This window comes from Calonectris borealis, chromosome Z, assembly GCF_964195595.1.
Source record: "Calonectris borealis chromosome Z, bCalBor7.hap1.2, whole genome shotgun sequence".
Classification (NCBI taxonomy): Eukaryota; Metazoa; Chordata; class Aves; order Procellariiformes; family Procellariidae; genus Calonectris; species Calonectris borealis.
In genome coordinates, this window is record NC_134352.1 from 16301600 (window position 1) to 16420302 (window position 118703).

General features: G+C 41.2%; 1 protein-coding gene across 8 annotated transcripts; it reads right to left on the reverse strand.

Annotated features, from left to right (window-relative positions):
* Nucleotides 1-696: 696 nt before the first annotated feature.
* DGKQ (diacylglycerol kinase theta) lies at nucleotides 697-99739 on the reverse strand. Of its 8 annotated transcripts, XR_012670897.1 has the most exons (25): nucleotides 99498-99738; nucleotides 74947-75026; nucleotides 64108-64207; nucleotides 59347-59432; nucleotides 58513-58638; nucleotides 56943-57096; nucleotides 52259-52342; nucleotides 41434-41534; nucleotides 39690-39913; nucleotides 38760-38850; nucleotides 34831-34885; nucleotides 33611-33672; nucleotides 33227-33377; nucleotides 32329-32367; nucleotides 30686-30801; nucleotides 23583-23734; nucleotides 22027-22175; nucleotides 21251-21432; nucleotides 19689-19789; nucleotides 14304-14450; nucleotides 12559-12670; nucleotides 11556-11631; nucleotides 10587-10739; nucleotides 9750-9961; nucleotides 697-9444 (listed from the first exon to the last, which is right to left on the reverse strand). XR_012670897.1 is itself a non-coding variant. In XM_075136866.1 (23 exons), the coding sequence occupies exons 1-23, from the start codon at nucleotides 99694-99696 to the stop codon at nucleotides 9346-9348; spliced, it is 2763 nt and encodes a 920-aa protein (XP_074992967.1). In that variant the 5' UTR covers nucleotides 99697-99736; the 3' UTR covers nucleotides 697-9345. The 8 variants fall into 8 exon arrangements, 5 of the variants coding, with proteins under 5 accessions (XP_074992967.1, XP_074992968.1, XP_074992972.1 ...); XR_012670896.1 differs by lacking the exon at nucleotides 9750-9961; XR_012670895.1 differs by lacking the exon at nucleotides 11556-11631 and having other exon boundaries at nucleotides 99498-99736.
* Nucleotides 99740-118703: the final 18964 nt, after the last annotated feature.

The window sequence follows — 118703 nt, forward strand, 5'->3', positions numbered from 1 at the left end:
CCTGCACGTAGCTAGGACTGAGGACGTGCTTTTACGCTCACTAAGCAACTTTACAAGAAGCCTCACATGGCAGCTGCACCACAGCGTACATCTGCTGGCTGCCGTGCGCGGGTTGGGGTGTCATGCCCGCAGCTTCGAGGAGATGTCTGTCAGGTGTGATGCCAGAGCCTCCAGCAGCGCTGTGCTAAGAAGGAGGATCGTAGTTTCATCACTGCCTGCTTCTCCCCAGTTACTGAGGGATTAGATCATATTCCCTTTCTTTTTCAGGACTGTGTACGAGGATGAATTTTTTGGTCACGGCTCCTGAAAAAGTCCACCTAGCTCACTGCATGCTGTTGTCTCACAAAGGCGTACCACAAGCTCACCTGCAGCATTTAGAAGGACTTCACCACATTCAGCACCCACAGAGATTTCCCACGTTTTACCCACTGGACAGCCTGGCTGGCTCCTGTAATTGCGTGTTTGAAATAGGTGCCGGGTTGCAACATGTAGAAGTTGAAAAGAAGTGCATACAATGTGAAGAGCAGTGTGTTTTACTGTGCCACACCACCACTAGGAGGACCTGCAGAAAGAATAGGTGGAAAATGCTACTTTGCTCTCCACAGTTAACAGGGAAAGGGCAATTTTTCTTCCATTTTTAAGGCAAGCTACTAGGCATAAAGTTTGGTTAAATCATGAACATTTCTTTTTTGGGTGTTTTGTGTTTTTTTTTCCTTTCCTCTACATGAAGATCAACATTTTGTTTGCTTCCCTTCTTTTCCCAGAACAGTAGTCCTGAACTGAGTTTTTCTGTGTGTTTTTTAAATGTGGTTGTAGCTCCTTCAGAGCTTTGTTGATCTGGAGCCCAGTGAGGAACAATAAGGTCTACCCTGAGATGGTAGGGCAAAAACAAGCCCCCCCCTATTCTGCAATCAACTGTTGAACGGAGTGGGGAGAAACAACTGCTCCATGCCAGAGAAAGGGTTACTGCAGCAGGGACATCCTAAGTGGAGGTATCAAGCTGATGGACCCCATCAGGGGTCTTGACCTCCAGGGAGGGGTGGGCTGCCCACCCACAGTGGGGCAGTTTCCATCTGGGCTCTGCTCCCTGGACAGCCCTTCCTCTTGCCCCAGCTGACTCCCCCCAAGCCAAGGTCCATGGGGTCTGGCCCTTGGGTTGTGCAGGCTATGTCCACCACTGCTCACCTGAGCCAAGCACAGTGGGGCCACATGTGGGCCTGTTCCCCACAGCCTGACAAGATCAGGTCAGGTGTTTCTAACAGAGTGCAAATAGGGCAAGCAAAACTACCTTGGAAAACCTGGATCATCATTAAAGTAACTCACAAACCAAAAATGCTTAACACACTATGGTGCTATCACAGAAAGATTTCACCATTGCAGTAAAGGCTGCCCACAGAAATAAGGGTTCTAGAAGTGCTTGGATGTTGCAGGGGTCAAACTTAGTGTGTCGTCTTAGAAACGAAAACCTACGGAATAACACTGCTACGGCACAGCCACCCTCCACGGAGCACGACCCAATCTCAAACAGCAAGGCTACAGAATACCTGTGAAAGTAGTGCCCAGCTGAAACAAAGTATGTTTGTCTCTGCAGGAGCGTATTTCACTATTTTTAAAGCATGACTACTCCACAAACATCCAGGATAGAAGAGATGTTGTATTTTTCACAGCCAAATTCTAGTTACATATCTCTGGAACTCGTAAATACTACTTAGAATACAGACTTTCAAATCAGTGCAAAATGTACAATCAAATTAAACACAAAACACATATTGCAAAATATATACAGAATTGTTCTAAGAACATAACCCAAGGACAAACAGATGTTTAAATATAAGAGAAAAGTCTTATCTTTTATAAATTACCTTTTTTTAAACCAATCAGTACACTAGTTATGTTATTTGTAGACAGGTTACCACAGCATAGTGACGTGTCTCATTTGCAAGGCAGACGTTGAGAAACAAGTTACATCATTAAAAGCCTGTTTCTAAGACCAATCCACAAGTAAACGTGTGATAATGCATTACGGTTTGAGGCACACAATGTGGAAACAGTTCTCAACTGCTTTAATGCTTATACTTAGGTTTTTTTTTCTGAGAACTATTAGGCAGATGTACAAAGAATAAGCACTAGACAATAACTAAACTATTCAATGGTCAGCTTACCTTAGCTTGTCGGGCCAAGGTGATTTATTACCAATGTAGTAGAACATTCACAAGAAACGCTATAAGACATCTTAGAGTATCCTGATATTAAAATAGCATTCATAAAACTGCTTGAAGTTGGATGATTTAAATAACCAGAGGTGAAAAACACAGTTACATAAGCAACAGTTAAGCCATAGTTTGAGAAGAGTTAAGACGTCATGGGTGGTTCGTAAGTAGGAGGGACGCTGAAATCTATAAGCGAATTACAAACTGTGATGCTTTGCATTCAAAGCAGAGAAGCTCCCTTCCAATAATCAGAACTTGCAGCTTCAAGGTATTGATTGCTACTATCTACACCATTGCTAATTAAACTATCCCAAGGATAACTTGCTTTTGGGATGTTCAGAAAGCTGGAGTTATACAGCTATTGCTATGCTACAGATCCCCATAATTTTGCTTTAAAATAGCAGTGAAGGCTTTATGAGCACCTAAAATTACACAATAAATACTCAGTAATTCTTCAAGCACCTCTTGCTACCCACTTCGGCAAGATCAGCAGCACAAAAAAAGGGATGCCATGGCGAGGCACGCTGTTAACTGTGGGACACAGGCGCATGTCAGTTTGCGCCTTCTTTCCTTCAGTAAGCAAAAGGACTGATGGTGGCACACCCGGACAGCCAGAGAGGACTGTAAGAGCCAAACAGGCACCAGACTTGTAACATTCCTGCAGTCGAACACAAGGGCGGGCTCTCCGCTCTTTAACCTGCAGTGGTTTGTATGGGGGAAAGTTCTGCCTTCTGCAGCTGATGTTTGTATTAGGAGTTGCTGCCAGAGGTGTAACACGCACAACGTACATGAAGCCACGTCTGAAATCAAGTCATCTCCTAAATAACACACTTGAGCTATGTTAAATGGGTGATATGTTAAATGGGTGTGTTGCTAGGAGAGCTCAGAGGGGTAACTACACCAGTAACAGTGCCCTATTAAAAAACACTGCTTTGGGATACATCTTTAATATCTACACACATTTATTTCAAGACTTCAGACCAACTTTTTAAACAACACTGATCTGCTTATAAAACATTCTCATAAATTATTTTCACAAAAAATAAAGTCAATCTTTCGGAAAACATGTTCAATACAACACTTGTATCAGTAGAAATTCTGTCCTATGAGTCCATGGCAGAAAAGTCATAATCCCCATTTAAATCTCTCCAAAGGGACAAAACCAGGAATCTAAACCAGAAGGCAACTATTTCATTAATTGTCACGGGAAGCAGAAACAGTGCTTCCAAAACATGGAAAGAGTACACTGTTTCAACCAACATGTACGGGGTTTACAATCAATAGTCACTGTCTTGTAAACATTGAAACTGCTGGTCCAACTGCAAGTTAAGATTAGTAATTTGCATTCATTTCGCTGCATTCCACACATACAATGGCTACACTGTTAAAAAAAATACATTAAACAGCAAAAGGAATGAAGGCTTTGAGCTGGATCTCTCCTACAAGCCAAGTGTCCAATCAGTAAATGTTGACATTATAAATAAAACTTTAACATTACTTTTATGCATTATAAAATCAGTCTAATAAACCTAAATCTTAAGAATAGCAGCCAATTTGTAATTGTTTAAAAATACATATGAACTTTCAGTCAGTCACCTACGAATACATACTGCAATGGGAGGAAGATACCGTGTCTCATTCCCAAGCAGGCTTTCAAGGAGAACACATTATCAGAGGTGGATGGGGATCAAGGAACGCTGCAGTCAGAGAAACTCCTAAACAGTTGCATTCTACAAACTTGTTTTCATTGTTACCTGAAAGTGCATCTTTGTATCTAGAGAATCATCCCCATATTTACAAAAAAGTACAAACATTGCAATTTTGCTACACCCTAAGCCTATCTAACCTGCATTTTCTGTTAAGTGCAAAAAGTATATGAAGTAATGCATGCACTGGTGCATATAAGATCAAAGCCTGAAAATGAGGCAACACTGTCACCATGAATCCAAGGTAGTTCCGTAGTTGCTGGGTCTTTGCCGCACAGCTGTTAAAACGCCTGAAGTAGAAGCTGAAGTAGAAATTAGTGAACAGTCCAAGCCCAATAGCCAGAGCAGTGTTTTAGAGCAGGATCTCCATTCCCCGACTCTCCACACACATTCACGACCACATACTCGTGCCTTTGTTACCAGTTTCAGAATAAAGGCTGGGCCCAAAGGGCAGGAAGGCAGCCTAGCAGAAGAGGAAAATGCACAGTTACTACGAAGGCTGTAAGGAAGAGGTATGAGGCGCAGGCTGAAAAAATATCTACTGCCAGGTCTCGCAAGTGCACAACTCCAACGCACCCCCAGTTTCAGTGCTGGAGTAACTGGCGGCTACACAACACAGGGCATACCTGCTCACACAGTCAGTATGTGATAAAATACCTATGCAGCTAAATCTGTTGTCTCTTCAACATAACTCCTTTTTAGGTGTCGCAACAGTGCCTCTTACCTTCTCCTCCCACAAAATGAAGCTTCATTTGATAATGACACATTTATATGCCAACAGACTGCTGCAGAGTAATGTGCACGTGTAAACGCTTAGCGATTGCAAACAGCTGATACTCAAAACAAGTACATCATTTGCTCTTTAAAGAAATGCAATCCGTACAATACTTGTAGGAGGGTAACTCGAAGAGTAATGAACAATTGTCTATAACAGTGCATTTAGTTTTGTTCCTTACTTAAATCTTGCAGTGGACTACGCTACAGCTGCTTCTAGTTTTTAAAATGCTACTATAGCCATTGCCATTGATTTTAGACACACAGAGACTTGATTAAAATCTAGAAAGAGGAAGAGGAGCTCAAACTGTACACATGCAGAGTCTGTACTCTAAACACAGCTGTGCTTTCACTATATTGCCATCATGTCTGGTTGGAAAGCACATGTCCATTAGAAATATGTGCTGGGAACCTCAGTAGGACCTCTAAGACAGCAAGCTCTGCCTCCTGTCCAAAACTGGCGAGAGAAAGATCCAGAAGTGAGTGCTATCAGAACGCTCTAACACAGCAAAAGCTGTGCAAGTAGGCAAGGAAATACAATAAGGCCTATTTTTAAAGGGTGTGTGAATATGTATGTATACACATGTATGTACACACACATATATATACACATACATAGATACACTAAAAGTTTTTGGCAAAATAACACTGTTTCATTTAAAAATCAATGCAATGAAAACATCAGCAATTTGAACTGTACAAATCAAGTGTAAAAGCCATGGGGAAAAAGCAGCAAACTTCCTGAATCTCACCTGTATCTCAGGGATGAACTTTTGAATTTTGGTTCTCCTAATTCAAGACAGAGGTAATGCGTTTACCCATCAAACCACATTTTAACCAACTGACCACCTTCTCTCGTCTGCAATAGCGGGGTATTTGAAATGCACCACAATTTTCAGGACCCTTCTCTCCCCCATGCTGGCAAAGCCTAGCAGGACACTCGTAAAAGGTCAGGAGCACGTGTCTCAGCAGTAGAGATGCTAGCTGCGCTATCCGTGCCTGCCATGGTTCATAGGCAAGGTAAAAAGGCAGGGCAGTGGGGAGAGGATGAAGGAGTGTGCTCAGGATAGGAACGAGCCTGCAACTCCTCCCTGCCTATAGATTATGGTTCCTGGTCCTGTGTCCCTGATGTTCATTTAACACCTGTCTTGACAGAACCGAGCCTCTTCCCCAACACTTCTGTTATTGCATTATTTAAAGCACTTGACCACTAGGTTCTCACACAATGTTACTCGAAGACTCAGTGCCGAGAATCATTTATCTACCCACTGTCATGTAAATTCTACTGCATTGTTTTGTTCAATGTAAAGGCTACATCAAAATGTTTCGATAACAAAAGAGTTATCTCCTCTCTTCAAGGAAGTCTTACATACTACGGAAGAACATACTAGGCCTTCTCAGATACTAAGTGTGATGAAAATGTCAGAAAAAAAAGAAGAATATATATACTCTTGAAAACTGGAACATCTCAATAGAGGGGTTAAATAGTGAGTTTCTCCTTTTAAAAGCTTTACAGGAACTTTCCTATCTCAACTGCCCAGGAATCTGTTTTGTCTTCGAAACACACTAAGAATCATTTTATGATGCACAGAGATCTTAAATGCCAAGTGTGTTTTTCTTAAGATACGTTTTTGTTCCAGTGTGGCACTCATCTGCTCAAACAACATGTGGGAGTTGGTTTCTGGAAAAAGAGAAAAGGGAAAGAAAAAAGAAAATTCAAAGCCTTCCTGTCCTCCACCAGGACCCCCTATGGCAGTTGCGAGGAGAACCCATTCAAACTTCTGTGTTGCCTTGCTACCACCACGCTACCCCGAGATCAGCTCATACAGTGTTCCAGGGATGGAAAATGCCCATGGAACGATATGCCACAGTAAGGGGCCCTCTGATTAAAATACTGTGGCCCGAGAGTTTCACGTTATTTCAGATAACAATGCTGAGCAACAGGGAGAGACAGCCAGGCCCTTAACAAGCCAAGAACACAAAACACTCTCAGCTGCATGCTGCAGGATTATATATGTCTGGAAAAATAGTAAGACAGGTTTATTTACTTGGGCTGCAGAAGATGGTCAGTACCAGCATGCTTAAAGCTTACGCATATTTTCTGTAAGAAAAAGTCAAGTTTTCCTCTCCATTACTGAGTCAGCAGTTGGAAAGAAGACCACGCATTCTTTCTGCTGCCCTGAAGACTCAAAGCAGTTTCTCTGGCTTTCTGGACAATTATAAGCAGCAGTCTATTTCAGATCTGTGAGCTTCATCCTGAGAGGGCATACCCTGAAATACAACACTTTACCCTTCCTACTTGTAATGCTGGTACCAGGATGCCAGAAGAGCTCCAGCTGATCCTTCATGCCCAGGTTCTTAAGTAGAGACAACCCTGTGTTTAATGATCAGGAGATGAGGATTTTAGCTCTGTACCACCCACACTATCTCCTTCATAGCATGAGATCAATTTGCATGTTGACTAAAAAGATATGTTGTAGTACACATGGTGGTACCTGAAGAACATCCCTAAAATTAAATTAACAATTTAAACAATTAGTAACAGGCTTCACTGAAAACAGGAAATGCAAATGCATCTCTACCAGAACACTATGAACAGAAGGAATCGTGGACAGGAAGGGGAGGCTGCAGGCGGCTGCCATTTTTGCATGGCTGTTTTGTCTCTGTTTGTAGCTTTATCACTCTGTTGCTATAGATGACTGTCTTGCAGCACCCATTCACACCCCCATCTGCACCATGACTGGGGAGTAGTAAGCACAAGTAATGATCAGATGCTGCTGAAGCTGGCACAGTGCTTAAAGTACGGACTGATCAACAAGACCCAGCAAGAACTGCCTCAGCACACAACTGGCTCCAACACAGAACAGCTTTTGCTTATTGCAAAGTTACACTGAAGTCCCCTGAAGCAGCTGGAGATGTTCTAGACACACTTGGCAAGAGGAACGCTCCCAAACCTGCCACTTGAGTGATGAATTCATGCCATCCATAGCTGAATTAGTCATTGCCGTGCAACAGGACACAAGTAAGCTCACTGGCTAGCTAGGTGGGCTCAGGCCAACATGGCTAAAGCAGCTCCAGGCAGCAGATGCATGTAAGTGGCAAAACCATGCAGGCCCCCTGCACCACAGCTGGCTCAGAGGGCCCCTTGTGTGTGATGTTGGCCTGAAGTGAAAGGTTGAGTCACTGGAGAACCACAGTGAGATGAGACCAGCAGAGATGTGAGTGAAGACCAGTACGACTAGAGCCATGGACAGCAGATGTATGTAGTGTATGACAGGACCAGAACGTCTGCTCCAGCGCCAGTCTCTAGCAGGAAGCTGTTAAAGCAGTACTGGATCCCCGCACCGTCAGCAGATGGGTAAGCACAGAGAGGTGATCTCGGTCTCACAGGAGCTGACAGAGGAACAGCCTCTGAAGAGCACACACTCATCCAAGTGAGAAAAGACAGCCAGAGTGTCCCTGGGCCCACACCTGATAACTACACCCACCAAGGACTTGAGAAGGCTGACCAGGTAAGTGAGTTTTATGGCAGCTATCGCATTCCCAGTTATTTGAAGCCTACGGCATGTTATATGCACACTACAGGCTTCAATACCTCCAAAGGCTCCTCAACGAAGCTATGCTGTACTTCAGTTCAGCTCTAACATGTGACTGTGCTAATTTACTTAAGTGAACACTAAATGGTACTCCTTTTACCCTAATTGGTGATGATTCTTTTAGTCTTTGAGCTTGCTGTTAAATAGTAGTCCAACTGTGACAGATTAATGAAAATGAAACGCACAAGTAAAGACAAGAAGAAAAGTCTGGTGTCAAAGATAATGGTTCCAATGATAGAAAAAAATCAGTATAATGTAATACTGCCTTGGATATTCTTGTTCCTTTTTTATGTTAGAGTGGTAGCTGCTGAAATTCAAATGCCTTTTAAAACAGGCTTTGGCTGAATAATATAGAAGAAACTAAGCTGCAGCTGAAAACTTGCTCTACAAGCTGTTTCCCCTTCATTCACACTGTCCAAATACTATTGAAATAAACTCTCTGAAATATTTTGACTCAACTGTTCTAGTACTTCCTCTCTTCCCAGTGCACAGGGCTCCTTTTATAGAAATCATCTCTCCTGCATTTTGTATTTTTCTCTTTATGGTAGTACTGTTTCAGCTGTGCTATTTGGACTGATCCGAGGAGTTCTCAGCAGCTCATGTCTTTGCCTTTTTTTGGTTGGAAGGCTACTGTGAACATTAATTTAAAGGAATACATTTTCATCTATGGAACAATGCACCAAAATTTATCTATGGAATGATTTTCTTTAAGAAAAAGCTGGGAGGGGAGGAAGAGTCTTTGTGAAGGTAGCTGCAGAGATCTCAGCATCTTGGAATCTCTGTTTGGCCTCAGTTTCTATATACATGAAAAACAGGGAAATGGCTTATGGAAAAGCAACCCAAAGTAAACATTTCAGATGAGAGAAGCAGTACATAATAGTTATTTGTAACAATGAGGCACTATCTTTGAAAGACGAAGTAGAACCCAGTACTATCAAAATGTAATGAAAGGCACGCTCATAAGCAACCCTCTTCACTAGTTGTCTGCACTCAGTTTTACTGAACTCTCTTGGTTTGTACAGTAGGTGTGCTGCATCACTTGCAAGCAGAGGTCTCCGCTTAGCGTCCTCCTTCAGAGACTGACGTGCTATCCACTCTCATCTCTCTCAGGCTTCCAGTTTTTTTCTGTTTCTGCTTGGATTTTTTCAACATACGGACCTAAAATGGAAAGTTTCAAAAGAAAGTGAGTGAGTATTAAAAAATCTGTAGTCACCTATAAGCAGATCTGCGGCAACTAACTAATAAACAAATAAAATGCAGCAGAAAAGCATTTAAATAAACAACTATCTGAAGCACCTATCTGTATAAGCCTACAGGGTTAACTGCTTTTTTTACATAAACATATATACACATGTGCGTATATGTATATAGATGTATAAGGATATGTATCTGTGTGCATATATATTCATGTACACACATATACATACACATATATATAGACAGATACACTATTAGTCACTAACCTGATAGAAAGTTAGAAATATTTCTCACTGGAAGGACAAGTTAGGTTTGTTCTCTCTCTCTTTCTCCTTTTCCCCTTCTCTCTCAAGAAAAGAGCAAAGTTTAACATATTCCAAAACATTTGAGGTATGACCCTCTTTTTCACCCATTTTTCCTCTGCAAGGGCCTTGTTGTGGTAGCCCTCCCGGTAGGGCTACATATTCTCTGAGGTTGCCTGTAGCAACAAATTTCTGTGAGTTAAAAAGGCATCCTTAAGGTAGCAGGCAAATGTGTAGACTGGTATGCACCAGAGTCAACTACTGCAAAACGTTTATTTCACAATTTCAGTGTCAATAGAGAAGTTAAATCTTTAGGTAGCTGATATTCTTTTCCTTCTACATATACATTGAGATATCAAGGAAAAATAGACACTGATTACTCCAAAGTCTCTTTTTCTCAGACCCTCCTCCTCCATTATTCAGTTTTCTCCTTTGCTATTCTCCGACAGACCTTCCCTTCTCCAGCGCTGCTCACACACTGCAGTCCTACCATGGCCCTCACAACTGTGATCTGCTTCAGGGCAAGCAACACTGCCTGGAGATCTCAAGACAGGAAAAAATTAAGTCACTAGGCTGAAGCTCAGGGACGATTTTTTAAACACAAGCCTCACCTGAGCCAGTGGAGAGGGCCCTCAAACCATCCTCTGTGGAAACTACTGTGTATTTATCCACCAGTTACCACTCCATGCCGACTAGCCCCTTTGAAGTTAAGCATCAGAACACAACTGACAAGCAAGAAAATACAGTAATATCCACTGGAGAAACAAAGTCAACTTGCTAAGACAAACCTACAGCCAGTACCTTTGGTCCTGCCGCAGAAATAATAATCTGGCCAGGGGCCTGAATCCAGGGCTCTCCATCAACTTGAACTGGAATTGGCTTTAGGAGTGTTACACGAAAATATGAGCCTTGGGCTATGCGGATTCCTGATCGAAAACCACCTTGGACTTGACCCTGTTAGGAAGTAAAAGTCAGGATATCAATCACCCCAATAAACAAGAAGCACAAATATTAGATGCACTTAAACTGGGTGGATGGAATTTTATTCTGACATTGTAAGTTTCAAGTAAAAGAACTGCTTAGGCAAAATCTGCACGGGATGCCTTTACCGACGCAGCATTAATTATTTAAGTTAGTGCATGAAGAAGAACTCAGCCCTGCAGGCTGCAGGAGGCAAAATAACTTACACGGTGAAGTCATTTGTACATTCAGGTTGGCCAAGGAGCATATACGTACAAAGGTCTTGTTTGCTTTTACTTCCCCCCCTTCCATAACATAGTAAACACATTTTAAAAACACCTAACTATACACACAGACTTCAGCACATGTGAAACTCAGAAGTCTAAAAGCACTTTATCAAACAGGGAGAGACAGTTTTGCCAAACTCAACTCCACATATATATATACTCAACTACATATACATATACTCAACTACAACTAACGGCTGAGTGCTAACTGTAAAAAGTGAAGCAAAGTGAACTTCGCTGCTACACATTCTCTTGGGGAATGTGTACACACATCAAACACAGGGGTAAAAACGTTAACAGAAGATCGCAAAACCAGAGCATGGGTTTGTTAACATTTATATTTCAAAGCAATTGGATACACTCCTTGTTGCTTCTAACTTCACAAAAATTTTAAGGATCTCTACCAAACCACTTCTTCTAATGGAATGTTTTATATTTGTCTTCCTTAAAAGATCTAAATTACAGAACGGTGAAGTTGGCCAACACCAAAGATCGAGCTGCACAAACAATGTTAAGCACTCACCTTTCCATTTTTGGTGGTTGCATGGATTAGTTGTCTCTAGTTACCTGACCACATACACTTTTTCAGCAGCAGATTTCTTAAGATAGTAAAAGAAATATGAAGAAAAGACAAAAATAACTCGCCATCCCACAGGACTGTGTTGCTAATAGCAGGCCATCATAAAAATATGTAATACATGGAAGAATTAAAGTTGCACAAATTGGGCCATAATATTCTTTGCAAAACTGGCACACTATCTGCTTCACGTAACATCCGGATCAAGAGCAGCTAGCATCAGATTCTCAGAGACAGGTGTTGGAAAGCCTGTGGCAGATAATTATAAAGCCACCTGTCTAGAAGGAATCTCTGCCCTGATTGTGATGAGGTATGACAAGATTTTTCGCAAATACACTAAGTGAAGAGTGGGTGCTTTTGTAATAGTAAAATAAAATCTTGTTTTCGTCCCATGAACTGGTTTTGACACCATGATTCCTGTTAGAGAAAGCTAGTGCATGCCATAACACATACATATATATATTTATATTTGCCCTTCATATATATATACATGTATGTATCTGGCTTGTTTCAAAGCATACTTAAGTCATGAAGCATTTCCCCATGCACTTTTAACAAGTTCTTCACACTCCTATTACTTCTTTTTATCCAACCCCAGGTTTCTTCAGTTTCCGTTCCATCTGTCGTAGCCTGGCACCTAAATATGGATCTTCAAGGTAGGCCAACAAACAGGCAGTGAGAGGGCACTGCAGTCCATGAACAGGCATATCAGCTGCAGCTAAACTCCCGACATCCAAAAGCTTTGTTCACAAACAGCCGGCGCTGCCCGTGAATTCTGTTTATGGTCTATAACCATTTCTGCGTGACAAGTACCTGAATAAACGATGGCATAACCTTTACATAGATGCATACTTTCTAGGACTACGCACTTGCAATGAACTATTTGTTACAAAAATAAGCCAGTCTGAGAAAACGTGTTTCCTCTGTTCTTACTGAGATGCCAACTTACCATGTGAACAACACCAGTCACACCAACAACTTCCAGCAGGCCATCATCGATGCGTGGTTTCTCAAAGCGGTTATCACTCTCAGACCCCCAGAGATCGGCTCCGGACCCCCAGCTGTGTAAAGAGCACACTGCAGTGACCGCCTGGGGACCTACCGTCTGCCACAGAGCACCCTGCCCGATACCCTGCTGAGGCAGCTGGTTTGCCAGACTTCAAAAGCTAGACACTCTGCTCCCCACCAGCCGGAGAAGACAACACAGCTTTCCTGCACTGTAAAAGCAAGAAGTGCTTTCCTAAAATTTGGAAGACTTCTGACCAGATCTTTCAGGAGTGAAAGCAGTAGAGAAATAAGTAGTTTCCATTTGAAATAAAAAAACTAGGTAAGAAGAAAGTAACTCCAAAGAGTTTTAGTTTGCTGGGGAATACAGGTTACAGCTACATTAACCCTTAACTTCCAAGACTTAAGAACTTAACATAGATCTTACTGGTCTTGACAATATTCATGCAAGCTATTGAAGAGAAACTAAAGCTAAAACAAGTATCAAGTTTTTATTCTTGTAGCTGGCCAAACTCACTTGTAGTTAAGCAGGTATTCCTGCACTTCAATCCTCTGAAATGCTTCTGACAATTTAACACCGTGTTGCTTTTTGTGCAGTATTGACCCTCCTTACTCAAATCACTCGCTTACTATTTCAGTGCATTGACTGCCCAGTACTAATAGTGATCTTTTCTTCTTCACTGTTTTCATGTGCAACATATACTTGTGTGTATGTGCATGTGCACATATGTGTGTGTACATGTAAATATATATATTTGAATAAAAACTTAAAACATTTTCAGACTAAAATGGAAAGAGATACAGGTAGTTCGAGATAAGAGTGTACCTGAAAAAAAATAGTATGGCAGCACTACCTGCTGGTTTTGGGCAAACAAAAAACCTGCCTCTACCAACAACACATCTAAGGAAGCCAGATTTCCTGCAGATTTGCCTTCCTTTCTTCCACGGCAGTAACTTTAGCTCCCTGCAGGTGTCAGGGCAGCCCCCACAACCCCATGAAAGGCACCTGAACTGTGGATTTTCCACAGCTACCCAGGTGGCATCACCAACTCCACATATACTGACCAGCTGGCTGCAGGACCTGGACAATGTTTTGACAGTTGAATTCTTGCTGGCCTTCACTGCAGGAACTGTTTAGGAATCTGGTCTCTAGCATGCCGTAAAGTGTGTGCAAGTTGATCATCTTTGATCCTTCCACAAGTCATGGTAAAATCCGGTGGACCGTTCAAACAGTTTGGGGGAGGTGGAAAATGGCAGTGAACAGAAGCCACAGGCCTACAACCATGCCTAAAAAGTCATGGTTTACTAGAAAACTGCTCCAAAAGAAGTCTGAAGATCTTTGGTGAGGAAATAATTCCAAATTACTGTCAGAACACAGAAGAAATAACAAATGTACGGGGGCTTGCACTGGGAGAACAAGATAGTACCACCTTCATGTGGAGTGAGACTGTGAGTTTCAAAGGATCAGAAAAATGATGTCAAAATGGTATTAAGAGCTAGCTCCTTAGGCACAGTTGCAAAGCCAGCAAGTCAGGCAATAACCAAAAATATGCAGTAACAACCATCTATTAATCTAGACCATGTAACATTTTATCTAACAATTTGACATTTGATGCTCAAATACCAAGCAGCACTTCCGCACATACAGCCAGACATGCATCCACACAGGATCCTTCCTCTCCTTTTTACCTCGGTATATTAATAAAAATGAGTCCTTCTATACTTGGTAACTCCACCTCGTGCTGGTCCACTTGAAGCTTTATGTCTTTGTGAAGATTTCTGGTATGACTTATTTTCTGCAGCCCAACTTTCACGTAAACTCCTTTGTTGTGAAACCTAGGAGCAGACAAGCATCCTATAACTGAAAGCTAAGGCGCAGCATAGCACTCTTGCTCATACATATACCAGTGTTGTCCTCTAGCAGGTAATTTTAAAGAGTTTTTCAATTAAAACCCTCTCCAAATTCTTCTAGCTTTACTGCAGAAACAAAACATAAGCCACGAACTGCTACTTTATACACCTTTTACTTAAGGGATGATTTGTGCTGTTGAGGCATGTGGAGATCTGTGAAATTTTATTACAGAAAAATCATCCCTCCTTGAAGCGTTGGCTGAATGCAATGCTTGTTTGAAATGTAAACTTCTGGGCTGGAAAATTGTACATTTTAAAATGTTTTCTCGTGCAATACTAGAATAATTAAGGCACAAAAACCTTTGCAAATCTTTGCTTTACGTATCACTAATTCATCTGAAATACACTCAGCTGTGGAAACTTAAAACACACTTAGTAATGTTAACCTGTGACAGAGCTCTAACATCTCTAACATCTTTTACTTTAGAGTAAAAAAAGATGAGGAAGATTTTATGGCAGCCCTAGAAATGTCAAAATATTTTAAGAATAACATAAACAAATGTTAGTTAAACACACACAGTATTTTCTTCTATAATGGAAATCTTTGGATACAAGGCTTTTAGGGCAACCTTAAAATAAAAAACATAAACTTCCATTATTTGACCCTACTAGCACAGGGGTGTCATTGGAATTCAACTCTGCAAAATCTCTCTAGCATTATGTCTAAATGCTGTAGACATTCAAGTGGGGAAAACAGCCAGTTTAGCATGTGGGTTATAGTCAATTCTTCAGACAGAGACTGTTCAGTTCTTTTGAATTATTACATTGGAATGATTAGTCCTACATGCTAACAGTTTATAACGGCACCGAATTAAAGGTACCTGATGTAACACCATTTAACATATGCTTAATATATGCTTCTACTCCAGACAAGACAATAAGATGTGTCTATGCTAAGATAGATTTTGTCTAATTTGGATACAATTGAAAAATAACGGAATAACGGTAGGAAACACAACACTGTAAATGTCCCCAAGAAGTATTAATTTTTGTTGCATGAAGAAGGAAGCCTACAGAAACTGAAAGAATACGACACAGTGCCATAACTGCAGACACAGTCCTGAATTACATGACTTCTAAGAAACACTTATGGACCCCTGAGGTCCACAGGATCCAGAGACATTGGATACAGCACCCCATAACGCATAACAAAGGGTAAATCTGTCAGAGGTTAAATCCTATCACTCCATTCTTTCATACATATTCCATTCCAGTTACGTATCTTATTACGACATTGAGACCAAGTAAGAATGAACAAACTGATTTCTCTAATGTTACTACGCCAACTCCTACCCAACCGTTTTGAAGGTGACTGAAAGATTTTATGATTAAAATGGCCAGCCAAGCTTGGAAGGGTGATCTTTGCACATCCACTGCTAGAGAGAATCACCACCCTTCTTTGCACATCTACATGTGGGACATGATCTGGAGAGAAAGTGACAGTGAAAGTTGTCAGTCTACTGCTAGCAGTAGCCAATAACATACTAGCTTGCCCACTTGGGTAGAAACAATAAGCATCTCCTAAAGCAAACCCTTGGTTAGATACATTTTGCAGACAGTAGTTTCACCACAGTTAATTAGCAAGGCAGGAAGGAGGAAGTTGTCCTTGGAGCAGTCTCCAACACCTTATTTGTGCTGAAGGAAATCAAGGTTTGCATCAGGTGAGACCCACAATTGCAGTCACTGCTGTAAATGACACTGATGGGGATGAGAAGGGGAGGGCAGGGCATTACATGCAGCTCATCCATCCCCATGGAGCCAGTGAGTCCTTGCATCAGCTTGCCTGCAACACTTGCATCATGATGTCATCCCAGAACTATTTGGAAGGCTCTCTAGAGTACAAATATGGAATTAACATCCTACTGCTCAGATGAGTTTGGGGATTTGACCTACACAGCTCAGGAATCACCCTTTGGTTTGTTTTTCTACAAAAGATGCACTACAATTATAGCCAACATTCACATACTACCTGATGCCCCACTGGCTACAACCATAAAGCTACATACACCCTTCCTGAGGGACATTCAGAAGGTTGGACTGATTCTTCAGTTTAGCTAATTGAATATCTCAGAATAGATAAAGTTAAAAGGTGATCCCATACAGGACCAGTTTCATGGATTATGAAAGTAAACAAGTGTTTTTTAAGTATTGCAATCCTGTATTTATCCTTGATAGAGCAAATTGAAAAACTCCCTTTACTCTTAAAAAGTCCCATGAACAAGTCTCCATAGACTCAGGGAGACCCATAGCATCAACTTACACTGTTAGTTTAATCACCTCTGAGGTTGTTGCCCAAGCAGTAAGCACCTCAGGTGGCCAGAGGAAGACCATCAATAGCTGCTTTCCAAGGTTTCATGAAAACAAAATAAAGAAGCCAGTTCTCAAGAGTCATGAAGAAACGAAGTGAGCTGATGCAGAAAGCCAGACTTTTCAGAGCTCTTGCCAACTGCTGCACAATCAGACAGGTAGGTTTGGGGAACTCTTTTTTTAAAGGTGATGGATAAGAAATCTGTGCGCCAGGCCTTTTTAAATCAACTGCAATTTCCCATGAGCACTAAAAAACAGGTAGGTAACATCTCTCAGAAGCAAACCTCTCAGAACTGCAGCACACAGCACGGAAAGCTACCAAGCAAAACAAAATGACCGCCTTTTATCTAGTCCTGCAATTCAACAAGCCCACCACTGGGTGGGAAACCACCACTGCAAAAGCTAAGAGCTCTGACCAATAATTAGCATCTGTTTGGGTGCTTTTACTAGGGTGATCTTATTCACTGGGAAAGAACTTTACCAGGTTCACATACGGAGGACCCAAGATGGAAAAAAATGAGTTAGACAGTAGCCATTGTAGAATTTTAAAACCCACAACTGACGAATCAAACAACCAATACTTTCAAACCTTCCCCCCAACAAGAGACAGAACAGTTCTGTGTCTTGGTAAAACAATTCTAGATTCGCATTAAATCATGCCGAATATTCTCTCTGCCTAACCTTACATCCAGGAGACTGCCTGCCACAGCAGGCTCTTCCCAATTTTAGATGGCACAAACAAGATGTGCTCTCTTTTGTAATAGGCAACCCTAAAGACTGCACCAGGATCCCATGGGAATGGGGGAATGAAAGCAGATGCCCTGATCCTTAAGTTTTACACTTAAAAAAACTCACATAGCTGGGCACTCAACAACGTAAAAACCATCACTGCCAGAACATACACTATTTCTACTGCCTGCGATGCAAGTTCAGCACTAAATTCCCTACAGGGGAGTCATTGCTGCACTGTGAGCTGCTAGCCAAAGGTAAGGAGTCCTGAGCACGTAAAGAGATTCTACAGCATGCGGCCAGAGAGCACACAGCTTTCAGGACATTCACTAGCTTAAGGTCTTGATCCAGAAGAGCACTTAAGCCCATTTTTGTTCCAAGGACTACCTGCAATTTCTGTTGCCACAACCTGAAACGTCCTGTTCTGCACTCAAGAGCAGCCAGTTCACACGCCAGCAGCTGTTGCATCTGGCGTTAAGTAGCCACCCTTCTTAGTTAATTTAATGAAAATACTAAAATAAATGCTCATCTTGCTGGCAAGAGTGTGCACTTGCATATCCTGGGAAAGGGTAAAGCCAGCAATTTTAACAATCATTGTCACAGGCAGTGAAAGGCAACAATTATGTGTCAGCACTGTTAACCTGCACAATCTGTTTGTCTCCTGAAAAACTGTACCTCAGTATCAATTCATTATTTCATGTTTCTTTTCCAGATATTGAATCACAGAAATATGTAACCGTTCAGATTTAAAAAAAAAAAAAAAAAATCATCTCTTCTTTCCCACACGCCCTGCAAGACACCCTGCTTGCATGGTGTCCAAATACGCATGTAAAAGGTCTGCAAGAATGGTACCACGTCATCGCCCACCGCACTGCAGGTGCTGCACACAGTGACCTGACTGAGATAAAGATTCAAGGGATAAAAAGCACACAGGGCAATAAAAGTCAAAGTATAACCTTTAAACACAGTGGCAATAAGAAAAGGACACATCTTTTAAAGTGCTGCAGCTTTGTGAAGTCAGAGTAGTATATTTTAAAGGAAGAATGAACATAACTCTTACATTATATTAATTACACAAGTAAATCTAGAACAGTTCTATACACTAGAACAGGCACTGCTATATGCAAACGTACTGCCCGATTTTACTACCTATGATGTTTTTAATCCAGTGGATTGAAAATGCAAATCAGTGCCTAATAGTAACTTATGTACCACAAAAAATATCCTGTATTATTTCATTTTTAAGAAAAAAACACGAGCACTGCCTGTAATGATAGACAGAACACTGCAAGATAGGTGGGATTACACATCATTACATTCACAACCGGTCAGAGAATATTTTTAATAGTTAGGATTTGAATACTGCGTAGTTGTAACTAGCTGTAACTTTCTGGCAACTAAGAGACAATTTAGAGAACATTTACTCACAAACATAGGGGAAAGCAGAAAAAAACAGTTTCTACAAGGAATTACTCGTTAATTACACAAATGTGACTTCTTTTTCTCATCAATTTCAGTGATTATGGCAAGAAGAAAAAGCAGTATTATTGATTACCTGCATGCTAGAAAGGAAGAAGGTCTCTCTCCACACCTGTTTAATCATACAGTTTCTCTTGAGATACAGAGATCTTTTTTTATCCCTATTACCAGCACGCAGGTGCTACCACAGCACTAAGCAAGGGTGGGAAAGGTACAAAGAAGTTCTGAACAGTGTGTTTTTTGCTCACATAGCAGCACTGCCCTCCATCCTGCTAAAGGCTTTGAGTAAGAGATATTTCCACTACCTCAAAATTTCACTGAACTCAACGTTGCAGTTATTGGCAAGTAAGTATACTGAATAATAATGACAGGCCTTCCAAAAACTGCTTTGGTGCTCTCTCTTGGTAAAGGGGGGAGGAGGGAAGAAACAAAAAGGGAAAACCAAACAACCCCCCCGAATTTTGTGTCTACCAGTTCCTAACTTAACCTCCCTAACTGGCTAACTTAATTCCTCCCTGTGCCAGCTCTGCCTCAAGCAATATTGTTTGTGGATAGCTGTAGCATTTCAAGATTATCAGCCATAGTGTAAGTTTGAAGTTAAGCAATATCACAGAGTTTGCCCTTCACCCCTGGTTTCCCCAGGATTACCTGCTATTAAATTTCCCTGGTTCTTCTTCTCTAGCGTGATGAAAGTCCAAGCTCAACTCTGCGTCAATGCCAAGACCGCAGTAATTGTTCATCTGTACAATCTGACAAAAAAAATTGTATTATTTCCTCCTTACTTTTATAAATGAAGAGGTTCCAAAGTTTTTCAACAAAAGTAAGCTTTGCAGATGATCCTTCCAAGTCACTTGCATCTTGACAGATTCTGGAAAACATTTTCCAGAAACACTGCACTAAAAATAAAGCTGTACAGACAATTGTTGACATGTGTGGTCATTATTTCCAAAGTATCAGAAACTTCAAAATTTAATTGCAAGTAACAAGCATAATAAGGCAGAAATAAAAACAAATACAGAAATAAAACTAACCCAACTTCTCAAAGCGATTTTATGCAATAACTACATAAGTTGCTGAACAGTAATGCCACTATTATTTTTGGCATCAGCCATGGATTTATCATGACATATTTGGGAAGACGTTCTTCCTTACTTTGGAAGGTGACCAGCTTAAGCCAGATGAGTGAAGAAATTCACCTCTCAGCTGCATTTTAAATAGCTCCCTATATGCCAGTCTCAAGTTTCTACAGATTTCAACTATTTCTGCAATTAATTCTTCCTTTCATGCCAGTTCATTCCATAGCTTTTCTATTCTAGTCCTTGATTGTCCCACCCTTCACCTTTAAAAACCAAATTAGGCACTCAAGGCAAATCAACCCGTCTCCACCAAGTGAAAAATAGCTGGAACATGAGCAATTAAATCCTCCAATTGACACATAATGCCTAGGATTTTCCAGCGACTGGTCTAAAATCTTAAACAATTGCTACCATTATTACAATTTCCTGCTTTCTTTTTGCGACCCCCTTGTCCAATTTCTTTGTTTCGTCTGAAGATAAACAGAATCAGGATTCACACAAAGTTCTGAAGTCACCATCTACAACCAACATTTTTCTTTTCCTAAACAGAAACAAGTAATACCAACCAAGGGACAGGGACTTTCACTTTAAAAAAAAAAACAGATGCCAAAATAAAACAGATGCCACATATACAGACACGCAATGGCAGTAAGATGACAGAAGGATTTATTTCCTGTACATGCTAGCAACCGATAGTCATTTTTTAAATTGTTAAAGGCAAGATGAGAACACTTTTTTTGCAGGGGGGTTGTTTTTCGGTCAACACTGCAGTTTCACTAGTGTTCTGGAAAGTGTTTGGCACTCCTTCAAAAAGCTTTTCTTATTTGAGAAATAAAATTTCTTTCCAACTGGAGCAAATAGGTATGCCATTGTCACTTGAATCTCTTCATTAATCCTCTATCAGATACTTTTTGCCAAACAGCTATGAAGTGTGTTCTGCAGCCAACCAGTCCTACCAAAACCAAAGCACTAGATCCAGACGTATGCTGTGTTCACTAAGGAATAGTTCAGTAAGGCCCAAGCTCAAAGATAGGTGAGCAATAAAAGATTAAACCACCTTAATATCTACCTTCTTTGTGATTTTTGCTAGAACACGAGTTCCTAAGAATTGAACCCAAATGGTACTCAGCTCACCTTTGGAGGCTCAGGTTCTGCAATGCCATTCTCTGCGCCTTCAGCTGGCTCTTCTGCATCCAAAAGGATAGTCCAGCGATCCATAAGAACATCGTCTGCCTCATCCACGGAAACCAAAATCGAGTAGGGGTCCTCCCCACTGTACCCAGCTCCCCAGCGCAAGACCCGTCCTAAGTCATTACCTGGGCAAAAATGAAGAACCTCAAAATATGACTGCATTTCATGAGCTAGCTAAAAGCATTAAAAAGTGCACCAGCCCTGTTCTACAAATCAAATTGCATCAAGGTACTCCAAACAAGCCATGGAAGTAGTTAGATTGGACTGAAAAGTTAACAAGCAGAAAAAATACCTAAGCATTGTTGTGGTTGCGTGTGCTTAGTATCATATACAGATAAGCTGTCTCATCTGAAAAGTTTTCACAAAAAGTCATAGAAAAACCTGTTATGAGTTGAGAAGTCAGGGAGCAGCTGAGTTCACTGGTTTACAGCCAGGTCTGATGCACCTGTGGTTGTCAGGGGAAGAATATTTTGCCTTCTCCAACTCCTGCCCACTCAGACACACCCATACCAACACCTCTGCTGCTCATTTTTCCTTTAGAAAGCATGACTGACATTTCCTTGAAAAGCTGATATTGCATTTGCTCTCTAACACTGGCCAGAACTGAGTCATGGCAAAAAGTCTCTACTGCAAAACTGAGTTGTTTGTCAGATGGATAAATAAAGATAAACCTGGAGGACTTCTGCGCTCAGAAAAATGGTGCTTGCTGTGATTCTCACCTGTTCCTAAAGGTAAGATGGCAACTGAGGGCTCTGAGCACACCAGCTTGGGCCTGATCTCCTCCAGTGCACCAAGGACCCAGCCGACGGTGCCATCCCCTCCGCACACCAGCACTCGGAAGGAGGGGACTTTAGAGAATGTGTGAAACCTCCGTTGAGAAACAAAGCGAAGAGGAAAAGAAATATTACAACATCGTACAGGAAAAGCAAAGCCTCTTAATATGCTATTTAAGATAACACATTATTATTGGATTTCCTCCCTCCCACTACCATTACCATCAGTTTCAGGATCAACTTCAACAAAGTGAATGGAAAAAAATACGAACTTTTAGATAAAGCTGTTTAAAAAGAATGAAAACCACATTCTTCTAAGATTCTTCACAGCTAGAGTTAAACTGTTAATCACTTCCTTTTTCAGCAAAGACACCGAGATCTAACTATTCACAATTGCAATGTGAACATCTATAACTCTATAAATCCTAGAGGAGATGTTAATTAATGTTTTTTTTTTTTTTTACTTTGTCATAGGACTCATAGTACATTTTCTTCCTCATAGTACTATTTTCCTGGTCGCTCTTACCTTTTGTGGCTTTTCATCCTACATACTGAGATATCCTGCAAAGGAATTTTTATTTTCCATTGCACAAGAAGCAATGAACAAGTGGAAGCATTTTGCCACAAAGCTACAGAAGGATTCCATGTGCAAAACAAAACGAACAAATTACTGAAGTTGCAGCTTGAACTGCATTAGAAAGGCAACAGAATTGTACAGTTCTGACAAAAAACTTAGTTGGCGCAGCTTGTTTTTCTTGCCTCCTGCATAAGCTGTGTTTCTCCCACGAAAGCTTTTGTTTTGAAGAGCTTGTCATGACAGTTCTTTATTAAAGCAATGCTGAAGGAATGAGGCCACTCCGAGTAGGCTACAACCATCACTTTCAGTTTTATGAAGCTGGTAACAAAGTGGTGTTGATTAAATCAAGTAATTGGTTCCTGCCTCCCTACAAGCACATTATGTTCTGTTCCTTGTATTTAGAATTGCTGCAGCTGTGATGAGACAGGCACTGTTAATTCTGCAACTGTGGCCAAGTTTCAAGAGTCAAGATAGAAAATTTTATTGTACTTTCCCATCAGTTCCCATGAAACATCAGAGGAAATAAAAGCAAAAACGAGCCCTCATCGGGCAATGCGACATTTCTTTTTCCATCCCCATTCAATTATAAAATCTTTTTATTTTTAACAATTATTAAACCCATGTTATTGTAAAGTGCATATGACTCTCCCAGAACTGGACTCTATTAGACTTGACATGAGCATGTATGTATCAGGATATTCTCTTATCTTTAGACACTATTCTCTATTCTCTTATCTTTAGAGAACCTCAAAATTTAAATCTGTTTTCACAGTGAGAACCAGTCAGAAGAAGTGATCCACTGTTCTGGTCTTCAAGCACAGAACAGAAGCAATTTTGATCTTCATAAGAAGTGAATCTGATCCATCCTTTCAAAATAATAACAAAAAAACATAAATAAAAAAAATTTAAAAATATGATGACTTACCCAGGCAGTGGGCCACCATTGGTAAGTTCAAAGACCTGATGTGGGTTTAGCAGCTTTCTAAAACTGTACAGCAGATCCCGGCCTTTTAGACCACCACTTTTTGGATTCACAAATACAAGAAGTGGGCAGCAGTTCTGTGGTATCTTGGAAGCCTGAAAGAAGACAAGAAAAAAGATTAGCCAAAACCATGACTAGGCAAGAAAATCACTACTCCATCTCAGAAGTATTTCCTGATGCTTCCTTGATGCTTAGTAAAAAAATCCAGATCTAATAAAAAGATTCAATGTCCAGACAATGGACAGGTTAGCTGCTGATCTTGTTTTTCTGGGAACTGAAGTTTCCTTAACCCACTCCAACTACACAGGTGAGCCTAACATTAAAAACAAAGGCACCGTAAGTAGTCCTTCCCACACATTTTCCATAAATAGTCTATGCCAAAGAACAGTGTGAGGGATAAGGCACCCTTCAGAGTCATGTACAATTCAAACACTTTCCTTGCAAAGAGAGAACTTCTCTCAAAAACGATTCAGACATTTGTCTTAAGTTTTGTGGTCACCTTACAATACATGTTAATTTACAAGGACAAAACATTTCAAAATGAGGCAGACACTGGCATGCCCCTCCCCATGAAATAAGAGAAAGCTTCTTTTAAAAATATGTATTTAAAATTTTTTATCAGGAGGATTTGGTGCCAGTATCTTACGGTCCTCACACCTCTACTGAAGCTGCTGCTGAAAGGGCTCTCAAAGCACAGCCGTAGCCGTGCTCGTGCTGCTGGAAACCAGGCCACAAGAAGCCACTGCACACGGCAGAGGGGGATTTCCTGGGGTACTCCACGGACTGCGCGGGATCCGTACCTGCAGCCTCATCGGAGGTCAAAACTTCCAGCCACCAGAAGCAACGCCTCAGGACTTGTTTTCAGCCAGCCAGCCCATAAATCATTCCGTAAAACAATTTGTAAATGGTTTTAGAAAGATCAGAAGACGCCAGCACACCTTTCATCTGTCCTGCCACGGGGCTGTGGGGCAGGTATGCGCCAGAAATGTCCGTCGGGCATTTCAACAAGCGTGCTTCAAAGCAGAAACTTTTGCCGTAGTCCGTAAGTCGTGGTAATTTGTATTTACAAATTGGACAGCATTCAGGGAACAGCAATTTGTCACGCAGCTGACAGGATGGATTCAGGGAACAGAACAACAGTGCTAAATATAAGTCAATTTAGACAAGAATGATTCAGGGGGCGGTGAGGCAGCAGCATGACCGCAGCGTGCAAACATGCGGAGATATACCAACAGCTACAGAGGGGAGGAGACAGCACCCAGAGCGCCTCTTGGCTGCCTGCCTATGAGCGACCACCAGAGAGCGTGAACTAAGGTGAAGAATGGAGAAATCAGGACAAATTAATGAGTAACTTTGTGGGGAAGCAAACTGGAGTCTGATGCTGAGATACCCCAGACCATCATCTACCTGTGAGTTGATCTGGATGCTTAAAAACAAACATCATTTGGGGTTTCCCAGTATTTGACAGATTTTCTCAGATTTTGCTTTCCTAAAAGAGCTGGGTGCTAATCCTCTGCAAGTCACACCCTACCAGATGCGTCAAGATACCCACAAACACATAAAAATCACTCTCCTCTGTGTCACTGCCTGCACGAGAAATGCCCTGTGCCATCCAGTGTGACTCGCAGGCACAAACAGAAAACACGCCGGGAAGAGGAACACTAAGCAGGTAAGAAGGTTGGTGGAGCTCACACTTCTCCTCTTGCCCCTTCCTTCCTCGTCCTTTGGATTCTACCAGAGACATTCAGTCTGAAAATACATATGTTTTCTCCAAAAAAACCTAGTCAAACAACGGCTATTTTGGCTGACAAAGAGCCACAAGAGCCTCAAAATTTTGTTTTACTGCAAAGGTTTCACTGCTGGCAAAACAACTAGGTTGGCGAGACCTAGGCTGCAAAGCTGTCCACACAGCTTTCTCCAGAGGAACCACCTTCACACTATACTGTGATGACTGCTAGGCCAAAACACCTCTCGCCTCCATATTCAGGCTTTATTGGAAAAGGGGAAGCAATTATTCAAAGCGTGCCCAACACACAACAAGGGTAATATATTTATTTCTGTTAAGCGCATGGAAAGGATATTTGTAGCTAGCAAAGGAAGCCTAAGAAAAACAATGCATGCCACTGTCACAAAAAGGAAGGACTTCTTGAGTTGTAAGGTCAATAGCTCAAGGATCCACACATCCCAACAAGAGAAGTGGATTTCCTCCCCTCAAGCCATCACAGGCATTAATAAAAATAGTAAGCAGAACTCTGGCTTTTCCAGAAGTAAAGCCCTTCTTGTCACTCCATCAGTTCCTGCACCATCATCTGCCATATCCCATTATGAATGGTCCTTTGAAAATCCCACAAGCAACGAAAGGCAGAGCAGCTCTGAAAGGAAATGCCACATCCCATGGGGTAACAGGGCAAACTGTTCCCTTCCTGCACCGCTTCTTCCAGCTTCTACTCTGCCCTACCTTCCCACCTGACCACTTCCCATTTCTTCTTCTTCAAAGCTTTTTTACTACCTAAATTTAATCTCCAGTCATTTCAACTTTTTGAACAATACAGGCTATATGAAACCTCAGGCTTGGTCCAACGCCCGGAAACTTCTGGGATTAAAAAAAGGGGGGTAAGGGGATAACAGAAAGAAAAAATATTCAGTTCTGCAGCTCAAAGTAAACAAAACTTTTTCAAAAAAGAATGAAAGAAAAGAAACCAGCCCAACATTCAAGTCAAACAAATACCTTACTTGAATGTGGACAAGAACATTTGATTACCTTCTCCCTCTTCAGGAAATCAGTTTCTAAAAATACTGGGTTTGGACATTTAGGAGTGACATGTTGAACACATGTTTTGTATTACTTGCTTTTACAGCAAGTTCTAACACACTGGGTTTAAAACCAAGTAACTAAAATAATTCACAAGGAACTTCAGGGAATCACAATGATTTTTGAGACGTGGTAAGCTCCAAGGCATTCAAAAGCACAGCTGTGTCTTGGAAAGTCGTCTGAGATCTTACCCAAGTAAACACATATTGTTGCAAATAGGTATTTACAATTTCTACAAAACTGCCACCTAAATTTCCTAATTGTCAAGTGTCAATATTGTACAAAAAAAAAAAAAGTGAAACATTTACCTTGAATGCTACTAAGACTCACAAGCAGCTGTGGAGAATGTCTGGAGCTAACAAAATATCTGTATGTAGTGTAAACTGAGCAGTCCTACCACTCAAAACCATCTTTGTTCGAGTATTTTCTAATGTAAATCCCTAACTATACCTATTTAGGACTAAACGCACCTATGTAGAATAAACAGAAGTATTCTAGAAAGTGCTTAGCCTTACAGTTAGTTTGCTACTCATCATCACTCTTGGTTAAACTTAAAGGAAAAAGAAACACTGTTAAATCCCTAGATAAAGGCCAGCTTCTAAGAAAGCAGTTATTTTTTAGTAGGGGTTAAAAACTCCGTGACAGTTTGTACAGGAGAGCAGAGCTGCTGCATCGCTTTCTGAAAAGTACATGCTCCGTTACGATTACGGCCACAAGGGTAGCACTCTTATGCTGCAGAATTTTTTTTAATCCCTTAATAAAGCCCCAGTGGGGATGTACGAATGAGTTTGTTACTGGGCAGAAGGGGATGTGACTCACAGCCTGAGGACTCCCTTCCCCCTTTAGCCCTGGCTTCAGTGCTCTGCCTGAGGAGTGAAATCTGCGGAGGGGTTTTGTGTTGGCTGGCATTCAGGAAGGAATTTATTGCTCATTTCTTAGAGACAGCTGAAGGAGGCTATGTGATTTAGACACTGACATTTACTGTGAATTGCTTAATTTTTCAGGATTAGCACAATGCAGATTCAGGCTGGGGCAAGATATTTATTACCCACGCTAATCCCCTTTCTGTTGAGTGTACCGTGTAATCACATCTCACAACGAAGCAGAACAAGGCGTTCCGTGCCACAGGCTTGCCAGCACGACAACCACAGCGCATCTTCTGCTGCGGTGGGCTGTCTCCAGGAACTGCAGATATCTCTCAGTGACAAGTGAAATTCAACATTTGCAGGCGGGCTGTCTGCAGCATCTCCCATGTGCAAGGACTCACGACCCCCCAAGCACAAACTTCCTCCACCCTGACCAGAAAGAAGTTATTGCATCTCATGAGGAATGACATGCAAGGTGTCTCAACGCAACCGGAGCAGCAGCTAGGTCAACACAGCAGGAGCTCAAGCCTTTTCTTTACTTTTTGGGGAATTGCGGCAGTGGAAGACGGGTGGAAAGTAACCTTTCATGGTGTTTTGGCTAAGAAGGCCATTAAACTATCATGCTTTTAAGTTGGACACATTTGTGTAAGGAATTAGTGAAATGAATGAAATGGAAAGTTTCACCCATATGGGAAACTCCCGCATCTTTTTCTACTACTCTTAAGGAACCTAAATACAATACGTCACAGGGCACTCCACTGGTAAGTGGCATTAGTGATAAAGCCACAAAAATTTGTCACCTTCATGCTCATATTTGCCTTACACAACTCTCTGTTGATTTCCTTGTTTGCCAGTATTGCAAAAGGAGTTCTGGTAAATTAGCTTCCAATTCAAAGATTCAGCCCTGCAATGTCCTTCACCTTGACATGCTACCAAAGAGTGATACCAAACTGCCCCTGCAGGTCCTTACACACAGCAGCTGAACAGCTTTGTAAAAGACTTTTTTTCACACTCCTGCGAAGAGAGCATTTTCATTTATTTGAATATTGGGAAATGAAAAAGTGCTTGATTAAATTCTTAAAGGCCAGAGATCATGAAACACCAGAATAGATCAACACATCTGATCACACTAATTGGTTGACTTTCTAATAAGCAGTTGGTGCAAACTGATTCTTCATTCAAACTTTCCAGTAATGATAATAAGAGGATGAATTGCTTCTGGCAGACCTGACCATGCCAGACTAGAATTGGGCCTCCTCCTTAGAAGGTATATCAGACACAGAGTAAGCGAATCTCACCTCAGGAAAATGAAGGACTAGCAACCTCCTAAGCACTAATTTACTTCTGTGCTTTTATCGACTTCTAGGAAAGGTTGTTTTGTTTGTTTGTTTGTTTTATTTAAGTTGCAATTTGGAAAAATCATTCATTAACCAAAATACTGTGGCCTTTGTTTCATCACCCATTCTCCTTCTGAGACTACACATTAGCCCTTCATTCCCAATTTCTTTGTATTTCACCCACAAGAGGAATGTCAAACACAGCATAAATTTAATATTGTGCTCAGTTCCTGTGTAAGTATTTCCTGGTGCTGTATTTAAATGGTCACATATATAAAGTATAAACAAAGGCTAATAGTATCATAAGATAAAAGGATAATCTAGGTTGGAAAGTACCCCAGGAGATCATCTAGTCCAATTGCTACCCAAAGCAGGGTCACCAATCACTCATTAGTTTACTCTGGGTAATTAGTGAACAGCGTAAGCTGGGTGGCCAAAGCACATATGAACAACACTTGAAATATTATTTAGATTAACTCTTAATTCATTTCAGTGAGATGACCAAATATAAACAATACATGCTGAAATGGAAACAAAATGTATGTGCACATGTACAGCCCCTCTCCCCTTCTTACATAATAGAAATTAATCCCTACCAGTCCCCTGAACTGGAGTTTCTAAAAAATACCTTGCATCAGATAACAGATAGCATTATCCGTAGTTTCCTGGGATCAAGAAGTTCACTTCAAACGTATCTAGTGTCAGAAAACCAGACACACCTAATCAACAGGGTGGAGTATGTTCAACTTCACACACTGTGCACCAAATCTAGCCTCAAAATGCATTTGCCTAAAAACCACCAAAACCAAGCATCCAAAAGCAGTCCAATCTTCATGCTGCCTTCTATTTCTGATAACAGAAACTCTGAAACCTAGTTTGGACGAGGGGGGACCTTGGTTTCTAAGGATCTCACAAAACATAATGCCTATGCAGGCATAAGAACAAGGTTCTCACTTTTTTTGGAGGGGGGATAGTTTTTGATCTTGCTAGTTTCATGTAAGCACTGCCACTAGTATCTGCTCACATAAAAAAAAAAAAAAAAAAATTGCCTTCAGAAAACTATGACAAGCGTAGGACTCTCTAAATGATAAAAGCAGGCATGTAAGTATGCAACTATGGCTATTGAACTTGATACCCTCCCATCTAAAGTTGTTTCATAGTTCCCACTAATTATGTATTTTTTAAAGTTTTCATCCTTCTGTGAAGTTCTAAGAAGTCAAACCAAGACCGTCACTTCACTTGCCATAATGTAACTCCAGACAATCAGTAACTGCAAGATACACAACAGCTCAGCAGAAAGTAACTATGGCTACACTCTCTTTTGGACAGAACCTACATCGTCCTGGCTAAAAATCGCTTTGCTCAGTGAACCATTTCCCTCTTTTCACCCTGAATCTGCTTTGTTAACATGAAACCTATTATTAAACCAATTGATTCATAGGAAAGTGATTTGTTATCATAAAAATTAATAATTCAGAATCAAGCCTGAATTTGTGAAAGGACTCTTGCACTAAGTCTTTCAAAAGGCTGTTTTCCTCTGAAATCTACAAAGCAGCATTTAAACAAGGTCAAACTCTCTCTGCTACAGAATGGGGGAAATGAACTTACTGTAAATGTGAAGATTAACAGTAGTACTTCACCTCATAGTTACTGAGGAAACACATTTCGTCCCCAAAACAAAGCTGTTGTAAGCATTTTAAGACACGCCAGCTAAAACTAAAACCCCACCTAATTTTTTGATCATTGAAAGAAATAAAGAGGAAAAAAAAATTTTGGTTTTCTCCCTTTTATAGTTGTATAGTTATTCCTGACAACTCAACAGTAACAGGACAAGTCACTTAACTCACAGAAGTATATCATATACATTAAGTACAGGCTTCTCAAGTATTTTTTCTGATCACACTACCTACAGAAACTCATTGTATGGCTCCTTTGAATAAAAATGTATTTTCATTTACTTATAGCAGAAAAAGTCTTAAGGTAATTGTTTTTCTTTTAAAGACATACTTTAAATTCAAACCCATCTCTTACCATAACTTCAGGAATCACCACGGCATTCAGAGGCTTGTCATTGACAGTTGTATCTTTAACTAGCATATATATTCTTTCAGCTTCAGAAAAGCATGAAATTTCGAGTACAACAGCACCTGTAAAGAGGCATCAGAACTATTTTTTATAGTATCTATTATTATTAGGAAATCAGTATCATCATATCACAGCAAAAGTTTACTCAGTTTACTCAGGACATTATTCAGTAAAAGTTACTCTGCAACACTTGCGGTTGTTGGTTATCAGTGAATTGGACTGTTTTGTTTTTTAAGCCTTCCTTCATACCCCCAAACAGACCCCAGATTTTTGTAAAAGCAAAGCAGTTTGAGGACAAGAAGAACTGCAGCACAGAACTGATGCATATTTAAAGACTTCCTTTGAGCTTCAGAATTATGGCCTATTTCCATACTCTTTACCACAACTAACAGACTGTTCTCATCATGTAAAAGTGACAAAGCTATCAGGTTTCATTTTGTATCTCATTATTAAAAATCTAGTAGTTCCATTCATTGACAATATCTCAGTAAGAATTATTACAAGCAAAGACTTGGTTTGAGAATTTAAGATCTTTATGTCGGCTTAGGTCCTGTATAGGGAAGTTGGGGAAGAAGGGAAGACAAAAGGGAAAAATAAAAGAAAATAAAATACTGACAAGTTAGTTTAAAGTAAGATACTTGGTGAGGAGGAAAACAGCATAGGACAAGATCAAAGTGCATAATGGACAGCATAAGAGATGTAAGCTCTTAACACAATCTGGCTGCAGCCAAAAATGAGAGTCAGGAAGTTACCAGAAACATAAAAATATTCAGAAAGTGAAAAAAACACAAAGAACAATAAAAATCACACACAAGCAGAAACATCTAAAACACACATGCAGATAAACTTGGTTAAATGAAGCTGTGACACAAGAAGAGTATCACAAAAAGATTCATTTAGCCGTCATGTGAAAGTTAAGCCTGCCAAAGGACGTGAAACATCTCTGATATGGACACCTAAATATACAAAAGATAAATTCCTCACTTTTAAGTTTTACCAAATGCAGATCTCCAGCTGACCACAGCACTAAAGCTGCACAGAGCCATGCTGCTCCAGCCCTCAGAAGCCTCACAGCTTCTCCGACCTTGCTGAAATAAAATTCGTACAGCAAAAGCAAAGCAGCGGCTCAAAGGACGGATGCAGAGATGCATGTACTGATTTTCTTCAGACTTCCAGCCACTGAACCCCTACTTAATGCTGTGCTAGGAAACAGTGACTGTGAAACAATCCCATCAAGCTCAAAAGCAGTACCAAATTTTAGTATTTTAGAAGTCAAGATAAAGAGAGAGCACTTGAAGGGTTTTTAACAGTGGTGTTAGACTATTCAGTTGAAGTGCAACTTCAAAACTCATTTTTATGTTGAAATATTACCACTCTCTGGTACACAAGACATGAAGCCAACATTTTTTTTTTTTTTAATAAAGTAACACTAATCCACTGCTCTTCATGAATACAGCATTTTACATTTTATCTGTAGGGCTTTTTGCTTATGCAATAAGACTAACATACTCTGAGCTTAGAGCCTCTAGTATTAGGCTGCAGTTTTGAAAATAGACATTGTTTGCAAGACTAAAAATCTTAGTGCTTACCTTGTGCTTGATAAACATGACTCACAGATACTACATTTGCTGCAAAGGGTAAAAATATAAACACATAAAACCTCGGGTACACTTAGAGTAAATATTTAAAATATTTTTTGCAGTTACATAAATATAATATAAATAAATATTAAAAGTTATACAAATATAGGGAGAACCTCCAGCTAACACTTTCCCTCTCCTAAGTTTACTTTGCAAGTTAGAAAAGCTAAACTGATTTTCATAAAAGGTGACTATGAATTCTTTCTGGCATTTAAAGTTTAATTCCTCTTGAAGTTACATAAAAGATTGGGAAAAATGCTTCGTTTCCTGAAACAAAAAGCATGACGCATTCCTGACACTGTTTATAGAACACGTTGCTTGAAAGAGTATCATGAAAAATCAATTACACTTCTTTGAAAAATAAAAATAAATTCTTTTCACTGAGTGCTTGTCCGTATGTGTGTGCAGACACTGCTCACTCTTCTCCATGACCAGGCACAGAGATCATCAACAACATCCGTGCCCACGCAAAAAATGTCAGAGGTTAATAAAAGCGAGAAACTTTCATGCACAGGGAATTAAACTGCACTGCCATAATTTGAATGGTGTAAGGTATGTACGGTTCACTTCAAAAAGTGATGCTTTTTCACTAAAAAAACATGGTGTGGTCACACATAGCTCAAGTAATGCAATAATAATTCTGTGAATAATGAGCTGTCACATCTCTCATGGAACCATGAGCATGTTAAAAGGAATAAAAAAGCCCCCTGTGAGAGTATAAGGCAGACTGATTTTTCAAATAAGGTCAGAAAATGTTAAGAAAAAAAATAATAAAAAGGAGCAATAGATGCTACTACGTTTTATTTTGTACGAGTGAATATATCTCAAAATGCACCTGTTTACTTACTTTTGATAGCTAATTCATCCTTGAGAATATGTGTGTATTCTTCAGGGGAAAGCTGAGGTGGAAGACCACCAACAAATAAATTTACTCGCACAATGGATTTACTGTTTTCCACAATGTAAAATCTTGTTTGATTCATCTGACGTATTGAAGTCTACCAAAATAAAGAAAAACAAATGACGTGACAGTTGGCAAAAAGATATCGTGAAACAAAATCAAGTACTCTACGCCTAGAGAATATCATGAACAGAAACAAACTTCAGTCCAAGCACTTAGCTTCTCTACAGATGAGCCAGCTGGGGGTGTAACCGATTACTTACTTTTTCTGTAAGAAAGGGGACTCCCTGCTTGCTGTAAAAAAGGATCATGTTTCTTTTTCAAATTTACCTTTCTTACGTCCTTGAGTCTGTTAAGAATCAGTTCCTGATTGTCCAAGACCATGCGCTGAACTAGAGACAGCAAGAACATTAATCATGTTTGAAAGCACTGTAAGTTATTATCAGGCTCAATTAAACAAAAAAAATGCAAAAAAATTTTAGGGAAAATTCACAACTCTGCGTACAACTAACATTAACATAAAGGACCACGCAGACCTGAATTACTCATTATTCCACAGAAAAACTACATAGGTGCTTTGAACAGTCTGATTTTGTTCACAGTTCTTGAACATCACCCTCCTTTAAAAAAAGGCAGAAACAGCTTGAAGCTACTCAAAAGACAAGCAGTTCTTTGGTAACAAGCTAACTGTTTGACAGAAGACTTTAAAACTACATTCGCTGACAACTACAGTAATAACCAACTTCTGTATTTTATTAAAATATTAAAACAATTATAACAACTTCTAGCTAAAGCAAGGTTATAAATGATGCTTTAAAACAGAGCACCAGAAACCACCAAGGTAAGACACAAGGCTACAATAACCTTATAAAACAACTTATTGATAATGCTCAGAAAGAAAGCAAAGTATCAGGCCAGTATTTGAACTACAAAGATATTTACTCGCATGTGACCAGGGCATCATCAGGCTACTTCAGTGGCTTTATTTATCTCTCCATGCAGCCTTACAAATAATGAAGCACAAAGGGATGTGAACTTGGAGAACTTCAGCTCCTGCAGGATCACAAACCTCTTGAGCAATGCTGGGACTGCGTATTTCTGTCCTTCATAACGCACACACATACTCCTTGGACTACCTCAGGACTCGAATTTGCTCTTGTTTGGGGGCAGTGTCGGGGAAAGAGGACAGAAGGAAGGGAGCCAACTGAACTTTATAATTAATCTTTACTAAATAACTGCAGTTAAGAAAATTACGTCAGTTAAAGGCAGCTCCCCAAAACAGGGCTCTTTGCCAAAGTGCCAATACCCACCAGAAACCACTAATAAACCTTTATGTGATCATGAAGAAAGAGAAAGAACCATATTCCCACAGGACACCCAAGACCGAAAAGAACCAGCAGCACTTCTGATTAAGTATTTCAACATGATGCTGAAGTTTCATTTGTGAAGGCATTTACTGTAAAAAATTAACTGTGACTGTGTTAAAAGGGAAAAAAAAACACTAGAAGATCCATTACAGATGTGCCTTTGGCCAGTGCTCCTTCACTTACCTTGCTTGCTGCCCATAAGCACTTCCACCAATTTGAAATTCTGCAGGCATTCTGTCTGCCAAAAGATGCAACAAGTAAATGCAGTTTCTGAACAAAATGTAATTTTGTCAGATGTTTACATTAAAGTTATACACTGCATGCACAGAGCATGGAAATTTAAACATTTTTAAATCAACCACAATGTTCTTCCCCTAACCCACTCCTCCTGAGCCAGGAATAATCTTCATTTTACACACTCAGCCTTCCACACATGGCATCAGGCTCCTGTGCTCTTAACAACGTCAGCATTCTCGCAGCCCCATGGTGAAGGGGCACGTGTAAAGCACACTTAACTCTACCCCCCTTCAGTGACCAGCAGCTCAACTAGGATATTTCCAGAGTGTACATCCAGAGAAAGTGTGAAGACTGGGAATGAACCTGCCTCTTTGAGAAGATGGCCCACGAACCAGGCTTGGCAAAAGCAGGCTGATCAGTCCCCATCTTCTGGGGCACTCCACCGGTAGCTGATGGAACGAAACCCTCTTCACATGTGCCACAGTCCCTTCTCCAAACTATACTGCCAGGGACTACCTGAGTCCCTCGCAGCCGAATGAGAAAAGCTGGCACAGCCAAGAGTTGAACCATTTACTAGGATTACTGCAACCCTGGAAACATGTGACACTCAGATTGAGGAAGTCTTTTAATTTTTGGCCTTGAGACTCAGAGATCAAATGATCTTGCTTCACATGTCATCAACAGGAGTGTTAAAAACCTTAACTGCTAACATTTGCTTTGCCTGAAATTTGATGAGAGCAACTTGGAGAGGATTTTCAGGCAAATACTGGCTTTTAAAAAGAGATTTCTTGTATGTGCATCTTCATACAGAAAAGGGAGAAAACCCTTTAAAAAACCTATCAATATCAGAGAAATTGCAATTAAGCCAAGGAATTAAGTCTCTTACAACATAAAACTAGCTTCCGAAATACAGAGATGTGAAGATCAGAGTACCCAACTACCCTGTTTGACAGTTGCTTTTTTCAGATGAGACAAGAACTTCAGACAAGATTTTCCAAGTTTTGTGAAAAGGTCCACAACACTTGAGGAAAAGGACTGAAACCAAATCTAGAACCATCCTATGGTACAAAACGAGCTGCATGCACTACATGGCTGTGTACACCTACAGAGAGATCTACAATTATCACCTACTGCAGATAGCTAGCCACATGCATGTTCCTACGTACCCTGTAATTAACCACAAAAAGCAGTGGTCACCCTCTGTGAGCACGGCTGTTTCCTGGAGCAGCGGAAGCATGCTGATCTGCTGGTGTGCTCAGAAGCCCCAACTGCTGAAAGAAATGTGCATGCTGTAGCTTCATGGCTCTACACCTCTGTGTCGGATTGAGACTGCCAGTGCCTTGGCACACTTCTACTGCAAATTCTACTAACGTGTTTCCTAAAAGTCATGCTATCTTGGCACCAACTGTAAGAAAGACAGGCAGACTGAAAAGAGATCATCTTCCAAGGAAAAACGTGCATCTACAAGATTGCAAGATGTATCTAATCATTTCCAATGAGGTGGGAAGGAATGCAGATGGTAAAGAATGTGGGTGCCATTCAGGCTTGAGCCCTTCCTTGTAGCCCTTGAGGACTACAGAAATGTTGTTTGCCACTGTAGGGAGAAAATTTGTGCGGCCAAAGCTCGCTTAGAGTTCAAGCTGGCCAGCACTGTGAAGGACAACAAAAAGGGCTTTTTAAAATATGTTAAAAAGCAAAAGAAGGATCAGAGATAACATTGGTCCATTACTTAACGAGGTCGAGTGGAGATGTGGAGATGTTTAATGCCTTCTTAGCCTCTGTCTTCAACACCGATGGTGGGCCCTGGGACCCCTGGAGCCCTGTGTTGGAGGACCATAGCCCAGTGGGATGATAAACTCCCAGCTGACCCTGAACTTGTTCAAGACTTGCTGCTCCAGCTGGATGCACATAAACCTGTGGGGCCCGATGGAATTCATCCCAGGGTACTGAAAGAGCTGGCCAATGCCATCGCGGGACCTCTCTCCATTATTTTTCAACAGTCTTAGGAGTCTGGAGAGGTCCCAGTCGACTGGAAGCTGGCAAATGTTGTTCCAATTTTCAAGAAGGGTAAGAAGGAAGACCCTGATAATTACAGGCCTGTCAGTCCCACTTCAGTGCCTAGTAAAATTATGGAGAAGGTTATTCCGGGAGTTTTTGAGGAACACTTGAGAGACAACGCAGTCATTGGTCATAGCCAGCATGGGTTTATGAGAGGGAAGTCCTGCTTAACAAACTTAATTTCCTTTTATGACAAGGTCACCGATCTAGTTGACCAAGGGAAGCCAGTGGATGTGGTGGGTTTGGATTTTAGCAAAGCTTTTGATACTGTCTCTCACAGTACCCTTCTGGATAACCTGTCCAGCACACAGCTAGACAAGTCCATAATACGTTGGGTGAGCAACTGGCTGACGGGTTGTGCTGAAAGGGTTACAGTAAATGGGGTTACAACAGGCTGGCGGCCAGTCACCAGTGGGGTTCCCCAGGACTCAATTTTAGGGCCGGTGCTCTTTAATGTTTTTATAAATGATCTGGACGCAAGAATCAAATGCACATTAAGTAAGTTTGCCGATGATACTAAACTAGGAGGAGCTGTGGACTCCCTCAAGGGTAGAGAGGCCTTACAGAGAGATCTGGATAGGCTAGAGAGCTGGGCAATCACCAACTGTATGAAATTTAACAAGAGCAAGTGCCGGATTCTCCACTTGGGACAGGGTAATCCTGGTTATATGTACAAACTGCGGGACGAGAGGCTGAAGAACAGTCCCAACGGAAAGAGATCTGGGGGTTTGGGTTGATGGCAAATTGAATATGAGTCAACAGTGTGCCCAGGCAGCCAAAAGGGCCAACCATGCCCTGGGGTGCATCAAGCGCAGCATAGCCAGCCGGTTGAGGGAGGTGTTTGTCCCACTCTACACTGCACTGGTGCGGCCCCATCTTGAGTCCTGTGTGCAGTTTTGGGCGCCTCAATACAAGAAGGACATCAAACTATGAGAGTGCGTCCAGAGGAGGGTGACCAAGATGGTGAAAGGGCTCACGGGCAAGACTTACAACGTGCGGCTGAGGTCACTTGGTTTGTTCAGCTTGGAGAAGAGAAGGCTGAGGGGTGACCCCATTGCACTCTACAACTTCCTCAAAGGGGGCAGCAGAGGGGGAGGTGCTGATCTCCGCTCTCTGGTGATCAGTGATAGGACACGAGGAAACGGAATGAAGCTGCATTGGGGCAGTTCAGATTGGACATTAGGAAAAGGTTCTTCTCTGAAAGGGTGGTCGGTCACCGGAACAGGCTCCCCAGGGAAGCGGTCATGGCACCAAGCCTGTCAGAGTTCAAGGAGCATCTGGATGACGCTCTTAGTCATATGGTTTAGTTTTAGGTAGTCCTGCGAGGAACAAGGAGTTGGACTCGATAATCCTTATGGGTCCCTTCCAACTTGAGATATTCTATGATTCTGTGATTTCCTTTGCAGAGCAGCGCAAAGAAGTAGGAGACAAGCATAATCATCCTAGCAGTGACTGCCAGTTTCCCAACAAGGAAGATTAGCAGTGTAATTACATACAAGTGTATTTTAAATATCTCAACACATAAACAACCAGGAAAAATATACTACATGCCAAGAATCATTGTGTTCATACAAGTAAATCTGCTTGACCCAGAAAGACTGATGGTGACTTCCAGTACAGAGCAACCAAGTCTACTATCAAGACTGCAGAAAGTTTTGAGCACCATACCAGTCACAAGAGATCACCTACCAAACATCAGCAACATTCACATTAACCGCAAATGGACTGATTATAATTTTTCTAAAGAGAAAAACATACACACCCCACATCAGGATTATGCAGGTGGTATATGGACATGCTTATGATTTTTCATTTACCTGTCTTCCAAGTAATGGAAGCACTTCTTTGATCACAGTCTGTGTAGTGCTATCCTTATTTACTCGTAGAGAAACATATGCCATTCCCACCCTAAAGAGAAAAGAAATACTTATTTTAGACAATCATTTGACCTATCTTGCATTTACCTTTTTTACCTAAGTGGCAAATTTTCTATGGGGGTAGGCTGAAATTTTTATTAGTTGAAGAACATTGTTCACTGAGGCTCATGGCAGATGCAGTATTAGCCCAACAGACAAGCAAAGACTTTCATCTCAAGGAACTCGTCACTACAATTGTAGCACTGCAAATTAGTTTCTTCCTGTTCTGTACACAGAATTACCTGTAAGTCTTTCATAAAATTTGGCAATGTAGTTGCATAAGTAAAATAAAAAAATGTTTAAATTTTATCCCACTGCTCTTAAGAAATTAATAGGTCACCAGCCAGTCTTGTTTCCACTGCTAAACATGCTTAAAATGTATATTGTCTCAGTGGTAAATGGAACAGATTTTTTCGCTTTACTTTTTCCTCCTATTCTTACATCAGAAGTTACACTGAATTCTTCCTACTTAATATTTCTTATAAAAAGCCATCAAGCTTTCAAGTGATGTGTATGTCATCATTGTTTACAGATGCAGTTAATGTAAAGTTGCATCTTCTTGGCTAAACACATGATAATAGAACTGCACAAGTTGCACAGTATGATCTGCGCACGTAAAGAAACCCACGAGCACATTTCCAGGCACGGAAATGAATAGTATGTATATTACTCATTCAGAAAAATAAACAGAAGAATCCTGAAATAATAAGAAGAAACTACATTCTCTGTTATACTTGTGCGACTTCAATAACTGAAACACACGAGACTAGACTACAGAGGACAAATGTAGCCAAGCAGGATAACCTTGTGATAAAGGAGGAAAACACTCACTTCAGCCAGGCAGGATAAATTCTGATTACTTCCTCGTCCTTTGGTTTGGCTCTGATGATCCAAGCTTCAGGAATGGATTCTCGGAATACTGAGCCCAAGTTGCTGTCCTCTGCAGCATCGTTCCTGTTGATAACATCATCAGACAGCAGTGCCTGCTGTGTAAAGGTCTGAAGCTCATACTCCTGCTGGTCATCATTTATGTAGTATGCCCTCAAAGCAGCCTCCTACAACACAGCAAGATAAATTAACATTTTCTTGAAAGGACACCATATAATACCTGTATAGCCATAGACATTTATAAATACCTTACTTATGGAACCAACCTTTAATACATGTTTTAAGCGCAGAACAGTGGGTAAATAGCAATGGGAAAAACCAAAACATGAACAAAGTTTTGAAAACAAATTTTAGTGGAAGATACAAAAGGAAAACTTGAGATATCAATGGATTTGAACACAACACACAGTATTTTTGTCAAGTGATAGTAATTTTAACTCCATAGATCAAACATAAATTGCAGCACCAATAAAGCTACACTCACTGCATGCGAAATTTACTCTACAAGGAAAATGGTAAATTCCACTTGACTGTGCCCAACTCTGCATATTCAATCTTCTTGCTCTAAGGGGATACTGAAAATTAAGTGTGCTTCTCAGCCACAAGGCTGCCCTGAACCCATACACCTGTGAAGTGGCTGTCCTTGGAAGATGCAAGCAGTCAAAGGAATTTTACATCCATTACTGGCCCATGCCTGCAGCACCTCTGCTAACACAGATGCTGCGTAACACAGACGCTGCAGTGAATATAGTCCAGTAAGTCACTTATGAGAACTGGTATTAATCTGCCCTGGCATCATAAACAGCAGACTGATAAAATGTGCTTGAAAGGCAAGTAGCACTTCTAATTAAAGTGTTTTCAGCACTGCACACAATTTTTCTTGAAGATCTTTGACATGCAGAACACTACAAACCATTTTCAAAACTCTTGTTGATTTTGAGCACAATATCATGGTAAAAATCTTAATGAGCTGTAGGTTTAAATTGTCAAAATTCTGATGTAATAAATTCTCCAGACTCCTGTGCCAAGTCCTTTATGACTCTGAGTCCTCACCATGCTCAGTTCTACTGTGCACCACCCCACACCTGCTCTGGGCTTCATTTCTGCACAGCATGGGGTCTCTGCTCAGCCCATAAATTAAGATCTGTACAGAACATTTGATTTAGTACTGAGTCATGTTTCCACCCCAGATGGAGCACTGGAAAAGCTAGGGAGTGGCCACTATGTGGTCGATAATTCATTACTTTCACAGCCAAGGACTGGAAGTAACTATGGCATGCTTCAGACTTCCAAGGTGATTAATTGAAGTGCAATAGCGGTGGCTGTCCAGGATAAAGGCCAAACCACTAAATACTATAGAAGAGGAGCAAGATCTAAGGAGTTGATTATCCAAGATTTGCTCACACCAATAAAATCCGTCTTCAGTGTCACACAGGGAAGGAGAATGACTGCTTAACATGTGATATGCAGTGGTCCCCATTATGCTATAGATATGTAGGCCACCACTTCTTCAGATGTTCTAAAATAAGAGCACTACATGAAGTCAAATTACATTGTATTATAGCCCATTTACAAATTTTGTTGTTGTTGAGTTACATTTGTAGAACTGTTAGCTTTTGACTATTGTAATATACACTCATATGCCCCTTTATCACACGGGAATATTGACCTTCACCAGGTATCTTACCACAACTTCTTCATTTTTTGCAATCCTTGGAACTGAAATCAGTCGAAATTGATTGCGTTTCACTGCATCATTCCCATCAAATATCTTTAATGTTTGTTTACCTGAATGAAAACAATTATTGTATTTCAATACACACCCCTCAAATCATAAAGCTACCTGAATAGGAAGCATACAACGGAACTATTAAAAACCTGCTTTTAACCCACTGAGCTGTTTCTTCATCACAAGCTTTGAGGCTGAATCTTTTCAATTTTCTTTTGTTACTGTTCATTTAAAATAGGAGTACATTCGCAGAGAAAAGTGGGAAGAGTATTTCAAGCAATCAGTTTTATCCTGGCTTTTGATATAACTGTTAATATATAACTATACTGCTTATGTAATCACTTCTTCATTCTCATCATTCAAGATTGCATTTATTATTGACCAGTTCAACAACTTGAAAACCAAGACAGAGTGCCATCACCTTCAGAACATCTCCCAAAGCACTGCCAGTTCTGAGAGCATCCTTCCGAAGAAAGTCCTTAAAATAGCTGGTTAACTGTACAGACAGCAGGAGAAAATAGAGGAACAACAGAAAAACTAGAAGAAAGAAGGCATGGCACATGAAGAACTACAACCCTTTGCTGTGTTTCATTTCACTAAAGCCTTATCAAATCTGTGCTCAAACCATGGAACACAGGTTGTTGCACAGACATCTCTGAAAGGGTGAAGAGTTAAGGATTTCAGGTTCACCTCTCACAAAGATGAGTTAAGAGTCAGTCTGGTACTGTGCACTGTATGACAAAGTTTCTCTCTTATTTAAGTGACTATTTTAAAAGCGAGGTTGCAGGAGGCACACCTGGATGAGCAAGGAGCTCCTGACTTAACTCTACCATTAAAAGCATGCGCACACGAGGCAGAAGCAGAATTGGGTGAGGTGGAAGGAGTATAGAGACACTGTCCAAACATGCAGGGATGGGCTTGGGGAAGCTAAAGCCCATATGGAGCTGAATCTGGCAAGGGACATGAAGGGCAGCAATAAAGGTTTCTACAGGTACATCAAAAGGATGGCTAGTGAAAATGTGGGTCTGCTGATGAATGGGAATTGGGACCTGGTCTTAAAGGACGTGGAGAAGGCTGAGGCACTGATTGCCGCCTTTGCCTTGGTCTTTACTGGTAGGACGAGCCATCAGCAATCCCAAGGCTCCTGAGACCAGTGGGAAGGACTGGGCAAGGAAGACTTGCCCTCAGTGGGGTAGGATTAGGCTAGGGAACATTTAAACAAACTGGACATGCACAAGTCCATGGGTCTGTTCCAATGCACCCACGGGTGCTGAGGAAGCTGGCTGATGTTGTTGATTATTTTGTCATGGTGGTTTGTGGGAGGGTCCTGAGGACTGGAAGAAAGCAAGTATCACCCTTACCTTCAGGAAGGGTGGGAAGGAGGATGTGAGGAACCGCAGGCTGATTAGCCTGACTTCAATCCCTGGGAAGGTAATTGAGCAACTAATCCTGGAAATAATTTTTAAACATACTAAGGAGTAGCAGTAGTCAGCACAGACCTATCAAGGGAAATCATACTTAACCAACATGGTAGCTTTCTATGATGAGACAGCTGGCTAGGTGGATAAGGGAAGAGCATCGGATGTTGTTTTTATTTACTTTAGTAAGGCTTTTGACACTGTCTCCCTTAACAGCCTCATAGACAAATGGATGAAGTACAGACTAGGTAAGTGGAGAGAGAGGTAGTACTGCTGCACTCAAAGGGTTGTCTACAGAAGTATGAAGTCCAGCTGTAGACCAGTCACTAGTGGAGTACTCTTGCAAGTCGATAATGAAGCCGATATTGTTTAGCCTCTTCACCTAGATGATGGGACAGAGTACATCCTCAGCATGTTTGCAAAGGACACAAGACTGGGAGGAGTACTTGACAGACCAGATGGGTGTGCTGCCATTCAGAGGGACCTCGACACGCTGGAGAAATGCGCCACCAAAAATCTCATAAAGTTCAATACAGTGAAATGCCAAGTCCTGTACCCGGACAGGAATAACCCAGGCAGGAGATTATCTGGCTGGAAAGCAGCTTGGCAGAGATACCCTGGGGTCCTGCTGGACACCAACTTGACCATAAGCCAGCAACATGCCCTTACAGCAAAGATGGCCAACAGCATCCTGGGCTGCATTACTAACAGCACTGCCAGCAGGTTGACAGAGATGATTATTTCCCTCTACTTAGCCTTGCCAAGACCTCGCTGGGAGAGCTGTGCCTAGTCCTGGGCTCTCCAGTACAAGACAGACATGGATGTACTGGAGCGAATGCAGGGAGGGCCCATGAAGACGATGATGGGACTGGAGCATCTCTCATACGAGGAGAGGCTGAGAGAGCTGGGAGTGTTCATGCTTTTATTGATACCGGGGGTTGCCCCGACCCAGTAGGAGGACCTTGCACTTGTCCTTGTTGAACTTCATGAGGTTCGCATGGGCCCATTCCTTAATCCTGTCAAGGTCCCTCTGGATGGTATCCCCTCCCTCTAGCGAATCAACTGCACCACTCAGCCTGGTGTCATCCACAAACTTACTGAAGGTGCACTCGATCCCACTATCTGTCATTGATGAAGATAATAAATATCACTGGTCCCAGTACGGACCCTTGAGGGACACCACCCGTTACTGGTTTCCACTTGGACATTGATGTGAAAGCACAAAGGGTTTAAGCAGGAAGCAAAAGAACTAAAATCCTAAATGAAAGTCAAATTGAAGAAGCAAAAATTACTTTTAGAAACAGATTTCTGTCAGAGTGATCTCCATGGTGACTTCAGCATAGACAAAAATTACTGCCTTTCTAAACGGTATCTACAACATGACAGATCTTTGGGCTTCTCATTTTGCAAGCTTACTTCTGGCTCCTGTCAAGAAGAATGAACTTTGGAAACACAGCTCTAATTTCTTCTTTCCTATATGACTATTCCTCAAGTACTCTTTTGAGAGTAGCTAGCAGAAACCTTTTACAATATCTGTTTAAGAAAAATAATCACACAATTTCCACCTGCAATGTACACTCTTTACAGCAATGGAGAATAAATTATTCTACTGGAGAAGTGAGCTTGGGATAGATGATATGATACATCCGGACTTTTCAAGTATTTTTTTTTAATATGAAAAGCACAGGATTTGGCTTTTCAGTTTTCCAATTATCAGCTTAATGGTTGTGTCTGTTGTAAATTTTTTTTTAGTCACAATGTAAGGAACATTTAAATATCATCAACTCTCACTTCTAAAGTATCCTTGAAACTCTATTGCCATTGCATTGAGACTATAGGACACTTCAGAAAGTTATCCACTCCTTTAAACCCTGCTGGATTAATGTCAGAAAAAGTGAAATTCTTTTAGAAACAGATTTCTGCCAGAGTGATCTCCATAGTGATTTTAGCATAGACAAATTTTAACCAAAAGACACACTGTGTCCTGGGTGACCTTCTTTAGGGCTAACACAACTTGAGAAAACACAGCAAACGCTGGTTACTGACAGCACAGCCAATGTTCTGAGTATGAACTTTCATAACATTATCAAAATCTCTACTGTTTTTTCTAGCAATCCAGAGAGTAGACAACCATCTGAGAATAAAAACATTCATCCAAGTGTTAATACTTGTTTTCATTTGAACTGCCTTTGTAGTCTGCTCTTGTGATACTAGCTGGCCTGAGAGAATCCCTAGCAATTTTAACTGGAGATTTTTTTATGAGCTCTCCACTTCTTAAGACCAGCCAAATGTTGCAAAAAGTTGGCTTGACTCTTAAAATAAACTGGTTTGCAAGGAGGAGTATAGATCTACAAACCAGTAGTAATGTCCTAAGCTCAAGTTCCTTAGCTAAATACACAGTATGCTCAGTCCTGCTTTCCTTATGGTAATCTGTTATCCGTCATACAAAACAAGCTGAATTTATCAGTGAAAAATCATGTTTAACTTTGTCACTGTCCTCCTCAGAGGGGTCACTTTTTACTGCAACCTGATGAAAGACGGCTTTCTTGCACATGAGCTTCTGGGGAAGCACATTAACAAAAGAACAAACAGCTACTAACTTGACCACAACTAGTCATCCAGAAAAACACTTCCCAACTAATTCAAGCGTGCATCCACAACATGAAAGTTAAGGGGTGTCTTACGCCAGTCTGATTTATCTAACTAGCCTTGGAAAGAAGCTCAATTATAATCACTTTTAAAATTATATAAAGTTCTTTCCCCCTCCTGTTCCAATTTTTAAATACTAGAAAATGATCCAATTATAGAAGTGACGTCTACATACCACTACTTAGTATAAAAAAATCTTGGCTAATATGCACATAACAAATTTGGTATTTAAAGGAGTTACTGCCTGGTTTATAGTATTGACACTTCACTGCCAAATATATTTTATCTTTTCCTGCTGGATCAGACTACACAGTATCAGAACTTTCTCCTGAAAAACACATTACTTTTTCTCTTATCATGGAATACTGAGTTGAAAAAAACCTGTTCTTCATGCTTATGCTTTTCAAGGGGAAAACAACTACAAAAACTGTCAACTCCAGGCATAATTTACCGAACTATGGAATTTGATTTCAGAGGCTAAGATACCAAGTTTTCCTGGGAAAAGGATAAACAGCATTTGATGAGTCCAAAGTTCATGTCCTTTGACTTCCAAATCCCCACAGACAGGACATAGCTTCTGAAAAGACTTATGTGTGGCTTGTGGCAGAGATAGGAAAATGATGTAGTCCTGAATGTTTTTGCCACTGAAGAAAGCTAGAGGCCTACACCAAACGTATTGGTGGAATTTACTCTTAAAAGAGTAAATCCTAGCAACATGGCTTACCAAGAACCATTCTTCCCAACAAAACTTATACTATCCACATACTTTCTGTTCTCCTTCTCTAATCACTGCTACTTCAAATTACAACAGTGTGGACTGGCAAATTTTGGTTTATTTCAGTATTACCATTCACAACCTACAAGGCAGCAATAAAGCAGATAAGAATTGTGTATTTTTTCTTTTATTAGTTTTGAAGAGAGTCTTTCAGAATCCCAAATTCTTCCTTTCTCCAGCTGTTCCTTTTCCAGGAGAGCCATTTGCAGGTGTGTCACTTTTCTGAACTTTTTTTCATGAGCAGCTCAAATCCCCCTAGTTTCAAGACAGTTTTGAAGCACTGTGTTAATAGCCATCCTCCCATACTGGTAGCCACCTATTCACCCTTCTCCTCCAGGGTGGTTTTTAGAACTTCTCCCAGCATCTGCCATACGTATCACCACTTGATCTGGTTTTACCTGCTTCTCCATCTAGCTTTAGGGCTCCAAATCCATTTAAATGATGTTTCAGAGGAACATACGACATGCTTAGTTATCTGTAAGTGGTTTTAGCAGCGTACAATGATCCTTTTTATGAAGGCTGAACGCTTTCCTAAGTATCTTTAGAGGAAAAATCCCTCGAATCCACACATGCTGTCTTTGCTTCTTCCTGAAAACAGTTTGTTCGTGCTTGTAGGATTACAGTGAAGGTCTCCACACTGTCAGCAGGTTTGGGACAAGACATAAGCAAGCACTAAGCCAATGACTTGGGTCTATCTAATACAAGAACATTTTATCTCCCTTACTTGGCAGGTGTACAGCTATCTGAGCAGAGCACTGCCTGGCAAAAGAGGGGCCGTGGAAGGACATTCTGTGAAAAGTATGTTTGCTGACAGCACCGCAGCCCCCATTTCTCTCCTAGTCAGATTCCTCTAAAACATCCTTCAGAGAGGGTTTTCTCTCGACGGCTGCATTTTGTCGTGAGGAAGATGGGCACATGCTGAAGCGGACAGTTCACACGCAGCCAGTGAGTGCTGAGAGACACTCACGGGGCAGAGAGACTCCCAGGTCAGGGCCGTGCCCTTCGCTCTTCACGCATCCCTGTCTAACAAATGGGTTGCACACACACACACGGCCAGAAAGTCTGTTGAGCGCTCAGTACACCTCCAGATATGTGTCTGTACACATTTCCACTGGGCTGCTTTGGAGAAACTGTACCCAAACATCAAGACTAGCAGGATGTTAAAGCAAAGAGAATGAATAATCACAGAAAAAACCCCACCACGGATCTCCATGTCATTCTTAAGTATCTACAGTTAAATTTTTAATCTGATAAGCCTTGTCATAAGGACCCCTAAGGCAGGGAATAAATTAACACTAGCTAGTAACATTTGCAAATATCTCTCCATAGCCTTCTGGCAATGATGCTACAGAAGTACAGGAAGATTTTTTCAGACTTGCTCCTTGAAGAGATTTTCCATAAAATCTCTTTACATTTTCAGGAAGTAGTTACGAAGAAGTGCTTGCCTTCCCTGAAATAGACATCTAGAGCAGCCAACGTTTTGACTACCAAGTGGTATCAAGGATGAGGGGGGAAGGGATTCAGGGAACAAGAGAGGCACAGGCAGACTGAAAGGGAACCAAGCCGAAGGGGAAGCAACACTGGGGAGTAAATGTTGTGCTTGGGGACAGAGGGGAACTGGGAGAGACAAGCTGGGCAAGAGCACAAAACACAACTTGGTGAGAAGTGAGAACAATAGTGGGCAATATCAAGTGTCAGAAAAGGCAGATGAAGGGCGTTGAGGGAAGGAGAGGAAAGGAAGATACGCATAATGGAGAAAGTGAAGCAAAAGAAAAGTAACGTGATTTTTCAGAACACCCATTTTTCTTTTCCCAGTAGTTACAGGCAATTCAGCCAAGAAAAGGAAATATACAACCTCTTCTAGCACTTAAGCCACTAGTTCATTCAACACAGTTGAGCATAATCCTTTTTCAAAATATCTTCAAATGCAGGTGAAGCAAACTGTCTTGGCAGAAAAAACGTTTTCGGAATGACACCAGGTACAGCAATTCAATTTGTGAGTGAGTATCTCTTGAAGTACCACTGAACAGAAGCTTTTGCGAGGAAAGGAGTTGAGGACATGGAGAAGCAACATCCCTCAACCACCATCTATGATGGCTAAGCTTTAAAATAAATAAAAGCTGCCTAGGGCTCACTAGCAGTACAGTAGTCAAATACCCTCAGCTTTTATTGATTCCTGGCAAGCAATTCCGGAAGAATCTAATGTCTTTTCATGTTCCCAGATGCCTGCAGATTGACACACAAGTAAGAGCTCTTAATAACTCATTTTTTATTTCAGGAATTACTGAGATAGGTCCTCTGGGATTCATTTGTTGCATATATACAACAAACCAACTTTTTTCATTTCCCCCCCCACTAAGTCTTCATATAACCATGAAATAATAGCAATGATTTTCGAAAGTTTGCCTTTGACTTCTCAAGCTTGACAGATAATATCTGTGGTTACATCTTAGCTGAGACCAGTGAATTCTGTCTCTAGGAAAACAAGAATAATCTGTGCTGGCTGAAACCTAGCTCAACATCACATCTCAGAAAGGACAGGGTTATATATTCCCAGAATGACCAAGCATTATTTTATTACGAAAATGGATTTTGGGGCTCAACTTCTTCCCCAGGCAATACAACTAACTACACTAATAAAGGCATCCACATATTTTTATCCTACTATCCCTGTAACATTCAGTTCTCCTCAAGTTAATTGTTCGCTGTGTAGACAAGCCATAAGAAGCTGGGTCATGTTCTCGGGCACAAGGATTTATAGTCCTTTTCCAAACCTCATCTGCAAGTCTATTAAATCTATCATCTCAAAGTGTAGGGTAGTTTTTATGGTCATTTTATGCTTTAGGCTTCAGTATCTTGGTAGGCTAAGTTTCATAGTTGACTTAATACATTAAAGCTCCCAAAATTAAGATTTAAATCTTGTAACTTTTACACTTCACTCAACCAGCCTATTACAATAGCAAAGAAACAAAAGCAAATGCAGACCACTAATCCAAATTTTCTTCCAGTATTAATCTACAGACTTTGCATCCTTTCCTATTGGCTTCCTTCCTAAGGAGAAGCATGTCTTTATGAGTCAATATTACTCAATTTGTTCTGACTTGTTTTCACTGTTTTTAAAAATATGCATCTGTAAAACATGGAGACCTGGAATTAAGAAAAGCTACAATATTCTAGAATATAATACAGTTCAGATACTCCTGAGGGAGAGCATGGTAACATCCCAAAAGATGTGGCAGATGTACAAAGTCAACACACAGAAGCTAATGAGCAGCACACTCGTGACCCATATTACACAAATGGTATTATCTAGAGATGAGTGGAAGAGGTCCAGCATGCTATAACCATGCCTCTGTCATGTTTAATTCATTAGGTTATGACTTCCCACATACAGAGAGGCACAGAAGCACAAAAGCTGGCAGGAGAACCCCAATAACTTTGTCAGAGTAGTTATCAGAGAAGCCATGCCCTGCCTTGACGCAAGGGCACCAGCCCCATGGGCTGGGAGTGGCACCCACCAGGTGAGTCTGCAGGAGAAGCTCTGCGGGTCACTTCACCGACTGAGGAGGTCACTCAGGGTGTGGGGCTCTATGAGATGCATGGGAAGAGCATTCTGGGATTGTACAAGAGTTGTTAGGGAATGTTTAGGGGAGAAACCAAAGGCAGGGGAAGGAGGTTTGGGGTGGAACAAGTATGGTAAAATAGAGGGATAAGGACATAAAAGAAGCTGGTCACATGTAAAGAGGTTGCTGGTTGATGCGCCTGCCTGGCCACGCCCTGCACCCGATCAGCACAGTCTGTCCTTTCTTCTCATTAAATGCTATTTCTAGCTCTTTTTGTCGGTGTGATTTCCACTCTTCTGCATGCATGTGTGCATATGGGTTCCTGAGTGCAGCAACTGAAGCAGGACCGCAGGTCACGGTGACCCATGTGTCCATAGTGCCAGCAACCAGAGTGGCAGCTGTTGTGTGAGCACCAGCAAACATCAGGCTGGACTCATTGGTGTGCAAGGTAAGTGGCCTGGGAGCCACGCGTGCATGCGTCTCTGAGTGAGGCACCTGGCAGAGATGACTACTGGAGGGACCAGGAGGTCCAGGATGGCTGCTGGAGAGACCGTGGGGGCTGGCAGCCCACTGAGAGACCTAGGGGGGGAGACAGGATGCGTGCATACATGTATACATACATACATGCACACAGCCACATGTGTATATATATATAAATATATATGTATCAGAATACGTACACGTATGCACACACACATTCCCACTAACAGACCTTCATCCTGCTCAGCCACAGAGGGGACAGGATGCTGCAGCAGCTTCACCTCTACTGGGGTACCAGATATGGAGACCCCTAACACCTTTAAGCTAAAGCTTTCAAACAGTTCATCTTTTTTTTTTGTGAATGCTTCGGTTTTAAAGAGCCATTAGAATCACTCCCTACCTATTGAGCTTTCTAAATCATAGCAAAGTTACTGGGCTCTACATTGACTTCTGTCTTGTGAAAACATATTAAGCGGAAGCAATTTGTTTTAATGACACTGTTCTATTTAAAACACAAGTAACGATTCTTTACATGAGCCTTGGAAATGTACTATCTACTGCTGCTTTCTCCAGTCCACAGATGGACACTGTATATGAACAAAACACATATTAGAGTTTGTATCCTGCCCCCAATTTTCATATCTTTTTTTCTTTTTTGGGGAAGGCTGTCTAAAGCTGAACCGTCCTGTACTAGTACTTCCAACCAATCCACTTGAAATATCTGGATACATAATTTGCTCTCTTTGACAGTCATGAGTAAGGGAAATAGCCCTAGTTGGTGAAGTATAAAAGTCCTGACACTCAACCACTTACATCACTTAAAACACCTGAAAAAGTGAAAGCTTCTTAGATAAACTCGAAACATTCAAGTTCAGGTTGGACGGGGCTCTGAGCGACCTGATCTAGTTGAAGGTGTCCCTGCTCATTGCAGGGGGGGTTGGACTAGATGATCTTTAAAGGTCCCTTCCAACCCAAACTATTTTATGATTCTGTGAAACTGCAGTTACTCAGAGCCTGGTCCCATAATAAGGAAGCATGGTGGTAGATCATAACTTACAGTCATTAAGAGACACCAGCTTCAAATTTTAATAAGTGAAATAAGAGCATGCTTCAGATCACTTCCATAACTGAGTTAATTATTTACTAAGCTGGATTTTTTAAAAATCCAAACAGCATTTGCACAATTATCCTATTAATTTTGTAAAAACTTTAGGCTAAAGAAACAACATCAAAAAAGGAAAAAAATTGTATTTATTGATTTGAAGTTTCAGTTTTTACAACAATCCATGCAGCTACCTTAGGTAGCAAGTACCATGTTTTTCTAGTTAGTAATATGGATATAGAGGGTGGGATGCCCTTAAATTGTGGTTGGTTTCATCTTCCGAAAAGTAAGAGTTTGGCTAATACCAACCCCCGAAAACTCCACATGCATAAGAATTTAACTGCATAAGAAGCAACCAGCCTGGCTCAATCCTGATGCACAGGAATACATACACTTTTACTGCAACATGCCCAAGCAAAAAAAAAAAAAAAAAGAAAAGAAAAAAAAATTTCACCTGGTGTCTTCAGTAAGATTTGGTTGTAGATATCTTAAAGGAAAAAGGCTTTGAAAAGACATGTTGTCTGCCCTTTAAGTTGGTTCCTTATCTATGGATTGTTAACACCATGCTTTCCTTCTTTGATTAACAAGTTGAGAGAAATGATCTATTTGTCAGGGTAATGAACAGATTGCAGTGATGAGATATTTGTAAGACCCTGGATAAATGTGTTGGACCAAAACTTTGGACCTCAAATTGATACCTAGCAGTAGAAAAATAGCCATTTAATATTTTTTCATGAGGCAAAGCAAGTTAAGACTACATGAATAAAGTCTGGAATGGTGACTATTCACCACTTACTAAAATTCTGCTTACTTGAATCTGTTGAAATTTGGACATCTTTTGCTGATCCCTGTGTTGACCCATCAACATCATCATCTTCATCTGTGAAAATAAAAACATTTTAAGAAAGGATTCTTGTTAATTTGAACTCAGCGGGGGTGGGGGGGAAGTGTTTGTCATTTAAGGATGGTTTCCATCAAAGAAGCTAACACAAAAGAATCCAGTCAGAAAAGCACTCTTTCTTCTTCTGCCTATTTTCTGATAATAATCCATACTAAAAAAAACAGCATTAAAAAACCAAACCTGCATTGTCATGTAACTACAGTGAAGGTACATCTGAAGTCCTTGTACTATTAGCTTTAATATTGCAATTACTGCATTTCATCCCTTTCTCAAGCTGCGATGTTTGCCTATGACCGAAGTATATATAGTTTCCATTAAGTTTGAAATCACCAAATCAGTCCAGGAATTGCAGTAACAGCTTTCCAGTCAGAAGTATGGGTATTATATAAATAATTTCCATAACTGAAAAATAGATTTGCTGACACCCAAAGAGAAAGAAATTACTGCACTCCAGAAGAGGACTTTGACAGCAGCTCACTGCGCTCACTAAAAGCTAGGAGCTAATGTGTCAGATAATAACACAGCCTGTAAAATCACACATAAAATACTTAGAAAAGATTAAAATAAAAGCTACTAAAATTTAGATTTGTTTCTGTGAAGGTAACATCCTGACTGTATTCTCACTCCTGACACTCAGATCCATACAAGACGACTGGTACAAACCCAAACGTGATAAATTTTTCTTCTCTAAGGGTAGCAGTAGCAGACAACATAATCCAACCCAGTGTGCTGATTGTATAATGGTATTCATACTCTCACCCTTCCCAGTCAGTCTTGACTGGGATGCAGACGAGGCTCCCAAAAGATATAAGCCAGGCCAAAAGATATAAGCCAGGCAACACCTTTATAAAAACTATGCCCTGCCGTTGAGGGAGAAAGCAGGAAATGAAAGCACAAAACAAGAGAGAAAAAATAAAATAAAATTGGTAAAGACAGATCTTCAGAGCAAAAGAGATACTAGGGAAATCAGAATCCTAATGCAGGAAAACCTTCCAAGAAGCAGAATCACAGCATGTCAAGAAGGGTACTTAGCAGGAGTCCTAAACTGGATATCAGGTAACCTACTGAGTATTTGGGTAATGCTTCAACTGACTGCAAGAAAGATCAACAATAATGTTTCTGTGTTGGCGTTTTTAAAATATAAAAGAAGGGTTGAAATACCTTCCCTGTTATAGTTGACAGACAAATAGATTAAGTTTCAAATGGGAGAGAAATTTAGACAATATGGTCTTGAAACACCCTGAAATAAATGGAAGCTGAATGCCTTCTCAAATTTCACTTCAGACAAAATCAAATTAAAAAAAGAAAAAGTAAATACAACAGTAAGAAATGAAAGAATGCCTGATTGCTCCCAACCCTCCCCTTTTTCTAAGTTTAGATGGGAAAAAGCTGACATCTTTCTTTTATTACTCTTTCTCCCTCAGTCTGCATAGTAGGGAAATATACACTAACAGCATCTTGAAACTATTCCAATGAAGTTCAATGACTTCTTTTGAAATACGCTAAGACAGGAGTCAGTTGAAGGAAGGGGAGATAGCTGCTCTACCATTGCTTCCCCTGGCAGCCCAAGAGTTTTGAAAAGCCACTTTCAGCACAGAGATGTTCACTGAATGTTGACCATGAAGCTTAGCATTTACTCAGTGGCAAAAGCTAATCCAGAAAAATGCTCCCCAGTAGGTCAAGGATGATGTGCTCATTCTCTGTCTAGGACAAGTCATCTGGCACTTCCCAACCACCAGCTTAGAAAGAGCCGTGCCTGCAGCAGTTAACTCATCCAGGTGACCACCACACTTCTTTGGTACTGCAGACTGGTCTTTCCACAATCTTCTGAGCGATGCCCTTCGTCAGCTGTGGCAACAGAAGACCACCCTACTCTCTGTGCATGCTGCAGTGTGAGGTCTTCTGAACGAGTGTGCTTGCATGACGTGTCCCACAGAAGTGCTTATTATCCTCCAACAAAGCTGAAACGCTCCTCACTTCCCGGAAACATCCCTAACGTGCACTGAATCTTTAATGAGATCTGCCATCCAGAGCCTACGCCTGCCCCTGGAAAAGCAGCAGCAACTCCTAGGAGAGCTGTCCCAAGCTGCTCTGTGGTCAGAGGAGCTTCAAACACATCCTGAAGAGTGTCAAGGAGCTGCTGGACCCGTGACACATCTTAGTAACTTAATCTTAGACACATCCCACGTGCCAGGAGCTGGTGGGATTTTGAAAGAAAATGCAGGTTCTATGAACATGGGTAACAAGAAGGACTACCAGGCCAGTGCACTGAGCTCCCTCGATGCAGGATGGTGTGAGAACCGGTTTAAGGCAATTCCCAGCTCTGCCTTTAAGAAAGGGCAGAGGGAAAGACCTGCATAGCGATGGTATTCGGTGCCTTTGGCAGGGACCTACAGACAGCTGATGTCCAGCAGATGACTGAGAGCAGCAAAACTCCAGCAAGAGGTCTTAAAGTAAACCTCAATGGGATGTGAGCGGTGTAACAAGGAGCGACGCGTGACGGCACTGGACTTGTACCTGAACATTAGGGACCTAGGTGCTAAAACAAGGGTCACATACAATCATCAGCTAAGGAAAAACAGAACAAAATGCCTTATGCATAACAAACTACAAAGCAGGTACCGCACCACAAATATTATTCTCCATGCCTTGTGCTGAGCCACAACCATGGCCCATTGACCATGAAAAAAGGTTAAGTGCTGGGGGCAGCCATCAAGTTCAGAGCTATGCCTGGGACCAGCAGCAGGAGGAAAGGGGAGAGTCCCCACGGCTCGGCTCCTGCTCCCTGGGGTGTCAGCAGCCCCTCCACCCTGCCCACCGCATGATGGGGAGATGAGCCCAAGGAGCAGAAATTCTCACAGACTGGCAGAAAAGAGATCCGGTGTTAGAAAAGAGATTTTTCAGGGTGTTGCTATAGTTTAATCAGGGCATATGCAAGGCTGAGCATTATAAATATAGATTCTGGCTTCCCAAATGTGGTGGGTTTTCGTTAGGTTTTTTTCATATCACATTAAAGCACCGGAAATGGTCCACATTAAGTTACTGAGTATTCCCCCTTCCCCATGCGTCTGTTTCTGACCACCAGCCTAATGACTGATCTACACTGCATTCTCTCAATTCAAAGTACAAGACACACATTTTAATTAAAGGAATGCAAAAAACATTATTACTTCAAAAAAACTTGAATATGTGTAACATGAACTCAAACACTTAGCATGTAGTTTAAATCTTGAAATGGAAAACCTTCTCTTCCATCATGTAAAATAACAAAGAAAGAGACTAGAAGGTGCAATTATAACCTTGGATTCTTTCACTCAAGGTGCTCCATTTTCAATTTTTACTTACAGGCTATTTAAAAATTAAAAAAGGAAAAAGTTGAAGTCTGACATATTAAAAGGACACACCACTGTTTAAAAGACAAACTTAGCTAAGTTTGACTCAGAAAAGTCACACTCGAAGAGGCTATTTAAAAGGTTTGTGATTAACTTCTGTTAATAATAATACAACTTTATCTTCACTTAAGCCTTTGGGACATTTGTAGAATAACCTAACAATAGACCCGAATCAAGGTTCATAATGAATCTTCCAGAAAAAGCAAGCTCATCCAGATTGTTTACTCCTGGTGTTTCTTATGTTGGAAGCATTAAAAATGCAATGACTTTCAAGTAGGTGCTGTACTTCACCTTCCCCCACCAACAAGCAAATTCATTAAAAAGAAAAATAACTCACTGAAAAAAACCATGCCAACCAACAAAAGCAAAACAATGCCTCCTCTCCCCCTTCACACTTTTATAGGTCACTTCAGTGTACCTGGGTTATGCAGACTTAGGGTCATGCAGTTTATGCAGTAGCAGGACTCCTAGTTTCTGCATAGGCTCCTGCTAGCAACCAACTGCCTTCACCAAAACGAAACCAACATGCTCAAAGCAGAAAGTTCAAGAACAACTTGTCAGGTTGAGAAAAGTGCAGTTGCAAATATTCAGCCTTCCACGACCTATATTTTGCCTACCTTTTATTTGCTTTCCTACTGTATTCAAGCACAAAAGAAACACTTTACAAGAACATGATAATCAAAATATAAATTAGAAAATACTTCAGCAGCTTAAAAAAATTATCTTGTTCCTAAAGAGCTGTTAAACAAACACTCTAGATGGCAGCAAAACATTACCCTGCTAAATACATGATTTCCTTTCAGCACAGGAATCTTAAAAGGGCAAATGCTTAATCAAAGAGGCAAATAAAAATACCTGTATACATGATATGGTAAATATAAACCAACATGTATTTCAGTAAGTGTTTGTAGCAATGGTAACGCTAATCTGCTAAGCAAATTTTTGGATTTTAGGTTTTCATTTTCTGCATGCTTACTATTTAAAGAACAGTTTTCAAAGTGCCCTGCACCAGTAAACAGAATTTTCAGCATTTTGCACACAGTCTGCATTTAAAAATCTCTATCCTGTCCCAGAAATAGTAAGAAGTTATAGTATTGTCACAAAAGTCAGTGAAAATTAGCAATCGTATGCTTCAGTGGTTAAACACGCTCATCAATTAGTTACATTCAACTTTTAAAGTTTTTTACCTGATTCTGTTTGCAAATTTTCTGATATTCGAAAACAATGTAGTTTGCTGAAGTTGCGAGAATATAACTGCACACAGCTTGGAGGAAGAATCATATTCCTTAATCTTCCAAAAGTACATTCTGGTGTGACAATTATGTAGCAAGCAGCATGAGCCTATAAATAGAAGGATCAGTTAAGAACTTTGTGAGACACAAAGAAAGCAAATTTGTTTATAACAAAATACGCACTGGAATTGCAAAACTCAGGCTAGGACATACATAGAACTTTTGTAAATCACTTTCATGTAATGAGTGACCCATTTTTCACCCTAGATTTTCATTTGCTCCATTCAGTTTTTATATAACCAATAATGGGTAGTCTTAATATGTGAAGAAACTCCAAGTACTACAAACCTGCTCTATTAAAAAACTAAACGTTTTTATACAGCTATGTGGAGAAGTTTAAAGTTTTGGTCTCAAACCTGGATCTTCCATTCTATACAGATATTTACTGGCGGAGGTGGGAAAGGGTAGGCAGGTTATACTGAATAGCTTGAAAATAGCAATATCCTCTTACACAGCTGTACCCACTTGCAGATTCAGAGATAACACTGTTTGGAGTTTTAGTCTAAAACATGACTGGCTAGTTTCTACCTTTATATTTGTGCGAGATTTTCTGCCATTACTGAATACCTTTGTATATACGGCCATATAGCATGTTGCATTTGTTAGACTCTTCTCAAAGACAGCCCCTCCCACCTCAGAAATTATGCAGATTAAAAATACAAACCCCACAATATTTTTTAAAAAATTAATTTATTCAAATCATACCTGAAATACTGAATAACCTCAGATTTTCATTTTAAATTATTATTACACAGAGCACCTCATCTTGCATTAAGTGGCAAACTAATGATTTATTATATATACTTCTCAGTTCCCACCCCATCTGGTGCTACTTTGTACTCTCATCATATTTCAATAAGAGGTAGCATCAGGTGGATCGACCAACTGTTATTCACACAGCAGGCTGTGTATCAGTATGTGAAAAGCTGTGGCTTTCATAAGGATTATTGAAGGGTACCATCATGTTGCACAGAAATTAAACATGCGTCATGTGAATGGAAAAACACAGAAACCAATATTGACAGCTTAAAAAAAAACGAACCACACAGGTTAAGAACTATTCTACACTGAAAGAGGAATAAACATATTAGAATGGTAAGTCTTTGACCTTGCAGAATTCATGTGATTTGAAAGAAATTCTGATTTCACACAGGAAAAGTAACTGCAGGCTTCTAAGCAGAAATCTATAATAATTAGTCCCTGTTAAATCTTAATTCCATTCGATTTACATAAAGTTTAACTGTGATTTTGAGAATTGCTCATTTTAATGACTAATGGGGGGATTTAAAAAATCAGATTTTCCATCTAACTCATAAATATATATATATTTAAAAAAGTGTATAAATGAAATGTACTTATGAAGTGTATATAAAGTATATTTACAGAATGTGTTTAAATAAGCACATGCATATCTATATGTATACATATATGTGGTCCCACAAATATACTCAACAGCACAACCTACCAGGATGCCACACCATTCACATCTCATGCCAGAGAGCACCTCAGAAGAGCCACAGGTTTTTTTGCAAACTTCGCAACGAGCACTTGAAGAAAGGTTTCCCTCCCTCCAGTGGTGGTGATAAGTATCCTGGAGGAACACATCACGACTTAGCGTTACATGAAACGGATACAGAAGCGTCTTCAAGCTAACTTTGAAATCAGCAATTCAAACAGCTCTGAGGACACTAATTATTTTCTCCCTATAAATATGAACCTGAACAAACTTACATTTCACCGAAATAAGTTTATCAAACTATCAAAAAAATTATCACATAGTGCTTTTTCTTCACAGTCCACCAAAACCAATATTCTTTTAAAAAAAAAATCCTGAAAGGTCAGTATTATGCATATATTTTAGAGTGAGAAGCTGGGCAGTCTGGCCTCAGACAGACTGCAGCAAACCTGAGGAACGTGATAATGTCTGCCAAAGATACAATGCAGCGAACAGCTCAACATATAGAAAAAAAAGAGTTCCATGCCAGCTCCTGCAATGCAAATTTGTAGATAAGATGCTTGATTTTTTTTTTCCTTTTTAATTAGGACGTTGTATACATTGCACAGACTTTTCAGCATGGCTTCAATAAGCATCATGAGTATGTTAGAATTTAAATTCATCTCGCTATCTGCAATACATTCTGAAGCCAGAAGCTTCCTTTGCCTGCCAATAAGCAACAAAAGTGCTTTGATAACTGACAGCATGCGAAAGAAAAGGCCAAGACTCCTCCCCCTCCTCTAGCCCATGTTTTCACACCGGAAATGTGTGACCGCTTTCTGCTGCAGAGGCATCCGCACTTACGTGGTCCTGGTGCCCATCCTGGTGACACTGCCGACAGTCACTGCAAGCAAACAGGATACAGTCTGTGTGCACATGTAGCTCACAAACTAAAAGCACGAAAACAAGAAAACTTCTTTAAGCTGGAAACCGTGGGGTTTTTGCAGCTCCTCCCTCCCGCCCTCTCTCCCTCCATCCCTCCAATACTCCTCCACTACCTTTTTGCATCATACTTTCTTTCCTTCATGCTCTTTTCCGTTCAGCAAAGATAGGCAATAAAATAAGTTTATCAGCATTGTTCTCTGTGTTGCTCCGTTTCCTTTGTGTTAAACTCATGCAGCAAGTATAAGGAAAGGATGAGCTAATTTTGCTCATAAGCGCTTGCCATATTTCCTCCAATACAGCAAGTTAAATTTGTAACAACTGTTTGGCTTATTACAGCTTCAGTCTCACAGTTTCACAGGAACAGCTGCCCACTCCCAATATAATCGTGCCTCAAGTCTACTTTGATTTAATCAAATCCAAAAAAAGCTGAATGTTAGAAGCATTAACAGAAAGAAGGTTCTCCTTCTGCATCCAAATACCACCAAGTCTTGAGTGTAAAGTTACGGTCCTCCTGAAGCAATACTCCATTCCCTTTACAACCCCTTTTCCAAACCCTACTGCAGAGCAAGCGGGCACTTCACGAGTGGGTTCAAAACAGCACACGCTTTTCTGCTGGACAGCCCACCTCTCCATCCCTGTAGCTGTCAGAAGCACAAGGAACGAGGCGAGGTGTGTTCAAGTCCCCAGCCCCAGCAAAGGAGGAGGCACTGCTGCTGAAACAGCAGCCAGGCAGCAGCGCACCCCTCCTGCTCGCAGCCAGGAGCCCTGTCTCGGTCCCGGTCCCGCGGGAGACGCGGCAGAGGTCGGATCAGCCACCCACCCACGCGGCACGCCTGCACCTGCACGGACTCGCTTGTGTTTGCAAAGTGATAACGACACATGCTGACGTCAAAACATGCAGAATGATGGCAGGACGTCATTCTTAGGGAGAGTGCAACAGTCAGAAAGTGTGGTTTTACTCAGGAAACAAATCCTCTTCATTGCCAGATGACACTCAATGGATTTAATTTTAAACCTGACCAGAATAATCTGGTACATTCATCTCAGAGATTTGTCCAAGCTGTGTCTGCATATGGTAAATCACCATTTCATTGTCAGGAAAAGGAAAATAATAATTTTTTTCAGTGCACTCTCCTAAGTAAGCCTAACATTTTCTTACTGTAGCTGGAAGAAGTTTTAGTGAAGCCTATAAAGTTTTAGGCAAGTTTGGTTTTGGATAAAGTACCTTCATTATTTAAAAGCTGACCTGAAGTATCAGATGTGAAAGAAAAGGGAATCTACAAAAAAACCCCGGTTAAAATGCTATGCTGCAAAGGATCAGTCATTTAAAAAAACCCAAACAACTAAAAGATCTCAGTTATCTAGCTTCATTCTGCAAGAGTTAGGAAAGTTCTCTATGGACCTCATAGACAGAGATGGATGAAAAAGATCCTCCTCTAACTGCTTTTTAAAGACTTGTGTATCCAAGTACTCTGGGAAGGCATCCGATTTTTCATCGAGTAAATGAAAGAAAGAGGCAAGCGTCAAATTCTGCAAATATTTTTTTCTGTTCTGCTCAAACAGGTTATTGCTCCAAGCATATCACAAAAATCTGAAAACTGTAACCTGAAGATTGGAAGGTTGCAACTGCAAATGTTAGCCACATTATCTTTGAAAGTATCTTGAAAACAGGATTAGATTACATAGAGAATAATGCTTTATTTTGAAATCACTCTCTGGGCTCTAGAAAAGACAATCAGCACTAACACTGTCTTATTCTAACCCCGCAGAAGACCATGATCTACCACACCAAAGCAAAACCTCTTTTAATGGGGCTTACTAAGTCAACCACAAGCGTTCACGTGCAGCTCTCCATACTGCGTGTCTTCACTGAGCTCAAGAACTTTCATATGAGGTGTGACACGGTCCCTCCTCCACTTACATTTCTCCATATTCATAGATATAAAAGGAAGATTTTATAGTTTTGCCAATTCAGCTACCAGGCAAGCTAGATGCTTCACTAATGGTAAAAGTTTCTGTAGACCAAATTATGGCTTCAAGGAATTAACAAAAGTGTTGGGGTTTTCATCGTTAATTCTGCTAACACAGTCACACACTGCCCTTTGCTATACTTTGTAAAAACACAAAGGGTTTTTCTCCCTTAGTTTAATTCACATCTGCTGCTTCTAACACCAGAATTAATAAGAAAATGTGTGCATATGAAGGGAGGGAGTGTCACAGAAGTTAAACCCTTAACATAGCTATCCAGCTGATAGGAAAGATGAAGTTTTTAGTATGTAAAGATCAAATCAAATCAGAGGGCCTACAAAAAGAACTTTCATCTTTATCAGCCCCTCCATGATCTACACAATTCTTTAACTCATACCAGAATGATGGTTTTCTGTTCATGCCAGTCATGAAAGTGCTGTGAATTCCTTCATAATTGTCAAAAAAACAAGTTGGTAAATTTCAAATACATTATTTGGCAGAATAACCTTTAAAATGTTAACTGCCTCCCTCCCCAGTATATTTGCTGCTCCCGGTTGATGCTTAATACAAAACTTTTGTAAAGGATCCAACACTAAAAAGGTATTTGGGTAACTCCCTTTCCTCTTTTTTTTCTTTCCAGCCCTTCTTCTTGGAAAGAAAAGGGAAAGCAACTCTCACCATCATGAGTCCACATTCAACTGTTACCACTGAATTCTACAGCAAAAATAGCTATCCAAAGCAATGAGTAATTCTAAGCATGATTTGGAGTCCAAACATTGTAATTTTTGCTAATGAAGTGTATGACTTCTCTCACCGGGGGTTAATATACATGCATGCTCATTTCTGAGAACAGAACGCACCCACAGCGTTTAGTACTTGTCTGAAAATTTTCAATTTCCTTTCAAGAAAATTTATTTTATTGTAAGGTATCAAGAGTCCAAAACAAGTTATTTATTTTAAAAGTACATCTAATTATGTCAATCATTTGCTTAGAAAAAGTAACTTCATCTTAACCTTCTTTTCTATCTTAATTATGGCAAAGATTCAGGAATCTGCCCCCAACCGGGCATTTGTCATACTTACATATAACATGAGATTTCATGTGTTTCTTGTTTAAGAACCCTTAAATGGAAACGTCTGAAAAATTAAATATTCCCTTGCAAGGGGTACAACGCTAATACAGTAGAATTAAGAGAGTAAGAATATGAAAGCAAAATTTAGAAAGCTTTAACTAAAATAGATCACTATACTAAAGCTATTTTCAAGAGTTAAGAGGATATGGCTAGTGAAAAATCTTCTTTTCAAATTCTCTATGTTTATCTCATGCCACACAAGTTCTGAGGCTTATTAAGACAGACCATCAGAAAAGACTCTGTGGTATTTGTAGCTCTTTGACCATCCCACCAAATCATCCAACTCACATGGTAACTACATAAAGTAACAGATTCCCACTAGTCAGAACATAGTTTAGATTCGTTATGCAAGTCACCAGACAAAGGCAGAAATAAAAACACTGCACCGCTATAAGTCTAAATGCCCGGATCAAAGAGAAAGGTTTCCCCTACACAAAGGCGACCATATTAAATAAGACATTTTCTTTAGCATAACAGCAATTTCGAAAGCATCTCAGATCCCTACAGAATTGGCTCTTTTCTCAGTAGACTCTATCTTTTTTTTTTAAACAGTTCACAGGTAGTATTACTTCAAAATACTAAATTCTCTTCAACCTCACATGATCAACTGAACAACTACTAGACATTCAAGACAGGGGAGACAAGGGAGAATTAAGGACTTGCCCCGAGTCAAGTACTCATGGCAACACGTATTTCAAATAAAAGTTCTGGTGTTCGGATGATTTCTTTAACTACTGTTTTTTCAGAGAATCCATGTCAGAACACTCAGAGCAGTACTATTTTGACAAATAATATTTTTAAATATCTTTCCATTGAAGGCACCTCATACCCATTACAAGCCACAGATATCTGAGACCAGTAACACAGAGAAGTTATATTCCATTCTTTTGTAGAAAGGGGGAGGTTTTAGAATCACAAATACCTGATGATTCCCTGTATCAAAAGCTTTCACTGGAAACAGAAATAAATTACCTCAACCGGAGAATCATAGAATCATTAAGGTGGGAAAAGACCTCTAAAATCATCGAGTCCAACCATCAACTCATCACCACCAATAAACCATGCCCCTAAGTGCCTCATCTACACATCTTTTAAATACTTCCAGGGATGGTGACTCAAACACTTCCCTGGGCAGCCTGTTCCAAGGCTTGACCACTCTTTCAGTAAAGAAATTTTTCCTAATGTCCAATCTAAACCTCCTTTGGTGCAACTTGAGGCCATTTCCTCTTGTCCTAAAGTCTTTCTTTTGTCACAATATCTTCTCATTCTTTGCACGTCTTGGGCATGGATTCATTGCACATCATCAACACCACAGACTTGCTCAAAGTAAACTGGAGGAAAGATGAAAGAGTGTAAGCGTTTGACAAAGTTCGTGGTTTACTGAAGGTTATTTACTTATTATTCCTTAATTTGAAGTACATATTTCCACGATCAATGAGTGGATGATAAACAACCCAAAAATCTCTCAAACACACGTGTGTGTGTGCATACACACATACCCTCAAGGCATGCAATGTAAGCAAAGTATACATTACTGGTAACACACAGATGGCTATACGAGTAGGGTTTTTTAAGTTACCTTCACATCGAAAGGCAGGTGACTCTAATGACTTTCTGCACACAGTGCAAAACTTTCTTTTGTAATGTCCTGGAGGCCCAAAACAGTGTGCAACTGGAACCTGTCAATGAAGAATGCATAAGACATCATCAGCCACAACTTTCAAAGTGCCAGTTACAATTCACAGAAACTGCTTTATCGTGCAAGAGGGGACAGTATATATAACGTAAACTTAACTAATCCTGAGAACAAATATACACGCAAATCATCCTTTTTAAAAAAATTTCATACTTTAAAATATATTTTAAATACTTTATTTCAAATAATTTTTGTTTTTAAAAAATCTTTTTTAAATTCTTGGGCTTTAGTATGTAACATATATATTTTTAAGTGCTGGTCAGCTTCTTGATGATTCACAGTGCTATGTCACAGGTTTCCTTTGGGTTCACTGCTGTGCAACTTACCTGGAATCACAGTTCCTCTCCCACATATTCTTAATTGAATCACGGACGATTAAAGAGCAATAGTTGCACATGTACACAAAATACCTTAGAGACACACTCAAGACAATTTTTAAAAGCTCAGTGCTGCCACAGCCCAGTACCCTCCACATGCCTTTCACCTCTTCTTCAAATACAGCCCAGCCAACTGGCTGATCAGGACAAAGGCATGGGGACATTGGTGTCCCCCCACCCCGCCAAAGCTTCAAAGCCTGAATGGTATAGAGATCCAGCTCTTGAAGTACAGCCATACTGAGGTCCCTGGTGACTGCAGGTGGGAGATAATACATTTCAATATCCTCTTGCCAAGAGCTGTACCAACAGTTTTAGCAAATGTATTTCTAGTATTCACTTACCCTAAAAAGGTAGAGATTTTTTCTTGTTTAGTGATTAATAATGAAGACTGGAAGTGATGGTACCAGAAGAACAACAGAAGAAAAGATGAAACATGAAGAATAAGAAACATATTTAAGCTTTATACTTGTTCTAGAGACCACTCCTCCTAGAAGATGCAGACCTTTGTTAAACTGATATTCACATTAGAAGGAAGAAGCGTAATTGCATCTTTAAAACTCTAGAATCCAAATCACTTCCATAAAAGTTTGCCATGACTTAGTGTTTAGTATTATGCATCTCATAATTTAGTATTATGCCCTTCCTGATATGACAAACATACCAGATGGTTCTTGCATCTCAAAAAAAATGTATTTCTAGTAAAGGCTGACAAATGGTTATTTAGGTGTGAAATGAAATTAATCATTCCTAGTAAAAAGTTGGAAATAATGACTTAAGATACACGTAGTCACACAGAGCTTCTTTTCCTCCCAGATGTACCAGTAATTAATCCTCCAAAGTTATTAAGCAGGATTTGAATTTTTCTCCTTGTATATTAGGTTTCCTGGGAGCCACTGGCAGCAAATCTGACACATACTGGGAACACAGAATTTGATGACCCAGAAAGTTGCTTCCAGTTATAAAGGTCTAATTCCCACCAGTGTTTCTGCATCTGAAAGCATGGGGACAGTTACATTAAACAATCCCGTACTTTGAGCATGCACAGTTAAATAAGTGAGATAAAGTTTTGCCAAATGTAACACAAGGAGAACACTGCTGGAAGTTTAATCAAGAAAAATCACTAGCCCCCAAACTGCAAAGCATGTGGTTCCTCCAGTCCTCCTCAGAATTAATCTTTGGGAGGTAAAGGAGGATGAAGAGGGGTACGAAATATGCCTTGTTACCAGACGTGCATAAGGTCATGCACAGCAGTTGACTGGTGAAGCCCAGCTCATTGCCTCAGCAGACCATGTTGTCTGGAGGGATCCTTGGTCCCTGACTGACCAGGAAACTGCCTGTCCAGATCCCAAGCTCCCCACCACGCTGGGCTGCCAGCCAGCCTACCGAAAGGATTTCATATCAGTATCTCCAACATGATGCATTACAAAACATCCTTGCCTCCAAAAGCTTCAAAATTTTTACTTTATGTACAAGTTCAGGATTTAAAAATGCAGACAAACCATGCTTTGGGGTCCGTCTCCTACTCCCATCAACCCAAACAGAAATTTCGTTCTCTGCAGCCCTCCAGCTCTAACTGACACAAAGTTCATGGTTGGCTTGCCTTTTTTTTTTTTTTTAAATCAGAATACTCTAGTCATATAATGCATGTTTATAAAAAGAATATATAACCTTGAGGAAAAAAAAAATCCTGGAAAGCCTGGGCAACTTTAATCAAACTATCTCAGATTAAGTTCAGGGCTCATTATCCCCGCCCACTTTTCTTGCACTTTCATACTACTTCTTCAGGGGAAAGGAAAAAGGAAAAACCAAACCTTCTCCAAACATACAAGTTACCTGGCTCAGCTCTTCTGCAGGTGAAGTGCCAGAGCTGTTTTCTCGCTCTAGCCGCTCCAACAAGAAAAGAAAAGTCCAATCCCAGCTTGGTGGGAGAAGGCCACTTGCCCAAAATTCATCCTACACAATGAGTTCAAATGCAGAAGGAGATAATGAGAATGGCTACATGACCACAATCCCAGCCAGACACAGCAATTGAGGAGTACTGAAAAGCCCTGGTGGGATTTTTTCAGGAAAGCTTCTCTGCACATCCCAACCTGTCTTCAGGTTTCAAGTGTCACCTTCAAGCCATCTGCCTAAGCACTCCTGCCACAGCCCCAGGCACAGCGGAGCCAGACGTCCCCAATGCTGCAGTATTGCCCTTGAGATGAGACGCAGAGGAGACCACCGTTAGCTCTGGAGTGGGGAATAACCTGCTCTGGACACCCAGCATGAGCATCCGATCCCCCTCAACAACCAGTGTTTGAAACACAGAGAACTTCTCTTTCCCTGGCCATGAGTCTAGCTGTTTTACCTTACACCTGGCATAGAAATGCAGGCTTTTCATTATTGTCATAGAAAGGTTCTGCTGAAGAAAAAGGACAGTCCGTAGATCAAAGGATCAAAGTAAAGTTTTGTGAAAAAACAGTGTTTATTTTGGGAAAGACTGTGAGAAAGAACTTTGACAGGAGTCAAACTTATTCAGGGTGAGACTGTACTTATCTAGAAAACTCAAGGGAAGGAGACCAAGTCTAAATTCTGCAGTTGTTCAGACCCTGGTGACAATCCCCTGAAGTCTCAAGTCACTGCCAAAAAGAAGGGAACAACTTGCCGATTGAAATGTTGGGTGGAAAAAAAAATGAAAAAGGGCAAAAAAGAAAAAAATCTTTTCCTTCAATTTCTTCCTTTCTGCAACAAGCTGAAGAAACGTCATTTATTATGAGTGGTCTTTCTAACTTGCTTTAGAAGTGACAGGTATAAAACCACTGCAGAGCCTGGCGGGAAATGGGATGGGAATAAGACAGAAAAAGAGAAAAGGTAAAAGAGCAGGTATAACATGACGAACTCATCAATCACATCATGTTTCTCCCAGCAGCTGCCTACATTTCTTTTGTTGCTGATCAAGTTCCAAGCACTCAATACATTAAAAAAATCAAAACTCAGACTAGGAAAGCCAGTGAGGCAGCATGTCAGAATATGAAATGTTACAAATTATTCTTTAATTTATATCCACCTGTATAAGTACAGCAAAGTACAGACACATAAGGTGGCCTACAGAGAGAAAATTAATAATTGATAAGACTTTAAAACTGCTTTTCCAATACAACTACTTAAATTACTTTATTCAAACCACGAAAATCAATTTCTGCTGAAAAATACAGAAAATTTCTGCTAGTAATACCATTAAACAACATCTAAGTGCCCTTACAGTATTGATCAGAAGCCCATCGACAGAAAGTATAGTGGTAACAATGCAGCATAAGCTCCAGAATGACTTTGCACTCATGGACAAGATACTCCTAGTTACTATTTTGTTTCCTGCCATCTGTTAAGAAATCCAAAGCATTACAGAATGGAACACATTTCTGTAAAAGTTCCCATCAGCCTGTAATAAATTTTGATCCTACAGAAACCTAAAACTTAGATTCTAACCCCTTCAGTGCAATCTGTGCAAATGCACAGCAGTTCTGCATCAAAGAGCAAGAACAGAAACAAAATGCTCTTAACAGCCAACCTTTGGAAGAAAAAGAACGGACAGTATTGTTTTCTTTCAGTAGTGCCTTTTAAAAATTGATCCTCATCCTGAAATGCATGTGGCAAGCATGTGGCCAACAGCAGATCATGAATTTAAGTGCACTTCCACTGAGGTGGAATCACTATGTACAGAGCAGCCCAGCTACCACCCAAACCCTCTGGTTCGCGGATAGAGTCAGGTCAGGTCAAGTCTTACTGGTCTGCAACCTTCTGGATATCTCAGCGGGGAAAAAATACAGCTCCACGAAGGCGTATTCTCTACACAGCTGCAGCTGCTTTTCTACCAACTTAGGCAGAAGAAAGTTTTTAACCCGAATCCTGCGCCAAAGACTTCCAGGCTGAAAGCCGAACGAGAGAAATACAGATATACCAAATGCCAGAGTGACAGTTGCTGTCTTGGGCGGTCTTAAAAAAGAACAACCTACTAAACAACTTTTCCTAGGCCTGTGTCTAAATATTATGTTGCCCATGCATCTCCTGCGCCATCACATCAGAGGGACTCACACTTGGCAGGACTTTGTAAAACACACTGGAGAGACTGAGAAAGCAGGACCTACGGTAGTGTGGGGCTGATCACCTTCCAAGTAGGAAAAGGTACACAGAAATAAGGATACAAACACTCTCACAATGGCCTCCAAAGGTTGAGCAAAAGAAATTTAACCTAAGGTCACCAGTTTTCAGTTCAAAAACAGTGACATTTTAAGGATAAGCACAACCAGCTTGGAAGCAACCATCTTCATGAAATGCCTACAAGGGTAGTCACTCAGGGTCTTTCACAAAGACTGCTATCAACACAAGGCCAAAAAGAATTGCTGATGCAAATTAAAATGGTGTTTCTGAAATAAGAACTTCTTCTATGGATTGTGATGTTTCAGTGCAACAGTACTTCCTTATCTAATGCTCCTAAGGTTCACCCTGACACCGAAAACCTTTGCTCTAGAGAGGTAGAAACGGTGATCACAACTGAATACACCCCGTGATTATTCTGCCCAGGTTAATTAAGTGTCTAGACCACACCCTCTCTGAGAGAAGCTAACAACTTTGTGATTCAACTTTTCCCAGTATTCACATCTTTTCAATTACTTACTTATTACTCAGTAATGACAAAGAGCCCTTTTATTTTCTTGAAACCTCTCTGCTTTAGTAGCAAAAGATTACTGCAACTTAGATACACTGCATGCACTTGAATGCACTCTATTTCTACTTTTTCCTTTTAGGGACAATGCCTGTCAATTACTCGTCAGTTGTGTCCAAATTGACATTCTTCCTCTGAGCACTTGAAATATCAGTTGGTGTTAAAAAGCAACTTTAAGTACACATTCCATACGAAGTTCTGAAATCAGATAAGAATACAAAGTTAAATGGTGTCTCAACATATCATAGGACAGAAGAGATGAGAAAATCAAACAGTTATCAAAATTTTAATTGGGGCTAATGCAAGGGAATAATGCACACATCCATATGCAACCTCATCATACCCAGGAATTTTTTTCTCCATCCTACAGATCTTTGTGACAGGACATTAGGCCTTATCTACAAGCTCTCAAGGACCCTTTGTGATGGGAACTATACAGTGAATTCCATACCATTTCATATCAGGAATATATGATACTTCTACTAGAAAATGAGACTTGTATGAGAGTTTTCTACTGCAATTAAGGGTTGCTTGGACTAGCATTTTTTGTACTGGAAAGAGAAAACGATATGAAAAGACAGACACTCCTTGCTTTTATTGCTACAGAGGAAATCAATGTCCACCTCCTTTTATCAAGATAAAGAATTAAAAGAAACAAACACAGTGACATCCCATACCACCTCTGAACCTGAAGAGTCATTGATACACCTACAGGGCTCATCTGGAGTTCGCAGGCTACCAGGCAGCTTGCATCAAGTTTGAATAGAGCATAATAAGCTCTCTTGAGTTTACAAACTAGGGGGTGCCAGCCCTTCCCTTTAACCTCAGGGTTAAAGGGACTATCACTTTGGGGAGGAAAAAGAGGAAACTGTGGTGTAGTGCCAAGATTACCAGCAAGCAGTTTTACACCTCATTTGGCTTCTAAATTATGCCATGTGGCTGCTACGCTCCAAGCAACTGCCTTGCTGAAACAACACAGGTATGGATGAAGCGTTGAAGAACTAGAGACGGACCTTCTCAGGGAAGGAGGTCAGGGCTATCCAGCAAATGCCCAGATAAAATCATAGAGTAGTTTGGGTTGGAAGGGACCTTTAAAGGTCGTCTAGTGCAACTCCCCAGCAACGAGCAGGGACATCTTCAACTGGATCAGGTTGCTCAGAGCCCCATCCAACCTGACCTTGAATGTTTCCAGGGATGGGGCATCCGCAACCTCTCTGGGCAACCTGTGCCAGTGTTTCACCACCCTCACTGTGAAAAATTTCTTCCTTTGATCTAGTCTGAATCTACCCTCTTTTAGTTTAAAACCATTACCCCTTGTCCTATCGCACAGGCCCTGCTGAAAAGATCAGCTTGGGGTGCAACGGTTGGTAGGACACCCTATGAAAAAATCCTCACACCAGCAAAAGCCTCTTTATCACGAACAAATAAAAGAGGAAGAAGAGAGAGAAGAACGAACTTTCCCAAACTTGTTTTTATAATATATAAAAGAGGAAAAATATTAAGCATATATTTTGTGAAGTCAAGTTCATGTTACAGATCTAACTCTACCACCACCACCACCAACCAAAAAGATACAACAAGAGGGCAGGATAAAAAGTACCTTGATTGATGCATGCCAAATATACAGTAATTTGAAGATGAGATGTAACAATAATATACCAATCAGCTTATGCGCAAACATTGCATTTCAGCCTGTCTTCTATGACAGTCTGCTGAGAGAAGCAGTAAAAATTCAGCAAGCATCTCCTGCAGCACTTTTTAAGCCATGTTTATATGAAACCTCCAACACCTGCAACTACCACCAAGGAATGATTTTCCTAAATCGGATTCTGATTTTTTTCCCCTATACTCTCCAGAACTCCCACCCAATCCAACCACATCAAATTCTCCTTCCCAGCTTGCCGAGCTCTTTCCTACTTGTTAAAATCTCTATGAGCCATTTGCAACAACATTCCTTAAAAGCTAATTCTCTGAGGCAATCACACAAAAATCCATCAGACATTCTGACAGTTGAATGAGACTGGGGGATTTATTATTCCAAGGCAAGTGAACCAGTAACCAAACTTTGATGGTCTTTGTCTTGCACTTTGTTGGAGCTTCCCATTGCTTCTTGGGCAGGGAACAGAGGTAGGGAGAGAAAGTAAACAAAAAAGAGGTTGTGTCCCAGTACAGAAGTCCTTCAGCTGCAGAAAAATGAGATGCTGCTGTTGTGTATACAAAGTATGAATTGTCCAATACAGAATAGATTATCAGAAGGGGGTTAGGGGGACTTACCCTAACCTGAGTGTCCTTTTTTCCTCTCTTCTACTTTCAGTTTATGAGGAAATGACCCAAATAACCATCTGCATGCAGCTGAATCCGGCAGCCAGAGGGAGAGACTCAGGTCAGCAGGCAAGAGACCTCTGCAACCTTCCCATTCACTATCACAACCTGTGAATGCAGCAGCTACCCACGTTCTGAACTACAAAGCCAAGTTTTATTTTTAGTATAGAAAGCTTCAGGAGAAGCTGATGACCTAAACCAGCATTTTTCCATTCTAGACAACCTGGGTTTAAGAACAAAAGCACACAAGAAAGTTTCATGAGTAGCCTATCAACACTTCTTGAAGTGGAAATGTTTAGAAACAGCAATCCACCAACACAACGACGAGAAAAAACAAGCATACCAAGTGCCCAACTTCCATTTAGTTTTCAAAGAACAGTTATATAGAAAAAACAAACACACACTTCTATGGCAAATCTAAGGGGTGAAAAACTTGTAATACAGCTTCAATTCCAACCCAAGGGAAAATAAAACTTCACATTTCACACCCAAAGACGTTTTGTTTTCGCTGTTATTTTGGTTTTTATTGGGTGTTTTGGGGATGGTGAGGGGTTTTTTGGCTTTGTTTTTGTTTTTCTGGGTTTTGTTTTGGTTTTTTACACATGCCTCCGAGTAGGCAAATACTTGTGGGAATGTAGGGGAGAGAGGGTTGAATTTGGAAAAGTTGCCGAGACCTTAGCAGTGAAACAAATCATATGCCCTGCAAACCATAAAAACACAAACTTGTTCAGAAGACTGAGCCATGAAGTCTTGTTTTGAAACATCATGACCTGGGTCCAGTCTGGAATACTAAATGCAGGTGATAATGATTAACAATAGCACAAAAAAATTCTTAGGGCAGCCTTAAGAGTGAACTGATCAATAATGATCTGAGGTTGGATGCAGTCATAGCATGCTTGTGACTCTGTGGGCCTTTACTTGACCCTGGGAAGGAAACCCTACTCTCAGGAATAAAAGTTTCCATGAAACATCTGCTGAAAAATTATTCTCTGACAGTTTGTCTTAGTATCAAATGACACACACTCTGATGAGCTTCAGCAATTGCCATCTTTTCTAGATGAAATCCAGGGGATTAAAAAAAACTAATGTATATCACTTCTGTAATACACTGAATACTGACATACTGGAAGGAACTATCAGAAAAAAAATCCCACCTGTGTTCCCTCCTATGTCAGACCTTTTCATAAATAAGTAATAAATAATCTGAAAGGAGAGCAGGGAGATTAAGAAAATAAACTTTCCACACATTCTATAAACGATTATCATTTGGTTTTTGCTCTGTTATGTTTTTTAAGCAAATGCCAAGTTCAATATTTACTTCGACAGAGCCTGCACGCAAGACGACATCTCCCATATGGCAGACTTCACTTGCACAGCAGATCAGGATTAATGCAACTTGGATGACCACATCAAGAAGGACAAGACTGTCCAGAAAGAACAGCACAATCCAGTATTTTCAAAACATAATTGTTATAGGTCACCACAGATAACACAGAAGACTCTTTGCAGCTAAATACAGCAATACTGAACTGCAAACAGCTTTGACGGCTGACACACACTCAGATAAAAAAAATGCTGTGCAGTAGGATTTGTGTGTAAACAATAAACAATTAGATAAAATTCACACGTTGGGGCAGGCAGAGAATGGGGACTGGCAAAAGAAGAAAACAACTACACTGACATCTGTGACTGATGCAAGTGGAAACATTAATAAGTTTAAATGCAGGATTTTCACCATGCAAAAGCAAAAGAACAAATACTATTTTGAACAATGAATTAAATTTAGAGCAAATTCACAAAAGAAGCAGTCACAAATGTTTACAACTCTGACACTCTGAATTAAATGAATGTTTCCCAGTTGGATTTGTACCACCCCCCGAAAGGCCCTTGCAGAGATACCTGTATCATCTGACTCATCATTGCTTTTCCCTACAATGACTGATCACCAGCATACTGAAACAGCAGTAGATGCTAATTCTTAGTAATAGCATTTCTCACTATCTAAATGTCCCTTTACTGTGGGTTCTAAGACTTAGAGCAATATTTCTTCACTATTTCACTGGCAACTTTCTATGTATTAGACACCTTTTTGCCACTTAAGTGATATCTCAAGATGAAAAGTATGTGGGGAAGAGGAACCGTGTAGCAAAGCCTAACAGCATTATCACCTAGACAAAGCAAATTTAAGAAAAACGAGTGGTTAACTTCTCTCTATCCAATTCCTGTAACTCGATTTACGTATTGTTTTAAACTTTCCCGTCTTACGCCCTACATAGATTTCCACAATATAAAGGAACTTGTAAAGCTTTTTAAGATACAAAGAAGGGAATCAGCTCCCCTTCACAGGTTCCCGGGTCTACACTATGTGTTCCCATATATGTGTTTTTAGTCAGCGAGGTCTGTGATGCACATGATTCTGATTTTACAGTCATGTCTCATTTGACTTTGGCATATGGCTCCTTAAGGTATTTGTAGTATTTTACTACTTCTTTAGTAAGTTTCTCATCTCCTTCTTCCCTTTTTTTCCTTTTCTGTCATCCTTTCCCTAGTGGATAATACACTGTTTTCTCCTCAATTTAGCTTACTAATACCTTAGTTGCATCCTATTATCTTCTTTAAAGTTGATTCATCTTTCACACCCTTTAAAAGCAATCTCTTAAGCATGAAGTCTTGTGGGAGAAAAAGTCACAGGGCATGTGAAAGCAATTACTTTATTAATTATGAAAATAAATAAATTTGAATTATTACCATCAATTGAAGTACTGCCCTCTGATTTTTTGAATCCTATGTTTTTAATGCAATAACTTTACTCTCTGGACGAAATAAACAAGCAAATTCTTAAGATGCAGCAATCAATAGAAGCCAAACACAGACCCTTTGCTAGGCAGAGAAGCTTCAGCATTTTCCCAGTAAGATGTAATTGCTGTAAAAAATTTGGTGGTGTACAGAGTTCTTCTTTAGTATGACACACAGTATGGTTTTCTGAGAGCACTGATATCAATCAGTCACCCCACTCCATTATTGGCAAGGCTTCCAGGTAATGACACACAAGTAAGAACATCTAGTAATATTTAAAGAATGCAAATAACTGCTCTTCAAAGACAGACTATCCACAGCTGCCCATAGCAGGGACTTTTCAAAGGAAATGTAGCTTTGCCTTTGAGCAGCTATAAAAGCCTCAGTGATGACTAACACAATTGATTTAAGCATTATGATATTAACAAGCCACCACTGTACTACACCATATTCATGCGTGATAAATCTGTGCTATTATCCCAAGAAAGAGACTTGGCAATCCCAAGAGACAAGGTGCTTACTCACCCTTACAAGGCTGGGAGCAATACATGAGCATGGTATCTTGACATTCTTGAGGCACTTTTCATGAGACATGAAGTTGCAAACTGTGGAAATAAAATAAGAACTGTGAACAAGTCTTCACAAACAAGGGACTTTGTGAAAAACAAATAAACAAAAAATCATATGGAGTCAGATACAATTAGGAACACATCTTTTTAATCACATTTGCTCTCCCCTAGGTTTGAGAACGTGCATGACTGTCACACTTCTTGCAGTGCATGAACTCCAGCTCGTTTTGTTACTAAGATGTTGGCAATGGCAAAGGAAGGAGAGTTTATCCCAGTGCATTACAGGCCTACAGCAAGTCATGCCCTCCCACACTCTGTAACAACCAAAATGAGCTCTTAAATTTAAAAAGAGAGTTTAAACAGTCTAAAGTCCAAAATAGCTCCCTAATGTAGCCAAAGCAGATGAACATGTTTGAAAGTGAATTATTCTACAAGCTAGTCTATGCGACAGGAATAAATGGGAGAAAACACACTGAGCATAACGAATGAAGCAGACAAAATTAAAGGTCACCAGTTGCATGCAGCTCTGAAAGTCAAGAGCAACTAATTATTTCTTCTACTGTGAAAGCAACAGGTTTAGAATTCCACCTGAGCTCCACAAAGCACGCTTTCAAGCAAGACAAGTTTGAAAAAAAACATTTCTCATGTGGGTGACATTTTCCACATCTTCTTACCATGGATTTACATGATGTTAAGCTGTGCAAAGAAAACAAGGGATTCTTTATTTCATTCCCACCACCTCACATTAATTAGGAACTAATAAGCCATGCAGCTATGGCTTTACAGTCCTCCTTCTTTCAGAATTACTATCTACCAGTTCAAGCATGAAGCCAGCTCAGGCCCTGACCTCTCACGTGGAAGCACAGACCTCTCCCGGTGCCTGGGCAGAAGACCACTTGCCAGTGGCAACTGTACACAGGAGGTTTTCGCATGTCCCTGCTTTTCAGAAACACGCTGCACCACTTCCTAAGTGTCACCAGCAACTGAAAAAAGCCCCATGCGCTTCAAGCTTCCCATCTGCAGCCCATTGCTGTTACTGATTCTATGTGATAGGGCCATCAAAAGCAGACAATTTTTCTCTCCTCCCCCTTCTCCAGCTCATGGACTTCAGATTTCACAACACTGCTTCTCCCATGCCAACTCAAGCATTAAAATCCAGGTCCACTTCTCTATGCAGCTTACTGCCAGTCCACGCAAAGTAACCTTTCCTGTTGGTGGCTCAAAAAGAAGGATGACCCCTTTCACATTGCCGCTCATCTTAATGTGAGCAGTCGGCAGACGTTTGTTTTTCATTAGCCTGCAAGTCAGAAAAAGAAGAGGCACTGCAAGTCACTGCTGTGTACAAACATGTTATCATCATCCATGGTTGAACACAGAGTGATTACTGCACTGATGAAAGAAAGTGGGAATGGAGCAGATCCAAACCTTCTGCTGGATGCTATGAAGTGTTATGTGCGTCTTTAAGGTTGATAGCATTCCTGACTAAATGGGGCAGATAAGGGGTGGAAACAGTCAACCAAGAGATGATAAAAGCAGATTCTCAGAGCTGAAAATGCAGATGCCCAACACATTTGGAGCCTCCACTATGGAGGAAGGAGCACATAGCCCATCAGCAGAGAGGAGACCAAAGAGAACAAAGTGATTGTCCAGGCAGAGAAAAGATGCATCTCCTGCTCCAGAAAAAAGGCATGACCCCACACAGAGAATTGTTGAATTCTTACCACACCTATGTATGTTATCACAATGTAGATATAGATGGATGTAACCTACTCTCTCCTCAGGTCTCCGCAACATTTCTACTGACGCTTTTAGGAGGGTCAGCTGCTTGCTGTGAGAGCAGGTCTGCAGAGGCTGCAGGAGAAAAGCTACCTGCCCAACTACCAGCTAGTCTGAAATTCACCACGTACGCCCTGCCACTGCCAGAAGACGTTTGCCCCAGCCATTTGTTTAGGCAGCCTCTTCACTGTCTCACAGGTGGTGCCCGAAGCTCAGCTGAACCTGGCTAGGTGTGGGGGACCGACCTCTACAGGCAGACGCATGGTGACAGAAGTTCCCATGGCTCCAACCCGCAAAAGGCGACAATATGAAGCTTCAAATATAAACAGGCAGCTGTCAAGAACTTCATAAAGGGGTGAGAGTTACTCAAGGAGAAATTCCGTGAAATGGTACTGTTTTCCCTCGTTTTTCTGGTTCAGAAGCAGGCAGATTAGAAAGGAAAGAACAGAGCAAGGCACTGCAGATTGCTCCCAGAAATTTTATGATCTGCAAGAAGCGGCAGGCAACTGAAGCCTGCAAGACCAGTATCTCCAAGTGGCTACTAGCTTTATTTTAAGTGCACACACAGTAACTCAATACACAAGTTAACCAAGCCCTACACAAACACCTCAGGGAATTCAGAGAAGGTGACTCCGAATCAGCCGTTAGAACTAAGGCTCCTTCCATGGGCATGGACCTTGAGAGATCTTCTCCAGTTATTCAGACAATTCAAGTCACTATACAATACCACTCAATTTTCTCTTTGTGGTGACAGAAGCAAAACATGGTCCTGCATATAGACAGCAGCTCATGGTTCAGCTGAGGAAACGTTTCATGGCACAGAAAGATATACTAAAGAAGAATTCAAACTGGCAACTTCAGACAAGCAGGAAAATCAAAGGGTGAACGAAGGTTTCAGACAAGGAGTAAAAGGGAAAGGTGCATAAAGGTTTTAATTGTTTGACTGAATGCATACAGAAAAAGACAACATGCAAAATAATGAATTTCCTAAAATTTTAAGGGAAAGAGTGAAGCAGGGGGAACCCTAAATTTCTATCAGTAGTCCTGGAGAGGCAACACAATTAAGTCTGAAGTTCTGACAGCCAGGAGAGGTTTGGTGTTTTGTAAGGGGTGATCTTCCACAGGAAGAAGGAAAAACGAGCCAGAAGATGCTGTGTGCAGTTTCAGGAGATGAAATACAAAATTTCGAGGAAAAAGCATTTAAAGGAAAAGGAAGAGGATAGGCTGTCTATTTATAGGAAGAGGATTTCTTCATACATACAAACTCAGTGACGAGCTACCAGCAGACACATCTATGGATTGTCTAAGTCAAAACAAAGCAATTTCAATTGCAGCTTTCAGATATATCCAAAACTGATAGTTTCAGTCAGGCTTGAAAGGCTGGAGCACTCAGTGCATCCTTTAGTTGAGCATTTTAAGCACTGCCAAAAGTACCTAAAAGCATCGATGAAGGGAGAGACAAACACATGAAGTGTATTTGAAGAAAACAGTGCCTGCAACCTTCAAACTGGACTTTGAATACAAGGCACCTATATCCAGGTTTAAGCTGCATTGAGGGAACATGAACCGACATGATTTCAAAAGACACTGACAGAATCCACAAAATTGTTTACTTGCAGGTTTGGGTGACTTCATGTGGTCTCTCTGAGCACCTAACTATTCGGTGAAGGGTACAGCAGCAACCACATTTCACAACTTTCCCTTGCTCCCCTCCTCTGCTCAATAATAAATCATTCATATGAAAAATTAGATATTCCCAAAGCACAGCAAGAAGCCAAGTGGCCATCATGCACCACAGGACTGCTCCCTGTCCACATCGAGCACAAGATGTGGCTTTACAGCAGTCTCTGCCCACAAGCCTTCACTTCCCAGGGCCGCTTTCCCTATCACATTTTGTTTGACTTGATGATTTAATAAAGAAAAAGGCAATGTGTATGTACAGCAACACCCAGTGAACATACAGCCAGTAGCTCTCCAACATACACTAGCAAGGAAACAGAAAACATCTCTCTCCAGCCCTCCCTAGGAAGGCAGGAGGTAAAAGCTGGGCATCACTGTAACTCATGAGCTGTGTAACACTTGCTAGCAAAGCAAGGGCTATTTACACCCACCAACATGCCACATTTTTTCCATATAACCCTTTTTCTCTCTGTTCTCAAGATAGACTTCAAAGCAGATCCCAAAAGTGGGAAGAAGAAAAAGGTGGATTATGTCCTGTACAGACTCTAGCAATGTATCAGTGTCCCATGCAAATGATTGCTGGGTGAGAATTGCTTATGAAATACCAAATTTAACACATAATCTTCTCCCATTTTTGAAAAGACCACCCAGTCCTGAGCAAAATCCTAGAAGATGTTGAAAATTACTTTTGTTTACGCTTTGAGGAGATACTCACCATAATTCAGTTTTGCTGTTTTTCAAACAAATTTATTTGTAAATTTATATTTTAACATGTTAGTCTTTATTTATTTTTTTATTTTAACTTAATAATTGTATTGTAAACCTAATTTTACATTTGCTAAACATTTTTAAAAGTAGAGCTACCAAATTGCTCTCCAAGGAAGATAAAGGAATGTCAGCACAAAGACCAAAATGGATTTGATCCTCTCCTGGAAGTGTGATCAGTTTAACACAAGACTTACTGTGGACCTATTCACATGTGCCTTCTTAATCCAAGAGCACTTCTCTCACTTGCGTGGGAACTCGTTTTGAGCTTAAGAAAAGCACCTGCAAAGTAAACTTCAATTCGTCCTCCAACCCTCTGTTGCCTGGATTTGTCGTCCTGCCAGTCGCCTCCTGCCCCTCTACCTCTGGTTCTTACACCTTAATTAACTTGCAGCAGTACCACAAGCAGCAGTAACACTCTCTCCTTCTTCCAACAATTCCCTCCTGTTGTCTTCACTGCAGGGTGCCACAACCCATGGGTTTTGCAGGACATGGTCTGGTACTAACGCAGGAGCCATCACCCTTCTCGTTGCCACAGGTCACATTGAGGACTCTCTACAAGAGAAAGCTCCTACACCTGAAGACAAAGGCAAGTTCCTGCAGCTGAGTGCTCTCTCCACGCACACCTTGCATGCACTGGCACACGGCAGACCCACAGCAAACTTCAGTCACTCCCAAGAAACAACACAGTGTTTTGGCCAACTGCCTGTCACAGAGCCAGCACTGGAAAATTTCACACCCTGACATGAAGTGACAACACCACAACTCCTCAATACTGTCTAGATGGCTTGACAAATAATAATTTCATTTTGTTTGGCATTATCTGTGAGTGCCGTAATTCACTCACTTGCATTTTGCTCACCTGCACAAATTGTAACTCCCAGCAAGTGCCTGACAAAGTTTCTTCCAATCTTTTAACAAAGGTTATAGATTACTGAATGACCAAGTTGACTAAAGGGTTTATTCTTGTTTTTAAAACAAACCATCAGTTCAGCCAGAAATGGCCTAGTAAGTGAGAATTGTTTTCCCAGCTATCAGTGCACAATAAATTTTTCATTTCTGGAAAAACTTAAGTGCAATACATTAAAGAACATACTCAGCTCATTAATGTGAATATAAATACAACTAAATGAAAAGCAGTAATTCTCTGGGGCATCTTGTTAAATGTGAGACTTGGAAGAAGTCCCTGTCTTGGAGAGTTTACTGGACCTGATGGCCTGATATATGTAGGAGTATTACATAAATGAAAACTCTCTACAGGCCTCTACAAAAAGCCCTATAAATTTACATAGATTACATGACAGAATTACAAGGGGAGGGGAAGGGAAGGGAAGGGAAGGGAAGGGAAGGGAAGGGAAGGGAAGGGAAGGGAAGGGAAGGGAAGGGAAGGGAAGGGAAGGGAAGGGAAGGGAAGGGAAGGGAAGGGAAGGGAAGGGAAGGGAAGGGAAGGGAAGGGAAGGGAAGGGAAGGGAAGGGAAGGGAAGGGAAGGGAAGGGAAGGGAAGGGAAGGGAAGGGAAGGGAAGGGAAGGGAAGGGAAGGGAAGGGAAGGGAAGGGAAGGGAAGGGAAGGGAAGGGAAGGGAAGGGAAGGGAAGGGAAGGGAAGGGAAGGGAAGGGAAGGGAAGGGAAGGGAAGGGAAGGGAAGGGAAGGGAAGGGAAGGGAAGGGAAGGGAAGGGAAGGGAAGGGAAGGGAAGGGAAGGGAAGGGAAGGGAAGGGAAGGCCTTCCTGAAGATGTAATGCTGCATGAAACTCCTATGGACTTGCCAGCAGCTCAGCCACTGCATAGACAGTACGTGCACACTATGAGTTTATATCGTGGCACAGAGCTGGCTTTTGTGCCACTCTTCCGCATTCCTTTCCTAATAATGTCTACCATTCAATTAGCCTTTTTTTTGACAATTACACACTGGGCACATATTTCCCTCGATGCATCATTACAACTCTAACTTTATTTCTTGCCTGATCTGTAAAAGCTGACTCAAGGCTCATCAACTTGTGAGAGTATTTTTCCCCCTTCATACACATCACTTTACATTCATCAACCCCAGGCAATAAAATGGTAAGATTAAAATTAATTCACTTAAAAGATTCTTCTGCAGTCCTTAGCAGCTGATGTCCAGCGTGAACTCTCAGCCCACTACAGGCCTTTGTAGAGGGGGTGGTGGCCAGTTGAGTAGCATACACCCTACTAAGACATCGTTGACATGAATCCACCTGCAACATCGTTCGAGACTTTGCTTCCCTCTATTGCTTTTGTCTGCCACCCAAACCCAGGCCTGCAGTCAGTGTGGTTTTATTTAGCTTTTCACATGTCGTGAATGCCAACTTCAGTTCTAGAGGGAACCCTCCATGTGCAGTACCCTTGGTTATATCTGTCTTCTGCTAAGATGCTCAGAAAAACAAGACAAAGAAAAGGCAGTGGTTATGGCTAGCAACTGACTATGGCACTGGACCATCCTTTGGGTAGCCAGGGGGATGTTGTCTACATTTTCCTGAGTGCATGGAAATTGTACAGGACAAAATAAAGAAGCTTTTAGCAGATTAAATATTGGGCAGCTTTTTTTTCCAACAACAGTTGCGTGCAAGTGTTATAGATGATCCCTGTCCAAACACATGTCATCTTTAAAAGGTTATCTTTCAAAGGTTACCTTTAAAAAAGGATGAAACACAGTAGATGGAGAAACATGGACAAAGTCCTCATCAGGTATTTAAAGTGCAACTTTACTCCTACCCTGAACTGAAATGTGTCTCTGAACTCACACGTATTTTAGGCTTAAAAATTTGAAGTATTCATTTTAAAAATCAAACACATTTATAAATAGCTTCCTGGACCAGATGCAGGTGGTACAATTATGTTGTCCCCATCTCCAGCTTTATGGCAACTTCCACTCTTTATCATAAACCCCCATACCCCGAGATTCTCTCTCTTCCTTTTTTACCCGACAACCTTCAACTCATTACTGGATTTTATACATCAAATAAAACTCATCTGTAATCAGTTTTTTCATTTTCCATCTGAAGAAATCCCAGCAGCTGCAAGGAGCAACATTTTTTGCTAATTGAAGACAGGCAGGTCTCTGAAACACCAGGACCACGCCCCTTAGCACTTCTCACCACATTTCCAGACTTAGCCATGGGAAGACTGCAACAGGCCACAACTGCCCCAAAGTTTGATTGCCCCAAGAGAGGGGCAATTGTTTGAAGAGAAGGGGTACACAAAAGGTCCAGCTCCTCACAGGTGGCAAAAGGTAAGATCACAGACATGTACCTTGTGATAACTTTGGTCAGAGCCCACCCAAGAACCACCTGTCTCCTGGCTGCAAACTCCAGGGAAATGAGCACCAGGAATATGACTCTGTTTCTGTTTCTCCAGGGAACTGCGGGGGTTAGGTAGATTCCTTGGGAAGGTGACAGCACAGGCACTTTTTACACTACCACATGCCTGGTGCAACAGACCACCGACCTTGGCGAGAAATCAGTGTTTAGCAGCGGGCTCAGGGCAGCACAAAGGATATGCAGTGCAGTTTCAAGCTTGTGCTTCATAGCAAACATGACTATGTTTTAAATGCAACAGGTGCTACAGAAAGAATAATGGCTCATGCCATTTACTCCAGAGGGGTAATTCACTCCAGCAGGGTGAATTTTTCAATTTCTTTTCAATACTTTCAGTAATTTTCATTTTCATTGTCTCCAGTAGAGAGCATTACTATTAAGAGTGCAGTACACCTAACTACGTAGTCTGAAGAGTCAAGGTCAGACTCTCACATGCTGTAAACCAGCACAACTCCTTTCAACTTGCTAAAGCACAACCATTTACAGAAGCCAAGATTCTTTTACTTCAAGTCAATACACCAGATTATAAATCAGACCATGTAACATATACCTTGTTTTCATCAAGATGAAAGAATGCATTAGGGGTAAATGATACCCTCAAAAACATTCCCAGGCTTCCTGTAAAGTTTAGAGATGAGAAGAGACATCCATCAGTACTTCTAGCAACATAAATATTTCTCTTAAACAGACACAATTTTTACAAATCTTTGTTCCATACATCACCAACTTCTATAAGGCATCAACAATCCGGAGAGCGTATTTGAATTTGTCCATGCTACATCAAGCCATTATTGCAATCCATTCTGCAGTTAGACGCATTTCCTCTCTCCGAAGTCAGAGCTATTCTTCGGAACACCAATCTTCCTCAGAATTAGAAAATGTTCTCCTACTCCAGATGCCTGAGAATGTCTGAGAATGCTACAAATTCAGCAATTATCAGAAAAGTCTCGGCATTTATCAAAACAAATGACTGTGGGAATTTAGCTGTCTTGCATGATTTGCTCCTGAGAAGACACCTGCCAGGAAGGAAGAGATGAGGACATTCCTGAGCCCAAACGATGAGGGAAGCATTGGGATTTCCATCCTTTTCTTCTCAGAGCTGCAAACCAAAACTCATTCCAAGCAGAAAGACAGAAGAGTATTAACAACTCTGCTCAGCTGATATCAAACATTCGCACATTATAGTTTAGCCAGTGTGTTACTTCTGTGACACTGTATACACTGTCAAAATAATTTCTACAAAAATATTTACTACTTTGGCCATGAATCTCAGTATGTTGCAGAGGTAACTGTAATGAAAGCACGTGGGTAACACATGAATTTTTACAGAAAACTGGGCAGCAAGCGACCTCAAGACCTCAGTTAGCCTGTCCTTCTGTGTTCCTGACAAGTGTCAGCCAAACCTGCTCCAAAAACCCACCCAGGAGAGACAACGCACAGCCTCTCCACACAGCCAACTCTATGTCCTCCAAAGTCCTTCCAGTTAGGAGCATGGTGTTTGATGTCCAAACCAAACCTCCCTTATTGCAACTTATGCCCAGCATTTCTTGCCCTGCGTACTACAGCCATGAAGAACTGTTTATTTTCCTTTCTCTTTGCAACTATTTTTGCATTTTGTTTGCCAGCATTCATAGAGATGTCTTAGCTTCCACTTTGCTTCTGCCAGGGCTTGCAGTCATGAAACAGCAGCATTGGTTTATAAAGAGGCCGGTTATGAGCACTTGGGGAAGGACAATAGGTACAGTAGAGCTGAACATGGAAGAATCAGCTTGCTCAAATTAGTTTAATAAAAGTACAGCCATGCACACAATGGCAAGGATGCCCAGTGCAGGAGGCGTAGCTACTGCAGTGTACTTAAAAGACAGAAGGAGGAAGGACAACTGCCTATAGACGGATAGAGCAAAACAAACAAGAAATCTAGCAAAGCCAGGGAGTAAATCAAAGCTTCAAAGCTGTTATGCAAGACAACAATAACGGTCTCTACTTTCCAAACAATGAATCAGTGGGACTTAAAGGGCATATCAGCACCAAGACAATTCAGGCCAAGTCAGTCTAACTCTATCAAAACAAAGTTTTATTTTTGTAAAAACTAAGTAGGTTATTTCCTCCTTTCTTCCTGCTCTTCCATAGCATGTGCCTGACATGACAGAAGCCAAAATACAGGCTTAATCTTACAGTGCCTCTGCCCTTTAGGGGCTTTTCCACGCACTTCTGAAGTTGTCCTCTGTCCTGCAAGCAGGCTATTTCATTCAGCAGGACTGCCTTTGCGTTCACTGAAGAGATCCATTGATAATTAGAAAACAATAGCTTTGAGGAAATGCCCACAGACTAAGTAGTCATAGATTTTAAAAAAAAAAAAAATTCTTTTTCTCCAATCTCAATGTTTTTAAATTATTACATAAAACACACTTATCAGACTGGTTATGCAGACAGGACCATTCAAACTGATGGAGGAATGCTATTTCCATGAGTAACTTAAGAACAACGCTCTCTTTTCACTGGAAGTTTGTGGGACTTAACTTTTACATTTGTTACACAGCTTTGAGCTCCTTTTCCATTGTAGCAGCTTGCCAACACAGACATATTTAGCTTTTTTGTTTAGGATCATGACCACAGGCCAGCCTGAATACTGTGACTATTCACTGAAAGGAATGCTGGATGCAGTACATAGACCTTGCCAGCTTATTTCCCAATTCTGCAGAAACATGCAAAGACCTGTATGCAATATTGGTGTGCTCTCTCAGGCAAAAATACAACCTAGTTGAAGTTTAGAAGTCTGTTGTGCAATGTTTGCTAAATGTCACCAGGAAAGCTGTCACTAGAAGCTTTGGTCTTCCCAGAACTTTTCAAACAACAGCAACACAGGAATGGAAAAATCTCTGAAAGCTTTAAGAAGCCAGGCGTTAAAAACACATTCCTATCTCACTGTGGTGAGAAACCTTGGGCCTTTGCTTGTCTTACAGTTCAGTGAGACCACACTGTGGATCCTCTCCCTCTGAATATCCAAAAGAAATGAGAAACCTGTTAAGGTTTTCCAAATATTTACTGAGCATCCTTATAGACCACTTGTACCTGCCAGGTCCCTTCTCTCTCCAGGACTCTCCGGTCTTAACAACCAACCAGCCATACCTGCCTCTGCTTTAAATGGAGACACCAGCATACATCGTGTCTGATAAAAATGCAGTTTCCCCACACACAATGTGGATTGCGTTGTACTTTATACTTCCAGAACTGTCTACATGAGAGCAAGCTCTATTTATAGGTATAGATACCCGAAAGAAATGTTTTTGTAACATCTGAGCTCTGTAATTTCAAGGCAGCACATTTGAATTCCTATTAAGTTGTATTTCAGATACGCTGTTAGGAAATAACAGAGCAACAAGTCAAGTGAAAACAAGACAAGCTACTGAATAACGAAACAGTCAAATGAGTTCAAAGATATACTTGAACCGTCAATCATAAAAGCAACAATTTGGTTATAGTAGGTTTGCTTGAATGGTGGTAGCCTTACAAAGCCCCTGGGCTACCCTAAGGACCTCTCACTCTCTCATCAGTAAGGCTGTAAATATTCAGAAGTTTAACAACAAACTATCTTACTTCTCCATCTTCCCCGGTACAGTAAGCCCAGTACTAACAAATGAACTAACAGAACTTTACCTGTCAAAAAAGCACCCTCCCCATCGTCCCATCTCCTGACTTCACCCAGAGCAGGTTTCCTAAATCCTGTGAAGCAGGTGAAGCTAGAGCACCTACAGTTGGAGAGATGACAAAGGCACCTACACTGTGTGCTCAGTTCCACCAGGGCTTCGCACTCCAAGGAGCAAACAACTGCACAAGCAAGCTATACCACAGTAGCAAAAGCAGCCATCTCCATTTGGTCAAAAGACTTTTCTAGGTCATAACCATAGCCAGCAGAAAACCTAGACACCATACCAGCTGCGCCTATACAAAGAGTCCACTCTCTCCACTTAACATGCTGGAGTCCACTCTCCTTCCATGCTGTACAGTATGGCCAATAATGGTATGGCCTGGCTGAATACAGGGTTCAATGAAACGAACTGGCTGGATGGTCACATCCAGAGAGTATTCTGGGTACTGAGACCACACCTGGGAGTTCTGAGTCCAGCTCTGGAGTCCTCTGCACAAGAAAGACATGGACCGGTTGGAGCGGGTCCAGAGGAGGACCACAAAAATGATCAGGGGGATGGAACACCTCTCCTACGAGGACAGGCTGAGAGAGTTGGGGGTTGTTCAGCCTGGAGAAGAGAAGGTTCTGGGAAGACCTTATTGTGGCCTTTCAGTACTTAAAGGGAGATTATAAGAAAGATGAGGACAGACTTTTTAGTAGGGCCTGTTGCAACAGGACAAAGGGAAATGGTTTTAAACTAAAAGAGGGTAGATTTAGACTAGATATAAGGAAGCAATTTTTTATGATGAGGGTGCTGAAACACTGGCACAGGTTGCCCAGAGAGGTGGTAGATGCCCCATCCCTGGAAACATTCAAGGTTAGGCTGGACGGGGCTCTGAGCAACCTGATCCAGTTGAAGATGTCCCTGCTCACTGCAGGGGGGTTGGACTAGATGACCTTTGAAGGTCAACCCAAACAATTCTATGAAATTCTACGAGAAAGGCGAGTTCTGCGTAGACTTTACTTTCTCCCTGTTGAAAGACAGCTAGATCAGACTTCCCACCTGTGAAACGAAGGTGGCCACAGAATTTCAAAGGCACATGATTTTAGCACAGAACAGGTCCCTGACATTAAGAGCTTTTTCTTCTTCAGACAGATGGAAGATGGCTAGTGCCAAACTCACATTCAGATCCACAAAGCACCAACACCACCTCTTTTCTTGAGGATTAGTCCAAAGACAGGACAGTGCCCTGAGACAAGGCACTGGTTCACTGATGGAAAACCAGAAATCTCCAGGAGGACTACAACATCAGGAGAGAGCTCAGCAACTCATCTCCTGACAGTTCCCCAAAGAAGATCCTCGAAAGGAAGAGGCATCCCACTCACAAGATGGAGTTGCACAGGGAGCCGGGAGGGACGCAGTGTTTGTCCTCTGTCCCCTGAATTTATCTTTCCACTGCATGGTTCTAGCATGGTAACACTACTGGGAAGTCACACACACCATGCAACAGCCACAACCCATTGGGATGGCTGTGATTCTCCTTCCAGCGAGGAGGAATCACAGGCTCTCAATCTTAGGGGGCTAGCAGTGGTACTTGGTGGTGCTGAAGACAGGGATACTGAAAAGAAATCATCTTTGAACCACAGAAATTTGCCTATCTGAGGGCAAACAATTATGCACTCCAGTAGCTCTTTTGTACAGGCTAGAGGATGAAGGTTGCCCATACAAACCAGATGCCAGCCATGTAACACAGTTGTGGCTTTTTGCCAGGTCTTCCAGACTGCAGCCTTTACACAGCTAGAAAGGGTCAAGCCAGCTTGAAGTCTGACAGAAAAAACTCTGATCACTCTCATTGCACCTGCAGTGAAAGGCTATAGCTCCTAATACCCTTCAAGGCCGAAGAGAAGTCTTCCAATGACACCCAACTCAAAATTTCAGCAAGATGCCACACGGGTAAGAAGAAAATCAAGTACCAGATACCACTACAGACAAGCTTCTTGAAGACCACTTAAACATCGGTCTTTTCCCCTGGCTCTGTCTTAAGCTGGAGCTTCTTTTGTCTTCTGCTGCAGATTGCCCATGCGATCAACTGAACCATACATAAAAAACAGTGGCTAGAGCAGAAAGGTGCTAGCTCTGCAGCATCTGTAAGTGGAATGGGACAGCAGGAGCAGAGAAATGTGTAATGGTTAAAACCGGGAGAGTGACAAGGAAGACCCAGGTGGACCACAGAACCACCTACTGTAGGACATGCACACCAGTGTCATGAACGCTAAAGACATAGTACTTAACTCCCTGCAGCTGTTGTCTGCAACAGCTTCTCCAATTCACTGCTTTCAGGGTGATGCTTTACAAAGAGAAACTTTGTCAATTGTTTATCAGCACTCTCCAGCTGACTCAGAGCTACTGGTCAAAACAAAGAGCTATAGCTTACAGTATTCAGAACAGAATAACACAACAAAAACCACAAGGCAGTCTGACCCAGCCCTCAATTTTAAGGAAAATCCACTAAAACAATTTGACATTTACAGCAAGCGTACTTATAACTAAAACTTTATCATGCTTAAGGAACCTACATAAACTCTGCAGGTTTCCAGCCCTCACATACGTGGCCTCCTGCATCACTACCACTGGTTGCCCAGTATAGTGTATGTAACTTCACATACCACAATGTCAATGTCATACTTCAATAACTAGTTTCTGAAAACCCAGGTGGACAACACAGATGTCTCCTACAAAAACCAGTCCTGTTAACAATTCTGCAATTTTAGACATATTCACACCAAAATGCCTCCTACTTACAAAAGGGAAATAACATTAGTGCATCTTCAGCTTTGAAAAAGAATTATTTGAGTTACACTTAAAGAAAACAGGGCTGATCATAGCAGAATTTAATGCACGGTAGGATTTCATAAGCCATGACAGCGTTTTGGCAGAAAACTGTGATGACACAGTTGCCTGGAATCCCTCACAATACTCAAAGATTTGGAGACACTCTCAACACTACAGCATTCGGAACAGCCGTAATGTAGTCCTGCACCTATGGAGCACATCACCAGGGGCACACAACATACACCACCCATGCGTCCTGAGCACTCAGAGCCTCAATGAGTTTGCTCAGTGCTCCTGGGGGGAAAAACCCAAGAATTCCCTCCGAAACACACATAAGCCTTTGGATGGACCAAGGAAGGAGAGACAGGCAGCATTTTACGTAAAACCAGCCTCCTCCGCTCAGTGGTGTAACCAGTAAGCAGGGGGATTGCAATCCCTAGGAGGTGCACTTCCTTCCACCTTCCCTCTTAAAAACTGAACACAGAACATAAAAAGAGACTAGAATAAAAACCGCTGCTAATCTTAGCTACAATAGCACCCACCTACCTCCACAGCACAGTTATAATTTTAAAAGAAATGCTGAGTACAATTAAAATTGTAGGCCAAATTATTAATATATGTAGCCCCAAGATAAGTGTCCTTCCTCTTTTAACTTAATCTGTGGTAATCTCAGCATTATCTAGGGCATCTCAACACTTTCTATCACCACAAAACAAAACAAGTGAAGGAAAAAAACCCAACAAAAACAGCCCAGTTGCCATGGCAACCTCTCATTCCTATAGGGCTTCATTTCCAAGCTGCATCACAGACAGAAGTGTACAAAACTGTAGGCTTTGAGTGAAAAGCAGAGCTCAAAAGAAGGGGGGGGGGAGGAAAGGCAAAAAGCAAAGAAACAGGGTCCTGTGCCAGCTGGGTAAGTACATTCAGTATTTTCTTCAACGTGGTTGCTACGAGGGTATTGACATGGTCAGGAAACTAAAGGCAAATGATTCATACAGTGGTGAATCAGAGGAAAATAAAACACTCACAAGGCACTGTTTCCAGAAAGGCTAGCAAACTCAAGGTGCTAATCTCTGAGATACTTTTTTTTTTTGAATCACCATTCGTAATATTGTTATGAATTTCAAGCATTTTGAAAAGACTCCTTTTAAGTTTCAATTCCACCACTTAGGCTTGCGTCACTGATGAGACTCAGGACTATACTTATCTCGAATTTAAGGAACAGTCTCTTTCACATGAGTAAGATCATATATAATTCATAGAAACTGAACGTTTACATCTATCTGGAGAACAGAAGCCTGCAGTGTCAAGTTATATACACCACTTACAAGTACACCAGAATTTCCAAGGTGCAATAGCTCTGTTCGCAGAACAGTAAAATGCAAAATCTACCCCCAAGAAACTATAAATCGTTCCTAAAGGGGGACCAAATGATCTCAAGGTTTTGTTTATTTTGGTTTGTTGTTGTTTGGTGTGGTTTTTTTTAATCAATCAGACTGGCAGGGCAAGTTCTTGTAGCACTTGCTCTTAATTTATTATATAACATAATCAGCTATTAATTTATACACGAGTTACCAACGCATGCTGAAAGGTTCTTAAGGCTTCCCATGAAACTGTATTTAGGAAAAAAGTTACACTAAGCAAAAGTACTAAATAAGTATAATATATCTCCATTATCTTTCGAGACTTGGGAAAAGGAAGGGGAGGAGGATTTATTTTTTAAATAATCTATTTGCTCCTCCTGAAGAAAATGTGCTTGAATGAAAAATACAATAGCTTCAAGAAATCTCAAGGCACTTGCCAGACAGGAGCTATTCTGGAGCAAAAAGAAGATAAGAGGAACAGAATAAGAGAATCCTTATTAGGATTGCTAGTCCTGATCAGTTTCACATGCAAATTTGTATGTATGATGACTTACACTCACTTTGGCACCCTAACTAGATTCTGAAGAAAATCTTTCATCTCACAAAAGGCACTTTTTATTCTGAAAGAGAGCATCCACGGTCTCAAACAGGACTAGCCTTTTCACTTTATGTTCAGATCCTTCTCTCAGGCTCTCTTCATGCTTAGAGGAATCTTAGCAATTTCCTTGTATTCTTCTGCCTTCTTTTGAAGCTCCCAACCACGCAATGATTTCAGCACTGAGGAAGTATTTTTGTTTGAAACACTTAAGGAACCGGTTGGTAGAGTACTCCTACGCTTGCTGGTTAACAAGGTGTACCAGTTCTTATCTCCACGTGCTGTAGAGAAAGTACTGCAGAAAAAGGACAGACTCATTTCCTGAATTACATCATAACAAACCAAGACATTAAAATGTGACACATTCTGCTGAGGAGAAAGAAATGCAATGAGGAACAGAGATTTTTTTGCTACATATTCTTGCACTTAAATTGGAAGTCCTATTTCCTAGCCACTGTAATCTAATACTACCCTGCAGAACAACACACTGCTCCTATTTTAACACTGAAGTTCAAATCATTCGGTTTCTTCCAAGAACATTTGTTTAGCAAAGTATTCAGAATGTCTCTAGCAATCTTCTGTATATAAAATGTCCAGGGACGGATTAAATTGTGGTCAAACACAGTATTTTTTATTCTCACTTTTAGTTGCTTTAGATCTTAAATGACATTATTTTTACATAGCAAGTGGCACAGCATTTATATCATACAAGTGGTATTTAAGAAGCAGCCAAGCAGGTGAACAATATCAGCGTATTACATTCATAATCCTAAACATACTTCCAAGTAAATTACTTATATTCAATTTTAAACAGAGAAAAAGCAACAAACATATATAAGAATACAAATACATGTTTTCTTCACATGTGAATATATATGTGTGAATATATATGTATGGATATACATACACATACATGCACACACCCACATTCTTCCACAGCCAAGCGAAAAAAAAAATTAAATAAAAATAGGAAGTGAAATTAGGAGTTGACTTACTCAGTGAATAACAAACTTCCACAAGAGAGACAACAGTAGGCAACAATACGGTTTAAAAGGAAGAATACTGTGGTGGCACATTTAGAAAAAAAGAGTACGCTTCCACTTAGTTCCTTATCACATTGTGATACACAAATGTTAGTTTTTGCTCTCTGCTTGGGAGTGTTTCCTAGCAGCCTTCTCTCAAAACTGAAAGGTGCTATTAAACAAAAAGGCAGGGGGGGAGGGATGGACAAAAAAACAACAGGAGGTGATCAGCACATATTATTTTATCATTTAGAAAGGTCTATATGCTATATGTACATCCTGTTCTTTCCCCACTGGAGCTGAGTCAAATTAAATACATGCATGTCACCTGTTTTCAATAGGTGTTGCAAAAGCAGTTTCACCAAAGGGATTTTCCTGAGCCAGCTCAGGATGGTCCTAATAAGCAACAAGTAGCCCAGAAGGAAGACAGTTTGAGCTGAGGAAATGCAGTGTCAAAAACAACTCTAGAAGAAATGAGTGATATAACCAAAAAGCAAAGGTCATCCGGGGACAGCCTGATTCAAAGATAATTCAAAGCTGCCACATGACAAAGGAGCTCCAAAATCAGGAAGAGAACCAGGTTTCTATGGGATAGCAAGCAGAAAAGCAACATTATGGATGAGTTATAAAGAGACTTAATCAAAGAGGGAAAAACAGACAAGGAACAGGGACCCTGCCCAGAGGGAACCCACTGGAAACAATGCAGCAAAATTTCTTATCCCTGGAGTTAGAATCCAGAATGGGGGGGGAATCAACAGAAACATCCATTACAAACTGCCAAGAGGAGAATGAAAACTGAAAACCTTGCATGTTATCCTCCATGGCACTATAAGCAGAAGACCCCACCTCAAGATCAGCAATAAATGCCCATTGTACATAATACGTCCCTTGTTATAAAGCAATTGTCAATGCAAAGTGATTGCTTAACGGGTTTTTCCACATGGAAAACCCCAGGATACTTTCTGATGGTATCAGGTATTTTATTGAAGTAGAAGTAACACCACTACTAAAAAAAATTGCTGATGACTAAAACTGAAGGAGGACAGAGTAATCGCAGAGATGTGCGTGGCTGAGTAAGATGCACTATATCCTATTTTGATACAAACTTCTACATCTATAAAGATGGAATGCACACCACCTCTAGAGAAAGGGGAGGTGTTACCAAAATGCAGTGGTTTGCAAAAAGAAAACAAACCTGAACCAGGGGGAAACACACAGCTAATGCAGGCAAACATCACAGAAAACAGGAACGGGCAAGTGCTTCTGCACCCGTAACTACTGACGTTACTTCTGACTGAAACTCTACGCAAGTTTTAAAGAAAACGCTGTTAAATGGCTCAGTACAGTGCTTAGAAAATGTTTTATGGTGAAAGCCTTGGAGTTCAATGTCCTTTGTTTATCAGAAAGAAATAAGTAGTCATTTATCTCCCACACAACTACAACAAAGAATAAAAGGCTTTTTAGACCCTTAGCACAGCACTGCAAGAACTGTGGTCCACAGGACATTTACCAGAGGAAGACTGAAAAATTTTGTTGCGAGATGGAAAGAACCAGAGGCCAGAAGATGGCTGAGGAACACCTGAACATATGAAGTCAAAGCAACATTAGATGAAAGATCATCTAAAAGGGAAACCGGCAGAGAGCAAGCCAAAGCCACTCCAGACCATGATGGATTGATGAGCACCTTTTTATTGCTTTTGTCATTTATCACCGAGTCAGACTGAGGCAGTAACAAAGATAAGATTTGAAAGTGCTGTGCAAAGCCTGGTATTGGATTACTGGCTTTAGCACTTTCTGCGGTAAGTTATTTGCTACATAATTGAGTTTCTGGACTGAAATCCGGGATAACGCTATCAACACAAAATATAGCTTCCAGCTACAAAAGCTATGCGCGTCCTCGCAAAGCTCCCTGTCCTTTCCTCTGCATCACTGATGGTGACAATGATACTTTCCTCCGGAGCACTGTCAGAAGGAGGCGGGGAAAAGAAAAGCGTAAATTCTCCAGTACAAAATCTATTATCCTTCAAATCCAGATCAGTAAGTTGCATCTCTCCATGTGTCAGTCAATCCTCCAAACTTTTTTCCCATCGTATGTTTCAGCTTGACCAGAACTGAGCTAAGTTTCTGTGCCAGGGTTTCTTCTGGGGAATGTTTTTTGGTGGTTTTTTTTCTTTTTTGACAATCTTTGTGTTTGTTCCCAAGATGGATTCAGAGTCACACAGCTCAATCTAAGTTTTAAATGCAGCAAAGTCACATCCACTCAACAACATCTCAACCACAAACTCACATTGCGTCTCAACATCAAACATCTTATTGTTGCACAGAAAGGCCCCAGCACTGACAAGGAACCCACTAAAGAATAAAGCGAGCAAGCCTTGAAAATTCAAACTGATTGTGAGATACAAGCAAAATTTTACTATGGTTTTACCATCTTGCAGCTTTTTAGTTCAAAATGCACCAAAAGCAAGCCAAGCTCATCAGAAGAAGGAAGAATTTGTTTTCCTTTTTAACTGCAAGCATTAAGACTTTCTGGGGAATCTCACATATCACTCACTTCCTTCAAAACTGAGCTGAACGGAACCAGCAGGGTCAAGGATGTTCCAGCTGCCTGTCCCAACAACAGAACTAACCAGAAAGGATGAGAGTTCAAGGGGATTCCTCCTCGCCCCTTTATTCCCTGCTACTATTTCCATATCCCACAAAGACAAATTCCCTGTTGGTCTAACTCCCAGCTTTAACCTAAAACACACCTTCCCCACCTGACTCCAATTACTTAGAACAGTCTTCAATGGAGTAGACTCCATTCAAAACATGTCCGGAATGTGCATCCCCAGACTGCTGCAGAGATGCTGGCTGAACATCACCAGGTTCTCCTACACCAACGAGGCACAACGTGGCTTGTCCATGTCTGGGACATGCCTGTATGAATCACAGCAGCTTTATGGCCGTCTTTCTAAGTCAGAGATTGATGCCATAAACGTTAACTCCAATTCACCATTTACATTTTATTCTGGAAAAGCTGCAGTGTTGTCAACCAACATCTAAACCAGATTAGGAGAAACAGGGATTTCTGCATCTTGGAGTAAATTTGGAGGTTCTCCAAACTTTGTTTGTTTGAATACAAACAAACAAAAATGCCCCAAAATACAAAAACAGAAAACAAGGATGCTATTTCCCAAAGTATTATTTGTCTTAGTGCCTTCGTATCAAGATAAGTACCCTACCTGCTCAAGTGACATTTCCCTAGTAGAAATAGCCACAAAACATACCAAAAAGTCCCTGACACTAGCTTCCAATAAATGCTCTAAGGGGGGGGGGGGGGGGGGCAGGGAGGACGGGACCCTCCTAAAAATGGCTAAAAAATTCTGCTAAATTTGCTAACCAGCTTGCTTATTACTTAAATCCCTTACATTTTACCTTTGGCTAAAATAAACCAAACCGAGTTCACATTAGAAAGATTTATAGCACTAGAAATATTTGTAGCTTCATGTACAGCTTCACAATTCTTCCTACATTTTTTTTTTATGCAAAATGAAAAAGCATTGTGAAAAGAAATGTACTTATTGGTGGCTAAAATAAATCCCAAACTCCAAATTAAAATATCTGCTGGCTATTTTTTTAGTGTATGAAATTGGTTCCTCTGTGCACTACCAATGAGAACTCAACTCTCTTTACTTCGTATACAGACTTCATATATTTAATATGTTTCATTTTTAAGGTGCACGCACACATGCACAGAAACCCAGTCACTTATACTGCCTCATCCTTGCCAAGCCTGAGGAAATTTAAACCCACTCAAAACTGAAATGACCAGGCTTTGGAAAGCAAGAGCAATATAAGAGAGTAATTGCTCATGTTACAATCCACTTATTCTTTCACACACACACTTATCAAAGGCAGTGACAGCTACAAAGAGTAAAGTGGCAAGAAAAATCAAGAGTCATTTACAAAATGCAGGGGGAAAAACCAAATTTGCAGGGGGAGAAAAAAAAGAAAGAAAAAACAAACCACAGCTGCAAGCCTGGTTGACTGAGATTACAATAAATATGTGTACAAAAGCTTAATACAGTGCATCTTCAGACCCAGCTGGACACCTAATCCACATAGGAAGACTACTGCCTTCTCTGTAAAATTTCACTTATAAAAATACCTTACCAATCTAGCAAGAGAGCTGCAGTTCTCCCCAAGAGTACCTCCTGTCCTGTACAAAGTGCTGGCAACAGCAGTACTGGCCCTGAACTGGAGAGGGAAACAGTATCTTACGTTAAAACAGAGGGATTAGATCCAGGACACTTCGTGCCTTGTACAGAGAGCATCAGAGCATCTCTTCTATGCATTTTTCAGAGTCCACAAGCAGAAAAGGGAAGGACCGCTTATCTTGGCCTGCACTGCCAGAAACGGGTTAAGAATTCATTATACTTTCTTGTGGTTTTGCTATGTAAGCCACATAGGCATGCGCCAGTCTGCTGAGTAGTTGGTAAGTTTATTGAAGAACTCCATAGACCTGATCACTCACATATAGAAAATGCCATTTTCCAACGGTCAAAAGTGTGATCACAATTAAAACTCAAATCCAGGTCATTTAGGCCACACAAGTACTCAAAATAGTGATAGGCAGGAGTTGTTGGGGTTTTTTTCTCCTTTCTTTAACTGAACTTTTAGTTCCCTTCAAAGTTTGGAAACTTTCTGTTTTGATCAAGACCAGCTTCAGCGAACATCAACACAAGCAGCATCAGGAAACTGAACACCTTGAACCCACAGATTTGGAACAGAAACCATTGCAAATTCACCTAGAAAAAGGCCACTCAACGGCTTCATTTCAAAGCCTGTAGGTAGTTTATTGAAGGAGTCCAAAGACATCAGCTTAGCTGCAATGACACCTGCAATTCTAGTCTCTCTGGGTAGAAGAAAAAGGAGATTGTGATTAGGACCAGTCTACTGCAAACATTTCCTTCACTAAAAGCTGGGTGGGTTATTTTTTTATTTTTAATCAGCCTGGCACTCCTGGAGATCACCCTTTTATTACTTTCTAAAGAACAATGATCAAACTCCATTAGTTAAAGCAAATGTGACAAGGAGGTAATTATTAAACAGAATTTACTTAAAATACCATTCAAGAAATCATATTAGCATTTATTAAATAACTCAGAAAGAAAGAGCTGCCAAGCTATTCAACAAAGTACAAGGGTGTACACATGGCTGTCAAAAGCAGTCACTGTTAGCAAATGACCCATCAGGTATTTTTGAAATTTGTTGTTTAGCAGTAAGTTGTTGGAAAAGACAAACATGACACTGAGCGTAACTGGTTGAAAACAGACAAACGAACAAAAAAAAAAAAAAAAAAAAATCAGTTCTTCACCCAAAGGAGACACTGACGTGCCAGGTGACATTACAGGGTTTCCCCCCACATTCTGAGCAGGGAATGTTACAGCTAATGAGGACTAAGAGTATTTTCCTCTCTCTCACTACCCCTCACACACATGACTTGTTTAGGGTGGAGGTTTTGGTGTAGGTTTAAAAGGAGGTTATCTTAATAGTGCAGCTTGGATGTGCCTCATTAGCACATGGTCATGAGACAGTGGTGCTAGCGATCCTTACCCAAAATTCAGCCTAGAAAGCCAAAAAGGAAAAACAATTCCAGACCACACACTGCCAGCGCAGTTTTCAAACTAGGAAAAGGCCCTAAATTCAAGCTATGCACTACCTTTATGTATGTAGTATGTGAATGGAAAAAAAGTGAGACGTCTGGACGAAAGCCTTTCACATTTGCTTACCTGTTAACATACCAAAGCTGCTCAGCTCTTCAAGTAACAAAACTGGCACCTGAGCAGCCGCTTTTGTGACTCTAATAATTTGCCTTTTTTTAAAGCAGTGATATAACAAAAGACTACAAAAGACTAGCTTTGTGCATTTTCACAACTTAAGAAATTTTTGCTCGAGTTTGGGGCTTTTTTGTTGTTAGGGTAGGCAGTGACTTTCTGCTATGCAGACAGAACAACACATCTCTCAGCAAATTTTTAAGCAAATATAAACCCGTTTTGCAAGACTTTTTTTGCACCACACAGGAACATAACTTCCACCCAACTTAATCCCTCTTCACCCACCACGACGACAAAAGGCAGGAGCTACTTCAAGCAGCGCAGGGTACTTGCTCTACACCCACACCCTTGTTTGATACCACCTGAACAATGAGGCTCTCTTACAACCCGACTCCTCCAGACGTGGTCTTGGAGATGCAACCCAAACTGGCTGGGCTGCATATGCTCAAGAAGACATCAAGATGTTGTTTTGTGGTTTTTTTTTTTCAAAAAGCAGAACACGGAGAACCCCTCTTTTCCCTATGACACCATTTGGTTTTGCTGCATCAGAACAAGCCATAATTTTATTGCCTCCAGGAACCTCTGCTGCTGTGGGGGCTGGCAAGGAGACCTAGCGATTCCTTCTCCCCTCCTGGCACCAGCCCGGGTTTAAAAGGCTCTTCCACGCCATCGGGCATTTTGGCGGATAAGGGCGCCCCTGGGACGGCTCTACTGCGAGCCACCCACCACCCTGGCGGTGCTTGGTGCCTGGGGGGTGGTGGGTGGCTCGCACTGGATGGGCAGGGACAGTGCTGGATCATGTCACCCGTGTCACCACACAGGAGCAGGCAGTGCCATACCTCCAATTTTTTATTATTATTGTTGGAAATTTTACTAGAATTTTTGTTGTTATTATTGTTAGAATTTATTATTACCACAATTTATTATTAGAATTATTGTTAGAATTTATTATTATTAGAATTTATTATTAGAATTATTGTTAGAATTGTTGTTATTATTGTGAGAATTTATTATTACCACAATTTATTATTAGAATTATTGTTAGAATTTATTATTATTAGAATTTATTATTAGAATTATTGATAGAATTGTTGTTATTATTGTGAGAATTTATTATTATTAGAATGTGTTATTAATAGTAGAATTTTTATTACTGTTGTTAGAATTTGTTATTATTAGAATTTGTTATTATTAGAATTTATTATTGGAATTGTTCATTAGAATTGATATTATTATTGTGAGAATTTATTATTATTAGAATGTTATTAATAGTAGAATTTTTAGTGTTACTGTTGTAGACATTTTTATTATTAGAATGTATTATTATTAACAGTAGAATTTTTAGTATTTTGGTGGTTTTAGACTTTATTATTTTTAGAGTGTATTAGTATTACCAGAATTTTTATTATTGCTATTGTTATATTTTTAGTAGAATGTATTGTTTTTTACATTTTTACTATTATTAGACTATTATTACCATTATCATTATTATTATTTTTAGCAGTAGTATTTTCAGACATGTTTTACACACACATCCCTCTCCCCGGACGCGGCGGTGGTTCCCAGCAGGTCCCTCACGACCGACACCGGCCCCGGCCAGCACGGCGGCGCGGCGCCCGGCCTGGCCCCGCTCTCCCCGGCCGGCTGCCCCACCTCCCGCCGGCCACCCCGCGCCCTCCTCCGCCCCCTTACCCTCGCACTGGTAGCCGGCCAGCCCCCAGATGAAGTCGGTGCAGTAGTGGCAGAAGGTGGGCTTGGTGAGGGTCACCCTGCGGAAACCGTGGCCCGGCGGGCTGCTCCCCCCCGCCGCCGCGGCGGCGCGGCCCCGCCCGCCCAGCACCGGGCTGGAGGCCGGGCTGCCGCCGCGCAGCGAGCGCGTCCCGTCCGCCATGCCCGCTTCTCGCGGCGCGGCACCGGCCGCCGCTCGCCCTCGCTTCCGCCCGAGGCGGCGGCGGCGGCGGCGGCGGCGGCGGGGGGCGGGCGGGGGCGGGGGGCGGGCGGGGGCGGTGCCCCGTCAGGGCCTCTCCGGGCGGCGCCGCGCTGCCGCCTGCCGGCCGCGCCGCGGCCGCGCGCAGCCCGCCCTGAGGGGACGCCGGAGCCGCGCCGCCGGCTCCACGCGCGCCGGCGGCCCTCCCTCAGGGGCACCGCCATTCCGCCCCTTTCCTCCGCTTGTCCTGAGGTGTCGCCGCCCCTGCCACAGGGCGCGTAGGTTCAGGTGAGCGCTGGAGGAGCAGGTGGAAGGAGCTCGAAAAACGAGCTCCCCTGCGGCGGTGTAGGGCATAGACACGCGTCAAAGAGATGGGCATACTTCAGGTCTCATCGCAAACAGGCAGCGGGTTCAGTTTGCAACTTAAAACTCTGAAGCTTGGAAAGGCCTCCAGTTTCTTACCATGACATTAAATTGGATAGTTTTGTTACCCCAACCTCGTGCAATTTTGGAGCGCACAAAGCTTGATCGCAAGAAGTTTTCTCATGATGCATTGGAAGAAGAAGATGGTTTGCCGTAATTTTTGCCTTCTACTCCCAACACCTCCACCTTTATGGCAAAAGATAAAAGGTTCTGCCTAGCAGCCTCTTTCCAGTATACAACATTTTTTTTTGTCCTTGATGTTCACTTCACCTTCTTGTTGCTAGTTTTGAAAACATTTACACACCAGGATGTTTCCATATTGCTAGTCTCCTCCTCTGCCTCTGAAATGCCTGTTTCTTTGTTACTACATTAAGCAAAGTACCCTGTCTGGAGTGGGTTGGGACAAGAAAGGAGGATGTATCTTCAGATTTTATGTGTACAGATGTATGCTGTCCATATCTCCACTTGTCTGATGGGGTCCTAGATCTCAGCTTTGTATTAACTGAGAATCTCCACTGAGCTGTCTGAAACAATGTCCAGGTACCTTCATTAAGACATGACAGACAAGAAAAGAGTAGTTCAGATTTTCATCCCTGACTCTGATTTATTTGTATTTTGGTGAAAGGTTTAATAAACCACCCTGTCATCCCGTAGACCAACACTGAAGTCCTTCTAAAATTTCTTACCATCTTCTAGTTTCTACTAATCTTACATCTCCCTTTCATGTTGTTAATATGAACTTATTTATGATCAAGCAAGAAGGATTTGACCAGTTCAAAGAGAAACAGTAAAAATAACTTAGAGACTAAAGAAAGCATGATATGTCTTTTTATGGTTGAAGAGTGAGCAGTTAGATACAAAAGCTTTGAAATATTTCTAATTGCTCCTATAAACATGATTTAGAAAACATACCTAAGATACTGTAGGGCTTTATGGAGTCCCAAATATACAAAAGGATGGGGAAGAGGGAAGCAGTGTGAAACCCTTTCGCTTGAAGACGTGTGCCTGCTGAATACAATGAATGAGCCAAAGCCCATGATGACAGGTCCCATCTTCCACAAACTCAGCCTCGCTTCGGTCTTTGTGAAGATCATAGAGCAAGGCCTCTTGGGACACATTTCTGGGCACATGGAGGAGAAGGCGATGATTATGGACAGCCAGTATGGATTTGCCAAGGGTCAGTGATGCCTGACCAACCTGTTTGCCTTCCAGGACAAAATGAATAGATCTGCATAGGAGGGGAGACCGGTGGAACCTTGACTTCAGCAAGGTTTATGACATGGTCTCCCACAATATTCTTGTATCCAAGCTGGAATATTATGGTCCAGCATGGGCGGACAAGTAGATGGGTAAAAAACTGGTTGGATACTTGGGCTCAGCGGGTAGTGGTTGATGGGTCATACTTGAACTCTGTCTGGAGGCCACTAACAGGAGGAGTACTGCAGGGATCTCTCCTGGGACCTGTTGCATTTGGCATCTTTATCAACAACATGGAGAAGGTGACAGCACTATTGTCAGGTTTGCACATAACACCGAGCTGGGGGGAACAGTCATTACACTGCCATCCAAAGGGGCCTGGACAGGCGGGAGAAATGAGCAGACAGGCAGGGGGCCAGCGCTGTGGAAAAGGTCCTGGGTGTCTCGGTTGACAATGACCTAATACGAGCCAGCTGTGCACCCTGGCATCAACCACGGTAAACAGCATCCTGGGCTGTTCAAGAGCACAGCCAGTAGACTGAGAAGAGATTATCCCTGTCTCTTCAGCATCTATTAGAGTATGGCCCCCAATACAGGAAGCACATTGACAAACTGGAGCAAGTTCAGTGGAGGGCCACCAGGATGGTCAGGAGCTGGAGCACTTACCGTGTGAGAAGAGGTTGAGTGAACAGGACGTACTCAGCCTGAAGAAGAGATAGCTTGAGGGGGACCTCATAGCAGCCCCCTAGTACTGACACAGAGGTTTTCAAGAAGGAGCAAGGCTCTTTACACTGTTGCATGTTGGGAGGACAAGAGACAAAGGGCAGAACTTCAGACAAGGCATTCAGGCTGGATATGAGGAGAAACCCTAAAGGCAGTCAAGCAGAGGAGCATGTTACCTGGAGAACTTTTGCTGTCTCCATCCTTCGAAGTTTTCAAGACATGACTGGATAAGCTGTGACCAATCTGGTCTGACCTCATGGGTGACCCAGCTTTGAGCAGGATAATTAGACTAGGTGACGTCCTGAGGTCCCTTCCAACCTGAATTACCCCAGGATCCTATGATTCAAAATGTTACACTCAGCCACTTCAAATGAGAATGGACCTCGACACACACACAAATACTATCTCTTTTGGAGATCTGGCTATGCTGTCAGTTGGTACGAGCTGACATAGTTCCTTGAGTTTTATCTCTGTACGCACCAGGTGAGAGTGCAGACGTTCATAGAGGACACCTGAATTCAGAGAGACTACAGGTACATTTAAATTCCTGTTGAACGTGGAGAAAGGGAAATGGAAACTAACAAAAGCAGTCTGTTTGCCATGCTGTCTGCTTGCCTCAACTCCCATGTAATCTATTTCAGTGCTTTCAAACAAGCTGAGTTTGACTGTATCATGACAAAAGTTGTAACTAGATTAGAAGTGCCAGTGGTTTTTTAGATGGAGTTCAATGCTGTTTGCCAGATTTGTTCTTTGTGACATTCCTCCTTGTTTAAGAGAGGAAACCCTTCCCTGTGTGCTTAGCCCATGTTGCTGTATTCTCACCTGGCTATAGAGACCTCTTCTCTTGCTTTTTTTCAAGAACTTGTCTACAAAGCATCTTGCCTCACCTGTTCCCTTGATCTGTCCTGCCTTTCTTTTCCATACAGACTGTCCTCTTGAACTGTTTGGATCTAATAGTCCTTCCCCTCTCAAGAGACAGAGGCCCAAGAGTTGGAAAGCTGAAGCTCATGTGAACAAATCTTTCCTGTGATCGGGGAAATATGCTGAACTGTCTTATAAGGGCATCAGAATTTGGCCCTGTTTCAAAAGCCCAAGGAAGTAATCAATACATCCTTCTGTTTTTAGAAATGTGAAAATGCATTCAATTAACATGGAATTCAGACACATTACTGCATCATCTGCCAGCGCAGGATAGTCAGGGTTTCCTTCCTAAAGTCACCTGGTATTTTTTATTGTTAAGGTGTAAATGAACATGTGAAATTTTGGCTATTTTTTAATATCTGACTCCTCAGATCCATATTTATATGCTGTAACACATAGGCATGCGTGACTTGTACTTGTTGTGCTTTAACTTCCCTTCTTATCTCTGAGCAACCAGACTAGCCAGTCAAAACAACCTAAACCTGATGATCGTCTTCAGCTGAGCCTGCCACCACCTCTGCTGCCGGCAGCCATGGAATATGGCAGTGTTTGAAGACTAGCCATCCTTTTCATTTCACGTGTGTAGCAGGGATGTGGTCCTAGACAGTGGAAATAGCTCACGAGAGGGATTTGGCATCAGTTCCTGACTCAGAGCTGGTCATCTTAACCACAGGGTTTCTACTGCCTTTATGTCTGCAGTCAGGATACTCATCCAAAAACAGAATAATTATAAGATAGGTGGAAGAAATTCCAGCTTTTGGAAGGAATTCCAGCTGCTTTTTTTTTTTGCCTTTTTTTTGTGGTTTTTTTTTTTGCCTTTTTTTTGTGGTTTTTTTTTTAGCTATTAAGGTGTTCTTTATAAAGAGGGCATATACTGATCTTCATAAAAAGTGATAGTGAAAGTCTTTTTGAAGAAGAAACAGCGGTTTGCGTGAGCGAAAGAGCATGGAGTTACATGCAACTAGTGTAACTGTAACTGTCTGCACTCTCATAATAGCAGGAACCTGTGCAGCTAAAAAGAATAAAAGAATAAAAGCAGATACCTGTGTTAGAAGTGTCAAACCAGAAAACCAGCCAGACTGAAGAAACAGTTTTAAGTGGCTGGATCATAGCAAAGCGTGCAAAAGGGCTGCTACTGGTCAGCGTTATAGTCACAGTCCTAGTGATGTGAAGCTGGAACATATTTATGTCAAGTCGGGCAAGTACCGTTTGTCTCTGACAGTTCTTCTGGGACAGAATTATCACCTGTTTTAAGCAGCAATGTGTTCTTGGCTGGCAGCTTACTGTGGTAAAGCTGTGCTAGGTTGTCTGGGTCAGGCTATCTGAGGGGGGTCATCCTCCAGAAACTGGAGTCAATAGTCAACTTTATATTCAGATCTGCCTTGGAACTTGTTTCAGATAACCCAATATCATCAACAGTCAAAGCACATTATGGGAAAAAAACACAGAATCATAGAATAGTTTGAGTTGGAAGGGACCTTTAAAGGTCATCTAGTCCAACCCACTCTGCAATGAGCAGGGACACCTTCAACTAGATCAGGTTGCTCAGAGCCCCGTCTAGCCTGACCTTGAACATCTTGGTTAATGCTAAAAAATCCTATATGCTCATGGATAAATATCCTGGAGCATTTCCAGTTTAGAAGATTTTGTGGAATTCCAGCAAGCCTTCGATTCAGAACCAACATTCCCACGTACTCTAGCATACCGATACCCATGAATAGGTGAAGAAGCAATTTTCTACCTTTATGCTTTAAACGTAAAATCTAGAGCTGACAGAGATCAAAGGATTGCCTTTGTTAAATATTGCTCAGTGGCTCTTCCAGTCTTTCTCTCTCTCTCTGTATAAGTATCTATAAAATTATGAGATATCCATCATGTCTCAATGGACTGTTTCCAAAGATCTGCATAAATCTCCAAGCTGCAGTAAATATGAGAGGATTTTTGTTCATACAGGAATTGTTGCTCTACAGACTGATAACTGAAAGATGGAACAAACAGAAACAAACTACCACTTCTTAGAGATACTTTTTTTTTTTAATAAAGAAATGCCACACAGATGAAAACAGACAAAATTCTAAAAGCATCCATTTTCTATGTTTTGACAAGATTAGTAAAAAGGGTCAAAATGTAATGCCTCTGAAAAGATAATTTACTTAGTTTTATACCCAGATAAACATTTTGCAGTACTTGGTATGCTATAATCTCATTTAAATGAAGTAATACAACTCTAGGACGGGCAATACCTCATTTTTACAAGTTTCCTGGCTTGGTAGAGGTGTATTCTGTAAATTGAGCAAGCTTTACACCTTGATCTTCTGAACCTTTTGTAACCTTCTTGTACTCTCTATGTCTAGGGAGAGAACATACCGTGACAGATAGAAAGCCTTTGATACAACTGAGAATTGCAAGTTCTGGTACATTACACCCAGCTTATGTACAGGATTAAATGAGTTTTATGTGCTGTCAATATCACATCATATTTTTATCCTTTAAGTAATACAGTAAATCATACGAGTGATTTCTTGACACTCAGTATGATGAAATCCAGTTGGTCAACTCTTTTATGAAGCAATTTATTTGTAAGCAAGCTGCAGAAAACTGACAATAAAGAATCAGGTCAGATCCAGGCACAGGGAGGATTTTATAAAGGTATATAAATATGGGATTAGAGGGTGGAAAGCAGATGGAGCCACGGTCTTCTCAGTGGTGCCCAGTGAAAAGATGAGAGGCAATGGGCACAGAGAGAAAATTCCATTCACATCTAAGAAAAAGCTTTTTTTACTGTAAGCGTGGTCAAACACTGGAACAGGCTGTCCAGAGAGGTTGTGGACTCTCCATCCTTGGAGATTCTCAAAACCCAACTGGACATAGCCCTGAGTCACCTGTTCTAGGTGACCCTGCTTTAAGCGACGGGTGGGACAGATGACCCCACAGAGGCCTGCCAGCCTCTGTGGCTCTGTGGTCTGGTGAGGCAGGTTTGACAGTGAAGAGAGTCAAGACTGGCAGTTCTTCTTTTGACTGAGGCTCTTACTGAAGCAGTGGGACCAAATGTGGTCCCAGCCTAAAATAGATAGAAGGAGCTTCTTGAAAAAAAGGACTCTCCTGGCCTTCCAATTTCCTGGTTTCTTGGAGAGCTCCAAACACCTTCCTCCACTCACAGAACACGGGTGAGAGCCACTAGCTTCCCAAATGCCAAATAAGCTTGCTAAATTTCTGTTTCTATATAAAGTTGTCTTTACATACTGGTGAGGTGTGAAATCCAATGGTATGCCATCTCACAGTTGTGAGTTGTGAGCAAAAGCCTTTCTGAGCTTAGCTGGATCTTCTATCTTGTTGACTTCTATTTTCTGAATTTCTTTCCCTACCACTGGGCATTGAGAGGCATGACATGAAGTATATGTGGAGGTAGAAAAGGAAAATGTAAAATAAACTGTGGCTTCTAGGAATGAAGAATTTAAAACAGGCGGAGCTTTGAACGTTTCCTACTGTTGGCAGCCAGTAGGAACGAAGGGCTATGGGGGCTTTGGTTTGGTTTAAACAAGCACATCAGCATTTGGAAATTGAGGGATAATCTGGTAGAATTGGCTCATGACGTATCAGCTTCCCAGGCAAGAGAAATTTCAGATTTGTACCTTTTTCACCTCTCCATAATTTAAGTTGGTGATGTCTGAACCAAAAGCAAATCCTGATGTTTATTTAAATGGGATACCATTTTTTCTGCAAAAATCTCACAACTGAAGAGACAAGGAAAATATTAGATCATGTTTGTGCACTCTATGGCCTGCAATGGAAAGCGAAAGAGAAATGCAACTTCTCATACCTACACTACAAAGAAGTATTAGTAAGTAGCTAGCATTTAATTAGTTTTCTTTTTGCTTCATAGTATCTTACAGCTTACTTCCTGAAAAAAATGCCTTTAAAACAATTGTTCTGATCACACTAGGAATAAATCAAGTGCAGACTTGTTGGTTAAAAGCACCAACAACCACCCCTGAGTAAGAGAAGCGAAAGCTCAGATATCGAAAGCCACCACAAAGTTCTGGCTCAGTTTCAAGTTTTGCAGTAAGATAGCTGCTATGTCTTTCAATATTTGATTTGATTCTTTATCTAGCCAGATTAAAAGGTTGTATCTTTTCAGATAAAGGTTATAATAAAGAACACATTAGACTACACAAGCTTAAAAAAAAAAGTGGGAAATTAAAATGTCTATCTTCTTGAACTCCAGAAAATAAATTATATTTTATGTTAATATTTATATATGAATTATACCACTCCACACATGGGTAAAGAGCCTTAGATCAGAAGAAAGTGCTTCAGTTTAAATACATGCATCTCATGTGGGGAAAAACCCTACAGACATAACATCAATTAATACAGCTTTATTTTTACAAAATCAGTATAGTCATTACTAGTAAGTGTTTAACAAAAAGGTAGAGACACTTATCACAGGCAGACATAACTGCAGAATTCATACCATATTTTGGCATTTACACTTCTTGCTATCTCAGGAGCTTCCCTGGTTCTGCTAACAAAACTGAGACTTGTAAATAACAAGCCATACCAGAGCTGAAAGGAGAAAAAAACCTGTGTAACAACACAGCAAGGTCAAGAGGCCGAAGCTTTATGTCCAGTCAGCTAGCAAATATGATGATATGACAGGCAATGCATTTGTGCTCCAAATACACTGATTTTTAACATTTTAACAGCTTATTTCCAGCTGTTACATTTTCGCACAAATAACTTCCTGACAAAGAACATAAGGGATTTGCTCAGAGTTAAGGAATCACTTCTCTGCGGCGAAAAAAAAAAACCAAAACAAAACCAAAAACCAACTAGGGTTTAATTTATTTATTGTAAAGGATTGTTAGTTTAATTTATTTAATCATATTTTGTCTCTGGACCTATGGAACACTTAGGCAATTCTTATGAATGGAGTAGCTAACTCCATTCAGTGCATTCTGAACTGCAAAAGATGCAGAAACACCCACGTATGGAATAACAGATTGCTGTTTAAGTTTGGTAAGAGTTGTGCACGCTGAAAAAAATGTTCCATATAACACAAGTCTGAAGGTGTTAAAACCAGCTTCTGTTTCTACCCTTTAATCATGTAACAGAAACCCAGTATATAAAACACCACTTAAGCCTTATTTCTCTTTACCTCTGATTGAACCTGTCGGCCCACAGGACGCATCCACTCCTTCATCAGCAAGAATATAAGGAAAGATCACCTGCACTCCCATGCCCTTCATCCTAGACTGCAGAGCGATGCGGGCACGCGTGAGGCGCTCCTTTGGCAGTGTCACTGGTGCCCACATGGATGACAGGGGGTGATGGTCTAAGGACTGGACAAAAGCATCCCAGATTTAAGGCCGTGGCAAGCAGCAAACCTCCTGAGACAGCAAGTCTGGTCAGCAAAAGTAGAGTCTCCAGCCACCATCACTCACTCTGTCCTCATGAAGGGACATGTGTTTCAGGCTCAGATGCCTTTCCTGACCAAGCTTGTTCCTGCTCACTTGTTCTCAGGGTGTTGCACCTGAGTGCCCTCAGTTCACATCTGCATGAGCAGAAGGAGCCATTCTTCTGCTGCCAGGAGTCACAAGCTCCCAGCCTTCCCACCTTGAGAGTCTCAACCCACTACGAAGTCAAGCACAGCCTCTAGCTGTCCCACCTCTTACACAGCTGTCGCAGGTGAATTATTAAGAGAAGTCATCATTGTTTGGTTAACTAAAAGGGTTTTACTGATGATGAACAATGATCAAAAGATAATTAATCAATGACTGAATGATAGTTAAATAGCAATCAAATGGCGATTAAGCAATAATTGAATGGTAATTAAACAGTGGTTTGATGATGATTTGACAATGATTTAAATGATAATTTAAACAATTATTTAAATGGTGATTAGAGAGCTGTCAAACACTCTACTACTTACTACACTTCCAATAATTAAGCTATATCTGGATATATAAATGTCACTAGCATACAACATACTTTTAGGCCTAATATAAAATGTCGCTTACCTTGTCATAGATACCAGATGCTGGGTAAGGGGTCTCTCAGCCTCGAGGAGTAACCACAAGAGGCGTCCCTGCTCAAGGGGAGATCACCACCGTGCAGCCTGCTGCTGTACAGGAAAGCTCAGTGGGCTCAGGGGGGCTACAGATATCTATAGTGTGAAGTGACTGACTCGTAGTCAACCCCCCCTTTAGTCTACGTGCAGGTGTGCAGCCACAGCAGTTTTAGTTTTGTCTAGTCCCAGCTCAGGCTGGTACTGTTAGTTCCTGATAAGATGTGGCCTGAGTCGTGGTTCCTGAGAAGATAGTGGCCTAGCACCATTCTCCAGGTTTGAACAGCAGCCTGATTTCAGTCAGACCCGCTTGTTGGTGATGCCTGAAGCAAAGTGCGGTTCACTCAGCCAGAGCAGCGTAGGGCTCCAGCTCTTGCCTCTGCACAAGCATCTCCTTGGAAGGATGCTGTTGCTCTCCTACTCATCCTCCCTGATGCTATGTGCTGTGCTGGCCTTCTCCCATAGCTTCTGCACCAGGCAGCCCTGCATCTCAGCCAGACCTCAACCTCCCATGGGTGAGGCCAGTGTCACTCCAGCCCCAGCCCAGGGGAGAGGCACCAGGCACCCCTATAACCCCACACCCAGAGGGGCCCCCTGTCCTCCTGGAGCAACGTTTGGGCTGGTGCTAAGGGGCGTGCTGTCATGCTGGCTCCAGCTGTCCCGCACAGTGTCCAGCAGTATTTCTGTGCCCCCTTGGTGTCCCCTGCTATGCTGCTGCTGTGCTAAAGGCCAGCCCCGCCCCGCCAGCCTGATCACTGCTCTCCTCTGGTCCAGCTGAACAGAAGCACTTTTTTTAATGATCACATTCCAAAGCACTCATGCTACACTCTATTCTTCACTAAACAAGAAGACAGCAACTGTCGTCTTTTTTTTTTTTTTTTTTTAATTTAAATAAAGCAGCATATTACATCTTCCTGGAAGTCTCCTCTGCTCCCAGATGCCCACTCAGAACACTGGAATATCGTCATTTGTGCTTGCTTCCGAAAGCTTAAGTGTTTCAATTTACCAACAAATACTTGAATGCATCATCACAAATATTCATTAACAAGAGTTTCAAAGATCAAAGATACATCAAATAGTTGCTGAGGTTTGGCAATTTAATCCTAAATTAGTTTCATATGGAAAAAAACAGCCTTCAACACTTCCTTCCGCTGTGTTAGCAGTATGTTCAGGTTGAGAAGGCAGACTTCAGGGTGGGATTTTAGGATGGCTTGCCATTTGCCTGGGGGTGTAGCCAGAGGAAGGAGAATGTGAAATAACAGGGCGTAGTGTTAAAGCACAGCAGATGCACAGAAGATACTCCTCCGTTAACTTTCATGTGAATGCCTACTCCAGAACTAGGGTTCTGTAGCCTATGTAAGTTTTCTTTGCAAATAGACTAAACTAAGTACTGCCAGTGTAATTTTTAGAGTAGAACAAGATCATCTCGATGGGACTGTAGTATGGAATAGCCCCTTTGAGTCATTACCCTCCAAATAACACATTTACAAAATCTCCTAAAAGGCTAAATTACAACAAGAGCTGCATCAGGCCAATACTAAATGCTTTTAGAAGGTGGACATTTAAAAAGAGGCTTGGCCTTGGTATATGTTGAAAGCACCACAGAATTAAATCTGGCTGTTCAGGAGCTGCTTGTATAGGGAACATGACCGAAATATCTCATCAGTGTTTAGTAAACAGATTTTCGGTGGTTGTGGTCAGTTAAGATACTGCATTAAAAAAACAAGGTGAATGGGGTTTCACTGATGGAAATGAAGCATTGAGAGCCTGGTAGCATTCAAATTAACATTTCATAGTAAGTCCCATTGGGTAGATTGCTCTTGGCACAACCACAGCTTTTGATTAAGGTCTGTGGTGAATGAGGCAGTCTGTTCACTGAAAGAGAGATCAACAATGGAGGTACTATTTGCACACAGAGCAGTACTAGAGGATTACCCACTCTCGTGGCATGTAAATGTTGTGCTAAGAAACAGGATAAAAAGAAACACCAACCTCTGTCTTCTTAACTATGTTATCTCAGCTGCTATGTTCAGTGGGTGTCCTGTTGGTTAGTGCAACCACTGAAGAAGATCTTAATGAAAGCTTCGCTGTACGGAAAGATTTGGACTACTTGCAAAGGGGCAAAAAAGTCAACTTTTTAAACAGAAATAGTATTGCAGTGCCTGGTGTGAGATGTAATTTAGCTCCGTGCTCTCACTCGCGCTAGGGGTCAGGGTATATCCTTCATGATGCATTATTCTCTGCCCTCGGAGGCAGGAAAATATGTCAGAGAAACATCCATCCTGACTGTGCCATATCATAAGTGAACTAGTCTGGTCAGTAAGTCTTGGAAGAAACTAAGTGGAAGATTCTTGAATTGTGACTGCTGTTTTTATTCAGAATCTTAACCTTCTGCAGGAAAATTCAGAAATCAAAAAGCAAAGTACTAGTACAAACATTTTGGATAAAAATAGGCAATATCCAACTTTTCATTGAAAAGTAGTTAAGAACAGTTAATCAGTCATATTCAGACATAAAGATAAGTGAAATGTTATGGACAAACATAGCCTACCATTAGGGTGCAGCAGAGGAATTTCTACTGCTTTTCTCTGCATCTTTAATGCTCTTTGAGCAAAACAAGCATGTATAGGCAGTACAATATATAGACCTCTTTTCAAGGAGCACATTCTCTATTGCCTTCTATAATGTGCCATCTGTTCTTTACAACTATAATTATGTGTTTGCTTTTGATACAGGCGTCAAATAGTTAATTTCAAAGTAACAGAAGAATGTTCTCATTTTCACATTTTGGAGAAATGAACAGGTAAGAAAGACAGCTGGAAAATGATGAGTTTCAGGTTGGAAACAAGTTATTCTATCACCCCCCATATTTTAGAGAGATTAGTGAGATTTATTTCCAGATGTTTCCTTGTCATCCTCCTCCTCCATCTCCACATAAATAGGAAGCAGAAAAGAATAGTGAGTCTCAGCTTTCAGCTTTTGCACTGAACCTGCCTCTGTCTTCCTCTCAGTTCTGGAAGAAAAAGTTTGGCACGACCTTCTACTATGACTGAATGAGTTGTCCAAGGGTAAAAATGGTATTTTGCAAATAAGGCCTAAATAAGCACTGAAATTAATGTCAGCAGGTGGATTAAATACGCACATAAATGAATGACACCTAAGGCAAATGAAATAACTCCCTGCTGCTATTCTTGTATCTTTCATTAGAAATGTAGTAGCTTTTATTTGTTCCTATAGCAAGACTTTAACTGCTCCATTTAAGTACAATTCTTATCCACGGGGACTCCAGAGGACGTATGTTACTTGCTAAAGTAGTAAGACATGTCCAGGTGTTTTTTCCCCTCAGAAATTAGCAACTGGGGATACAGGAAGAAGAACACTGTGCTTCCTACTTAGCGAAGTCTTGTGCTGTTTCACCACTGCTAGTGTGCGGAGGCAGTGGGAACGATAGCTCTTTGCTTGATGTAGAGCCCAGGCGCTGTTCTCCTCCCAGAGGCTTACACTAAGTTTTGTGCGCTATTTTGTGCATTCAGTCCCTCACTGCAGGGCTGAAGTGTTGTCTGAGCAGTCTATAGAAGTGAAAAGTGACAGTATGCCTTCGTTGGTGTAAGTCACAACTGCTCCACTAAAAGCTGAGCAGCTACAGCAGTATGGATCTGACTTCGAGTTTTTAGTCAGTGCAAAAATAGTTCAGTATTTGCTGAATGAATTACTCTTGAGCCTTTTCCATCATTTATGGCTAGTATATTAACGCTTGCAGAATCTATCCAGAAGTTAACCCATATTTTTATGATAATAGTATTATTTATTTATGCATGGTTTCCTACTCGTTTTACTAACAGTGCCTGTCTTTAATTTCAACACATTTTTTTTTGGCCCAGTTTCCTCTTTTTCTAACCTGCTTTTATTCTCAAAGCATTCCTTGTGACTTGTTCTCACACTCCTCATTTGGATTATCATTACACGATGTTTATTTTTCTAAACAATCTTAGTGCAATTGACTTCAAAATTATCTTAATTTGACTGCAATGACCACAACTGTTCTGAAATCACCTTTATATGTAATACCTTCATATGTTTTACATAATACCTTCATACTTTATGTCAAATTGCTTTTATGTAATTTCTACCAGTGACTGCATAAAACTTCCATCCCAGTTGATTCAGAACACTGCAGCAGTAATATTTAATGCATCCAACAAATTTAGATTTTATATTAACGCTTCTCTGCAAAGCAGAAATTACACTGAAATTTGAGGTGTGGCCATCACCTCTGTTTGTAAAAATTATCTCAGTTACACTCAAGTCAGCATACTAATGACAATTCGCTCCACATCGTAACTCATAAAATGCTTCATGGAACTCTGGAGGGCAGAGTCAGCAATTGTTTTCCTCTATCTGGAGCTGCAGAAAGACGCAGCTAATGAAACATCTAGGCCTTCACCAACCTGGGTTAATACAGTGTTTAAGACTGCAGACGACAGACCGCACTGATTTCAGCTGCATTGCTAACAGTAGGTCACAAAGGTTCCCTCTTCTCCCTGACTTTGGGAGTAACAGATGCTTGAAAACCACTGTTTCTTAAGAGGAAAAGGCACAGGATTTTTGAAGTTTGTATGCTTTTATTCACTTGTGAAAACAGCACATCACGTTGGCTAAATCCGCACGATTATGCAGCTCTTTTAAGCTGTTCTTAAATACCAGTTAGTCCTAACCCAGAATTTGCTTGTACATACACATTATTATTAAGTTCAGAATTCTGAACGTGAAGTTGTTCCCACATTGCAGCAAAAATGTAAATTAAAGCAAGGACAGTGTTATTGTTTCTCCGTCCTATTCTTGTAAGAAATCTCCCTGTTATTTAAGTGGAGTAACTCCTGAATTGTGAGCAACAAAAAAGAAATTCACCATCAACTTGCTTCTTAGAAGTGAGAGAACTCACTGGAATAGGCCTCACGGGAAGTGGGTAAACTAAGTTCTGGATGTCAGGGCAACTACAGATAATTACTGGCCAGTACAGGGAATGGAAGGATAGTGCTGTAGTGAACGCTCAAGGCTGTACATTTATCAGTCACCAAATGATAACAGCAAGCATGTAGTAGGAAAGAAATGCCTCTCAGCTAGGGTTAGTGACTCTGTGCAAATTCCTTAGGCTGGTACAGCTGCAAAGTGAAAACAGGTAGCTTAGATGGGCCACATGATATATAGTATAGCAGCCTGGGCTCCAGAGTTTGTTTGTTCTACCAGCTTTCTGCATTAGTTTATTCACTCCTTCATCCCCTTTCAGCTGTATCAGATGAAGAGCATTTTCTGTCACAGTCCTGAGCTCAGTAGGGGGTGTTAGAGCAACTGCAATACAAACTATGAACAGCACAGATCCAGTCTAACTCTGTGCAAGGGTATTGTACATTGCATATACACCAACAGTTTAAAGAATATTTTGAATATCGGTTGTTTTGGGGTTAGCATGCCCAAAAATCTAGTCCAGGTTAAAGTCCTTTACACCATTCCAGCTATGCAGGGAAATACACTGGTGGCCAGCAGAGACTTCTGCATTTACTGCAAGTTATATCATTACTCTCAACAGGGACAGGAACTCCCACTTCTATGGTGCACACAGTTTTTCTTTCTGATGCTCAGTATAGCAACTATAAGCTGATTGGAGATTATCCACTTCTGAAGAAATTCTGCAAAAGTGTTATGTAGTCTCGTGCTGAAGGCACAGTGCTGACACTCAAGTGACAGCAGTTTTACTTGTCTCATTCTCAATTTATGGTTTGATTTTGGGCACATAATCCCCTTCTCAGCTCCCTTTCCTTCAGTTCATGTGGCGAAGTCAAACAAGTGCTGCAAGAGAACTGTATGGTTCCTTGACAGTACATCTGTGTGAATTTCGACTCGGGAGCAAAATCAGCACCTGAACTCCCAAGTCAATGCTCTCTTACTGGTAGTGAATGACACCAACCCTCCGCTAAACCCCGTTTAACCAGTAGATGGCAGAACTTAAACCTTTGTGTTGATACTGAAGCTAAACTACGAAGTTCAATAAGCATTACTGCAATTACATGAATTGAAGACTCATTTACAGAAAGACATTTAAGTAAATCAGTGCTAAGATCAGAAGCAAATTATAACATATTTATTAAAATATGCTAACCACAGAATTTCCTTTAGAGGATGCACAATCATCTCATTAAAGGTAGAGAAGCAGCAGGCCCTCACTTACTTAAATAACCAGAACCCACTTTGGTATTTCTAACCATTCTTCTGAGACGCTAGATTCTCTTTTTTCAGACTTGTACTACTGTTGCACAGTGACAATTCTAACAGCTTAAAACAGTTGGGTGTATATGACTGACGATGAAATCTGAGCATGAACTCCTTTGTGAGCTGCTAAACAAATTCATTTTCCTGTACTCAGGAGAAGCTGTAGGCCATAACCTGCAAGCTACCACCCCACCAGTTCCCAAACTCATTCGCAGATGGCTTCCTGGACTGAAACACTTTTACTGAGTGCTGAATTAATCTGAAAATATTAATTCATATCATGCTCTGCAGAACATAGTGTCTTATATGATGTACCCTTAGGTGCTGCTTGTGGGGACACAGCACTCCAAAGCAAACCTCATCAGGTGATTTCATTATACTGCAGATAGCCAGGAAAAGCAGGAGGACACATGCAGATTGTGCTCCTGAGGGACACTTCTTTGGGATAACTACTTCAAATGGCAAATAGCTCTCGGTCCTCTAGGCTGACAGCTCTAGTTTATTATCTCCCCCCTCATCAGAGTCCTAGCCCAGTTTGAGACAGATTGCAGCAATCGTGTGACTGCTGCAACCTCAGTGATCTGCTGAGACTTCATGTAGGATTACCATAACACAGCAGTCTACTAACTGCTGTATGCTAAGGCTTTACTGGCTGTAATGAGCTGAAAGCTGCCCCTTGGGAATCCCAAGTATTTGTAACTTCTTGATAGGATCAGAATGAGTGAAATACGTTTCGAGGCGTGACTGTGAAGTCAGCTAGGAATTGAACAGACATGATAGACCCCCTGGACTTCTAGGACACTGCTTGGTAAATAACCTCAAAGAACACTCTAGAAGGAATCTGAGGTTAGACCAAGCCTCTTGCAAATGGATTTCCCCAGTAAGACAGAAAGGACCAAGACTGCACACAGTTCCTCATCTGCTGTGAAGTAATTTAATGGAAAACTCTAAAAAACAGGAAGTCAGAAGCACTGGGACGCTCATGACTGCAACATGAAAGGCATTGTTACTCCCATTTGCATCCATCTTTGGTGGAAGAACTGAAAGTCATTTCCTTTAACCCTGATTCAGCACAACGCATGATTGCTCAAGAAAACTGTTGGACGTCCTTGCAATCTGATCTTAAAACCAAGAACCCATTTCAGTAAACATCTTCTTTACAAACAATGGATCTAATGTAGTACTCACCTCCTAGCAGTCTTGGGAGAGAGACAAACCCACAAACTTTAATAATCTGCTAAATAAGCCACTTTATTGTAACCTCAGCCCTGCTGAGCCTCAAATACTCATGCTGCAAGTGCCAGCCTGCGATAACCTTCAGACAGCATTACAATAAACCCTTGAATGAACAGCCCATCTTCCAATCCCATTGTGGCCTCTGTGTCCTTACATATAACCAGCAGATGCTGCAGCAGTGCTGACTTTCTTTCTGTGGTAATCTGCTCTCCCACCTCAGGAGGCCCCCCAAGGTTGGGAGAACAGAAAATACAAACCTCGCAGATGCTTACTGGGAGACGTCAGAGCTGATGGATGGATTTCCCATTTCTGTTGCTGACCTGCTATTTCGCCAGTCTTTGCTCTTTGCCCAAGAGGTTTTAGGTCAATCAGATTTTGCAGCAATTACTTTGGTATCTAGGTATGAAGGATTTTATTCATGATTCAAAACTCAGTGACGCATAAGGGCCTTGGAAGTCTGTTCTGTTAGAAACAACAACAACAAAAAAATCACAATCCTTTTTTTTAAAAGGAAGTGACCCAAAGAGTTATTGCAGGACTTTATCTCACCAAGAGGAACATACTGAAATACTTTTATTACTATTAACTAAACATATACAAAAATAAAAAATTCTATCAATTAATGAAACATCTAAAACTCTAAGAAAAGCACTAAGAGGTTTTAGAAATTCTCTGGTTTATCATACCACCAGAGTCATCTACTATTTTGTGGTGTCCTGAAGAAAACATGGGCCTTCTCCTTCCGCTGCCGAACTACAAATATGACTTCGTCCTGAAAAACTCAGTCTTGTGAACCTCTCTGGCCAAAGGTTTGAAAAGAATATTAAGAATGAATGTCCAGTTTCATGTCCAAGTTAACCATCTGTTAAAGCAAATCATATGTTCCAAAAACTCATTTAATTCTAAAAAGAGAACTTACTGCATGTGAATTACTCCACGATACATTTATGCTGAAAACAGGCCAACCTGGAAAAGATTTTGAATGATAACTCAAAAGTACTGTATTTTGTAGATGACAGGACATTTAGCGGTATCAAGTCAGAGAATAATAGGTTTAACTAGAGAGGGGCCCTAGAACTCTTAACTGTACAGGTAAAATCAAGAGCAGGTATGCCAAAGCCAGAATTTCAATATTTAGTTAAAAAAAACCCTACACAACGTATCTTCTTTGCTAGACCCTGAGATCCTACCACTGATTTTCCCTGGTCTGCAAGTTCCAGCTAGACAGTGTGTAGGCAGGAGGATCTGCCAGCACAGGTTGGTGTGCAGGAATCCAACCCGCAAACAATGAGAAGAGCCATCTTGGGCATTTTCTAGGTTTCATCCTTCTTTCTGAGCAGAGCAAGGCACTTCCATTTTCACTCTTTGCATCAGCTTGCTCATCCGAGACCCGCTCCTCTGCAGCAAAGCCAGCAAGTAGCCCTGTTTGCTCTTAGCCTGAGCTTTCTTCAGGGAAAAAACAAAACATTACTGATCTTCTCTTCCTCCAGCTCTGAGTCTCGGTGGTTCGCAAGTCTCCTAGCCACTCTCCAGGTCTCCAAGACCTTCTTCAGACCTATAAGACACATCTACACTCTTTCCACACAACTCCTGTGTAACTTTAACGCCCCCTTTCCTATTTATCTGATGATTTTCCTAGAATTAGGTGCTTTTTAACTCACTTCATTCAGGCCCAAACCATATGCTGTTCTATTGTGGCCATGCTGGACACTGAAACACACCCTGTAGCACTCGGCTGTGGGGGTGATATTGGGTCCTCTAGGACGCCCCGTACTCTGACATTGTTCTTCAATATTGGCGTCACGATATTGATCTTGACCAGTTTATAAGTAACAGGCTGTTTTTGATGACAGCCAGGCCAGTGAGCTCTCCCCAAGGCCCTGAGAGACAACCTGAGGTCCCTCTCCTGTCGCGCTGCAGCAGTCAGGCGGTAACCGAGCGAGACCCGTCGACCACCACTTCCAGGTCCCGGCCTCAGTGACGGGACTCTCGGACCCCCAACCCAGGCCCGAGCAAGCGCGCAGGCAGGGAGCGGCCGGAGCACTCACGGCACGTACAAAACACGCCGCGGCCCGCGCCCCGCTGCCTGTTTCACTGTGCCAGTCTCTGCCATGGCGCGGCCCTGACCTGACCCGGC

What these genes read in the sequence shown, in the direction of transcription:
- DGKQ (XM_075136866.1), bottom strand. Translation starts at nt 99,696, where the DNA reads ATGGCGGACGGGACGCGCTCGCTGCGCGGCGGCAGCCCGGCCTCCAGC. An exon ending in TTCAAGTAAGCAGAATTTTA is followed by an intron (nt 41,535 to 52,258) that starts GTAAGTGGTGAA and finishes GTTTTCATTCAG; the next exon opens with GTAAACAAACATTAAAGATA. An exon ending in TTTCTGCGGCAGGACCAAAG is followed by an intron (nt 9,445 to 10,586) that starts GTACTGGCTGTA and finishes TTTCCATTTTAG; the next exon opens with GTCCGTATGTTGAAAAAATC.